The sequence below is a fragment of the Mustelus asterias genome (genome assembly GCF_964213995.1).
Source record: "Mustelus asterias chromosome 26 unlocalized genomic scaffold, sMusAst1.hap1.1 SUPER_26_unloc_4, whole genome shotgun sequence".
NCBI classification, from domain to species: domain Eukaryota; kingdom Metazoa; phylum Chordata; class Chondrichthyes; order Carcharhiniformes; family Triakidae; genus Mustelus; species Mustelus asterias.
The window spans coordinates 22,803-166,981 of NW_027590109.1; positions in this window are offsets into that span (position 1 = coordinate 22,803).

The following is a 144,179-nucleotide window of genomic DNA, read 5'->3' on the forward strand; positions in this document are numbered from 1 at the left end:
GTTCGATAAGGTGCCTCACAACAGGTTGCTGCAGAAGATTAAGGTACATGGAGTTGGAGGTAAAGAGTTAGCGTGGATTGAGGATTGGCTATCTAACAGGAAGCAGAGGGTTGGAATAAATGGGTGCTTTTCTGGTTGGCAGTTGGTGAAAAGTAGCGTGCCACAGGGATCGGTGCTGGGGCTTCAACTGTTTACCATATACATCGACGATCTGGAGGAGGGGACCGAGTGTAGGGTAACAACGTTTGCATATGACACAAAGATGAGTGGGGAAGTGAATTGCGTGGAGGATGCGGAAAGTCCGCAGATAGATTTGGATAGTCTAACTGAGTTGGCGAGGATCTGGCAGATGGAGTATAACGTTGACAAGTGTCAGGTTATCCACTTTGGAAAGAATAATAGTTAGATGGACTGTTATTTCAATGGTGAAAAATGACAACACGGTACTGTGCAGAGGGACCTGGGGGTTCTTGTGCATGAATCGCAAAAACTCAGTTTGCAGGTGCAGCAGGTGACCAAGAAGGCAAATGGAATGTTGGCCTTTATCACGAAGGGGATGGAGTATAAAAGCAGGGAGGTCTTGCTGCTATTTGTACAAGGTACTGGTGAGGCCGCAAATAGAGTACTGTAGGCAATTTTGGTCCCCTTATTTGCAGCAGGATATATTGGACTTGGAGGGAGTACTGAGAAGATTCACCAGGTTGATACCAAAGATGAGGGGGTTTGCTTATGAGGAGAGATTGTGTAGATTGGGCTTGTACTCGTTGGAGTTCAGAAGGCTGAGGGGAGATCTCATAGACACATATAAAATAATGAAGGGGCGAGACACGGTACAGGCACAGAGATTATTTCCACTTAGAAAGGAAACAAGAACTAGAGGACACCGCCTCAAAATAAGGGGGAGTCAGTTTAGAACAGAGTTGAGGAGGGACTTCTTCTCTAAGAGGGTAGTGAATCTCTGGATTTCTCTGGCCATTGAAGTAGTGGAGGCGACCTCATTAAACATGTTAATTCACAGGTAGATAGATTTCTGATCAATAAGGGAATTAAGGGTTATGGGGGGTGGGCAAGTAAGTGGAACCAAAACACTATCAGATCAGCCATGATCTTATTGAGTGGCGGGGCAGGCTCGAGGTTCTGGATGGCCTACTACTGCTCGTATTTCTTATGTTCTTATGTTCTGCTTAGTGAAGGGCACTGTTTAAAACCTCTGTTTATTGTGGGTCACTGCTTAAAATCTCTGTTTCGTGTAGTACACTTTTTCAAATCTCGGCTTAATGTAGGTCAATGTTTAAAATCTCTGTTTCGCGTCGGGCACTTTTTGAAATCTCTGTTTAGGGTCGGACAATGTTTAAAATCTCTGTTTCATGTAGGACACTGTTTAAAATCACTGTTTAGTGCAGGGCACTTTTTAAATTAACTGTTTAATGTAGGACACTGTTTAAAATCTCTGCTTAGTGTAGGACACTGTTTAAAATCTCTGTTGAGTGTAGGGCACTGTTTAAAATCTCCGGCTAGTACAGGACACCGTTTGAAATCTCCGTTTCGTGTAGGGCACTGTTTAAAACGTCTGCTTTTTGTAGGGCACTGTTTAAAATCTCTGCAAAGTGTAGGACACATTAAAACTCTCTGTTTAGTGTCGGACACTGTTTAAATTCTCCGTTTAGTATAGGAAAATGTTTAAAATCGCTGTTTCGTGTAAGTCACTGTTTAAAATCTCAGTTTAGTGGAGGACGCTGTTTAAAATCTTTGTTCAGTGTAGGACACTGGTTAAAACCTCTGTTCAGTGTAGTGCACGGTTTGAAATCTCCGTTTAGTGTAGGGCACTGTTTAAAATCTCTGTTTAGTGTCGGACACTGTTTTAAATCTGTGTTTTATTGTAGGACACTCTTTAAAGTCTCTGTTTTAGTGTAGGTGATGCGCGATTAATTCACTCGGGAGGCTAGGACGTACCCGGGAATAAAGGCTTTTATTCACAACAAGAATAGAGCATACTGCTTGACAATACTATCCCAGACTAAGGGCCACTAGGAAGTAGCAGTGACCTTTATACTCCTGTAAGAAGGCGGAGCCAAACGGAGTGTACCACAGAACAATGCTAACAGGTGGAACACCCCAACCCTAAGCCCAACAGTAACAAGAGTAACATATGTACAAGTACCCATAGTGGTAACCATCTATGGTTCACCACATTCACCCCTCCTTTAAAAACACAGGCCGGTCGGGTACGGAGACAATACGAACTGTCCATATGTTCACAAGTTCAGCCGTATCGGAGGTCCACAACGTCTCTACGACCTCCGCAGCACTGGCTCCAGTGCCGGTTCTGATGACCGTGTTGACGACCCTCTCTCCGAGGTGGTGTCCAGTGACTCCTCCAGTTCCTCACACACCTTTGTACCTCGAGGTGGGGACAAACTACTGGACTCAGGCAAGCTGTACACGGGAGTAAGAGGATTAAGTTGAGGTCCCGATGCTGCCCGCGCCGTGTCAGGAGGGGAGAGAATGGGCAAAAGAATCCTAACCACGGGTGCGGGAGTGATGGGGTTTTCCAGGTCCCCTGCAGGCGCCAGATCTCTGATAGAGACCGTGTCCGCTCGCCCGTCAGGATATGCCACATAGGCATATTGAGGGTTGGCGTGGAGGAGATGGACCTGTTCAACCAAATGGTCGGATGTGTGGGCCCTAACATGCCGCCGCAGGAGGACAGGTCCTGAGTACGTCAATCAAGACGGCAGTGAGGTCCCAGAGGAAGACTTCCTAGGGAAGGTAAACATCCGCTCATGTGGGGTAGCGTTGGTTGCCGTACAGAGGAGGGACCGGATTGAATGGATCGTATCAGAAAGTACCTTTTGCCAACGGTAGACTGGAAGACCTCTGGACCTTAACGCCAGTAAAACAGCCTTCCAGACTGTCGCATTTTCTCTCTCGACTTGTCCGTTACCCCTGGGGTTGTAACTCGTAGTCCTACTTGAGGCAATTCCTTTAGAGAGCAGGTATTGCCTCAAGTCGTCGCTCATAAACGACGAATCCCTATCACTGTGGATATACTGGGGTAGCCGAACAGGGTAAAAAGACTCCGCAGGGCTTTGATGACCGTGGCAGAGGACATTTCAGAACAGGGGATGGCAAAGGGGAATCGAGAGTATTCGTCAACCATGTTGAGGAAATACACATTCCGATCTGTCGAAGGAAGGGGGCCCTTGAAGTCGACACTCAGTCGTTCAAAAGGGCGAGTGGCCTTAATGAGGTGTGCCCTGTCAAGCCGGTAGAAGTGCGGCTTGAACTCTGCACATACCTGGCAGCTTCGAGTTATCGACCTGACATCCTCTATGGAGTAGGGCAGATTCCGAGCCTTTACAAAATGGAAGAGCCCAGTGATCCCCGGATGGCACAGATCATTGTGGAGAGCCTGTAGCCGGTCATCCTGCACACTGGCACATGTTCCACGCGGCAGGGCACCTGAGGGCTCATTGAGCTTCCCCGGACTGTTCATGATATCATAGTTGTAGGTGGAGAGTTTGATTCTCCACCTCAAGATTTTATCATTGTTAATTTTTCCCCTTAACGTGTTGTTGAACATGAAGGCCACGGACCGCTGGCCCGTGAGCAGGGTAAACCGTTTGCCAGCCAAATAATGGCGCCAATGCCGTACGGCCTCCACAATGGCCTGAGCCTCTTTTTCCACAGCGGAGTGCCAAATTTCAGGGCCTTGGAGAGTGCGAGAGAAAAAGGCGACGGGCCTGCCCGCCTGGTTAAGTGTGGCGGCCAGGGCGCAATCAGATGCATTACTCTCCACCTGAAAGGGGATGGACTCATCGACAGCGTGCATCGTGGCTTTCGCGATGTCGGCTTTTATCCCTTCAAAGGCTAGGCGAGCCTCTGTTGTCAGGGGAAAAGAGGTAGATTTTATGACCGGACGGGCTTTGTCCGCGTAATTGGGAACCCACTGTGCATAGTACGAGAAGAAGTCTAAGCATCTTCTCAGTGCTTTGATGCTAGTGGGTAGGGGAAGTTCAAGGAGAGGACGCATACGGTCTGGATGTGGGCCGATAACCCCGTTTTCCACCACGTATCCGAGGATTGCTCGGCGGTGCTTGCTGAATACGCACTTCTCCTTGTTATAAGTCAGGTTCAGGAGAGTCGCAGTGCGTAAAAACTTCTAGAGGTTGGGGTCGTGGCCCTGCTGGTCATGGCCGCAGATCGTGATGTTGTCCAGGTACGGGAAGGTAGCCCGTACCCCATTTTCGGTCCACTAATCGGTCCATCTCACGCTGGAAGACCGAGACCCCATTTGTGACGCCGAAAGGGACTCTTAAAAAGTGGTAGAGACGGCCATCCGCCTCACAGGCCGTGTATTTGCGGTCCTCTGGGTGAATGGTGAGCTGGTGGTAGGCTGACTTCAAGTCGATGGTGGAGAACACCCGGTACTGCGCAATCTGGTTGACCATGTCAGATATGCGCGGGAGAGGGTACGCGTCCAGCTGCGTGTACCTATTAATGATCTGACTATAGTCTATGACCATCTGTGGCTTGTCTCCAGTCTTGACCACCACGACTTGTTCTCTCCGTGGGCCAGTGCTAGGTTGAATGATGCCTTCCCCGAGGAGCTGCTGAACCTCAGATCGAATAAAGATCCGATCCTCAGCGCTGTAACGCCTGCTCTTAGTCGCGATGGGCTTGCAGCCTGGCACGAGATTTTCGAATGGGGAAGGTGGGGTAATTTTGAGTGTCGAGAGACTGCATGTGGAGCGCGCTGGGCAATCTGGAGGCTGCTATTCTCCCACTGAAAGTGGAGGGAGTGGCCCATCGTACTGCAGGGTCACACTCTTCAGGTGGACCATAAAGTCTCGCCCCAGGAGTACCGGAGCGCAAAGGTGCGGTAACACGAGGAGTCTGAAGTTCTCGTAAACTGTGCCCCGCACCGTTAAGGTTACCACACAGTTCCAAGAACGATAACAGGTCGGGACCTCGACGCAATGGAGATTGTCTGCATGACAGTTTGCACACGGAGAGCGCACCATTTCACTGTATCTGGATGGATGAAGCTCTCCGTGCTCCCGCTGTCAAACAGGCAATGTGCCAGGCGCCCGTTTACCTCTATGTCCATCATGGACTTGTCGAGTCTGTGAGGCTTGGCCTGGTCCAGGATGATTGACGCCACTGTTGGATCCCGAGTGTAACTGCAGGCAGCTGAGATAGCTGACGACGAGGACCCCTGCTGGTCTTCTGTGGCCGGTGTCGACCAAAATGGCTGCGCCCACGAATCGCACGTGGTCGATGATGTTGAACGCAGCGGCACCCGCAGATTGCACGTGGCTTGCATCGTCGTCATAGGAAATGGCGGCACCCGTGAATCGCACGTGGCTGAAGACATCGACGAGGCCGGAGACGAGGAGATGGATCCTGGGGAGTCACACGCAGCACTGCTGGGCTTGGAAGGGGTCTCTGCTCGGCATACTTTTACATAGTGCCCTTTCTTTCCACAGGCGGAGCAAAACACCGCCCTGGCCGGACATCTCTGACGAGGGTGCTTCGCCAATCCGCAGAAATAGCACCGTGGGCCTCCTTGAGCTGCCACAGCCGTCAGGTCTGAGGTTGAGAGCATTATCGCGCAGTTCCGAGGACCCGCCGGGTACAGTTGAGGCGGTGGCTGTACTTGCCACGATGTTCTCACGTGGTCGGTGGGATAGGTTTCGAGACTTCTGGAGGTCGTTTCCATTGCATCGGCCAATTCTACCGTCTTAGCCAGGTCCAAGGTACCCTGCTCTAGCAGCCGCAGGCGAATATAGGATGCACCGATTCCCGCCACGAACGCATCTCGGATCAGATCGTTGGTGTATTGAGTAGCCGACACCTCCTTGCAATTTCAGGCACTGGGCAGCTGTTGAAGTTTGCGCAGGTAATGTCCCGTTGTTACGCCGGGCTGCCGCCGTCGAATGGCTAATAGGTGACGAGCATGAATTTCGTTCAGCTGTTTATGGTACAGCTTCTTGAGTAATTCGATGGCCTCTTTGTAATTTTGGGAATCACGGATTGTTGCATACACAGTGTCGCTTACCCTTGTGTGGAGGACCCGCAATCTGTCGGCGTCAGACTGGACTCCTGTCGAGGCATCGATGTAATCCTGGAAACACTTCAACCAATGGTCGAAAGTATTCGATGCTCCCGCGGCACGCGGATCCAAGGTTAGCCAATTGGGTTTCAGCATCTGCTTCATTTTTATTCGAACGACATTTTCGGTATTTTGTTGTGAATAAAATTGATGCGCGATTAATTCACTCGGGAGGCTAGGACGTACCCGGGAATAAAGGCTTTTATTCACAACAATAATAGAGCATACTGCTTGACAATATAGTCCCAGACTAAGGGCCACTAGGAAGTAGCAGTGACCTTTATACTCCTGTAAGAAGGCGGAGCCAAACGGAGTGTACCACAGAACAATGCTAACAGGTGGAACACCCCAACCCTAACCCCAACAGTAACAAGAGTAACATATGTACACGTACCCATAGTGGTAAACATCTATGGCTCACCACAGTAAAAACTCTCCGTTTAGTGTCCGAGAATTGTTTAAAATCTCTGTTTAGTGTCGGGAACTGTTTCAAACCTCTGTTTAATGTAGGGCACTGTTTAAAATCTTTGTTTAGTGTAGAATACTGTTTAAAATATCTGTCGAGTGTAGGGCACTGTTTAAAATCTCTGTTTCGTGTAGGACACAGTTTAAAATGTCTGTTTAGTTTCGGGCACTGTTTAAAATCTCTGTTTAGTGTAGAACATAGAAACTCTACTGCACAACCAGGCCCTTCGGCCCCCGAGTTGCGTCGAAAATGTACCTGCCTACTCGGTTTAACTATAATCCTCTATCTTACTAACTTCCATGAACTTATCCAAAAGTCCCTTAAAAGACCCTATGGAATCGGCCTTCACCACCACTATCGGCTGCCGATTCCTCGCTGCCACCACCATCGAAGTGAAAAACGTACCCCTAACATCTCCTCTGCACCTACTCCCCAGCACCCTAAATTTGTGACCTCTTGTGGCAACCATTTCAGCTGGGGGTAAGAGCCTCTGAGAATCCACTCTTTCAATGCCCATCAACATCTTATACACCTCTATCAGGTCACCTCTCATCCTTCGCCTCTCCAAGGAGAAAAGACCTAGCTCTCTCAACCTATTCTCATAAGGAATGCCTTAGGGATTCAGTTTCCTGGATAATTGGGACCTCTTTCGGGGCAGATGCGACCTGTACAAAAACGACGGATTTCACTTAAATCCCAGGGGGACCAATATCCTGGCGGGAAGGTTTGCTAAGGCTGCTGGGGAGTGTTTAAACTTTGAATGGTTGGGGGGTGGGAATCGAAATGAGGTGACTGGGAGAGTGGAGGTGAGTTTAAAAGTAAAAGGGGCTTCTAGACAGTATGAGAGGGAGGATAGGCAGGTGACGGAGAAGGGGAGTGCTCAGACCGAAGGGTCTGAGATGTGTGTATTTTAACGCAAGGGGTGTAGTGAACAAAATGGATGAGCTTAGGACGTGGATCACTACTTGGAAGTGTGATGTGTTGGCCATTACAGAGACTTTATTATCTCGGGGACAGGACTGGATACTTCAAGTGACGGGTTTCAGATGTTTCAGGAGTGACAGGGAAGGAGGCAAAATAGGCGAGGGGTGGCACTGTTGATCAGGGATAGTGTCACGGCTGTAGAAAAGATGGATGCCACAGAGGGATCGTTGACGGAATCTCTGTGGGTGGAAGTTCGCAACAGGAAGGGGTCAATAAATTTACTGGGTGTTTTCTATAGGCCGCCCAATAGTAGCAGCGATGTGGAGGAGCAGATTGGGAAACACATCCTAGAGAGTTGTGATAATAACAGAGTAGTCGTAATGGGAGACATTAATTTCCCAAATATTGATTGGAATATCCCTAGGATAAGAGGTTTAGGTGGGGAGGAGCTTGTTAGGTGTGTTCAGGAGTGCTTCCTGACACAGTATGTGAATAAGTCTACAAGAGGAGAGGCTGTACTTGATTTGGTATTAGGGAATGAACCTGGGCAGGTGTCAGTTCTCTCAGTGGGAGGGCATTTTGGGGATAGTGATCATAACTCTATCTCCTTTACATTTGTATTGGAGAGAGATAGGATCAGTCAAGCTCCGCAAGTTTTTATTTGGTGTAACGACAATTATGAGGCTATTAGGCAGGAAATTAGAGGCATAAATTGGAAGGAGGTTTTCTCAGGGAAATCGACAGAAGAAATGTGGCAAACGTTCAACAAAAATTTGTCTGGACCTCTACACAGCAATGTTCCAATGAGAAAGGGGAGTTACGGTAGGTTACAGGAACGCTGCAACGAATTTTGTCAAGAAGAAAAGAAAAGCTACAAAAGATTCAGGGAGCGAGGTAATGTTAGAAATCTAGAAGAGTATACGACTAGTAGGAAGGAACTTAAGAAGGAAATTAGAAGAGCAAGAATGGGTCATGTGGAGGCCTTGGCTGACAGGATGAAGGAAAACCCCAAGGAATTCTACAAGTATGTTCCGAGCAAGAGGAAAAGATGTGAAGGGGTAGGACCTATCAAATGTGACGGTGGGAAAGTCTGTATAAAACCGGTAGACATGGCAGAGGTACTCAATGAATACTTTGCTTCAGTATTCACAGTGGAAAAGGATCTTGGTAGTTGCAGTGCAGACTTGCAGTGGACTCAGATGATTAAGCATGTGGGCATTAGGAAAGAGTATGTGTTGGAACTTTTGCAAAGCATCAAGTTAGATAATTCGCCGGGACTGGATGGGATGTACCCCAGGTTACTGTGGGAGGCGTGGGAAGAGATTGCTGAGCCTCTGGCGATGATCTCTGCGTCATCAATGGAGACGGGAGAGATTCTGGAGGATTGGAGGATTGCGGAAGTGGTTCCGTTATTCAAGAAAGGGAGAAGAGATGACCCGGGAAATTATAGACCAGTGAGTCTAACCTCAGTGGTAGGTAAGTTGATGGAGAAGATCCTGAGAGGCAGGATGTATGAACATCTGGAGAGGAATAGTATGATCAGAAATAGCCAGCGCGGCTTTGTCCCAGGCAGATCATGCCTTACGAGACTAATTGAATATTTTGAAGATGTAACTAGACACATAGACGAGGGAAGAGTGGTAGATGTAGTTTATATGGATTTCAGCAAGGCGTTTGATAAGGTGCCCCATGCAAGGCTCATTGAGAAGGTGAAGGGGATGGGATACAAGGGGACATTGCTTTGTGGATTCAGAACTGGCTTGCCCACAGAAGGCAAAGAGTAGTTGTGGATGGGTCCTTTAAGCATGGATGTCGGTCATCAGTGGAGTGCCCCATGGATCTGTTCTGGGACACTTGCTCTTTGTGATTTTTATAATTGACCTGGATCAGGAAGTGGAAGGATGACACAAAGGATCCCCTGGGGCGGTTCCCCTCCATAATAGGTTTTCGGTGCTGGAGGCTACAGTTGAGGAGGAATCAACTGAGCATAGAGAGCAGATCTCTGGGGGTGAGCCGAGTGAGAAAGCTCAGGTGGTTAGGGGCTGTAAAAGACTGGGCCTTGTGATTGGGGACTCCACAATTAAGGGGACAGATAGGAGGGTCGGAACTAAAGGTAGGGACTCAGGGTTGGTGTGTTGCCTACCAGGGGCTGGGGTCCGGGATGTGTCTGACAGGGTATTCAGGACTCTTAGGGGGGAGGGAGATAAACCACAAGTTATTGTACATGTGGGGACACACGACATAGGGAGGATAGGGGAAGGGGATATTAGGCAGGGATTTATGGAGTTGGGGTGGAAACTAAAGGCCAAGTCTGACAGAGTGGTTATCTCTGGACTCTTGCCTGTACCACGGGATAGTTTAGAGAGGAATAGGGAGAGGGAAGGTTTGAATTCATGGCTGAGGGGATGGTGCAGGAGGGAGGGGTTCAGGTACTTAAGCAATTGGGGCTCGTACTGGGGAAGGTGTGACCTCTATGAGAAGGATGGTCTACACCTTAATCAGAAGGGGACCAATATCCTGCGGGGTAAATTTGCTAAGGCCATGCAGGGAGGTTTAAACTGATTCGGGGGGGGGGAGGGATCCTGAGTAGTGGGGCTGAAAGTGAGGGATGCATGGATGGGGACTGCAATGCACGGCATTGCAGAGCTGGGGTGGAGCAGGGTTTGAAATGTGTATACTTCAATGCCAGGAGTATTCGCAATAAAGTGGGTGAACTTGCAGCGTGGATCAGTACCTGGGACTTCGATGTTGTGGCTATTTCAGAGACATGGATAGAGCAGGGGCAGGAATGGATGCTGCAGGTCCCGGGGTTCAAATGTTTTAGTCGAAGTAGGGAAGGAGGTAGAAGAGGGGGAGGGGTAGCATTATTGGTCAGAGATTGTATCACAGTGTCAGAGAGGAGGTTTGATGAGGACTTATCTGTTGAGGTAGTATGGGCGGAGATTAGAAATAGGAGAGGAGAGGTCACCCTGTTGGGAGTCTTTTATAGACCTCCTAAAAGTTCTAGAGAGGTTGAGGAAAGGATTGCGGAGTCAATCCTGCTTAGGAGTGAAAGTAATAGGGCAATTGTTATGGGGGATTTTAACTTGACTAATATTGACTGGAATTGTTATAGCTCTAGCTCGTTAGAGGGGTCAGTTTTTGTTCAAAGCGTGCAGGAAGGTTTTTTGACTCAGTATGTAGACAGGCCAACTAGAGGTGAGGCTATATTGGATCTGGTGCTGGGAAATGAGCCAGACCAGGTGCTAGACTTGGAAGTTGGTGTGCATTTTGGTGATAGTGACCACAATTCGGTTACGTTCACCTTAGTGATGGAAAGGGATAGGCATGAACCTCGGGCCAGTGGTTTTAGCTGGGGGAAGGGTAATTATGAGGCTATAAGGAGAGAATTAGGAAACATAGGTTGGACTAGGAGATTACAGGGACTGGGAACGTCCGACATGTGGAGTTTTTTCAAGGAGCAGCTACTGCGAGTCTGTGATAGGTATGTCCCTGTCAGGCAAGGAGGAATTGGTAGGGCTAGGGAACCGTGGTGCACCAAAAAAGTTTCTTTGTTGGTTAAAAAGAAAAAGGAGGCTTATGTTCGGATGAGACGTGAGCACTCGGGTAGTGCACTAGAAAGCTTTAGATTGGCTAAGAGGGAGTTGAAGAGCGAGCTTAGAAGGGCTAAAAGGGGACATGAGAAGACTTTGGCGGATAGGGTTAAAGAGAATCCTAAGGCGTTCTATAGGTATGTCAAGAACAGAAGGTTGGTTAGGGCAAGTTTAGGGCCAGTTATAGATAGCAGAGGGAAGTTATGTGTGGAACCGGAGGAGATTGGTGAAGCATTGAACCAATATTTCTCTTCGGTGTTCACGCAAGGGGACATGAATATAGCTGAGGAGGACACTGGGTTGCAAGGGAGTAGAATAGACAGTATTTCAGTTGATAAGGAGGATGTGCAGGATATTCTGGAGGGTCTGAAAATAGATAAATCCCCTGGTCCGGATGGGATTTATCCAAGGATTCTCTGGGAGGCAAGAGAAGTGATTGCAGAGCCTCTGGCTCTGATCTTCAGGTCGTCGTTGGCCTCTGGTATAGTACCAGAAGATTGGAGGTTAGCGAATGTTGTCCCATTGTTTAAGAAGGGGAACAGAGACTTCCCCGGGAATTATAGACCGGTGAGTCTCACTTCTGTTGTCGGCAAGATGTTGGAAAAAATTATAAGGGATAGGATTTATAGTTATTTGGAGAGTAATGAATTGATAGGTGATAGTCAGCATGGTTTTGTGGCAGGTAGGTCGTGCCTTACTAACCTTATTGAGTTTTTTGAGAAAGTGACCAAGGAGGTGGATGGGGGCAAGGCAGTGGACGTGGTATATATGGATTTTAGTAAGGCGTTTGATAAGGTTCACCATGGTAGGCTTCTGCAGAAAATGCAGATGTATGGGATTGGGGGTGATCTAGGAAATTGGATCAGGAATTGGCTAGCGGATAGGAAACAGAGGGTGGTGGTTGATAGTAAATATTCATCATGGAGTGCGGTTACAAGTGGTGTACCTCAGGGATCTGTTTTGGGGCCACTGCTGTTTGTAATATTTATTAATGATCTGGATGAGGGTATAGTTGGGTGGATTAGCAAATTTGCTGATGACACCAAAGTCGGTGGTGTGGTAGACAGTGAGGAAGGGTGTCGTAGTTTGCAGGAAGACTTAGACAGGTTGCAAAGTTGGGCCGAGAGGTGGCGGATGGAGTTTAATGCGGAGAAGTGTGAGGTAATTCACTTTGGTAGGAATAACAGATGTGTTGAGTATAGGGCTAACGGGAGGACTTTGAATAGTGTGGAGGAGCAGAGGGATCTAGGTGTATGTGTGCATAGATCCCTGAAAGTTGGGAATCAAGTAGATAAGGTTGTTAAGAAGGCATATGGTGTCTTGGCGTTTATTGGTAGGGGGATTGAATTTAGGAGTCGTAGCGTTATGTTGCAACTGTACACAACTCTGGTGCGGCCGCACTTGGAGTACTGTGTGCAGTTCTGGTCCCCACATTACAGGAAGGATGTGGAGGCTTTGGAGAGGGTGCAGAGGAGGTTTACCAGGATGTTGCCTGGTATGGAGGGGAGATCCTATGAGGAGAGGCTGAGGGATTTGGGATTGTTTTCGCTGGAAAGGCGGCGGCTAAGAGGGGATCTTATTGAAACATATAAGATGATTAGAGGTTTAGATAGGGTGGATAGTGATAGCCTTTTTCCTCTGATGGAGAAATCCAGCACGAGGGGGCATGGCTTTAAATTGAGGGGGGGTAGTTATAGAACCGATGTCAGGGGTAGGTTCTTTACCCAGAGGGTGGTGAGGGATTGGAATGCCCTGCCAGCATCAGTAGTAAATGCGCCTAGTTTGGGGGCGTTTAAGAGATCCGTAGATAGGTTCATGGACGAAAAGAAATTGGTTTAGGTTGGAGGGTCACAGTTTTTTTTTTTTTTTTAACTGGTCGGTGCAACATCGTGGGCCGAAGGGCCTGTTCTGCGCTGTAATGTTCTATGTTCTATGTTCTAAAGGTTGGTGGGGTTGTGGATAGTGTAGAGGGATGTCAGCAGTTGCAACGAAACATAGATAAGATGCAAGACTGGGTGGGGAAGTGGCAGGTGGACTTCAACCCAGATAAGTGTGTGGTGGGTCATTTTTAAAAGACGAATAGGATGGAAGAATATAATATTGAGGGTAAGACGCTTGGCAGTGTGGAAGAACAGAGGGATCTTGCGGTCCGGGTTCATATGACGCTCAAAGCAGCGTCGCAGGTAGAGGCTGTGGTTAAGAAGGCGTATGGAATACTGGCCTTCATCAATGGTGGAATTTAGTTTCGGAATCGGGAGATAATGCTGCAGCTGTATAGGACCCTTGTCAGACCACACCAGGAGTACTGTGCCCAGTTCTGGTCGCCTCAGTACAGAAAGGTTGTAGAAACCATAGAAATGGTGCAGAGGAGATTTACAAGGATGTTGCCTGTGCAGTCGGGCATGGGTTAATGAAATTTGTCACACTTAAGCATTAATACCCAAACTCTGTGATTTTGTTGAGAACACTGCAGAGTCCATGTTTTTGTCAGAGTTCGGTGTTTTTCATGTCTGTGCCAGATAAAAGAAACAGCTATTCCTCTGTCTCCATTTGTTATCAAGAAATGCGATTATCCCAGCTCGAAATAAGCTAAACAGTCTCCATTTTTATGTACCTTTGTTTAACACGATGGAGTTGACATGTCTGCCTTCTGTCTTTGTATAACCATAGATTCATATGTTAATAAGTATATTCATCATACGTTATTCATCTTATCCTCATATAAAGTATTAGACAAACCTGTATGTAGATTAGTTCACTTGTTTGTGCCAAACCTGTGATCTTGTTTCAAGGATATAAATGATGAACAATCGTGGCCTTGGAGATCGAACAAACTACGCAGAGGAAGATACTGCTAATATAAACAAGAATCTCACCATGAACAATGACAGACATCTTAGAGAATTGCAATGTAATGAGGGCGGGGCCCGGGACATATATAAACTCTGTTCTTGCTTGTGTTCGATGAGAAGGCCTGGGTCCACTGTTAGGAACCTCACTTCTCCCACAATTGTGAAAATAAACACTGCAGTTTGAACCACTAATAGTGTCAGAGGTTTTTTTTACCGACAACACCTGGATTGGGTGGCATGCCTTAAAATCTCTGCTCAGTGTCGGTCAATGTTTAAAACCTCTGTTTAGTGTCGGGCACTGCTTCAAATCTCTGTTTGGTGCAGGACACTGCTTAGTGTAGGAAACGTTTTAACATCTCTGTTTAGTGTTGGGCACTGTTTACAATCTCTGTGCAGTGTGGGTCACTGTTTAAAATTTATGTTTAGTGTCGGGCACTGCTTAATATCTCCGTTTCGTGTAGAAAACTGTTTCTAATCTCTGTTTGGTGTAGTACACTGTTCAAAATCCTTGCTTAGTGGAGGTCAATGTTAAAAATCTCTGTTTAGTGTCGGGCATTGTTTAAAATAGAACCATAGAACCGTAGAAAATTACAGCTCAGAAACAGGCCTTTTGGCCCTTCATGTCTGTGCCGATCCATTTTTTGCCTAGTCCCACTGACCTGCACTTGGACCATATCCCTCCACACCCATCTCATCCATGAACCCGTCCAAGTGTTTCTTAAATGTGAAATGTTAAAAGCATTTACCACTTTCTCCGGCAGCTCATTCCACACTCCCACCACTCTCTGTGTGAAGAAGCGCCCTCTAATATTTCCTTTAAACTTTTCTCCTTTCAAACTTTACCCATGCCCTCTGTTTTTCATTTTTTCTCCCCGACCCTCAGTGGAAAAAGCCTACTTGCATTCATTCTATCTATAAGCATCAAAATCTTATATAACCTTATAAAATCTCCCTTCATTCCTCTACGCTCCAGGGAATAAAGACACAACCTATTCAATCTGACTCTGTAACTCAGCTTCTCAAGTCCCGGCAACATCCTTGTGAACCTTCTCTGCACTCTTTCAACCTTATTTACATCCTACCTGTAACTAGGTGATCAAAACTGTACACAATACTCTAGATTCGGCCTCACCAATGCCTTATATAACCTTACCATAACACTCCAACCTTTATACACGATACTCCGATTTATAAAGGTGAATGTACCAAATGAACTCTTTACGATCCTATCCACCTGTGGCGTCACTTTTAGGTATTTCTGTACCTGTATTCCCAGATCCCTCTGTTCAACTGCACTCTTCAGAGTCCTACCATTTACCCTGTACCTTCTATGTTGGTTTGTCCTTCTAAAGTGCAATATCTCAAACTTGTCAGCGTTAAATTCCATTTGCCATTTTTGAGCCCATTTTTCTACTTTGTCCAAATCCCTCTGCAACCTTTGAAAACCTTCCTCACTGTCCACTACACCTCCAATACACCGCCTTCCCTTCATCCACTTTCCTGGTAACCTCCTCGAAAAACTCTGATAGATTGGTCAAATATGACCTACCACGCACAAAGCCATGTGACTAACCCTAATAAGTCCCTGTCTATCCAAATATTTGTAGGTCCTATCCCTTATCACACCTTCCAATAACTTGTCCAGCACCGACGTCAAACCTACTGGCCTATAATTTCCCAGATTTCTTTTGGAACCTTTTTTTAAACAACGGAGCAACATGAGCCACCCTCCAATCATCCGGCATTCCTCCGTGAATACTGATATTTTAAATATGTCTGCCAGGGCCCCTGTAAATTCAAAACAAGCTTCCTTCAAGGTCCCTGGGAATACCCTGTCCGGTCCTGGGGATTTATCCACTCTGATTTTCGTCAAGACAGCAAGCGCCTCCTCCCCTTTAATCTGTAAATGTTCCATGACCTCCCGACCTGTTTGCCCTATTTCCATAGACTCCATGCCCGTTTCCTCAATAAATACGGATGCAAAAAAAAATGATTTAGTATCTCCCCCATTTCTTTTGGTTCCATACACAGTCTACGACTCTGGCCTTCAAGAGGGCCAATTTTATCCCTCCCTACCCTTTTGCTCCGAACATACATATAGACGCTCTTTGGATTTTCCTTCACTCTGTCTGCCAAAGCAACCTCATGTCTTCTGTTAGTCCTCCTGCTTTCCCTCTTAAGTAGCTTCTTGCACTTTATATGCTCCTCGAGGATCTGATCTGTTCCTTGCTGCCTTTTCATTTCATACAACTCTCTCTTCCTCTTAATCAGTGTTCCAAACTCCCTCGAGAACCAATGTTCCTTATTCCTATTTACTTTGCCTTTAATCCTGACAGGAACATACAAACCCTGCACTCTCAAAATTTCTCCTTTGAAGGCCTCCCACTTTCCATTTACATCCTTACCAGAGTACAGCCTGTGCCAATCCACACTTCCCAGATCCCTCCTCATTTAATCAAATTTGGCCTTTTTCCAGTTCAGAACTTCAACCCGAGGACCAGATCTATCCTTATCCATGATCAGGATTAAACTAATTGCATTATGATCACTGGATCTGAAGTGTTCCCTCACACTCGCATCCATCATCTGCCCTAACTGATTTCCTAATAGGAGATCCAATATCGCATCCTCTCCAGTTGGCACCTCTATATACTGATGTAGAAAATTCTCCTGAACACATTTTACAAACTCTACCCCGTCTAAACCTTTGACAGTGTGCGAGTCCCAATCTATATGTGGAAAATTAAAATCCCCTACTATCACAACTTTGTGTTCCTTGCAGTTGTCAGCTGTTGTAGGTAAAAAAAAAAAAACCTCTGACACTATTAGTGGATAAAAGTGCAGGTTTATTTTCACAATTGTGGGTGAAGAGAGTTTTCTAACAGTGGACCCCCAACCTTCTCTTCGAACACAAGTAAGAACAGAGTTTATATATGTCCCGGGCACCGCCCCCATTACATTGCAATTCTCTGAGATGTCTGTTATCGTTCATGGTGAGTTTTTTTGTTGCATCAGCAGTATCTTCCTCTGCGTCGTTTGTTGAACCTCTGAGGCCAAGATCGTTCGTCATTTATAGTCATGAAACATCACAGGTTTTGCACAAACAAGTTAACTGATATACATACAATTTTGTATAATACTTTATATCAGGATAAGATGAATAACGTATGATGAATATATATATATATATATATATATACATATATATATATATATATATATATATATATATATATATATATATATACATATATATAAATATGAATCGATGGTTATACGATCACAGAAGGCATACATGTCAATTCCATCGTATTAAACAAAGGTACATGAAAATGGAGACTGTTTAGCTTATTTCGAGCTGGGTTAATCGCATTTCTGAATAACAAGTGGAGACAGCAAGAATAGCTGTGCCTCTTATCTGGTACAGACATGAAAAACACCGAACTCTGACGAAAACATGAACTCTGCAGTGTTCTCAACAAAATCACAGAGTTCGGGTCTTAATGCTTCAGTGTGACAGAGTTCATTAACCCATTCCAGACTTCATCAGTTATCTCTCTGCTGATTTGCTATTCCAATTCTCGCTGACTATTGGGTGGTCTATAATACAATCCCATTAATGTGGTCATACCTTTCTTGTTTCTCAGCTCCACCCATAGGGCCTCTGTAGACAAGCTCCCTAATCTATCCTGCCTGAGTACCGCTGTAACATTTTCCCTGACCAACAATGCCCCCCCCCCCCGACGTTTTATCCCTTGCCTCTATCCTTCCTGAAACATTGGAACCCTGGAACATTGAGCTGCCAGTCCTGCCCCTCCTGCAGCCAAATTTCACTAATGGCTATAATGTCATATTTCCATGTGTCTATCCACGCCTTCAGCTCACCTGCCTTCCCCACAATACTCCTGGCATTGAAATAGACATACCTCAAAAGGTTATTTCCACCACACTCAACCCTTCCATTTGTGATTTTGCTTGAACTAACTTTTCTTTTTACCCTGCTCCACTATCTGTTCTGGCACCCTGGTTCCCATCCCCCTGCAAATCTAGTCTCAACGCTCCCCAATAACACTAGCAAACCTCCCTGCAAGTATATTGTTCCCCTTGTAGTTTAGCTGTAACCCGTCTCTCTTGTACAGGTCCCACCTGCCCCAGAAGAGGTCGCAATGATCCAAGAATGGGAAACATTGCCCCCTGCACCAGTTCCTCTGCCACGTATTCATCCGCCCAAGCATCCTACTCCTACCCTCACTGGCACGTGGTTCAGGTAGCAATCCTGAGATTAATACCCTTGGCGTCCTGCTTTTTAACTTCCTTCCAAGCTCTTTGTACAGTGTTTACTGTGACACTAAAATCTGTGTTTAGTGTCGGACACTTTTTGAAATCTCTCTTTAGTGTAGGACAGTGTTTAAAATCTCTGTTTAATTCACGGCACTGTTGAAAATCTCCTTTAAAACTCTTTAAAAAAGGGTTGGGGTTAGGCTTGGGGTTGGGGTGCCCTATCCTAAACAGAGATTTTAAACAGTGTCCGACACGAAAACAGAGATATTAAACAATGATCTGCACAAACGGATCTTTAAAAGTGTCCGAAACTAAAACAGAGATTATAAACAGTGCCCAACGCTAAAACAAACATTTTGAACAGTGTACTACACTGAACAGAGATTTTAAACAGCACTCTCCTGAACAACACAGATTTTAAACAGTGTTCTAAACTAAACAGAGATTTTAAACAGCTCTCTACGCTCATGGGAGATTTTACACAGTGTTCTACAATAAAAAGAGATTCGAAACAGTCCGACATTAATACGGATATTTTAAACCCTGTTCTACGCTAAACAGTGATTTTAAACAGTGCCCTCCTCTAAAACAGATTTTAAGCGGTGTCCTACACTAAAGAGAGATTTTGAACAGCGCCCGAGATAAAAGAAAGATTTTGAACAATCCCAAAAGAAACATAGATTTTAAAAGTTGTTCTACACTAATCAGAGATTTCAAACAGTGCCCTACACTAAACAGAAATGTTAACACAGTACACTGCACTGAAACAGAGATTTTAAACAGTGCCCTATTTTAACTAGCGATTTTAAACAACAACCAACTCTAAGCACAGGTTTTAAACATTGTTCGACACTGAACTTAAATAATGTGTTCCACTTAAACAGAGATTTTATAGTGTTCTATAATAAACAGAGATTTGAAACAGCAGCCTACACTAAAAGCGAGCGTTTCAACAGCTTTGTACACGAAACAGAGTTTTCAAATAGTGCTCGACAATAAAAAAGAAATTTTAAACTGTGTCCGACACAAAAACAAATAATTTGAAGTGTTCTGCACTAACAGAGATGTTAAACAGTACAGTGTTTACTGTACACAGTTTTTAAAACAGTATCCTGCACTACAACAGTGATTTTAAACATCTTCCTAAACTAAACAGAGATTTTATAATAGTGCTCTACATTAAAGTAAAGATTGTAAACAGTGCCTTATCCTGAACAGAGATTTTAAACAGTGTCCTGCACGAAAACAGATCTTAAAAAAAGACCTACAAAAAAAACGGATCTCAAAAAGTGCCCGACAGAAAAAAAATAATAAATTTCAAACAGTGATCTGCATTAAACAGAGTTTTTAAATATAGTGTCCTACACTAAAGCAAAGACTTTAAACAGTGCCCTAAACTAAACAGAGGTTTTAAACATTGTCCTACACTAAACAGATAATTTAAACAGTGGTCTACTCTAAAACAAATATTTTATACAGTACCCTACACGAAACAAAGTTTTTAAGCAGTGCCCTACACTAAAAAGAGATTTTAAACAGAGTCCACAATAAAACAAATATTTTATACTGTTTTCTACACTAAACAAAGATTCTAAGCAGTGCCCTACACTAAAGGGAGATTTAAAACAGTTTCCTACACTAAACAGAGATTTTAAACAGTGCCCTAGACTGAACAGATATCTTAAACACTGCCCTACACTAAAACAAAGATTTTCAACAATCCTTTACTAAAACAGAGATTCTAAACAGAGATCTGCACTAAACAGTGACTTTGAACCGTATACGACAATAAAAAGACATTTCAAACAGTGCCCTATATTAAAGAGAGATTTAAAACCCTCACCTTGATACGTGATCCTGAACCAACCACTTAACCCTAATCCTAAAACTAACCCTAAATCCGAACGATACCTCGAACACATAACCCTAACAGCTAATCCTAACACTATCCCTAACACCTAGCCCTCACCCTAACTTGCTGCCCAAACCACATCTTCATTTAACAACACCATTAAATGTTTAAAAATATGGCATAAAATTCCAGGAGGACCAGAATACTGAGCCAAAAAAAGTGTCAGTCACTTGGCTCTGTGAACCCTAGTATGTGACCAGTGTTCAAGGGGAGTCTCCCGAGCTGCCCAATCCCTTAAACCGAACCTACGAGTGACACGTGAAGAATTTACTTGTTCAAACTAGGATCTACAAAGGTTCGTGAGTGCAATCCATCTCCAGCCTCCCAAGTATTGACTCTGTTTAAACTTCCCACAGCCTCGGAAAAGCAGCCATAATAATGATGGACCCCACGCACCCCATACATTCTCACTTCCACCTTCTTCCTTCAGGACCAACCGACTCAAGAACAGCTTATTCTCTGCTGCTCTCAAACTTTTGAATGGACTTGTCTTGCATTAAGTTGATCTACACCCAAGCTATGAATGTAACAATACATTGTGCACTCTCTCCTTTCCTTCTCTATGAACGGCAGGTTTGGTCTGTATCGCGAACAAGAAACAATACTTTTCACTGTATGCTCATACATGTGACAATAATAAATCAAATCAAATCAAAAACATTGCCATTAAACCAAGAAAATTGTGAATATTTTCCCTAATCCCATTTCCTGACTTACAAATGTTTAACTGCCACATTTAGTTCTACCCTTAATCGTAATGCTAACATTAGTCCTTATGTTAAACTTGAGTCCTTGTTCCAAGTTTGCGTCTCCCATTGACTTACATTACGATTATTTCTTCATAACCAGTAAGTCAGTTGATTTGAATTAATTTTTTGAAGTTAATTCCTTCACAGTTTACCATTCCAAAAATGTTTGCGAAGACAGATCTATTAATGACACAGAAGCATCACTTTTAAATGTGAACAAATTAGCATAAGCAAAACATGCTGTATTGCTATCAGTTAATCAGGAGAGTTTGTTTTGACAGCTGCATCAGCGACATTTGGAGCTTGAAGATTCCAGAGAAGCACTTCACGCAGCTACTCTGTCTCGCTCCATTTTTTGAGGGATCCTTCAAATGGTTCTTCATCCTGAACGAATGGGAAAAACTGATCGATTTGGACTGAGAAAAACAATTGTGCTCCTTGTCGTTGTGATTTAGTTTCTTTTTAATGTATTTTCCCCTGATGAGCGATGTAATTCGTGAAACGTGTGATATGTCGGCAATGGTTTTGAATCACATTCAAAAACCTTTGAGCTCAAAAAAATTATTTTGAGCGCATTGCCAGTAAATCATTTATCTGTTTTACTTTTTACTCAGTTGTTTTTTAATTCGGCAAAAATAAGTATATCGCACAAAGGGACCATCCCTGAGAAAAGAATGGCTAGAAAATTGAGAGCAATATATTATACCCTCGGGTGGCTTCCTTTTTAGCTGGTTGTCTAATGAGAAAAATATGCAATTTAATAATTTGCATTAAAGTTCCATAAAGTGTGCTTCGTTGTGTGTTCTATATTCCATCTGTTTTCATTAATAATTAACACTAATGCATAATCTTAACTTACTACTGTACCCTATCACTTCATTTCTTATGCCCTAGTCCTTTTTTAATCAAAGAACTACTTGTTAATTCAATCACAAATACAATTCCCAGAATTTATTGCAATTTTAAAATGGATGTAAATCCAATCTATTCTCACAGGTAATTCCGGTCCAGAAACATACTTGTACAAAATAAGTGCATCAGTGCACACTGGTTAGCACTGCTGCTTCACAGCTCATGGGACGTAGGTTCGATTCCCGGTTTGGGTCACTGTCTGTGTGAAGTTTGCACATTCTCCACGTGTCTGCGTGGGTTTCCTCTGGGTGCTCCGGTTTCCTCCCAAGTCCAAAGATGTGCGGGTTAGGTTGATTGGCCATGCTAAAATTGCCCCTTTGTGTCCTGAGATGTGTAGGTTAGAGGTTAGATGTGCAGGTAAATGTGTAGGGATATGGGGGTAGGACCTGGGTGGGATTGTGGTCGGTGCAGACTTGATGGGCCGAATGGCCTGTTTCTGCACTGTAGGGTTTCTATGATTTCTATGATAATGAAGCACGCTGGAAACTATTAAATGGTGTAAGAAGTGAAACATTGTGCTCCATTGGAATTAAGAGCCTGCCAGAAGGATCAATATTAACCAATAAAGACTGAGGCCTAACAGGAAAGTGTGCAGATATTAGCTGTACATTCGGACAATTGACCTAACAAAGCTACATTACCAACACCAAAACACAGCCAAACCCCAGTCCTAATCCGAAAAGCTCTACCAGACCACAACCCAAACTCTAACCCAAAGTCTAACCCTAACATAACCCAGAACCCTAACATAGAGCCCTAGCCCTAGCCCCAGCCCTAACACTCACCCTAACATCAACTCCTCATCCTAACCCTAACACGTAACACTAACCCTAACCACAAATGTAACCATAACACCGAATGCTAATCCTAAATCCTAACCCGAACTCTATCACCTAACCCTAACATCTAATCCTAACAGTCTCCCTAACACCTACATCTCACCCCAACTCACACCCTCACCTGCCCAAACTAAATCTTCATGTAACAACACCATAAATGGTTTAAAAATATGGCATAAAATGTGAGGAGGACAAGAATGCTGGCGTGAGCATGTAACGTGGCAGTCGATTGACTCTGTGAACCCTAATATGGGACCAGTGTTGAAGGGGAGTCTCCCCAGCTGCCCAGAGACATAAACCTAACCCTAAACCTAACCCTAACCCTAACCCTAACCTTAACCCTGATCCTGAGCCTGACCCTCACCTTGACGCTGACCCTAACAAAATCCTAACCCTAGCCCTAGCCCTATCCTTTAGACTAACCCTTACCCTAACCTACAGGTCGGACCCAAGGTCCAGGTGTTCCCTAATCAATCCTCCTTCATTACTCAATAATGGGCGGCACGGTAGCACAGTGGTTAGCACTACTGCTTCACAGCTCCAGGGACCTGGGTTCGATTCGCGGCTTGGGTCGCTGTCTGTGTGGAGTTTGCACATTCTCCTCGTGTCTGCGTGAGTTTCTTCCAAGTGCTCCGGTCTCCTCCCACAGTCCAAAATTGTGCAGGTGAGATTGATTGGCCATGCTAAGATTGCCCCTTTGTGTCTTGAGACGTGTGGGTTAGAGGGATTAGCCGGTAAATATGTAGGGTTACGGGGATGGGCCTGGGTGGGATTGTGGTTGGTGCAGACTTGATGGGCCGAATGGCCTCCATCTGCACCGTAGGGTTTCTACCGTTTCTATGGTTACTCATCGCCAAATACATAACCGCCTGTTCTTTTACAAGCTCCTCCAAAACCATATCTTAGCCATTCCGCAAATTCATTTTCTTGTTATCCATTTCCTGCCTGATTTTCCTCGGCCACCTAAATACTGAGGTTCCCCCATGATTATTCCAATAATTCATTTGCATGTGTCTTTTCCGGCTCCGGATTTAGTTTTTGCCACACATCCTGGCGACTTTTAGGGGGCCTGTAAACAACACCTATCAGGGTGCGCTTCCCCTTCCGATTCCTCAAGTCCACCGACAGAGATTCTACACCTTCTGATCCTGTACCTCTTCTTGCTATCCATTTAATTTCATTCCTCGCAATGCAAACCCGCCCCTTTTCCCATCTGTTTTTTTTTTCCTTCCGATGGAAACATACCCTTGGATATTCAGATGTCAGATCTGATCCACTTGCAGCCATGCTCTGTGATGCCAACAACATTGCAACGGCCAATTTCAATGTGCACAATAAGCTCATTTACCTTGTTCAGTACACTGCACGCATTTAGGTACAACACCCTCAATCCTGCATTGAACATTCCTGACGAATGGTAGCCTAATCTGAAACCCACAACTATGATAACTCAGGGATAATTCCCATATCCAATGAAGATTGAAATATTGTGGTGGGCCCTCGATTATTTCCACCTTTCCATCTCTCCCTGACCCTCACGATCTCATACAGACCAGGGAAATGTTGTATGTTGTTGTATACAAAGTGTTGGATAGAACGGGGTTAACTGAAGCTGTTTGTGCAGCGACTGTGAGTAATGTCAGTCTCCATGGATCCAGCCAGTGCCACTGGAGGTTTTCCCTCTTCTATTAATAGTGGATTCCGTTCAGTGTGTTGTTCCATAGTCAACGGGAACGTCAACTACGACACTAACAGAGGTCATTAGCGGCAGAGAGGGGTGGAGAGAGCAGAATCTGGGAACAATGGATGGGAATGTTCCAACACTGGATCCGAATCTGAGAACAATGGACGGGAATGCTACATCAATGGACCAGAATCTGAGAACAACGGACGGAAATGTTCCAACAATGGATCAGAATCTAGGAACGATGCATCGGCAAATGTTACCCCCACCACCAGCCCTCCCACCTTTGGCTTTAAGTGTAAATGGTACTTTTGCCCAGGGTCTTTACTTCATGTCACGGGATGGATTTTATAGGTTATTATTACCATGGCGGCTCAAATATGTACTCTGGTTTATTCAAGGATTTTACTATCCGATCCTGGCACTGATTGGTGTCCCTGGTAAGTTTCCAATCCAACATTTAATTCAATAAACCCTATGTAACTTTATTCCTGATCTTGTCATTTACTCTGCACTGCTACGGTTGTTATCGTTGCTGCTGTGTCTCTATAAAAATTAATGAACCCTGCACAACAGTGAAAACTGCTTCAGAGGTTTTGATAGTTCAGAGTATCTGAATTGGTCCGATTGCCCCATCGGGTAAGCCTCTGTATCAGCGAAAGTATTTGTAATCCATGTAACAATGTATTATTTTCGTTATTGTTTCAGTATTGGGAACAAATTGACTTCATTTCTTCTCCCATTCTCTCTCCCCTATCCACTGACACCATTCCTGCTCCCGAGACAATTCTAAACTGATTGCAACCTTTGTCAATCCTTTCACCCTGAGCTGATATCTGGCCCATATCCTCTCCATCATTAATCATGTTATGTCACATCTGGAATATCATCCCCTGGCTCCTCCACCTGTCGTTCCGAATTCCAGACACAACTATTCCATTCTTCTGCTGACCAGCCTCCCATTTACAAAACTGCTAAATCAAAGCACTCCCCAAACTCTGTTGTCCACATCTCAACTCTCACCAAATCCGATTGATCCGTCATCCGTTTGCTAACTGAGTTATGTCACCAGTTGATCTGGAAAATCGTCAGGTTAGTCACGGAACAATCTCTCCATGATTTGTTGGTCTCATCCCCCCAATCTCCATTCTTTTCACAACATGGCTCTTTGTTTAAATTCATACAGAGCATGAAAACACCCACCCGACACAATCTCCCCTTCCTCAGTCCCATATCATATCCTTCCATAACTGCAATGTTATCTGATGCTTCTTGTACCCATGCTATGGAAACCTGGATCCATACATGGAACAGTCACACTGCTGGTCTGTTCCGGTGTGTCCTGTACATCTCCGCATGGGGACAGATATCGTGTCCGGGCTGTATCCAGCTTGTGACGGGAATGAAAGGTAAGCACCAAATGTGACATCAACAAGCTGGTTCAAACAATCTTACAGGGTGTGAATTTAATATTTCCATTTTGTGTTTGACTGTCTTCTAAAAGGTGTCGGATTTCCATTTCCCGGATCTGTAGATGCATTTCCCTTTAAATAATGATCTGATTCCCCGATTAAAGTGAATTGCTGTCCCTCTGTGTCTCGGGCTTGTATTTTGTGCTTTGCACAGTGGTTGGTGACAGTGTGACAGAGTTCTGTCTAATGAAAATCCTGCGGATTCTGCTCCTTGTGTCTTCTGTGTGGAGCTCCATGTTGATCACGGAGTTTCAGCAGCTCTGCCAAATGTTTGCGAAACTTGAACATTGTCCGTCCACTGATAGCATGTTTTAGTCACTCTCAAATCAATGGGTGTTCAGCAACACGAGGAACTCAACCTAGTTTCATTTAAAATGGTCCAGGAATCGAACTTGCAGCTGACTCGTGTGTTAGGAAAGCTAGTGGACGTTATGTGGAAACGTTTCTGCAGGTTGTGTTGAGAGCTGCTGCAGACATTCCGAGGAGGACAGAGGATTTGCTGACTGAACTCTGGGCGAGGTAAGGGAACTGTGTTTACAGTGCGTCTGGCTCTGTGACACGACCAACAAATTGAGAAGAGACTGCAGACAGGGAAGCTCTTTAAAGAGTGAGGAGAATGGCGGCTTTGTCATAAACCCCCCACAGGATTCCCAAACACTGTTGAATTATCACCAGCATTTCTTTCATTCGTTCATGGAATCTGGGCACGATTGGCGAGGCAATCATTCGTTGACATCCCTACTTACACTGCGAGGCCACCACAGTGTGCTTGCAAGTTGACAGAAGAGTTCCACCAGGATGTTGCCGGGGATGAAGCATTAAGCGAGACAGACAGACTGGATAGACTTGGATTTTTATTTCTAGAGCAGAGAATGTTGGGCAGGGGGATCGGAAAACAGCTTTATAAGTTCGGAAGTGTAAGGACAAGATGAATCAGAAACATCTGTTCCCTTTGGTTTAGGGTCAGTCAACCAGACTTTACATGGTGGGGTTCGATCCCGGGTCCCACAGCATTGCCCTGAGTTACTGGCTAACTAGTCCAGTAACAATCCCACCGCAGCACATTTGCATTCTGCGTTTCAGTCTTTTGTTTCCCTCTTGCATCCCCCCAATTTTGTAATCCAGGGAAAGAGGATATTTCTCAGGAGAGACAGGCTTGAATCTTACCACAGCAGGTGGTGGGATTTGAGTTCTTTAAGAAACACAATTTGGAACTAAAAGTCTAATCATAAGAATCGTAGGAATAAGGAACAGGAGTAGGCAATTCACCCCCTCGGGCCTGCTCCCTCAATCAATATGATCATGGCTGAACTGGTCCCCGACTCAGCCCCTGCCCGATCACCTTTATCGTTCAAAGCCGTTTATAAATCGGCTACCCCTTGTCCTCATAATATGGCACCTCGTGACTGACTTTAACCAAAGGCAACAGATGCTTCCTATTCACCCGCTCCTTAAAACTCATAATGTATAAAAATCTTTCAGGTCCCCCCTCCGCCTTCTCTGCTCCAGAGAAAACAACCCAGGCGTATCCAGTCTCCCCTTATGGCTCACATACTTCATCCCAGGTCACGGTAGCACAGTGCGGCACGGTAGCACAGTGGTTCGCACTGCTGCTTCACATCTCCAGGATCCTGGGTCCGATTCCCGGCTTGGGTCACTGCCTGTGTGGAGTTTGCACATTCTCCACGTCTCTGCGTGGGTTTCCTCAGGGTGCTCCGGTTTCCTCCCATAGCCTAAAGATGTGCGGGTTCGGTTGATTGACCAAGCTAAAATTGCCCCTTAGTGTCCTGAGATGCGTAGGTTAGAGGGATTAGCGGGTAAAATATGTAGGGATATGGGTGTAGGGCCTGGGTGGGTTTGTGGTCGGCGCAGACTCGATGGGCCAATTGGCCTCTTTCTGCGCTGTAGGGTTTCTATGATTCTATGAAAATCCTGGTTTATCTGTACCCTCTCTCGTGCTATCACATCCTTCCTATAGTGAGGTGACCGGAACTGCACACATTCCTCCAGCTTTTCAATATCTGATGCTCGGTTCAACTCCAACAATGCCTACTTGTTCTGATAGGCTACATCAGACTGACATAACCAGGTGTCCCATATGCCTCTTAACTATTCTATTCACATGTTGGAAGCCTTCAGGAATCTGTGAACAAGTACCCTGAGATCAATCTTTTCCTCTGAGCTTCGTGGGGCTTATTGCGGATTTAACAAAATATGTCGAAGCTTTGCAAACGTTTGATGAGAATGGTGCAGAAGATTTCATCATTCCGTTTGTGGACGTGGTTGAATGAAATAGCCACAGAACCTGCGTGAATTACAGATTCAAACAATGTTGGACTCGTGCCCGCTTGTGAAGGAAACAAAAACATCCAACTGTTCATCTTATCTCTGCCCCTGATAACGTTACATATTTCTATCAGGTCAGCCTCAGTCTCCGCCCTTCCAGGGCGGCCAATCCCAGTACATTCCACCTCTCCTCATAGCCAATATCTTCCGTATCAGGCAACACCCTGATAAACCTTTTCCCTGCTCCCCAAAAACTATCACATGCTGCTGCTAGTGTGGAGACCAGATTTGGACACAGTATTCCAAATGTGGCCTAACCAACTTTTTATTTAATTGTAACATAATTTGCCAACTTTTTTTACTCGATATCCCAGGCGATGAAGGCAAGCATGCCATAGGCTTTCTTCACCACCTTTTCAACCTGTGCTGCGGCTTTTAAGAACCAGTGGACTTGTACTCTCAGACCTCTTTGTGTGTCTGTGCTCCTGATGGTTCTGCCTCTTACTTTGTAGCTCCCAACTGAATTGTGTCGAACAAAATGCATCATCCCGCTTTTACTTGGATTAAATCCCATCTGCCATTTCTCCCCGCAATTTCGCATTCTATATACATCCTGCTCTGTTCTCTAACAATCTCCATTATTATCCAAAACTCCAGCAGTCTCAGTCTCATCCACAAACTTGATAACCGGACCAGTTATCTTTCTTCCAAATTATTTTTATATATTACAATCAAACGAGTTCCCTGCATGGTCCCTGCTGCACACCGCTAGTTACAGACCTCCATTCAGAAAACGATCCGTCCACCGCTACACTCTACCCACTATGACCAAGGCAGTTCTGAATCCTTCGAGATAATTCACTCAGTGTCCATGTGATTTAACATTTTGCACCAACCTACCATGAGCAAATGCATTACTAACGTCAATGTCGAGTACGTCCACATCCCTCCCCTCACCAATCATTCCTGTCACTTCCTCAAAAAGGAAGTAGTGTGAGACTGAAAGCGTTTGTAATATAAAACCACCGCAGAATGTTGATGGTCCATTTTGTAAGGGGAACGTGTAACGTTAATGCGGCTTTAAGAAAAGTATTTTGGATCATGTTCTCTGCAGTTGTAAGCAAACAACGAGCTGTCTGTTTGATGCCATTTTATTGCTGCTTAAATGGTTTTAATGGGGTTTTGTTTAATTTAACTCCGGGTCTCATGTGCTACCTGGGATTTTTAAGACCCTGAATTGTTGGAGAAAGAATGACTGACTTGTCAGGTGACGGGAGGTTTTTCACTTTGTGATTTGGGCTGCTGGATGCAGTTTTTGTTCAGAAGGTTTTTGGACCTCAGACTGAAATGTCGTATTTCTGAGTTTCTCTTCCTGGTATTGTGAATTCTCCTGGCATGCCGGAAGCTGCTCGTCCTGCTTCCTGGAGTGCAAATTCTGTGGTTGGTGCTTTCCTAGTTAGTAAGCAAAGTGTATCTGTCTCTTGAATTTGTTAGCTGGGAATTCTAGTGGCCAGCAGTGGTATTATCTCTATTTGCTAGAATTTAAAAGGATGAGAAGTCAGAGATTCAATTCTCCAAACAAAGGACTAATTTCCAGAATCACGTGAGCCATTTTATTTTCCGTGTTAAACCTGTGGCAGGCGTTTGCTTAAAAGGACGTTTGTTTGCTTGTAATATTCCATATAGTTGTAAAGGTTTATACAATAGAATGGTTGTTTCCTTGTTTGTATTTGGGAAATGTAATTGGAATACGTTGTTTGATAAAACCTCCGTAATGGCCCATTTGAATCATACATCATGCTTACCTAAGCCAAATTCAACATGCAAGACTTATGATCCAGGCCGACTTCATAAAGCACTTCGGAGTTTCTGACCTTGTTTTAAACTGCGTGTGTTTGTGTGTGTGTGTATGTCTGTGTGTGTGAGTGTGCATGGGTGGGGGGAGGGGGGGTTGGGGGGGGGGGGGTGCACGCGCGTGTGCGTATGTGTTGTGGCTGTGCATCAAGGAGTGTGTCTATGCATTAGGGATTGTTTTGTGTGTATGTATGTGGGTTTTGTTTTGTGTTTGTTGGTGTTTTTTCTGTGAGTGTGTGTATTTGAGGTTAGGTGGGTGTCATCGTGCACACGTATGTGTGTGCGTTTTTGTGTGTGTGCGTGCGTGCGTGTGTATGTGTGTGTGTGTGTGTGTATGTGTATTTGAGTGTCTTTGTCAACACTCCCTCACTATAATAAATAAGTTCTCCCCAGCCTCTTGTACAATTTCATTCTTCATCTCCCTTCCTTACAGTGAATGTAATCACAATTGTGACGCTGAAGAGCAGAAACTGTCGTCTGTCCAAATGTGTCACTCGTTACCTGGTGGCCATGTCAGTGGGGGATCTACTGGTCGTTATTATCGACCTGATATTGAGACACATTCCCATTGTTTATGCAGAACATTTTCAATTCTTGAGGTCCATCCACGTTTGTAATATCCACGCCGTCCTGCTTTTTGCAGCTACTGACTGTTCTGTCTGGTTCACCGTCAGCTTCACCTTTGATCGGTTTATGGCCATTTGCTGCTCCAAGCTGAAAAGCAAATATTGCAGCGAGAAAACAGCGGCTGTGGTTCTGGGAGCAGTGAGTGTACTCAGCTGTTTAAAGAACATTTGTTGGCATTTTATACTGACTGGTGAATATAAGCTGTTTAACGACCCCTGGTTTTGTGGAATCACAAACAGTGCACTATTCTCTCTGGTCTGCGCTATGTTCGAGTTCCTGCACAATATTCTGAACCCGGGTGTCCCATTCATCCTGATTCTGCTGCTCAATGTTTTCACTGTCAGACACATTTTAATGAGCAGCAGAGCCCGCAGGAGACTCCGGGCTCACAGAAGTGGGGAGAATCCCAGAGACCCTGAGATGGAGAGTCGCAGGAAATCCATCATTTTGCTGTTTGTTATCTCAGCCAATTTCATTCTGTTATGGTCAATTTTCATGGTTTATTCTATATATAACCGGCTTTCCTGGTTGGGGTATTTTAATGCGTCTTCTCCACAGTACGTTGAGGCATTTGGCTTCATGCTGCAGCTTCTGAGTTGCTGCACAAACACAGCAATTTACACCGTGACGCAGACTCAGTTCAGACAGCAGTTCAAACACGTACTGAAAATTCCCTTTTCTACAATTGTTCAATTAATTAAACGTTGAGGGGAAAACCCACACACAATGCCTCCCTCTCTTACTATTGGACATTCAAGCTGTGGGGGAGTTCCTAGGAAGTGAGGTCACAGGGGGTGCACAGGCAGGTGCAGTACAGCAGCTCCAGCCTCAAACTGAGTGAGGGCAGCAGACTGACCGACAGAGCAAGGCTGACTGGCCATCTGAATGCGTCAGGCCAACAGATGAAAAAAGTGAGCGAGGGCAACTGACCAACCAACTGAGGGAGGTCGACTGACCAATGGACCAAACGACTGAGGATGACTGAGTGACTAACCGAGCGAGGCAGCCTGACCAGTGGACCGAGTGAGGCAGACTGACAGAGCTGTTGAACAAGGCAATTAACTGAGCAAGGCTGATTGACTGACTGAGCAAGCAATGTCAACTGAACAGCGAGCAAAGTCTGACTGACGGATTGCTCGAGGCCGACTGAACGACAGACCGACTCTGTGAGGCCGACTGCTCAACTGACGGAACGAGGCTGACTGACCGAGCGAGTGAGGCTGATGGAGCAACCAACCATGCGAATGAGGTTGACTGTATTGCTGACCGAGCAAGTGAGTGAGCAAGCCCGAGTCTCCAACTGAGCGTGCGAGTGTGGCTAACTAACGAGTGAGACTGACTGACTGAGCAAGAGAGGATACTGACCATACGAGTGAGGAAGTCAGAATTACTGATCGAATGAGGCAAATTCCCCACTGAAGTGTAATGAGATTAGCCGAAAAAAATGCAATGTGCATTAATATCAATCATTATATCAAAACAAATTCGAACATGAACCCCAGGCAATAACCTAAAGCCCAATATAGCTATTAATTGCTGGGAAATGCTGTTTTTTTCTTCTTAACCATGGACACTGTGACAATGAACTGGAAGTTTATTCAGATGCGTGTGCTTAGAAAGTTCAGCATATCCTATTAGTGATCATTTCATTTTGTAAAGTAGAATTTTATACCTCGATTGGAACATGGGTTTCTTCTTCTGCATATTGGCTATCACGCGTCTTCAAAATTCAGTGCAGGGACGGAAGAAATATTGCAGTGTGATCATAACTAATTTAAAATGACAGATAACTTAATACAACCTGAATCTGCTACTACATCCAGCGTTACAATCAATTGCAAATTCATTTGAGAATTTCACTGCGATACATTCATTAACTGAATCTTATGCCCGGTCTGGAAGACACCATCATTCTTCATAAACTCCAGGCTCCTGCCATCTGAAGGAATACACCACTGGATCTTTGATTCTGGACTCTGGACTCACAGGAAAACGATAAACTTTATATGTCTGCCAGACACTCGGGCTGACTCACTCGCTTGGACGTTCAAAGAACAAAGAACAAAGAAAATCACAGCACAGGAACAGGCCCTTCGGCGCACCAAGCCTGCACTGACCATGCTGCCCGACTGAAATGAAACCTTCTACACTTCCGGGGATCATATCCCTCTATCCCCATCCTATTCATGTACTTGTCAAGACTCCCCCTAAAAGAAACTACTGTATGCGCTTCCAGTCCCTCCCCTGGCAGCGAGCTCCAGGCACCCACCATCCTCTGTGTAAAACATCTGCCTCGTACGTCTCCTTTAGCTTTGTTCATTGTATCTAGCTCATTGTTCTTCTGCAGCGAGGTGGTGCGAATTGTTGCAGGAGTGCGAGGGTGAGAAGTTGACATTTAAATTACATTTTCGCGGGCTTTATTTATTTATTAACGTTTCAAACTGTAAACCGGAAGTAGGCCGCGGGGTGTTAGAATCATAGAAACCCTACAGTACAGAAAGAGGCCATTCGGCGCATCGAGTCTGCACCGAACACAATCCCACCCAGGCCCTAACCCCATATCCCAACATATTTTTCCCGCTAATCCACACATCCCAGGACACTAAGGGGCAACTTTGGCATGGCCAATCAACCTAACCCGCACATCTTTGGACGGTGGGAGGAAACCGGAGTACCCGGAGGAAACCCACGCAGACACGAGGAGAATGTGCAAACTCCACACAGACAGTGATTCAAGCCGGGAATCGATCCCAGGACCCTGGAGCTGTGAAGCAGCAGTGCTAACCACTGTGCTACCGTGCCGCCCTGTGTTCTGGGAAGGATTTTTTGGAGTGTTATTTTTTAGCGCGCAGGAAGTTTAAAAGCAGGCCTGCACTATTCAGCGGGCAGCGGAGTAAGCAGCGAGCAGAGTGAGAGCTGAAGGGCTTTGGTTCAACAGGCTTCGGCGTAAACAGGCAGAGGCAGTTCTTCGTTCTTCCAGTAATTTAATGGAAGGGGTAACTATGAGTGGGAGGCCAGATTGTTGCTGTGGGTGTCAGATGTGGGAGTTCATGGAGTCACCCAGTCTCTCGGAAGTCCATACCTACACCTTTTGCGTCGAACTGCAGCTCCTCAGAGGTCGCGTTAGGGAACTCGACTCGACGACCTGAGTCTCGTCAGGGAAAATGAGAAGTTAATAGAGGGAAGTTACAGGCAGGTCGTCACACCAGGACCACGAGAGGAAGACACGTGGGTCACGGTTAGGAAGGGTAAAGGTCACGTACCAGAGAGTACCCCAGTGGTTGTCCCCCTTAACAGTAACGGATGGGTGACAGAGAGGAGAAAGGAGGGCAGAGAGCAGTCAGTGATGGGATCCCCGTGGTTGTTCCCCTCCAAAATAAGTATGCCGTTTTGGATACTGTGGGGGGAGATGACCCTCCAGGGGTAAGCCATGGTGACCGGGTCACTGGTTCGGAATCGGGCTTTGTGGCTCAGAAGGGAAAGAGGGGGACTAGGAGAGCAAAAGTAGTGGGGGATGCAATAGCTAGAGGAACAGACAGGCGGTTCTGTGAGCGCGAATGAGACTCCAGGATGGCAGTCTGCCGCCCTGGAGCCAGGCTCCTGGATGTCACTGAGCAGGAAAGAAGCATCCTAAAAGGGGCAGGTAACCAGACAGATGTTATTGTCCACATTGGTGCAAATGACGGAGGCAGAAAGAGCAGGGAGGTCCTGAGAGAGCAATTCAGGGAGTTGGGTAGTCGGCTGAAAAGCAGGGCCTCTCGGGTAGCGATCACTGGACTACTCCCAGTGTCACGTGCTAGTGAGGCTAGGAACAGGGAGATTGTGCAGCTGAACGTGTGGCGAAAGAACTGGTGCAGGAGGGAGGGTTTCAAATTCATGAATCACTGAGAAGGCTTCAAGAGAGGATGGCATCTGTACAAGAAAGATGGGTTACACCTAATCTGGGAGTTTTGCTAGTGTGGTTCGTGTGGGTTTAAACTGATGTGGCAGGTGATTGGGGACCAGAACAATAGGTCAAGACGCACAGAGGCTGGGGACGAGGTTGGAGCCAAGACAAGGCTATCTGAGAGAAAGAGCATTCAGGGGGAGGATGAACACAGTGTGCCTGGAGGTCTGGAGTGCATCTGCTTCAACGCAAGGAGCCTCATGGGCACGACAGACGAGCTTAGAGCCTTAATACTTGCGTGGAGCTTGGATGTGGTTGCAGTGACGGAGACTTGGTTAAAAGAAGGACAGGACTGGCAGCTGAATATTCGGGAGTATAAGTATTTTCGGCGAGACAGAGGAGCGGCTAGGAGAGGTGGGGGAGGAGCAATGCTGGTTAGGGAGCATATTATAGCGGTACAGCGGGTGGACAATTTGGAAGGGTCAGGTAATGTGTCACTGTGGGTAGAGCTCAGAAACAGGAAGGGCACAGTCACTATGCTGGGGGTATACTACAGGCCTCCCAACAGCCCTCGGGAAGATGAGGAAGGGATATGCAAGGAGATTCTGGACAGGTGCAGAAAGAATAGGGTTGTTGTAGTGGGAGACTTTAATTTCCCTTGTATAGATTGGAAATCGCTGAGGGCTGGGGGCCTGGACGGGGAAGAATTTATAAAATGCGTACAGGAAGGCTCTTTAGAATAGTGTGTTGACAGTCCAACTAGAGAGGGGGCTATACTGAACCTAGTACTGGGGAATGAGCCCGGTCAGGTCATCAAAGTTTCGGTCGAGGAACATGTGACAAGTAGTGACCACAATTCTGTAAACTTTAGGATAGGAATGGAAAACGATGAGTGTTGTCCTATGGGTAAGGTGTTGAATTGGGGGAAGGCTAACTCCAGCCGGATTAGGCAGGATTCGGTAGCTGTTGATTCGGGGAGGCTGTTGGAGGTTAAATCTGGCATGTGGGAGTCTTTGAAGGAGCAGTTGATAGGACTGCAGGACAGGCATGTGACTGTAAAGAGGAAGGATAGGAAAGGTAGGATTCGGGAGCCGTGGAAAACCACTGAAATTTTGGTCTAATCAAAAAGACAAAAAGAGGCATACATGAGGTCCAGGCAGCTAAAAACTGATGGAGCACTGGAGGAATACAGAGAAAGTAGAAAATAACTCAAACAGGGACTTAGAAGAGCAAAAAGGGGTAACGAAGTGTCCTTGACAGACTGGATTAAGGAGAATCCTAAGGCATTTTAGACATACGTTTGGAACAAGAGGGTTGTCAGGGAAAAATCGGACCTCTCAGGGACAAAGGAGGGGAATTATGCTGAGAACCAAAGGAAGTAAGAGATATCCTAAACGAATACTTTGCATCAGTATTCACAAAGGAGAGGGACATGTTAACTGGTAGTGACTCAGAGAGATGTGTTGACACGTTAATCTCAATTACAAGAGAGGAAGTGTTAGGTTTTGTTAGGAAACATTAAGACAGACAAAGCCCCAGGGCCAGATGGCATCTATCCTAGACACCTCAGGAAGGCAAGAGATGAAATTTCTGGGCAACTAACAGAATTATTTGCCTCTTTCAGTGACCTGTGTACCTGTACACCCAGAACCCTATGCCAACTGTACATTTCCTATCTGCATTCGACCTTCCAAAATGCATTACCTCACATTTGTCCGGATTAAACTCCATCTGCCATCTCTCCGCCCAAGTCTCCAACTGATCTACATCCTGCTGTATCTCTGCTGGTCCTCATCGCTATCCGCAAATCCACCAACATTTGTGTCGTCCGCAAAACTTACTAATCAATCCAGTTACATTTCCTCCAATTCATTTACATATATTACAAAAAGGAAAGGTCCCAGCACTCATCCCTAAGGAACACCATTTCTCACAGCCCTCCATTCAGAAATGCATCCTTCCACTGCTACCCTCTGTCTTCATTGACCGAGCCAGTTTTGTAAGTTCATGGAGGTTATCCTGAGAGGCAGGATTTATGAACCTTTGGAGAGGTATAATACGATTAAGAATAGTTATCATGGCTTTGTCAAAGGCAGATCATGCCTTACGAGACTAATTGAATTTTTTGAGAATGTGACGAAACACATTGATGAAGGAAGAGCAGTAGATGTAGTATATATGGACTTCAGCAAGACATTTGATCAGGTGCCCCAAGCAAGGCTTATTGAGAAAGTGAGGGGGCATGGGATCCAAGGGGACATTGCTTTATGGATCCAGAACTGGCTTGCCCACAGAAGGCAAAGTTTGGTTATAGATGGGTCATATTCAGCATGGAGTTTGGTCACCAGTGGAGTGCCCCAGGGATCTGTTCTGGGACCCATGCTCTTTGTGATATTTATAAATTACCTGAATGAGGAAGTGGAGGGATGGGTTGGTAAGTTTGCTGATGACACAAAAGTTTGAGGTGTTGTGGATACTGTGGACGGATATCAGAAGTTGCAGCGAGACATTGATAGCATGCAATATCGGGCGGAGTAGTGGCAGATGGAGTTCAACTCAGGTAAGTGTGAGGTGGTTCATTTTGGCAGGTCAAATAGGATGGCGGGATATAATATTGAGAGGACTCTTGACAGTGTGGAAGGTCAGAAGGATCTTGGGGTCCGAGCTCATAGGACGCTCAAGCAGCTGTGCAGGTTGAGGCTGTGGTTAAGCAGGCATATGGTGTACTGGCCTTCATCAATCGAGGAATTGAGCTTAGGAGTTTTGAGATAATGTTGCAGCAAGATAGGACCCTGGTCAGACCCCACTTGGAGTACTGTGCTCAGTTCTATTCGCCTCATTACAGGAAGGATATGGAAGCCATTGAAAGGGTGCATCGGAGATTTACAAGGATGTTGCCTGGTTTGAGGAGCATGCCTTATGAGGGTAGGTTGAGTGAGCTTGGCCTTTTCTTCTTGGCGAGACGAAGGATGAGTGGTGAGCTGACAGCGTTGCATAAGATGTTGAGAGGTATTGATCGAGTGGACAGTTAGCGGCGTTTTCGTTGGGCTGAAATGGTTGCCAGAAGAGCACACAGGTTTAATGTGCTGGGGAGTGGATACAGAGGAGATGTCAGGGATACGTTTTTCACTCAGAGGATGGTGGGTGCGTGGGATGGGCTGCCAGAAACGGTGATGGAGGCGGATTCGATAGGGTCTTTTAAGAGACTTTTAGATAAGTACATGGAACTTAGTAAGGTAGAGGGCGATATGTAAGCCTAGTAATCGCTAAGGTAGGGACATGTTCGGCACAACTTTGTGGGCTGAAGGGCCTGTATTGTGCTGTGGTATTTCCATGTTTCTATGTATCCACCTTGCCAGCTCACCTGTGATCCCTGCGACTTCACCTTCTGCACAAATCTGCCTCCCTGATCTTGTCGCTGGAGCTGCACCTTCCCGTGACCTCGCTTCCTTGGACACTCACGCAACAAGTTCTGCAATTTCAGGTTGGAGGAAGAGTATGCAATTTGTGTGAGGGATGAAGATGATTTGGTGACTTGCCAGTAAGTGCGCAGAGAAACTGCGATGTTATTGCAGCCATAAGACAATGGGCAATATGGCTGATGAATCGGAGAGGAGAAATGGTGGGTGCACCATTATAGAGACATGGAGTCACAGAGGGTTACACCATGGAAATAAGCCCTTCATCTCAATTTGCCCATGCCGCCCTTTTTTTTTAATACCACTAAGCTAATCCCAATTGCCCGCATTTGGTGCATATCCCTCTATACCCATCCTACCTATGTAACTATCTAAATGCTTTTTAAAAGACAAAATTGTACCCACCTCTACTATTACCTCTGGCAGCTTGTTCCAGGCACTCGCCACCCTCTGTGTGAAAACAAATTCACGTCTGGACACTTTTGCATCTCTCCACTCTCACCTTAAACCTATGCCCTCTAGTTTTAGACTCCCCTACCTCTGGGAACATATATTGCCTATCGAGCTGATCTATGCCCTTCGTTATTTTATAGACCCCTGTAAGTTCACCCCTCAGCCTCCTACGCTCCAGAGAAAACAATCCCAGGCTATCCAGCCTCTCCTTATAACTCAAACATCAAGTCCCGATAGCATCCGAGTAAATATTTTCTGCACTATTTCTAACGTAATAATATCCTTTCTATAATCGGAAAACCTTACCAATGACTTGCAGAACTTCAACAAGACCTTTCAACTCCTGTATTCAATGTTCTGACTGATGAAATCAAGCATGCCAAATGCCTTCTTCACCACTCTGTCCACCTATGACTCCACGTTCAAGGAGCTATGAACATGTACCCCTCGATCTTTTTTGTTCTGTATCTCTCCCGAACACCCTACCCATTTACTGAGTATTTCCTGCCCTAGTTCAATCTCGAAAAGGCATCAACTCGCACTTGTCTAAATTGAACTCCATCTGCCATTTGTCAGCCCAACTGGCCCAATTGATCAAGATCCCGTTGCAATTGGAGTTAGCTTTCTTCACTGTCCATTACTCTCAGATCAGAAGCAGGGCATGTGGACCGACCATTTGGAGACAAGAGCTGCTGAATGGTGTTTCATCATCCAATCAGATTGTGGGTGGTTTGCGATATATGGTTTGAAAATCCAGTAGGAAGAGGGAAAGGCTGTGTGTGAGTTTTCTTCTCAGTGGTTAATGAACTGAAGAATTGTAGTAAAGGGAAATTGCAGTACATTGTTCTGTCTGAACTGAGTCTGCGTCACGGCATAAATTGCAGTGTTTGTGCAGCAAATCATGAGCTGAAGCATGAAGCCCAATTCCTTAACACACTTAGGAATAATTTCACGAATATACCCCAACCAGAGAAGCCGGTTATATACAGAATAAACCATGAAAATTGACCAAAGCAGGATGAAATTGGCTGAGATACCAAACAATAAAATGATGGATTTCTTTCGACTCTCCATCTCTGGGTCTCTGGGATTCTCCCCACTGCTGTGAGCTCGAAGTCTCCTGCGCACCCTGCTGCTCAGTAAAATGTGTCTGACGGTGAAAACATTGAGCAGCAGAATCAGGAAGAATGGGACACAAGGATTTAGAATGTTGTGGAAGAACTCAAATGCTGCGCTGAGCGGACAGAAAAGAACATAGTTTGGTATTCCACAAAACCAGGTTTCGTTCACCAGTGTATATTCATCCGTTAGTGTAAGATACCAGAAAATATTCTTGAAACAGCTCAGCGCACTCACTGTTCCCAGAACCAAAGCCACCGTTTGCTCGCTGCAATACTTACTCTTCAGCTTGAGGCAACACATGGCCACAAAACGATCAAAGGTGAAAGTGACGGTGAACCAGACAGAACAGTCAGTGGCTGCAAAAAGCAGGATGGCGTGGATATTACAGATGCAGATGGACCTCAGGGATTGAAAATGTTCCGCATCAACAATTGGAATGTGTCTCAATATCAGGTGGAGAATAATGACCAGTAGATCCCCCACTGACATGGCCACCAGGTACCGAGTGACACTTTTGGACTGACCACAGTTTCTGCTCATTAGCGTCGCAGTTCTGATTATGTTCACTATAAGGTAGACAAGCAAAGAAAAGAATCATTCAACAGGTGGGGAAAGGAGTCAAAAGTTTCAGTGAAATGGTGATGAGAAACACACAGATACACACTCACAAACACACAAATACACAGACACACACACAAACTCTTCGAGAGAGACGGGGAACGTAACACACATACACAAGTACCATTGGAGCCAAAGCAACAAAAACACACACACAATTCAATAAACACATAGGAACACCGACCCACACACGCACAAACTCGCTGAGAGAAACAGCAACACAAACACACACCCACACTCACGCACGCACACACACGCACACACACTCACCTATCCTAGAGACACAGGACACATACAAACACACCTAAACACTCAAGAACAAAAACACCCGCAAATGCAAACTCTCCAAGAGACTCAGTAACAAAAACACCCGTGTAAAGACACACGTGTCAAAAAGATTCTCAGACACTAATAAACAAATACACACACACACACACACACACTTGCGCGTGCGCGCAGACACACACACACACACACACACACTCGATGACACTCACCCCTCACACACACAGACATCTTCGTACCTACACCCACAGATAAACAGAAAAAAACACAACAAAACCAAAACACATACACTCAAAAATATCCCTCACACGCAAACAACGCACACACACAGAACCACATCCACGCGCAAATAGACACATGCAGAACCATATATTCACACACGCACACACAAAACCACACCCACATGCATATGCACACACGCAGAACCACGCTTCGAAACACAGACACAACACACAAACACACACACGCAGAACCACGCCCACAACCATAGACAAACAGCCTTTATTTAAATATGCACTTGATATGTTGCAATAGCTTTTATCAAATACAAACAAGAAAAAAAACGACCATTATTTTATATAAACCTTAACAAAGACTTGTTATGTTAAAAACAAAAACAAACCTCCGTATCAGATACCCCTGCTACAGATTTAACACAGAAAATCAGACGGCCCACGTGATTCTGGAAATCAGCCCTTTAGTTGAAGAATTGAAACTCTGACGTCTCAGCCATGAAAATCACAGCAGAACTCTCGGTCGAGATAATGCCACTGCCGGCCATGAGGTTTCACAACAAACCACTTCAAGAGACAAAGAGAACAAAGAACAAAGAAAATTCTAGCACAGGAACAGGTCCTTCGGCCCTCCAAGCCTGCACCGACCATGCTGCCCTACTGAGCTAAAAAACCCTACGCTTCCCTGGACCATATCCCTCCATTCCCATCCTATTCATATATTTACAGAGGCACTTTACTTCCTAACTAGCAAACCTCCAAACACGGAAGTTTCACTCCAGGAATATAAGAAGACCATCTTCCAGCATGCCAGGAGAATTTCCAATAGGAGAAAGAGAAAAACAGAAATACTACATTTCTCTCTGAAGTCCAAACTCCTTCTAAACAAAAACTGCAGCCAGCAGCACAAAACTCAAAGTAAACGAACACCTGTCACCTGACCTATCAATCATTCTTCCTCCAACAATACAGAGTCACCAGAATCCTGATGCATCAGATGTATGAGACCCAGAGATAAAATAAATAAAACCCCATTAAAACAATTTTATCAACAATAAAAGGACGTCGAAGCAGACAGCTCAGTGTTTGCTTCCAATTGCAGAGAACACGATCCAAAATACTTTTCCTACTGGCACACTGTCATTACACTCGCCCTTAAAAAATAACCATCAACATTCTAAGGTGGTTCATTTTTCAAACCGTTTCAGTTAGACACTACTTCCTTTTTTTCAAGAAGAGACAAACATGACTGGCGGTGGGAACAGCTGTGGATATTCTTGACATGGACTTTTGTAATGCATTTAACCAGGTTCTTCATTGTCGGTTGATCCAAAAGATTAAATCACATGGAAAGTGGGGTGAATTAGCTGGATGGATTCAGAACTGGCTTGGCCGTAGTATGCAGAGGGCAGTGGTGGAATGGACTTATTTCTGAATGGAGGTCTGTTACTAGTGGTGTTCCACAAGTATCAGAGCTGTGGCCTCTTTTGTTTGTAATATATATATAAATGACTTGGAAGAACAATAACTGGGTCTGATTACCAAGTTTGTGGATGATATTAAGATTGCTGGAGTTGCGGGTAGGAATGAAGATTGGCAGGGAATGCAGCAATATACAGATCGGGTGGAACATTGGGCGGAGAAACGGCAGATTGAATATCATCGAGACAAATGTGAGATGATCCATTTTGATGGATTTAATTCAGATCGGAGCTTAAAAATAAATGGCAGAACCATTCAGGAGCACAGACACAGAGATCTGGTCGTCCAGGTCCACAGATCCTTCGAAGTGGAAACACAGCTGGTGAAGAAAGCATTTGGCATGCTTGCCTTTATCGGCTGGGGCATCGAATATAAAAGTTGGCAAATTATGAGGCAGTTATATAAAACATTAGTTAGGCCACATTTGGAATACTGTGTTCCATTCTGTTCACCAGAACATAGAACATAGAACATTACAGCGCAGAACAGGCCCTTCGGCCCACGATGTTGCACCGACCAGTTAAAAAAAAAAACTGTGACCCTCCAACCTAAACCAATTTCTTTTCGTCCATGAACCTATCTACGGATCTCTTAAACGCCCCCAAACTAGGCGCATTTACAACTGATGCTGGCAGGGCATTCCAATCCCTCACCACCCTCTGGGTAAAGAACCTACCCCTGACATCGGTTCTATAACTACCCCCCCTCAATTTAAAGCCATGCCCCCTCGTGCTGGATTTCTCCATCAGAGGAAAAAGGCTATCACTATCCACCCTATCTAAACCTCTAATCATCTTATATGTTTCAATAAGATCCCCTCTTAGCCGCCGCCTTTCCAGCGAAAACAATCCCAAATCCCTCAGCCTCTCCTCATAGGATCTCCCCTCCATACCAGGCAACATCCTGGTAAACCTCCTCTGCACCCTCTCCAAAGCCTCCACATCCTTCCTGTAATGTGGGGACCAGAACTGCACACAGTACTCCAAGTGCGGCCGCACCAGAGTTGTGTACAGTTGCAACATAACGCTACGACTCCTAAATTCAATCCCCCTACCAATAAACGCCAAGACACCATATGCCTTTTTAACAACCTTATCTACTTGATTCCCAACTTTCAGGGATCTATGCACACATACACCTAGATCCCTCTGCTCCTCCACACTATTCAAAGTCCTCCCGTTAGCCCTATACTCAACACATCTGTTATTCCTACCAAAGTGAATTACCTCACAAGGAGGGAGAGGCTCTGGAGGGAGTACAGAAAATGTGTATCAGGATGTTGCCTGGTATGGAAAGTATTGGGTCGGAAGAGAGATTGAATAAACTGTGATTTTTCGACCGGAAAAGGTGCAGGCTGAAGGGTGGATTGAAAGAAGTGTCTCGATTTATCAGGGACAGAGATAAGGTGATCAGTTGGAAGCTTTTTCCCTGGCAAGAACTGGTAGTCACAAGTGTGCTCGAGTCCAACTTTGTTTCAATCAGTAATTCACACATGTTCTGTGGTGATTTCAATTAGCTACTTCATCAAAATACAAGCTCGAGATACAGAGGGACAGAAATGCCATTCAGTCGGGGAATCAGACTCATACTTAAAGGGAACATCGTCTGGAGATCTGGGAAAAGGGAATGCGACACATCGGAGAAGGCATTCAAACCCAAGAATTGGAATATTAAATGCAGGTACTGTTAGATTGATTGAACGAGCTTCTTGCTGTCACATTTGGAGATGGCCTTCCATTCCCGTCCCCAGCTTAATACAGCCAGGAGATGATATCTGCTCAGTATGGGGAAATGTACAGGAGACACTGGAACTGACCAGCAGGGTGGCTGCACCATGTATGGATCCAGATTTCCATAGAGCGGGTAGAAGATGGGCTGTACTGGACAACATTGCTGTCAGGGAGAAATACGGTGTGACACTGGGATAGGGTAAATTGTGTGCAGTGCGTGTCTTCAGACTGTATGAATTTGAACAGAGACATTTTGGGAAATGGACGTGGATTGGGGCAATTAGACGTCAAAACATTAGCGATTTGATCAGGTGAGTGAGTAATCTGCAGTTTTTCCATATCGTTCAGAAGTCAGTGAGCGCACGGATGATGGGTAAATGAGACTTGGTGAGAGTTGGGATGTGTGCAACCGAGTTTGGGATGTCCTATGATTCAGCCACTGTGTAAACGGACAGCTGGTCAGCAAATAAATTGAATATTTCTGTCCGGAATTCACACTGACAGCTGGGGGGAGCCAGAAGATGATATTCAAGATATGACAGGAACAGTATTAATCATGGAGAGGATATGGGGTCAGATATCAGCTCAGGGTCAAAGGGGTAAAAGAGGTTTCCATCAGTCTGAACTAGGCTTCGGTACAGAAATGGTGTCAGTGGATAGGCAAAATGTTCAATGAAGTTTGTTATCCTCACTGTAATATTTAGGGACATATCCTGATACAGAACAAACAGATTTATGTTAAAGTTTGCAGGAAATGATGTTGAAACGAACAATATTTGTGCATTGAGAGGCGTTCAGGTCTTCACATTTAAATATTAACTTTGGTCTTAAAAGAAAACATGTACCCGGATCATTCCAATGCAGATAAAATGCTCTGTCAGAGAGTCAGTGCAGACTCGATGGGCCGTAGGGCCTCCTTCAGCACTGCCGTGGGTTCGATGGTTCACGGGAATGCTGTGATCTTGGAATTCAGCATGTATAATGCACTCTTTATGATACATCTCTTAGATTGTGACTCGCTTTTGCTAAGTGAATATGTGCTGGTCACATTGTTGTCTTTTCACACTCCAGTACCAGTCAATTAAAGGAAACTGAGTAGGTTACAGAGATTATGATGCCGTTTATATTTCTTCACTGTCTGTCTGAATGTTGTATAATCAATATTGTGTAATCAGTATTGTGTAAGCAATGTTGTGAAATCAATATTGTGCAATAAATATTGTACAATCAGTATTGTGTAATCAATAATGTGTAATCAATGTTGTGTAATCAGTATTGTGTAATTAATGTTGTGAAATCAATATTGTGCAAGACATATTGTACAATCAGTATTGTGTAATCAATACTGTGTAATCAAAGTTGTGTAATCAATATTCTGAATATTCCGGGGTACAAGTGTTTTAGGCGAGACAGAGGAGGGACCAAAAGAGGTGGGGGAGTAGCAGTATTAGTTAGAGAGCTTATTACAGCGGTGCAGAGGGAGGACAATTCAGAGGGGTCGTGTAACGAGTCACTCTGGGTGGAGCTCAGAAACAGGAAGGGAGCTGTCACTATGTTGGGGGTATACTACAGGTCCCCAGCAGCCCAAGGGAAGTAGAAGAACGGATATGTCAGGAGATAATGGATAGGTGCATGAAAAATAGGGTTGTTGTAGGGGAGACTTCAATTTCCCTGGTATAGACTGGAAATCGCTGAGAGCAGGGACTCTGAATGGGGAGGAATTTGTAAAATATGTACAGGAAGGTTCTTTGGAACAATATGTAGATAGCCCGACTAGAGAGGGGTCTATACTGGACCTAGTACTGGGGAATGGTCTTCAAAGACCGGTCAGGTTTTCAAAGTTTCGGTAGGGGAACATGAGGCAAATAGTGACCACAATTCTGTTAGCTTTAGGATAGTGATGGAAAATGATGAGTGGTGTCCCAAGAGTAAAGTGTTGGATTGGGGGAAGGCAAATTTAAGTGGGATTAGGCAGAAATTGGCAGCTGTTGATTGGGCGAGGCTGTTTGAGGGTAAATTCACATCTGGCATGTGGGAGTCTTTTAAGGAACATTTGTTAGGGCTGCAGGATAGGCATGTGCCTGTAAAAAATAAGGATAGGAAGGTAGGATTCGAGAACCATGGATAACCAGGGAAATTGAGGGATTGGTCCAGAAGAAAAGAGAGAGGTACGTTAGGTCCAGGGAGCTAAAAATGGAGGAAGCTGTGGAAGAATACAAAGAAAGTAGGAAAGAACACAAACGAGAATTAGAAGGGCAAAAAGGGGTCACGAAATGTCCTTGGCAGACAGGACGAAGGAGAATCCCAAGGCATTTTATTCATACGTTAGGAACAAAAGGGTTGTCAGGGAAAAAATCGGACCTCTCAGGGACAAAAGTGGGGAATTATGCTTAAGAGCCCAAAGAAGTAGGGGAGATCCTAAATGAATACTTTGCGTCGGTATTCACAAAGGAGAGGGATGTGTTGACTGGGAGTGTCTCGGAGGGGGGTGTTGACCCGTTAGAGAAAATCTCCATTAAAAGGGAGGAATATAAAGACTGAAAAATCCCCAGGGCCTGATGGAATCTATCCAAGGCTGCTCAGGGAGACGAGAGATGAAATCGCTGGGCCTTTGACGCAAACCTTTGTCTCGTCACTGGACACAGGTGAGGTCCCAGAGGATTGGAGGATAGCTAATGTGGTCCTGTTATTTAAGAAGGGTAGGAAGGATAACCTGGGAAATTATAGGTCGGTGAGCTTGACGTCCGTGGTGGGGAAGTTGTCGGAGAGGATTCTTAGAGATAGGATGTATGCGCATTTAGAAAGGAATAAACTCCTTAATGATAGTCAGCATGGTTTTGTGAGAGGGAGGTCATGCCTCACTAACCTGGTGGAGGTTTTTGAAGAAGTGACGAGAATGGTTGACGAGGGAAGTGCCGTGGGTGTCGTCTATATGGACTTTCGTAAAGCGTTTGAGAAAGTCCCTCATGGTAGGTTAGTGCAAAAGGTTGGGTCTCATGGGATAAAGGGGGAGGTGGCTAGATGGGTGGAGAACTGGCTTGGTCACAGAACACAGAGGGTGGTAGTGGAAGGGTCTTTTTCTGGCTGGATGCTTGTGACAAGTGGTGTTCAGCAGGGCTCTTTATTGGGACCTCTGCTATTTGTGATATATATATATATATAAACGAGTTGGAAGAAGGTGTAACTGGGGTGATCAGTAAGTTTGCGGACGACATGAAAATAGCTGACTTGCAGACAGTGAGGAACATTGTCAGAGGCTACAGAAGGATATAGTTAGGCTGGAAATTTGGGCAAAGAAATGGCAGATGGAGTTCAATCCAGATAAATGCGAGGTGATGCATTTTGGTAGAGCTAACGTAGGGGGGAGCTATGCGATAAACGGCAGAACCATAAAGGGTGTAGATACGCAGAGGGACCTGGGTGTGCAAGTCCACCCAGATCCCTGAAGGTGACGTCACAGGTGGAGAAGGTAGTGAATAAGGCATATGGCATGCTTGCCTTCATAGGATGGGGCATATAGTATAAAAGTTGGGGTCTGATGTTGCAGTTATATAGAACGTTGGTTCGGCCGCATTTGGAATACTGCGTCCAGTTCTGGTCGCCACACTACCAGAACGACGTGGAGGCTTTAGAGAGAGTGCAGAGGAGGTTTACCAGGATGTTGCCTGGTATGGAAGGGCTTAGTTATGAGGAGAAATTGGGTAAACTGGGGTTGTTCTCACTGGAAAGACGGAGGATGAGGGGTGACCTAATCGAGGTGTATAAAATTATGAAAGGCATAGTTAGGGTGAACGGTGGGAAGCTTTTTCCCAGGCCGGTGGTAACGTTCACAAGGGGACACAGGTTCAAGGTGAGGGGGGGAAGGTTTATCACTGATATCAGAAGGACGTATTTTACACAGAGGGTGGTGGGAGCCTGGAATGTGCTGCTGGACAACGTGCTGGAGGCGGATACGTTGAGAACGATTAAGACTTATCTGGTGAGCCACATGAACGGAGTGGGAATGGAGGGATACAAAAGAATGATCTAGTTTGGACCAGGGAGTGGTGCGGATTTGGAGGGCCGAAGGGCCTGTTCCTGTGCTGTTTTGTTCTTTGTTCTTTGTAATATTGTGTAATCAATGTTGTGTAATCGTTACTGTGTAATCAATGTTGTGTAATCAATATTGTATAATCAATGTTGTGCAATCAATACTGTGTAATCAGTATTGTGTAATCAATATTGTGTAATCAGTATTGTGTAATCAATATTGTGAATTGAAGGTATTTGACCCAGATTATTTTAACGTGCGTCACTGAACACAGTACTTTAATTTAACAGCAAAGTTCCTTTTCTGACTGTCGATTCTGGGCAGCGGTTCGAGAATCACCATTTTGTTATGAAATAAGGGACCTTCTGTTTCCACTGTCTGTTTACTTTGGGAGGTATAACTTTCTCAAAAACAGGAAATACTGGAAAATCTCAGCAGGTCTGACAGCATCTGTGAATCATAGAATCCCGACAGTGCAGAAGGAGGCCATTTGGCCCATCGAGCCTACACCGACAACAATCCCACCCAGGCCCTATCCCCGTAACCCCACATATTTACCCTGCTAGTCCCCCTGACACTAAGTGGTGATTTATCATGGTCGATCCACCTAACCTGCAGATCTTTGGACTGCGGGAGGAAACCGGAACACCCGGAGGAAACCCACACAGACACGGAGGGAATGTCCAACTCCACACAGACAGGAGAGAGAATAGAGACAACGCTTTGAGTCTGACGAAGGGTCATCCAGAGTTGAAACATTTGCTCTATTCTCTCCCCAAAGATGCTGTCGGACCTGCTGAGTTTTTCCAGCATTTCCTGTTTTTATTTCAGATTCCAGCATCCGCGGTATTTTGCTTTTATCTTACTGTTCATCAAAGATGGCACCGTTTACAGATTAAAGTTTATTTATTGGTCACAAGTAGGCTTATATTAACTCTGCAATTAAGTTAATTTTGTTGAAAAGTCACTTATTGCAAACGAGCTGCCAGAGGCAGTATTGGAGGCGGGTACAATTTTACCGTTCAAAAAGCATTTAGACAGTTCCATGGGTAAGATGGGCTGCACGGTGGCACAGTGGTTAGCACTGCTGCCTCACAGCGGCAGGGACCCGGGTTCAATTCCAGCCTCAGGTCTCTGTCTGTGTGGAGTCTGCACATTCTCCCCGTATCTGCGTGGGTTTCCCCGGGTGCTCCAGTTCCCTTCCACAGTCCAAAGGCGAGCAGGTTAGTTTGATTGGCCATAGTAAATTGCCCCTTAGTGTCAGGTGGACTAGCATGATAAATGGGTGGGGTTACAGGGTTAGGGTCTGGGTGGGATTATGATTGGTGCAGACATGATGGGCCAAATGGCCTCCTTCTGCACATTAGGGATTCTATGATTTCTATGGGTATAAAGGGATATGGGCCAAATGCGGGCAATTGGGACTGGCTTATTGGTGAAAACTGGGATGTGTGGACAAGTTGGGCCAAAGGGCCTGTTTCCATGCTGTAAATCTCTATGAATCGACTGTGAAAATCCCCAAGTCGTCACACTCCGGCACCTGTTCGCATGTACTCAGGGAGAATTTAGCATGGTCAATGCATCTGACCAGCATGTCTTTGGACACTAAGGGGCAATTTAGCATGGCCAATGCACCTGACCAGCATGTCTTTGGACACTAAGGGGCAATTTAGCGTGGCCAATGCACCTGACCAGCATGTCATTGGACAGTTGGGGAGAATTTAGCATGGCCAATCCCCCGAACCTGTACACCTTTGCACACTAAGGGCCCGATTTTACCATTTTGATTCCAAGCGCTGAATCTGGACGCAATTCAGATCTGACTTGGAAATCTGTTCTCCGGGGCCCCATACGCACTTACCCTGGAAAAAAAACATTGTGAGTGTGAATCGCTCTGTGGGCGGGGCTTCTCGCTCTCGAAACGCTGCAACTCCGATTGGAGCTCTGAACTGCACGTGCGCAGTGAGAAATACATCTGAAATGGGGGCCCCTGTCACATCGCTCCCGGGCAGCAACAAGCGGATAAAGTGACCTGGGAGCGAAAAGTGGGAGTGATGGCCCCCACAGACATCGCCCCACCCCACAACATAACTATCCCCCTTTACACCCACCTCCCCCACTACCCAGACCGATCGCGACCCCCCCCCCCACCCCCCGCACCGATCACACGCAGAATGGCAATGGCAACCCTCCCACCCCTGCCCCCTTCACGAGAGAATGATCTGATCCACCTCCCTCCCCTCCCCCCATGACCAGAGAATGATCTGATCCACCTCCGGCCTCCCGCACCCCCACCCCCCGCTCCCCCCACCACTGATCCGAGTCAGAGAGCCGCCAGAAGCTCTGATCTTACCTCCCCAGAGCTGGACTGGCCGAAACAGACCTTTGCCGAGCACATCTGTTCCGCGCCGAATCTGGACGGGCGAACGCGATGGTAAGGGGGGAAATGCAGGTAAGATTGGGCATCCAGCTCATTAAGTCAATTTAAATGCATCACCCATTTCGGGCGCCGTTCGGATCGCGGCCATTTTCGGGCCTTGGTAAAGTGGACATCTCTACGGATTGTACTGATCGCCTCACACCTGACTTTACCAAGTTTCCGCGCCCGTTAAGGCAATTTAACATGGCCAATCAACCGATCCTCCATATCTTTGGACACTAAGGGGCAAGTTAGCATGGTTAATCCACCTATCCTTCTCATCTTTGGACACTAAGGGGCAATTCAGCATGGACAATCCACCCAACCTGCACATGTTTGGACACTACACAACCTGCTGTTCTGAGGCTTTATCCCGCTGGCAAATCAGACCATGAGGCCCTTAGTGTTGTGTAACAGAACCGATGTGTCGTGCCAAAATCAGTATTGTTCATTCTCAGTGTGTGGGCATTGCTGACTTTAGTGTCCATCCTTGGAAATTCATCGTTGGAGCTTTCTTACAAAAACAGGGCTGACTCAGTCACTTCAGAGGACAGTTGAGTCAACCACATTGGCGTGGGGCTGGAGTCACGTAGAGCTGAGCCTGGGTAAGGACCTCTCCTGAAGTACATCAGTGAACTGGTCAGGTTTTTAGAACAACCCATCAACTTCACCGTTATTTTCACTGACTTATTTCCAGATTTTACGAACTGAATTGAAATGTTCAAACCCCCGTTCTCTGGCCCAGCTCAACACGAAGGTGCCCTAAAATCCTCTATTTCTGCTCACACTCTGTACCCCCAACATTAATAAATCTTGATATTCAGAAATAAATTGATACTTCGTGGGGTGTCACAGCGCCAGGGACCCGGGTTCGATTCCTGGCCTCGGGTCACTGTCTGTGTGGAGTTTGCACGTTCTCCCCGTGTCTGCGTGGGTTTCCTCCAGGTGCTCCGGTTTCCTCCCACACTCCAAAGATATGCAGGTTAGGTGGATTGGCCATGCTATATTGCCCCTTAGTGTCAGGGAGACGAGCTGGGGTAAAAGCATGGGGTTATAGGGACAGGGCCTGGATGGGATTGTGGCCGGTGCAGACTCGATGGGCTGAATGGCCTCCTTTTGCACTAGAATTCTACGATTCATCGTGGCATGAGTGCTAAATTTAGCATGACCAATTCACCTGAGCTGCAAATCTTTGGACACTAAGGGGCAATGTAGAATGGCCAATTCACCTTACCCGCACATGTGTGGACACTAGCGGGCAATGTAGAATGGCCAATCCACCTATCCAGTACATCTGTGGACACTAAGGAGCAATGTAGAATGGCCAATCCACCTAACCTGCACATCTGTGGACACTAAGGGGCAATGTAGAATGGCCCTTCGACCTATCCAGCACCAAGATACAGGGAGCCATCCACGTAGGGGGAGAAACAAAAAATGTAGAAATTGGGGATAGTACACTTTTGGATGCTGTTGGGGGGGACGACTTAGCAGGGGTAAGCCATGGTGTACAGGTCACTGGCTCAGAGTCTGTCCTTGTGGCTCAGAAGGGAAGGGGGGAGAGAAGTAGAGGATTAGTCATTGGGGACTCCATAGTAAAAGGGACAGATAGGAGATTCTGCGGGAACGAGAGAGACCCGCGGTTGGTGTGTTGCCTCCCAGGAGCCAGAGTCCGCGATGTCTCGGATCGTGTTTTCGATATCCTTAAGGGGGAGTGGTACCAGCTCCAAGTTGTGGTTCACATAGGCACTCAAGACATAGGTAGGAAAAGGGATGGGGATGTCAGGGTGGAAGCTTAGGGGTAGAACAAACAAAGTTGTTATCTCTGGTTTGTTACCCGTGCCACGTGATAGTGAGGAGAGGAATAGGGAGAGAGAGCAGTTGAACACGTGGTTACAGGGATGGTGCAGGAGGGGGTGATTCAGATACCTGGACAATTGGGGCTCTTTCTCGGGTCGGTGGGACCTCTACAAACAGGATGGTCTGCACTTGAACCAGAGGGGTACTAATATCTTGGGGGGGAAATTTGCTAATGCACTTCGGGAGAGTTTAAACTAATTCAGCAGGGAGGTGGGTACCTGAATTGTAGCCCCAGTGTACAGGAGGTTGAGAGTAGTGAGGTCATGGATGAGGTTTCAGAGTCGCAGGAGTATACTGGCAGGCAGGAAGGCGGTTTGAAGTGTGTATACTTCAACGCCAGGAGCATCCAGAATAAGGTGGGTGAGCTTGCCGCATGGGTTGGTACCTGGGATTTCGATGTTGTGGCAATCTCGGAGACATGGATAGAGCAGGGACAGGAATGGTTGTTGCAGGTTCCGGGGTTTAGATGTTTCAGTAAGTGCAGGGAAGGTGGTAAAAGAGGGGGAGGTGTGGCATTGTTAGTCAAGGACAGTATTACGGTGCCAGAAAGGACATTTGATGAGGACTCGTCTACTGAGGTAGTTTGAGCTGAGGTTAGAAACAGGACAGGAGAGGTCACCCTGTTGGGACTTTTTTTATAGACCTCCGAAAAGTTCCAGAGATATAAAGGAAAAGATTGCAAGCATGATTTTGGATAGGAGCGAAAGTAACAGGGTAGTTGTACTGGGGGACTTTAACTTTTCAAATATTGACTGGAAAAGCTATAGTTCGAGTACTTCAGAGGGGTCGGTTTTTGTCCAGTGTGTGCAGGAAGGCTTCCTGACGCAGTATGTAGATAGACCAACAAGAGGAGAGGCCACATTGGATTTGGTATTGGGTAATGAACCAGGCCAGGTGTTAGATTTGGAGGTAGGTGAGCTATTTGGTGACAGTGACCACAATTCGATTACGTTTACTTTATCAATGGAAAAGGATAGGTAGATACCAAAGGGCAAGAGTTATAGCTGGGGGAAAGGAAATTATGATGCGATTAGGCGAGATTTAGCTGGCATAGGTTGGGGAAGGAAACTGCAGGGGATGGGCACAATTGTAATGTGGAACTTGTTTAAGGAACAGCTACTACGCGTCCTCGATAAATATGTACCTGTCAGGCAGGGAGGAAGCAGACGTGTGAGGCAACCGTGGTTTACTAAAGAGGTTGAACCTCCTGTGAAGAGGAAGAAGGAGACTTATGTTAAGTTGAGACATGAAGGCTCAGTTAGGGAGCTTGAGAGTTACAAGTTAGCCAGGAAGGACCTCAAGAAAGAGTTAAGAAGAGCCAGGAGGGGACATGAGAAGCCTTTGGTGGGTAGGATCAAGGAAAACCCTAAAGCTTTCTATAGGTATGTCAGGAGTAAAAGAATGACTAGGGTAAGATTAGGGCCAGTCAAGGACAGGAGTGGGAAGTTGTGCGTGGAGTCTGAAGAGATAGGAGAGGCACGAAATGAATATTTTTCGTCGGTATTCACACTGGAGAGGGACAGTGTTGTTGAGGGGAGCACTGAGATGCAGGCTGTTGGACTGAATAGGATTGATGTTCATAAGGAGGAGGTGTTAGCAATTCTGGAAATGGTAAAAATAGATAAGTCCCCTGGGCCGGATGGGATTTATCCTAGGATTCTCTGGGAGGCTAGAGAGGAGATTGCAGAGCCTTTGGCTTTGATCTTTGTGTCGTCATTTCCTACAGGAACAGTGCCAGAAGACTGGAGGATAGCAAATGTTGTCCCCTTGTTCAAGAAGGGGAGTAGGGACAACCCTGGTAATTATAGACCGGTGAGCCTTACTTCTGTTGTGGGCAAAGTATTGGAAAGGATTACAAGATTTAGGATTCATGATCACCTAGAAAGGAATAATTTGATTAGGATAGTCAGCACGGTTTTGTGAAGGGTAGGTCGTGCCTCACAAACCTTATTGAGTTCTTTGAGAAGGTGACCAAAGAGGTGGATGAGGGTAAACCGGTTGATGTGGTGTATATGGATTTCAGCAAAGTGTTAAGCTTTTGCAGAAAATACGGACACATGGGATTGAGGGTGATTTAGTGGTTTGGATCAGGAATTGGCTAGCTGTAAGAAAACAAAGGGTGGTGGTTGATGGGAAATATTCATCCTGGAGTTCAGTTACTCGCGGTATACCGAAAGGATCTGTTTTGGGGCCACTGCTGTTTGTCATTTTTATTAATGACCTGGATGAGGGCGTGGAAGGATGGATTAGTGAATTTGCGGATGACACTAAAGTCGATGGAGTTGTTGACAGTGCGGAGGGAAGTGGCAGGTTACAGAGGGACATAGGTAAGCTGCAGAGCTGGGCTGAGAGGTAGCAAATGGAGTTTAATGCGGAAAAGTGTGAGGTGATTCACTTTGGAAGGAGGAACAGGAATACAGAGTACTGGGCTAATGGTAAGATAAATGGTAGTGTGGATGAACAGAGAGATCTGGGAGTCCATATGCATAGATCCCTGCAAGTTGGCACCCAGGTTGATAGGGTTGTTAAGAAGGCGTACGGTGTGTTAGCTTTTATTGGTAGAGGGATTGCGTTTCGGAGCCAGGAGTTCATGCTGCAACTCTACAAATCTCTGGTGCGGCCGCATTTGGAGTATTGCGTACAGTTCTGGTCGCCGTATTATAGGAAAGATGTGGAAGTGTTGGAAGGGGTGCAGAGGAGATTTACCAGAATGTTGCCTGGTATGGTGGGAAAATCGTATGAGGAAAGGCTGAGGGGCTTGAGGTTGTTTTCGTTAGAGAGAAGGTTAAGAGGTGACTTAATAGAGGCATACAAGATGATCAGAGGATTATATAGGGTGAATAGTGAGAGGCTTTTACCTCGGATGGTGTTGGCGAACACGAGGGGACAGAGCTTTAAATTGAGGGGTGAGAGACATAGGACAGACGTTAGAGGTAGGTTCTTTACTCAGAGAGTAGCAAGGGCGTGGAATGCCCTGCCTGCAGCAGTCGTGGTCTCGTCAACATTAAGAGCATTCAAATGGTTATTGGATAACCATATGGATGATATTGGAATAGTGAATTTTAGAGGGGCTTTAGATTGGTTTCACTGGTCGGCGCAACATCGAGGGCCGAAGGGCCTGTACTGCGCTGTAATATTCTATGTTCTATGTTCTATCCAGTACATCTGTGGACACGAAGGGGTAATGTAGAATGGCCAATCCACCGATCCAGTACATCTGTGGACACTAAGGACACTTTAGCGTTGCCAATCCACCAAACAGCACGTTTTTCAGACTGTGGGAGGAAACCGGAGCAGCCGGAGGAAACTCACGCAGACATGGGGAGAACATGCAGACTCCGCACACACAGTTACCCAAGCCGGGAATCGAACCCAGGTCCCTGTCGCTGTGAGGCAGCAGTGCTAACCACTGTGCCACTGTAGTGGGAGTGGTATAAAGCAGCCTATCAGGAATCACAGTGTAGAACAATGTAGGGCATCTTACGGGAAAGGGGCAGCAGATTTAAAACAGACATGGGGAGAAATTACTTCTCTCAATGGGTGGTGAATCTGTGGAATTCATTACCTCGGAGTGCGGTGGATGCTGGGACATGGTAAATTTGAGGAGACAGACAGAGTTTTAATTAGTAATAGGTTGAAGAATGGGCTGGAGGGCGGTGTAGGGGGGTGGGGGGGGACTGTCTGGTAATGGGAAGGGGAGGGCTGGCTATTATCGTACTTGTTGCGCCCCTGATAGTTAAGGGTTTACCCGGCGATTGTCCAGAAGGCCTATTCAGCTGGAGAATTGTGCTGTGCCTGCTACCATCTGACAAACTGATTTCAATCACTGACATCAGATCATAGTTGCAATGAAAACATTAGGAGGGGGAAAATTCTCTTGTAACTAAGGATTTTATTTTAAAGGCGCAGACGGTGCCCCGTATGGGACAGCCCCACACGCCCTACCCTCACCCCCCACCCCAAATAAACACCCCACCCCCCTCGGTATTCCATGATCATCCAGCAGAAGGGACTCTTCAGTTCTGGGCAATAAAATGAAACAAAACTTACTCCAACTTGTAAATCAGACAAAACGTTTCAATAATGAAACATCATTACTCCAACACTCGAGGCCTCACCCTGGGCCATTCCAAGCTCCCACAAACCACAGCAGCTTCTTACTTATACTGAGTCAGCTGGTCAGCTGACAACCACATCATTTTCTCATTGGTTACATAGTTTACTGGGTCAGCTGACCCTTACAGCTTGTTCCCATTGGTCACTACAACAGATCCAATGTGGTTCTGTTGGTTTTTACATTGGTTCCATTGCAACATTTCACTTTCACCCGCCTCTCCCACCACCTGATCCCCACCAACCCAACCAGCCTGAACCCATCACTTCCCGGCCACTCCATGACCTCAGCAACACTCAGAGAATCATAGAATCACACGGCGCAGAAGAGGCCCTTCGGCCCATCGAGTCTGCACCGATGCATGAAATGCCTTGACCTGCCCACCTAATCCCGCTTGCCAGCACCTGGTAAATAGCCCTGAATGTTATGGCTGTGCCAAGTGCTCATCCAGGCACTTTTTAGAGGATGTGAGGCAACCCACCTCCACCACCTTCCCAGGCTGCGCATTCCAGACCGTCACCACCCTCTGGGTAAAAGGGTTTTTCCTCACATTCCCCCTAAACCTCCTGCCCCTCACCTTGAACCTATGACCCTCGTAACTGACCCTTCAACTAAGGGAAACAGCTGCTCAAAGAACAAAGAACAATACAGCACAGGAACAGGCCCTTCGGCCCTCCAAGCTCGCACCACTCCCTGGTCCAAACTAGACCATTATTTTGTATCCCTCCATTCCCACTCCGTTCATGTGGCTATCTCGATAAGTCTTAAACATTCCCAGTGTGTCTGCCTCCACCACCTTGCCCGACAGCGCATTCCAGGCCCCCACCACCCTCTGTGTAAAATACGTCCTTCTGATATCCGTGTTAAACCACCTCCCCCTCCCTCACGTTGAACCTATGACCCCTCGTGAACGTCAGCAACGACCTGGAAAAAAGCTTCCCACCGTTCACCCTATCTATGCCTTTCATAATTTTATACACCTCTATTCGGTCATCCCTCATCCTCCGTCTTTCCAGTGAGAACAAGCCCAGTTTATCCCTGCTCCTTATCCACTCTGTCCATGTCCCTCATAATCTTGAACACCTCGATCAGGTTGCCCCTCAGTCTTCTCTGCTCCAACGAAAGCTGCCCAAGCCTATCCAACCTCTCTTCATAAAACCTTGAGATAGAGGAACAGATTTCGGCCATTCGGCCCATCGAGTCTGCTCCGCCATTCAATCATGGCTGATAAGATTCTCATCCCCATTCTCCTGCCTTCTCCCCATAACCCTTGATTCCTTTTCTTGATCAAAAACCTATCTGTCTCTGTCTTAAAGACACTCAATGACCTGGCCTCCACAGCCCTCTGTGGCAATGAATTCCACAGATTCACCACTCTCTGGCTGAAGAAATTCCTCCTTCTCTCCGTTTTAAAGGATCGTCCCTTTAGCCTGAGGTTATGCCCTCTGGTTCTAGTTTTTCCTACGAGTGGAAACATACTATCCAGGCCTCGCAGTATCCTGTAAGTTTCAATAAGATCCCCCTCATCCTTCTAGCTCCAACGAGTCCAGATCCAGAGTCTTCAACCGTTCCTCATACGACAAGCTCTTAATTCCAGGGATCATTCTTGTGAACTTCCTCTGGATCCTTTCCTCGGCCAGCACATCCTTCCTCAGATACTGGGCCCAAAACAACTCACAATTCTCCAAATAGAGCCTTAGACAGCCTTAGAAGTCCATCCCTGCTCTTGTATTCCAGCCCTCTCGACATGAATGCTAACATTGCATTTGGCTTCCTGACTGCTACCTGAACATTTAAGAAAAGCTTGGACGGGTTCATGGATGAGAGGGTGTGGAGGGATATGGTCCAAGTGCAGGTCAGTGGGACTAGGCAAAAAATGGTTCGGCACAGACAAGAAGAGCCAAAAGGCCTGTTTCTGAGCTGTAATTTTCTATGGTTCTATGAACCTACACGTTAACCTTAAGAGAATCTTGAACAAGGACTCCCTAGTCCCTTTGTGCTTCTGATTGCCAAAGCAATTCCCCAATTAGAAAATTGTCTATGCCTCCATTTCTCCTTCCAATGTTTATAATCTCACACTTTTCCACGTTATATTCCATCTGCCACTTCTTTGCCCACTTTCCTGGCCTATCCAAGTCTTTGTGCAGTCCCCCTGCTTCCTCAATACTATCTCTCCCTCTGCATATCTTTCCATCATCTGCAAACTTGGCAACAGTGGCTTCATTTCGTTCTTCCAAATCGTTAATGTTTATTGTGAAAAGTTGTGGTCCCAGCACCGACCCCTGAGGCACACCACTAGTCACTGGCTGCCATCCTGAAAAAGACCCATTTATCCCCATTCTCTGCCTTCTGCCAGTCAACCAATCCTCTATCCATGTCAGGTTCTTACCCATAACACCACGGGCACAACTTATTTAAAAGTCTCCGATGTGGCACCTTGTCGAAGGCCTTTTGGAAATCCAAATAAATCAGGTCCACTGGTTCTCCTTTATCTAACTTTCTTGTTACCTCCTCAAAGAACTCTAACAGAATTGTCAGACATGAGCTCCCCTTGACAAAGCCGTGCTGACTCAGTCCGACTTTATCATGCACTTCCAAGTACTCTGCGATCTCATCTTTAATAATGGACTCTAAAATCTTGCCAATGAACGAAGTCAGTCTAACCGGCCTATAATTTCCCATCTGCTGCCTCCCTGCCTTCTTAAACAGCGGTGTTACATCAGCTAATTTCCAGTCCTCTGGTACCCTCCCTGCCTCCAGTGATTCTTTTGCTTTTATGCTGTCCTTTACTTTCCTCGTCAGCCATGGAAGCTTCGTCCTCTCTTTCGCATGTTTCCTCCTCCTTGGGATGAATTTCTGTTGTGCCTCCCGAATAACCACCCACCCCGGAAAACTCCTGTAATTCCGTTCCACTGTCTCCCCTGCTCGGCTCCCTTTCCAATCAACTCTGGCCAGGTCCTCCCTCATGTCCTTGTAGTTATCTTTATTTAATTCAAATACCTTTACATCTGATTCCAGTTTCTCCCTCTCAAACTGCAGGGTAAATTCTATCACATTGTGGTCAAAGCTCTCTCAGGGTCACTTCACCTTAAGTTCCCTGATCAAATCTGCCTCATTACACATCACCAACTCCGGAATTCCCTTTCCCCAGTGGGCTCTGTCACAAGCTGCTCCAAAAAAGCATCTCTTAGACATTCCACAAATTCCTTTTCTTGGGACCCACAACCTACCGGATTTTCCCAGGCCACCTGCATATTGAAGTTCCCCATAATTATTGTAATATTGCCTTTTTATGTGCCTTTTCTATCTCCAGATTTATTTTCTGCCCCTCATCCTGACTACTGCTTGGAGACCTCCAGAGAACTCCCATCAGGGTCTTTTTACCATTGTTTCTCCTCAACTCTACCCACAGAGTTTCTCTGCCTTCTGATCCTGTATCGCTTCTTGCTGTTGGTTTAACGCCATTCCTTACGAACAATGCAACCCCGCCCCCTTTGCCCATCTGCCTCTCCTTCTAATAAGACACCTATCCTTGGATATTTAGATGCCCCTGATCCCCTTGCAGCCACGTCTCTGTGATGCCCACAACATCGTACCGGCCAATTTCAATGTGCGCAACAAGCTGAATGCCTGTCCCCGTGTCCCAGTGTCCGAATCTGACACTCTTCTCAAAGTGCTGACTGTCTGTCCCAGTGTCCCAGTGTCCCCCTCTCACACTCTCCTCAAGGTGCTGACTGTCTGTCCCGGTGTTCCAGTGTCCCCCTCTCACACATTCCTCAAGGTGCTGACTATCTGTCCCAGTGTCCCTCTCACAATCTCCTCAAGGTGCTGCTTGCTTGTTCCGATGTCCCAGTGTCCCTCTCACACTCTCCTCACGGTGCTGCTTGCCTCTCCCCGTGTCCCAGTGTCCCCCCTCTCATACTCTCCTCAAGGTGCTGACTATCTGTCCCAGTGTCCCTCTCACAATCTCCTCAAGGTGCTGCTTGCTTGTCCCGATGTCCCAGTGTCCCTCTCACACTCTCCTCACGGTGCTGCTTGCCTGTCCCCGTGTCCCAGTGTCCCCCCTCTCACACTCTTCTCAAGGTGCTGACTGTCTGTCCCAGTGTCCCTCTCACACTCTCCTCAAGGTGCTGCTTGCCTGTCCCGGTGTCCCAGTGTCCCTCGCACACTCTCCTCAAGGTGCTGACTGTCTGTCCCAGTGTCCCTCTCACACGCTCCTCAAGGTGCAGACTGTCTGTACCGGTGTCCCAGTGTCCCTCTCACACGCTCCTCAAGGTGCTGACTGTCTGTCCCGGTGTCCCAGTGTCCCTCTCACACTCTCCTCAAGGTGCTGACTGTCTGTCCCGGTGACCCAGTGTCCCCCTCACACTCTCCTCAAGGTGCTGACTGTCTGTCCCGGTGACCCAGTGTCCCCCTCACACTGTCCTCAAGGTGCTGACTGTCTGTCCCGGTGTCCCAGTGTCCTCCTCTCACACTCTCCTCAAGGTGCTGCTGACTCTGTTCAGGTGTCCCGGTGTCCTTCTCCCACACACTCCTCAACTCACCTTTGCCTCCTTACAACCTCAAAAGAGAAAACGCTGAGAAAGATTGATGTGAAGCTTCTTGATCAGGTTCTTCTGTACATAACACTGAGAGATAGTTCCATTTGAAACCTCAGATTGTACTGTACGCAACACTGAGAGATAGTTCTATTTGAAGCCTCAGATTGTACTGTACGTAACACTGAGAGATAGTTCTATCTGAAGCCTCAGATTTTACTGTTCATAACACTGAGAGATAGTTCTATCTGAAGCCTCAGATTGTACTGTTCATAACACTGAGAGATAGTTCTATCTGAAGCCTCAGATTGTACTGTACATAACACTGAGAGATAGTTCTATCTGAAGCCTCAGATTGTACTGCACATAGCACTGAGAGATAGTTCTATCTGAAGCCTCAGATTGTACTGTACATAACACTGAGAGATAGTTATATCTGAAGCCTCAGATTGTACTGTACGTAACACTGAGAGATAGTTCTATCTGAAGCCTCAGATTGTACTGTACATAACACTGAGAGATAGTTCTATCTGAAGCCTCAGATTGTACTGTACGTAACACTGAGAGATAGTTCTATCTGATGACTCGAGCTAAGACTGTACTGTACGTAATGCTGAGAGATTGATCCGTGTGAAGTCCTATACTAAGATTGTTCTGTCCATGAGCTGTACATAAGATCTGCTACAACCTGGATTAAGCAGACTATATCAACCCTGATTGACGTTAACTTCATCTAAAAACCACGACCATGATACCCAGAAGACAATAAGATATCAGAGCAGAATGAGGCCATTCGGTCCGTCTAGCCGGCTCCACCATTCAATTCTGGCTGATAAGTTTCTCAAACCCATTCTCCTGCTTTCTCCCCGTAACCCTTGATCGCTGTACCAGTCAAGGACCTATTTATCTCTTTATTAAATACAGTCAATGATCTGGCCTCCACAGCCTTGTGTGGCAATGAATTCCACAGATTCACCACCCTCTGGCTGAAGAAATTCCTCCTCGTCTCAGTTCTGAAGTAAGAAGTCTCACAACAGCAGGTTAAAGTCCCACAGCTTTATTTGGAATCACGAGCTTTCGGAACGCTGCTCCTTCATCAGGTGAGTGGGAAACTGGTGTTGTGAGACTTCTTACTGCGCACACCCCAGTCCAACACCACCATCTCCACATCACATTTCTAAAAGGCCATCCCTTCCCTCTGAGTCTGTGCCCTCGGGTCCAAGTCTCCCCTACTCATGGAAACATCTTCCCCAAGTGCACTCGATCCAGGCCTTTCATTATTCTGTAAGTTTCAATGTTATCCCCTTCCTCATACTTCAAAACTGCATCGAGTGTGGACCCCCAGTCCTCAGACGCTCCTCATGCGTCAAGTCTTTCATTCCCCGGATCATTCTTGTGAACCTGCTCTGGACCCTCTCCAAGGCCAGCACATCCTTCCTTAGATACGGGGACCAAAATTGCTGACAATACTCTGAATGCGGTCAGACCAGTGTCTTATAAACCCTCAGCAGTACACCCCTGCTTTTGTATTCTCGTCATCTCAAAATTAACACTAGCCGAGTGATCTCTGCTATATCGAATTAATATTGACCCTACATTATTTCCAACTTTCCATCCCTCCCTGACCCTCAACACCCCATCGAGGCTGTAACTGTTCTACGTTGGGGATAAAAAGTGTTGGGTTGAAGGGGGTTAAGTGAAGCTGTTTGTTTAGTGACTGGAATTGATGTGAGTCTCCATGGATCCGATTAGTGTGCCTGGAGGGATTCCCCTCTTCTATTAATAAGGGATTCCGTTCAATGTGTTGTCCCATTGAGTCAGCGGGAGCGACAACTCCGACACCAACAGAGATCAGCGGCAGTGGAGAGAGAGGGAGGGAGAGGAGAGATCAGAATCTGGGAGCAATGGATTGGAGTCTTCCAACAATGGATCAGAATCCGGGAAGAATGGATTGGAGTCTTCCAACAATGGATCAGAATCTGGGAACAATGGATTGGAGTCTTCCAACAATGGATCAGAACAGAGTATTAGAGGTTTACAGCATGGAAATCGGCCATTCGGCCCAACTTGTCCATGCTACCCTTTTTTTTAAACTCATAAACTAACCCCATTTGCCTGCATTTGGCCCATATCCTTCTCTACCCATGTAACTATCTAAATGCATTTTAAAAGACAAAATTGGACCCGCCTCTACTCCTACATCTGGCAGCTTGTTCCAGACACTCACCACCCTCTGTGTGAAAAAATTGCCCCTCTGGACACTTTTGTATCTCTACCGTCTCACCTTAAACCTGTGTCCTCTAGAATCTGAGAACAATGAACCGGAATCTTCCAACAATGGATCAGAATCTGGGAACAATGGATTGGAATCTGGGAACAATGGATTGGAATCTTGCAACAATGGATCGGAATCTGGGAACAATGAACCGGAATGTTCCAACCAAGGACAGGAGTTTATTCTATTGGATTTCTGAGTTTACTGCTGATGATTGGTTCACATCAGCTGTTCGGATTCAATATCTACTGTACTTGATTCAATGCTTTTACTATCCCCTCCTGGCGATTGTTGGTGTTCCGGGTAAGTCTCTGGCTGGAATTGGACCGGCCCGACCGCCACGGGAATCGGAGCAGGCGAGGGGCGGAGAATGGGATGGTCTGTTGAACACGGGTGGGATTTTGGAGTTTGGGGAAGAGTGAGGCTGTAAACTCCCGTCCCCTGTGTCCAGTTCCTAATTCTAGAAAGGCTGTTTAACTGTATTGATTTTCGTCTCATTTACTGTACTGTGTTTGCTGCTCTTGTTGAATCTCTGTATCCGGTTATTAATTCTTTCAGCCACTGACAATTGTCTCAGGGTCTATGGGCTGGGATGTCTTCTGAGTGCTGTGACTTTCCATAGACATGTGACCTCAAACACTATTCCACCGTGCGTAAAAGATTGAGACAGAATCCTTTTTACCCTCTGCATATAACATCAGTTCATCCACCCAATCACCAGGCCGCAGAATCAATTTTATTGGTCATATCTGCACAGAGAAAACATATTTCATTAAATTTGAAATGTATTCATCAGTGTCACAAGTATGCGAACATTAACATTGCAATGAAGTTACTATAAAAATCCCCGAGTCACCACACTCCAGCGCCTGTTCAAGTACACTGAGGGAGAATTTAGCACGGCCAATGCACGCAACCAGCACAACTTTGTGGGAGGAAACTGCAGCACCCGGAGGAAAGCCACGCAGACATGGGGAGAACATGCAGAATCTGCACAGACAGTGGCCAAGCCTGCAATTGAACCAGGACCTCTGGTGCTGTGAGGCTGCAATGCTATCCCCTGTGCCACCACAAGCTCTCCGAGAGCAACAGGAACACAAACACACAGACACACCCAAACACACATACATTAATATACACATTTGTTGATAGAAGCAATCAGATTTAGACACTTACTCCCACTCACACACAAATTCAAGAACCAAAATTGCTGCAACACTCCAGAATAACGCACACTTAGGAACACTCGTCAGGTACTCTGTTGCTCACACACAAACACGCACACATGCATACTGGTACAGACAATATAGACACACGCAACATACACACGGTCGGGGGGGGAGGGGGGCGGCAGGATAACAGCTACTCCCTGTCCATTGATGGTGGGGTGATCAAGTAAAACCGCGTGACAGCCTGGAACTCAGGTCCACGTCCCATTTCTCACCTCTTGCAACCTTCACCGGCAATGGATCAACAGCGGATTCAGACTCCTGCCCATTTCCGGCAAGAGGCTGAATAAATTATTTCAATTCATTTTAAAACAAATTTAAATGAAATTAGCGAGCCTGGGATGGAATTGTGGAATTGTGGTGCCTCACAGCACCAGAGGTCCTGGTTCAATTGCAGGCTTGGCCACTGTCTGTGCAGATTCTGCATGTTCTCCCCATGTCTGCATGGGTTTCCTCCGGGTGCTCCAGTTTCCTTCCACTATCTGCAAGTTGTGCTGGTTGGGTGCATTGGCCGTGCTAAATTGTCCCTCGGTGTACTTGAACAGGCGCTTGAGTGTGGTGACTCGGGGATTTTTATAGTAACTTCATTGCAATATTAATGTTCGCATACTTGTGACACTGATGAATACATTTCAAATTTAATGAAATATGTTTTCTCTCTGTGAGATCCTGCTGTGCAGATATGACCAATAAAATTGATTCTGCGGCCTGGTGATTGGGTGGGTGAACTGGTGTTATATGCAGAGGGTAAAAAGTGTTCTGTCTCAATCTTTTACGCACGGTGGAATAGTGTTTGAGGTCACATGTCTATGGAAAGTCACAGCACTCAGAAGACATCCCAGCCCATAGACCCTGAGACAATTGTCAGTGGCTGAAAGAATTAATAACTGGATACAGAGATTCAACAAGAGCAGCAAACCCAGTACAGTAAATGACAAGAAAATCAATACAGTTGTCTTTGCAGCCTCACCGGGAGAAGTTGGGTCCGGTGAGGAAAACAGCTGGCCACATGTATGAGGACGAGTCATGATGACCTCGCCGGGCGAACTGAAGGCCATTGAGGACACCGGGCGGTCGAGGGCAAAGGTAGGTGCCCCTTGGGCAATGCCCACCGGGCAGTACCAGGGAGTGGGGCATGAGGTGGTGGGGTCTACAGGGGCGGAGCCTGAAGGTAGCGGGGCCGACTCTGAACGTAGTTGCTGCTTCGGAGAGGGTCCCGTTACCACTCTGCCCGCTGTCTGTGGGGTGCAGTGGTCCCCGCTGCCAGTCTGCACGTGATTGGTGTTGGTAGGGAGGGGGGCATCACTGCCTCTCTGCATGCCCATTGAGGTAGGGAGGGGGTCTCGCTGCCTCTCTGCATGCACAGTGGGGCAGGGAGGGGGCCTCGCTGCCTCTCTGCATGCACAGTGGGGTAGGGAGGGGGTCTCGCTGCCTCTCTGCATGCACAGTGGGGTAGGGAGGGGGGTCTTGCTGCCTCTGTGCATGCACAGTGGGGTAGGGAGGGAGGTCTCGCTGCCTCAGTGCATGGACAGTGGGGCAGGGTGGGGGGTCTCGCTGCCTCTCTGCATGCACAGTGGGGGAGAGAGGGGGTCTCGCTGCCTCTCTGCATGCACAGTGGGGTAGGGAGGGGGGTCTTGCTGCCTCTCTGCATGCACAGTGGGGTAGGGAGGGGGGTCTCGCTGCCTCAGTGCATGGACAGTGGGGTAGGGCGGGGGGGTCTCGCTGCTTCTCTGCATGCACAGTGGGGTAGGGAGGGGTGTTGCTGCCTCTCTGCATGCACAGTGGGGCAGGGAGGGTGTCTCGCTGCCTCTCTGCATGCACAGTGGGGTAGGGAGGGGGTCTCGCTGCCTCTCTGCATGCACAGTGGGGTAGGGAGGGGCTCTCGCTGCCTCTCTGCATGCACAGTGGGTTAGGGAGAGGTGCCCTGCTGACACTCTGCATGCAATTGCTGTGGGGGAATTTGGGGTGATTGGACCAGGTGGCGGGGAGGGGGCTGGGTCTATATCTGGTCGGGGGCTGCTCAGAAAGAGCTGAGGACCCCTGGACTACCTGGGGGCAGCTGCTGTGTTGAAGCTCGCTGCAGCAGCAGAGAGCTGACAGATGTCTCTCTCAGACCAGGCAGCTCACTGCTGGCTGCAATTGCGCATTTGCAACCAGATAGGTTTGGCAGGTGGTCGGTATCCCAGCCAGCGCTGTGAGAGCTGCAAGTGGTGGGGCCACTGCTGAGGGTCGCCTAACAGCCCCCGGGTTTTAAAAGCACAAAATGAGGCCATTCGGCCATTATGTCTGAACTGGTCATCAAACACCTATCCAATCCAATCCCATTTTCCAGCACACGATCCACAGCCTTGTCATCGAGTTTACAGAATGGAAACAGGCCCTTCGGCCCATCTTGTCCACGCAGCCTTATTTTTTTAAACCATTAAACTAATCCCAATTGCCCACATTTGCCCCATATCCCTCGATACCCATCGTGCCCATTTAACTATCAAAACGCTTTTTAAAAAATAAAATTGTACCCACCTCTACTACTGCCTCTGGCAGCTCGCTTCAGACACTCAACACCCTCTGTGTGAAAAAATTGCCCCTCTGGACCCTTTTGTATCTTTCCCCTCTCACCTTAAACCTATGCCGTCTCGTTTTAGACTCCCCTACCTTTAGGAAAAGATATTGACTATCGAGCTGATCTGTGCCCCTCATTATTTTATAGACTTCTATAAGATCTCCCCTCAGCCTCCTACGCTCCAGGGGAAAAAGTCCCAGTCTATCCAGCCTCTCCTTATAACTCAATCCATCAAGTCCCAGTAGCATCCGAGTAAATCTTTTCTGCACTCTTTCTAGTTTAATAATTATCTGCTCTGGCGTTTGAGTTGCTGATCTAAATGCCTCTTGTGGTTGTTCCCGCTTCTACTATCCTTTCAGGCCGTGAGCTGCAGATCCCAGCACCCTGTGGATGGAAACATTTTCCCTCAAATCCACACAAAAATCTGCCCCTTACCTTAAATCCACGCCCCTCTGGTTATTGAAACCTCGACTAAAGGGAAAAGGTTTCTTCCTATCTGTGTGCCACATCATTTTGTTCATATCACTCAGTTCCACCCCCACCCGGCCCCCACCCCACCACCACCCACTACACCCACTCCACCTCCAGCCGTGTCTGCTCTAAGGTAAAAAACCCAGCCTAACCAGCCTCTCCTCATAGCTGAAACTCTCCAGCCCAGGCAGCATCCTGGTGAATCTCCTCTCCACCGTCTCCAGTGTAATCACATCCTTCCTGTCGTGTGATGACCAGAGCTGTGCACAGTTCTCTTGCTCTGGTCTAACCAGCGTTTTATAAACTTCCATCATCACCTCCCAGCTCTTATATTCTATGCTGCGGCTGCTAAAGGCAAGTATCCTACATGTTGTCTTAACCACCTCATCTACCCGTCTTGCTGCTTTTAGGGATCCACATATATGCACCCCAAATTCATTCTGGTCCTCTGCACTTCCTCAGACTCGACCGGACATGGTGCATTTCCTTGTCCGGATAGTCGTCCCAAATGCATGGCCTCACATTCGTCAGGTGTAAATTACATTTGCCCATTTGCCCAAGCCTTTCAGTTTCCTCAGCACGGTGGCACAGTGGTTAGCACTGCTGCCCCACAGCGCCAGGGACGTGTGTTCGATTTCTGGCTTGGACCACATCTGTGTGGAGTTTACACATTCTCCCCGTGTCTGCATGGGTTTCCTCTGGGTGCTCCAGTTTCCGCCCACAGTCGGAAGACTTGTGGGTTAGGTGGATTGGCCAGGATATACTGGACTTACTGTCAGGGAGAATTGCTTGTGTAAATGCATGGGGTTCAGGGGATATCGCCTGGGTGGGATTGTGCTCAGTGCAGATTCGATGGGCTGAATGGCCTCCTTCTGCACTGTAGGATTCTATGATTCCTGTAATCTAAGGCTTTCCTCCTCAATATTTACCACACCACCATTTTTTGTATCATCTGCAAACTTACTGATCACACCTCACACATTCATGTCTCGACCATCAATGTACACTACAAACAGCAAGGGATGATTCAAATATCGCGGCTAAGGGGCCCGCAATTTCTTCCCTGCCCCCCACAGTGTCCTGGGATATACTTCACCAGGTGCCGGGGATTTCTCTTCCTTGATGCGCTTTAAGACTTCCAGCACCTCCTTCTCTGTAATATGTACACTCCTCAAGACATCACTATTTATTTCCCCAAGTTCGCTGACATCCATGCTTTTCTCAACAGTAAATATTGATGACAAATATTCATTTACGATCTCACCCATCTCTTGTCGATCCGCAAATAGATGACCTCCCGTTTGACCTGATTCTTCAGTTTGTGACCCCTGGTTCTGGACACACCAACCATCGGGAGCATCCTCCCTGTCTAGTCCTGTTAGATAATTATACGTCTCTATGATATCCCCTCTCTGAACTCCAGCGAAAGCAATTCTACACTCGTTCATCTCTCTGCATACATCAGTCTCACCATCCCGAGAAATTTCCTGGTGAACCTTCACTACACTCCATCGAAAGTAAGAACATCCTTCCTCAGAAAAGGAGAGCAAAACTGTATTGAATATTCTAGATGTGGCCTCACCAAGGCCTTGTATAATTGCAACAACTCATCCCTGCTCCTGTACTCGAAACCTCTCGCAGTGAAGGCCAACAGACCATTTGCCTATTTTACCGCCTGCTGCACCTGCATGCTTACCGCTAACAGGCTGATGACAGAGAGCCTGGAACTGTTTCAGAGTAAGCATATCTGAAAAGGTGACAGCCGTTTAGATAATGCCTGCCTTCACAGTAACAAAACGGGAGAAGGACTCCACATTTTGTGACTGAGTACACACGTGAACCTCCATTATCTCACAGGTGAAGAGATTAGGGTATTTGTATTGCGACAGAGCAGGAAAGGGAGTTTTCACTATAGAAACAAAGCAGGGACAAAAAGTCAAAATAATTATGATAGCATGTCCGTCTGACCCTCTCCTCCTGCTTGAGTCTGATAGACTTTTGATCATTTCAAATGCACACCAGATGTGCAGTGACCGCATTGCATTTAATTGCTTCCGAATAACCACTGTGGACAAAGCACATTAGCTATGTTGCAGGATTTACTTTGCTGGGAGGCCTCACAATGGTAACCCGAATCAATATCATGAATGCAGTGGGACGCCGATGTGAAGAGCGGTTGCAATTTTGACTAGATTTATGTATGCGGGAATGGAACAGACTATCAGTCGGTTTCTCTATGTGGCGGCAATGCCGATAATGGTGAATTAAGTAAGCTGCCTTAATTGGTAGAGTTTTTATAGCCTCCATTTTAATTTTCCTGGATTTCGACCACTGTTTTGACCAAACGTCTGGAACCTGCCGAGTCCGAAAATAGAGCAGATAATGGCTTTCAGGAGCAACGGTGGGCAGTTCCTGTAACCAGAATACCAGGAAGATATAGAAATAATTGCATCAGAAATCTGTTGGGACATGACCATTGTCAGATTCACTCTTATTCTGTTGAGAATAACGAATGACCTGCAATACTGTAAAACATAGGACACTGTTTGTAGGGTTTTTCAGTTGGCGGGGGTACCATCAAGAATCTCAGACGATACAAGACTGACGAAGCCAATGTCTCAGTTCAAAGACCTAATCTTTATTTTGACGTGCGGCCGCTAGGGGAAGTCATCAAAGGGTAAGGAAAACGCTGTGAAGGAGAAGAAGACCTCTCCAATGAACTCCAACATATATAATTCGAAACAGATCAATTCTAAGTTTTCTTATCAATTATCCCCGCCTTTCATTAACTTTAAATCTTCAGTACACATAAAACAACAATGATACCTGTCATATACCATTTCCAATCGCAACTTACCTTCAGGCATTATGGCATTTCTTTAGGCCTTAGAGTCCAGATGCTTCATTTCAGCTAACCCAGCTATCTGTACCCTTAGTAACAAGAAGCCAGCCACAAAGTTCAAAGTGTACGTTCCCATACTGGTCACTGCCAAACCAGATTAATACATGACTCCACGTCTGGGCAGTCATGCCCTGATGGCGCAATTATAATCGCCCTTTGCAGTGCTGCTATGGAGGATGCTTCTGCTACCGATTCTGGGCAAGCTATTCCTGCGTCACAGCCCCCAGATGGGACCTGGCCGAATCCAAGGCGAGGAAGTGAAGGATATGTAGCTCAAGATGAGGTGCCAGTATACGCGAACAAGCAGTGAAGGTTTTCAAAATAAACCCACGATACATCCATGTTATCTCTACAATGAATACGCTCTATTTATGAAATGTTCTGAATGTTCTCTCCATTAGGAACTCTACTGATAAAACGTATATTCCCGAGGCATTAATATTCCCTTCGAATATTGTACTGACCAAGACACGTTTACCACGATGCTTTACAGCAAAATGCCTTTGGCCAATGAGAACAGCGATTCTGAAAAATACATTATTGCATTCAAAACATTAAATCATAGCCACTTGTTTAAATCTCTTACCGCATTTCGTATGTGTGTAAACTGCTTTCTTGTTAGCTTATAAATCTGTTTGAAAGTCATGTAACTTATTGCTAACAGTTCGGTCAGTGTCCTAATGTCTTACTATCTAAAGATCTTACTAGCTTCTTAGGATTTTTGCACTCACAACACCCCTTCTGGTCATTCGCAAGCCAAATATTAGACCAGTAAGTAACGGTACATGAGGAAATATTCTTCAATCCTAAAATGTATTTGACGTCTTTATTTTTTTCTTCTGTACCTTGATTTTCATTACTAATATTATATTAGTTGTGCATAAGTGCATTTGAATTTTTAATGCCCACTAATGCTAAAATCATTAGGGGGCGGCACGGTAGCACAGTGGTTAGCACTGCTGCTTCACAGCTCCAGGGTCCAGGGTTCGATTCCCGGCTGCCTGTGTGGAGTTTGCACATTCTCCTCGTGTCTGCGTGGGCTTCCTCCGGGTGCTCCGGTTTCCTCCCACAGTCCAAAGATGTGCGGGTTAGGTTGATTGGCTAGGTTAAAAAAAAATTGCCCCTTTGAGTCCTGGGATGCGTAGGTTAGAGGGATTAGCGGGTAAAATATGTGGGTGTAGGGCCTGGGTGGGATTGTGGTCGGTGCAGACTCGATGGGCCGAATGGCCTCCTTCTGCACTGTAGGGTTTCTATGATTCTATGATAAGGAAAAGTAACATCACATCACGTGAGCCATTTAATTGATGTCTGACAGTACAAATTGTCATATGCCGGAAGGGTATTTGGTATTCGGGAATCTATTTCTACACATGGAATGATGCCACTACTGTGACACTTCACAGAATTCGCTGTTAAAGAATAGCAACATCTGCTCCTTTGTTTAATTACAATGAACATTAAGATAACAATGAAGAAGAACGGTATCCCTTGTTATGTTTGTTCCCTGAAAACCCATCCAGCCAGTCTCCCAGTTCCACAAATAAATGCATGTTAGTTGTTCAAGTTTCTCAACCTTTTTAATTCGTGTGAACAAATTGATTATGCTCTCTGAAGTGTTAGGTATATATGTGCAGCACTTCGATTCAATCAAAGCACATATTCCACCCTTAACCGCCAAAATAAACTCGAGTGCCATTCGATTCTGTAGTGCTACCATGCACATTGCAACCATTTCTTCACTGATCTCAGTGAGGGCTGTTGTGGTATCATTGTCAACCTGTTATAAATCTGACCTAATGGCTTCAAACGCAGGTGACAATCTTACATACGCATATGGGGGCATCATTAAATGAAGGAAGTGGTCTTTTCTCAAAAGGGCACGTCGATTTCTCCCAGACAGGAGATGGCATGATTGATAGATATGTGGAATTATATATCCAAGGTAACACGACCCATTCCATCCAAAAGGTAGCCATGGATATGCCTTGTTTCCACAAATCCAATATGTGCCATTGAGAGTTGAATAAGTGTTTGCCCCAGTGAAATAGCATGCAGTATTGCAGGATTGATCATTACTGCCTGGATCCATGCATATCCGGCTGATTAGAGTTACTGAGTGTTGACACATGCCTGTGTCCAAACCCCCTCCAGGAACTGTTTAATTCTCAACACACAATATCATTTTCGGTGTTGATTCTGCTTCATTTAAAATAAGGCAGGGTGCTGGACTGGATGCATGAAAAACAGGTGAATAGCTATTCATGGGGCCTGGTCAACCTGTATAGAATCTATTTCGATAATGGTTTACTCTGTTACAAGCTCTTAGAAAACCCAATGCCACTCTCCCGTGATCTGTAAAACATTGAGTCGGCTGATCCCACTCAATTAATTCTGTCCATGACGGAGGCACAGGACATAAGGGTATCCCTCCATCAGCATCTACAGGACTGTGCGAGCAAATGCAACATTTAGATAAATTGGCAGTTCTAGCGTAAGTGTCTGCCATGTACAGGTATGCATCAGAAAGCAGTTTCCGATAGACAGACTCATTGAAAAAAACAAATTCATCAACAAAAGAACAGGAACATTTACAATCATTTTGAAGACGATTAGCTGACAATCCCTATACTCTATTTTATATTTCCCAGCTGCTGGTCAACATTAAAAAAGATAAACATTTATTTACAGATCCATGCAACAATCACAACGCCTTTAATTTTCAAGTTTGGCACTTGGCAATAAGTCTTGGGATTTGATTGTTGGTTGTTGTCGTTGCTATCTCTGCAGCTTCATGTGAATTCTGTAAACATAAACAAAGTGCCCCTCGGTACTGAAATTATCATCATATTAACTGCTTCATTACTGTTTCCTCTTTTGTAACATTCCCCTGATTTTCTGGTGCCATGACTTGGTCTTAACTAGTCACTCATTTACAAATCCAAATTATTCCTATTATCAGTAATGCGGCTACACGAGCCATGATGATCCCCTGTTCTAGTGGGTTATCCAACCACTGGGACAATTTCGTTATTACTGTGTTGCTCATTAGGATATTGTTTCAGCTGTGTCCAGTGGCGCCATCGCGGACTGCACTTCTCATCAATCAGAGCACATGTTTGTCCTGTGGCCATCACGTTAAAACGCCCCTCCCATCGGGTCCCTTACCCTTTTTTGTCTGCAATAATTTTCACCATTACCTTATCCCGTGGTGGAGCTAATTTAAGAATATTCACTTCTGTTAATCTCATCCAGTCACTGTGCTGCTGTTGAGGGGTCATCTGCTTTTTAAGAGAATGTAAACGGTCTACTAAACCTCTCGTACACTGAAACACTGCTCCTCGAACAAATTCACATTGCCCTCTCCCTGTTATTACATACTCTGGATAACGCATTTCTCTACCAGTCAAAAGGGGTTAATCCTGTTACTCGAGCAGGAGTCACTCTCTGTCGCAGCAATATTGCAGTGAAAGACTGTATCCAATTATTTCCTTTTCCTAAAACGTCTTTGGCTACTCTGCTCTTCACTGCTCAATCCATTTGTTCTACCGTTCCTGAGCTCTATGGGTGATATGGTCTGTGAAAACTTTGTCTTATCCCAAACACTCAGCAGACTGTTCTTAAAACTCTTCATTGGAAAAAAAGTTCCCTGGTCTGGATCGAACTGAAGAGACATTCCCCACCGAGGAATTATTTCATTTGCCAACATCAAATCTACATTTTTGGCTGTGACATCTTTAATTGGAAGTGCTTCAGCCCTTCGATTAAACTGATCAATGTTTACTAAACAATAGATCTCCCTTTTTGCTCTCGGTAATGGTATCAAGAAATCCATTTGTAAGTATTCCTAGGGTCCTTAAGGTCTTGGCTGTTTCCTCATTTTAACCCTGCAGTGACGGCCTGGTTTCACCAGGGCGCACTGCATCTCTGACAGAATTTAATTACTTCTCCCATATCTTTGCATCATCAACAATTTCGAACTAATTTGGCCATGTTATCTCTACTTCCATGAGCTTAATTCATGGTGAAGCTTAAACAAGGTTTGCTGTACTGCTTCTGCTGCTATTATTTCCCCTTCTCTACTCCATGAGCCATCATGACCTTTTTGTCCCCTTGTTTTTCCCACTTCTGCTTCTCTTACTCTGATGCTGGTTCCTGTACTTGCTTCACATCAATGTCTGTCATGTCACTCATTTCGAATCCTGTCACACCTGCTGTTTCCGTCCCTTCCAATTCTATTCTGGCAAATCGTTTGCTGCTTTGTCAGCTTGGCTGTTTGTTCTGCACTTGATTCTTAATCTTCTCATGTAACTGTACTTTGAGCATAGCTGCTTCTAAGGTTGTGACTGGTCAATCTGTACTGGAGCCATTTTGGAATATTTCTGGTGATTGGGTTCTGTTTTCATAGCCCAATTCATAACATCACGATAATTATATCCTATCAGAGTACTCATATCTATGATTCGGTTCAGGGCTGGACTAAACCACTCTTTGAGGAAGCCAAAAAACATATCACCATCCCTGGCAGGCCGACATTATCTATATAAGCCCTGAATTTTCTTTCTCTGTATTCTTCTACGGATTATTTCGGATCTTGTTTAAGAAAAGTTAACTTAGTCCAATTGGCGAGCGCTTTGCCTATAGCTCGCCCTATTGTCCAGTAAAACTGTTCATTTCTTTGGTCCTCACTATTATCTGTTCAAACTATCCAACCTCTCTTTTTCTAAGGTTCGGGTAACATTTGCTGGACTGTTCCTGCCAACTCTTCCTTTCATAAAATTTTACATCATCCGAAGTCAATTGGCTGCTTTCTTAACTCCTGCATATTTGGCCAAAAAGCCGAATTGTGGTGACTTAGAAGCAAATGACCTAACTTATCCATAAGGTCTGCTTCTCAGTCGCTGTTAACGGCACTTCCTCAGTAGATATAATGGTTGCTTCTCTGCCTCTCCCGGAGGATTTTACTATTGTAGGATGGAGTGTTGCGACGGGAACGGGCGATCCCATCTTACTTCTCTTAGGGGGATTTCCGTTTCCTGGTGTTACCCTTTGGGAGAACTATTTCCTAACTATTTCCTCCCCTTCGGACTCCTCTGGGAGTGCGAGATACGGTGGAACCAAAAGAGAAAATGCTGCAAAATCTCAGCAGCTCTGGCAGCATTTGTAAGGAGAGAAAAGAGCTTAGGTTTCGACTCCTAATGACCTTACGATGGATTTGTTACCATCCTCACTGTGGGTGCACTTTTGGAGTCTTCCTGGGAAGCTTTTGCTGTGGCTCATGCTTGCTAACTGCCTCTTTCTGAAGGCAATTTCTCTTCAGAATAGCGAGAATCACTGCGGCTATCTCCGGTTTTTTTTTAGTCTGGTCTTTCCACCTGGCGTTTTTGTTCGGATTCGGAAGCCTCTGTGTCATATCCTTTCGCTATCATTTTCCTAATTAATTTAACGTGCTTTGTTCCTCTCGTTTCTATTAATGAGTTGTCGCTTCACCATTTCAAACTTGTACTTTCTGCCATACTCTGTAAGACCATACGAGTGCGCTATTGTCCTTACAATCTCACTTGCTGACCGGACTTTTACCGGGACAGAAAACAGCATTCCCCGTTGGCCTCTGGCGGGATCATAAGAAATTCGGGCGCACTGTTAATAGGGATCGTAATGTAGGGGTCCTTGGAGATGTTTGGTTCTTAACAGCCGGGTCTTTGGAGATTTTCTGTGTGCATTTCCAAAGCTTGGCTGTGGATTGAAAGTTACATTCCATCGTCCTGATTTTGAGCTACTTTAGACGTTACGTCATTGACGCTGAGCGATTGTCCTCAACCCGCATGTCCTTAATAGCATTGTGGATCTGTCTGCTGCACATCAACAGCCGAGTTTGAACACTGCAGCTGGCGTGCACTCTCTGAAGATCAATATTTTTGGCAATGAATAATATTTCATTTAACGATGTCCTCATCCCATAGAACCGTGGCCTCAATACAGTGTAGAAGGAGGACAATCGAATTCTCCACCGTACATCCAAAAGAGTTTCTTGCGCTGATTCAAGCATCCTCCTCCCTCCATCCCCGTGCAGAGTGATTCCATTAATGTCTATGGCATCCCGCCCCCACTTAATCAATAAAAACAATATGATTTGAACCTTCTGCTTTTTCCCTAGCAACTAACATCTCCCTCAAATTCGCAGCTCTCTGTCTCTGCCCTTATAAACTTCATGACTGTCGCCAATGCCGTCCAGCACTCAGCAGCAGTAGGCTCATTTGCTTTACTTCCATTCATTTCGAGGCTGCATACTTGCCTCTGAAATACGGATATTTTCTGCAACACCCAAGAGCAGGAGGTACAATTAGAGACTTTCTTGAGTAATAATCACGATGCGTAGAATTGGAATATGTGGAATGAATTGGGCTGACGCATAATGGAGACCGGAATATAATGTAACTGATGTTATTTACGTTTATAGGATTCCGTGTGAGCTTTACAATGTCATTCCCAGAGGTTTTTATTTTATTTTAACCATCAAGCATCCACAACTGGTGATCTCTGTTATGGTCCAGGCCAGAAATTCCAAGGTGTTTTGTGCAATTAGCCTAAGAACTAATTGACACATTTGATTTTGACTTGGGTGAGCAGAATGTGATTTTTCCAGGTATGATACAAAAGACCCACCAGCAAGCTGTTATCAAACAAAGTTTATTTAAGAAGACAGAATAAAGCAAAAAGAATTAGCATAATTTTCCCAATTACAACACTTAAACATGACAGTATTATTCTCGACAGCTAGCGCTCTCTGCTGTTCCAATTTTAAAGCAACATCATAGACATGTGCCCTTCTTCTATACCTTGTATACAAGTATCTTGCATGTCCACTATTCTATTAAAATGAAAGAATCTAAAAAATATATATTCAATTTGATCCAATCCAATCCCATTTGATTTCATACTCTGTATCAAACCCATTATTGTAACAATACAATTAGGGGAAGAAAATTAAAACATTAAAGCAAACAACATAACAAAAACGTCCACGCAAATACTTTATTACATAGATGCAGGTGGAAGCTTCCAACATTAGTTCCATAGCATTTTCTCTTTCATTCAATCTCAACATTTTAAACTGGGATGAAAATGAAACATTGAAAGAAAAGAAAGAGTCGACATCATTGTTCTTTCTTCCAAACTGCAATCAAACTGAAAAACAAAAGTAAATTCAAGAACTCTCAAACTGAAATTCTAAATGATTTCACACTTTCTCAGCCCCTTTGAAGTTACACCAAATGTAAAGCATTGCATTTATTTCCCGCAATAAATATTCGACAAGAACAATCAATGGCTTGAAGAACCTTTGCTCACAATTTAATGCAAAAACAACTGCATACATTTACATGCAGCCAGGCCACACAAACACATTGAAGTACAAAAACTACTCAAATATCAACGAAACCTCAGGTCTTCTCTCATCATTCTTTTCATCTTGCCAATTAATTTACACAATTTCCCGCGTAAGGTGAGAGAACATATTTCCTTTCTCTCAACACCACACTGCACACTTCACATCCTTCCTATAATGTGGCGAGCAGAACTGCGCACAGTACTCCAGCTGTTGCCTCACCACAGTTATATACAACTCTATCAAGACATCTCTGCTCTTGTAATAGAATGATAAAGGCGAGTATGCCATATGACTTTTTCACCACCCTATTAACCTGCCTTTCCGCCTTCAAAGTTATATCAACAAACATGCCAAGATCTCTTTGCTCTTCGGAACGTCCCAGTGTCAGATCGTTCAGAGCACAATTGCTTGCCAAACTACTCCTTTCAAAGTGCATCATCTCAAACTAATCAGGGTTAAGTTCCATCTGCCTCTTATCTGCCCATTTGACCATCTTGTCTATATCTTCCTGTAACACAAGACAGTCAACCTCACTGTTAACTACCCGGCCAATATTTGTGTCATCGTTAACTTACTGATCCTAACCCCCACATAGTCATCTCTGTCACTTAAATGAATGATGAACAACAAGGGGCCCAGAGCGGATTCCTATGGTACGCCACTGGTCACTGGCCTCCAGTCACTAAAGTGGCTGGCCGTCACCACCCTCTGTCTCCTGCTGCTGAGACAATTATGAATCCTCCTTCTCAGGTCACTCTGTCTCCCGTGTGCATTAGCCTTCTTAATACCACTCCCATGTTGGATTTTGTCAAAGACTTTGCTGAAATTCATGAAAACAACATCACCCGCACTTTATCTCATCCACACACTTGGCTACATGCTCCAAAATTCAATCAAATGTGTTAGGAAAAACTTCCCTCTGACAAAACCAGGCTGGCTATCCTGGATCAAACCTTGCCTCTCCAAATGGAGATAGATTCTCATTTTCAGAATTTTCTGCAGTAATTTCCCAGCCACAGACGTGAGACTCACTGGTTAGTAGTTCTCTAGCTTGTCTCTACAAGCTTTCTTAAATAGCGGGACCACATTAGCTGTTCGCCAGTCCCTGACAGCTCACCAGTGGCCAGGGAGGAATTAAACATTTGAGTCAGAGCCCATGCAATTTCCTCCCTTGCCTCTCACAACCTCCTGGGACACAATTCATCCTGATCTGCAGATCTGTCCACTTTTATGTCCACCAATACCTCCAATAGCTTGTCACTCCCTATGATATTTTTCTCGGGCCACACAGTCTCTCGCCCCGACTTCCATAACTACCTATTCATTCTCAGGGGTGAAATAGATGTGAAATATCCGTTTGACACCCTACCAATGTCCTTTCCCCCTTCGTCCCCAATGGGCCCTGCTCTTTCCATGGTTATCCTCTTCCCATTGATATACTTGTAGAATATCTTAGGGTTTACGCTATTTTACCAGCCAGAGCTTTCTCATATCCCCTCTTTGCTCTCCTTTCTCGTATCCCCTCTTTGCTCTACATCGTGCACTTTCTGTACTCCACTAATGCCTCCGCAGGCTTACTCCACTTATAATTGTTAAAAGCTTTTCTTTTCCTTTCCATTGAATCCTGAATGTCTCCCGTCATCCGTGGTTCTCTGCGTTTGTTACAAATTCCTATTACCATAGAGGGAACATGTTGGACTCTCCCCTTTTCATTTTAGCACAACCCCCACTGCTCTTCTCTAGATTTATCCACAAATAACTCATTCCAGTCCACCTTGGCCAGATGTTTCCTAATTTTGTTAAAATTCACTCTCCTCCAATCCAAAACCTTTGTCTGCAACTTGTCAACTTTCGTTCCCACAACAGATTTGAATTGGACCATGTCCTGGTAGTTATCACCAAAATGCTTACCCACCAATTCATCAACAACCTGTCCAGCTGCATTCTCCAGAATTATGTCCAGCACTGCGCCATCCCTTGTTGTATCCTCTACATATTGAGCTAAGACGTTTTCTTACATACATTTTAAGACTGCTACTCCATCTAAGCCCGAAACATCATGGTTATCCCAATTAATGTTGGGAAAGTTGAAATCACCTAATATAGTAACGCTCTTATTATTTTTACACCCCTGTGCGAATTACACACATATATGCTTTTCAATTTCGCGCTGACTATTTGGCGGTCTATAATAAATGCCGAGAAATGTTGCTGTCTCTTTTTTAAATCCTAATCTCTACCCATAAAACTTCATTTGATTCCCCCTCCAAGAAATCATCTCGCCTTCCTGCAGAATGTGCCTGCTTAATTAATAATGCAATGCCTTCTCCTCTTTTACCTCCTCCTCTGTCTCGCCTGAAGTTTCTATAACCCGGGACGTTGAGCTGCCTATCCTGTCCCTCACTCAACCACGTCTCTGTGATGGCTATTATATCATAATTACATGTGTCAACCCTCAGCCTTAACTCAAGCGTTTAACCTTTAATACTGCTGCCATTAAAGGTCCTCCAGTCTTGTCTTGCTCCCTTGAAACTGACTACCATTGTATTCCTTCTTGACCTGATTACTTTTCTACGTTATATAGTGTCCCTATTCTGCCAACAGTCTGGGTCTCCTCGCCCTGCCAAACTAGTTTAAGCTCTTCTCAACAGCACGAGCAAAATCCACCACCAAGGAATTTAGTCCCGCTCTGGTTCAGATGTAGACCCTGCCACTTGTACAGGTCCCCCCTCCCCGAGCAAAAAAAGTTATATGATATCTGCTGTCTGGACTATATGAGCTCTCTGTCTCAGGTTCTATATGTACATCCTAAGGTTTCAATTACATCAGTTGTGGCAGACGGTCGGCCCTAATTTAGGTGAATGGGTAAGGTGTAGGTTTTTTCACTGGCTTGCTCCAGGTCCACTATTGCATCTCACTAATATCCACAGTCATGTCATCAGCTGCCTGGGGCCAAAAATCAGAAATCAACTTCCTGAACTTGTGTGATTTTCACCCCTTTCAAAGACACTGCACAAACCCGACTCGTTTGCCAAACTACTGGTCACTAACAACATTCCTCTAAATTTCCTTGCCCCTTTCCAAATTCCTCTGATTTCTTTAAATAAAATCATAACACACAACTCACTGGCTAAGGTTCGAAACACGTTGAGCAAACTTTCCCAGCATTCCAATTCAGTTGCACTGAAAATGACGACTGGCGTTTTTTTGTCAATTACATTGTGGCCTTGCAAACCTCCAGGAAACGGAAGTGAGTAACGGATGAGTGACTGCAAAATCCGTTTGCTGCTGCAACGAATCCTGAATTCCATGTCAAAATAAGTGGCCTTTCTTTCCTTCCTGTGTAAATATCTGGCCTGACAATTTCCTGGAATGAAACGAATTTACTAAGTACCTGTGCATTTTGCAGGTTTCATGGTGTGTTCCTGTATTCTGTGGAGATCCACCTCACCCATAATTTAATCCAATCGCGCTAATCACAGGCACACATTTGGAAATGTATGTCTGCAACTAAATTCCAAACCATTAATGCAAATTGTAAACAGCAATCGATCCGAGTATACCACAGTCAGAGAGGGTGACTGCTATAAGAAGAATAAGTCTATGCCCAAATATATAATATCAAACCTCCAGACTATTGACATCTCAACATTCCATTTTATTCACTCTGGCCATTCTACCTTTGCACGGTGAGCGTGTTTTCATATACCTCAACAAAATACTTCAGGAACAACATCCTATTTTTCCACTGGCCTCTTTACACTGACCACAATCAACGTTGAGTTCATTTTACATCATGAATCCGAGCCGTGTTTTGCTTACTTTGTTTTCTTGATGAAAATTATTTTTTTTCTTTCATCCTTAATTCCTATCTTTTCTTCTTGGAATTATCTTATCCTGACATTCACGCATGACCTAGAAATACACTTTCTTAAAAAGTCTCTACTTACAGCTCTACTTGGAGTTTTATGGTGAAATCATTTTCCTATTTATCTGTCCGATTCTATACAAGAACCATACGTTACCTTTAGCTCGTTCCTGTCCTTCTCCATCATTTTCTCTGTTCTAATGGTTGGTCATTGAACTGAATTCTTAGCTCTCTTTCTGGTTCCTGTTTCAGAGTTAAACATTAGATATGTAAATCTTTGCTACTGCCATCTACGCGGAAGTTTGGGCAATGTTCCTGCCTGGCTTAGTATTCTGCATTCCATTGTGAAATGTTTTCATCTCTCCAGCCACGCACATAAGCCAGGTGCACCCTGCAAGCAGGTGGATTGTGTCCCTCTGGTTGTGGAGCTTCTCTCAATGGAACATCTGGAGACAGCGGTTTGCTCTTTGTTCCTGCGTAAACCAGGGATCAGGTAGACTTACAGTGATAATGCAAACGCAGAATTAAGCTTTCTAAACTGGAACTGATGCCTTCTTGCTGGTGTGATGGTACCAACCGTGTCTCGGACCTGTCGCACCATAAGATGCCTTTGTGGTAATGATTGAAATTTAACATCTGCAACCTTAAAGTACATTGTGAATCATTTCACAGCAATGCGTGCTGGCAATTCAGCTGCCAGATCACTTCTGACTCTATGACAATCAGCACAATCCTTTTGCCATACAACACTGTGGGAAATATCCTCAGTTGGGAAGAGAGGAAATAAGGTTAACAAGGCCATTGCATGGCCACATTTACAAAAATACAACAGATCGAAGCATCTGCACTTGGGATTTTACTTGAGGAATCAGTAATCACATTCATCAGATGAGTGCTGGGGAATATGCAATTCAGTCTTCAGAAAGGGTCACTATTGCTCAGATAAACTTTGCACTCTTTCTGATAACAATGCAGTTCCTATAACGAGCGTTAATAATGTGACCTGCTCCCTGCAGTGATTTTTCTCAGTGCTGTTTAGTCAAAAGCACAGCTTAATTAGCGGAGACTGCATTGAATAAATTATTCAGCAGGGATGGTCCATCCCTCTGAGATTAAGACAAAATACGTCGATGCTGGAATCTGAAACGAAAGTAAAAATCCTTTGAACTCACAACTGGCCTGATAGCCTCTGCAGAGAGAGAATAGAGCCAGCGTTCCAAGACAGGATGGCACATCGTCAGAGCTGATGTCTATTCCCATGTGTCACCACATACGTCGGAGCATCCAAGAGTCTGGACTCACTGTTAAGGCTACCAATGAGCAACTTCTCCCAATTTTATGCAACTGCCTCATCACATCTTCGCATGTCTATACTGTCAGTGAGGCAGTAATTTCCCAGGAATGGAGGTCAACAATTTTGGGATATTTACTGTAAGGTTAGATCATGTGACTTTGTTGGAAGTAAAATATGTTATTGTGGTCCTGCCGGTTTCTGGCCTCCATCCCTCCCAGTTCAAAATCACGATGAAAAGATCCAAAATGGAAATGCAACACAGACCAGAGCTGATAAATGCAGCAAGTTTATTGTCATGATTGACAAAGCAGACGGACTGGAATCATTGGAAGTACAGAATCGAGCAGAGACTCAATGGCAGTGATTACATTCAATATCAGTCAGCGCTTAAGATCAGTGTGGTGGCACGGTGGCTCAGTGGTTCGCGCTGCTGTATCACAGCGCCAGGGAATATTCCGGGCTGGGTCACTGTCTCCATGGAGTTTAGACGTTCGCCCTGTCTCGACGTGGGTTTCCTGCGGGTGCTCCGGTTTCTTCCCAGAGTCCAAAGATGTGCGGGATAGGTGCATTGACCATGTTGGTTTTGCCCTCAGTGTACCCAAACAGGCTCCGGAGTGCGGTGGCTCGGGATTTTCACAGCAACTTCATTGCAGTGTGAATGTAAGCCTATTTGTGACTAATAAATAAACTTTAACTTTACCTCAGGTTCATCCTTCATTTATCTCTGTCTCATTCGGCCATGCAGCAATTGAAAAATAATGAACATTTCTGGGAAGTCTGAACTAAATCTGGTTTACATGGTTGTCTTCAGCATATCACTCTCTCCCGGTCACATTCAGGAAAACAAGAAAAAGAGCTATTGTTGAACCTGCTGATCAGTACATATCAAAGGCCAAGTCTGCTTTCACAGATGGAGTCTTGAACTGCGCACATTGCTAAAGGTGTGCGCTGACCAAGGCATATGTGGAGCTTAACTGTGCATATTTCTTCCACGGTGTGCTCTAACCCAGGTTAGACATAGCAATGGATTGTACTCGCAGTGCTGTCTCGCGCAAGAATATGGAGCGCAAACAATACAGCCTCGATCAGGTGTTGCTTTAAGCAATTTATGCTGAGTTAAAAATAATGGGCAGTGTCCAATGTATAATCTATTCGAAGTCTATGGAGCCAAGAACAGTGCGCACTTATTCCATTGTGGTCTAACCGAGTAATCACTTGTCCAGTCTTCTCCCATTTTATTCCAGTGATGCACTATGAGTACCAGAGCAATTTAGAACTGCTACGGTGGTCTGAAGGTATGGAAAGGTTACAAGTTGCCTCAAATTAGTTTCATAAAATAAAACACTGAGCGAGGTAAACCCATGTTAGGGACAGCTGACTGAACTTTCCGAAAAAAAATGTTTTTGAAGACTGTATTACATGAGAAATTGGGCAGGTTTAACAAGTGAATTCCCCAAACTTTCGCACAGACAGCTGAAGTCGCAGATGCCAGTGGTCGATTGGAGAAACGCTTGGAAGTCCCAGACCAGAATTGGAGGAGCACGGGTGTCTCGATGTGTTTTTGGGCTGGGAGAGATAACAGAAGTAAGGCAAGGCCATGAAAGAACTTGAAATCATGTTACAAGATTACAACAATTTACACTTGCGGCCGGAGTTCGGAGCAACAAGCATCAAAGGCTTTAAAGAAAGTTTGGAAACTAAGATTGTGAGCTTGCCATTCGGAAATATTCAAAATGTTACTGAAACATAATGGGCTGAGGGGGATAACAGACGCACCAATCCTGAAGCGATTGAATATTAGGACGGACTGAAGGGATGAATGTTCTTCACATGTTCCAATTCATGTTTCTGTGGATTGTTTTCCGAGAACGGTACTGATCTCCGAATAAAAGCCTTGCACTGTCAATTCCATCAGAAGTGACGGGCTGCACCAGGAATGAGATCCCAAGGTGCAACCGAAGAACTTTTTTCATTCTTTACTGATCTGTTCAGAGTCATAGTGAAATGAATGCTGCAAGGAGGTACTTTAGCTGTCCGCACATATTTTCTATGTTAATCATCACAGCCACACAAAAGATTATGTTGAAACATTAAAGACACCGTTTCCTGAAATGAACAGACACTGGAATCAATGTCTAAAATTAATCTGTGGAGAGATTGAAGCGTGCAATGGTTGTCCAGTATAGGTTAGAGGAATTCTTGATTATTCTGTCTGCAATAATCCTTCTGTGGAGAGGGATGTCATATAGAGCCATTGCGTGACAAGGCAGTAGAGGTATTGGCGGGTTAAAAAATGGACATATCTCCATGTCTGGATGAATTAAGTTCCACGCTGTTGTGGGAGGCTCGGAAGGAAACTGCAGGGGGTCTGACCCATTTTTAAAAAAATCCTCTCTTTGCACCGGGACGTGTCAAAGGACTGGAGAACAGCTAATGTGGTCCCAATATTCAAGAAAGTTTGTAGAGACAAATCAGGGAACTGCAGACCAATGAGCCTCACATCTGTGTTTGGGAAACTATTAGAGAAGGTTCCGAAGGACAGAACCTATCTCCATTTCCATCGACAAGGATTGATCACGGATGTTCGGCATGGAGTTTTCAGAGGAAGTGCATGCCTAACATACTTGACTGAAATGTTTGAGCATGTAACGAAGTGTGTGAATGAGGGTAGTGCGTTAGATACAGTTTACATGGATTTCAGCAGAGCCTTTGACAAAGTCGCTCATGGGAGACTTATTAAGAAGGCCGATGCAAATGGTATACAGGGTGATCTGATAATGTGGATTCATAATTGGCTTAATGGTAGGAGACAGAGGGCGGTTACAGACGTTGCAGCTTTAGTGACTGGAAGGCCAGTGACCAGTGGCATACCACAGGGATCTGTGCTGGGCCCCCTTTTGGTCGTCACTTACATAAGTGAGATAGATGACTATCTGGGGGATAGGATCAGTAAGTTTGTCGATGGCACAAAGGATGGCTAGGTGGTTAATCGCGAGGTTGAGCATTTTAGGTTACAGGAAGATATAGACAAGATGGTCAAGTGGACGGATAAATGGCAGATGGAATTTAACCCTGAATGTGTGCGGCGATGCACTTTGAAAGAAGTAATTTGACAGGGAAATATACCGTGAAAGGTCCGACACCGGGAAGTTCTGAACAACAAAGGGACCTTGGCGAATTTGTCCATAGATCCTTGAAGGCGGAAAGGAAAGTTAATAGGGTCGTGAAAATGGTATGTGGCACACTCGCCTTTATTACTCGGGGTATGTATTACAAAAGCAGAGAGGTCATGATGGCGTTGAATGGAACTTTGTGAGGCCACAGCTGGAGCACTGTGTGCAGTTCTGGTCGTCACATTATACGAAAGACGTGAAGGCACTGGAGGGGTTGCACAGGAGATTTATCTGGATGTTGCCTGGGATGGACCATTTAGAAAACAAGAGCAAAACACAAAAAACAAAGAACAATACAGCACAGGAACAGGCCCTTCGGCCCTCCAAGCCCGCGCCGCTCCCTGGTCCCAATTAGACCATTCTTTTTTATCCCTCCATTCCCACTCCGCTCATGTGGCTATCTAGATAAGTCTTAAACGTTCCCAGTGTGTCTGCCTCCACCACCTTGCCCGGCAGCGCATTCCAGGCCCCCACCTCCCTCTGTGTAAAATACGTCCTTCTGATATCTGTGTTAAACCTCCCCCCCCCCTTACCTTGAACCTATGACCCCTCGTGAACGTCACCACCGACCTGGGAAAAAGCTTCCCACCGTTCACCCTATCTATGCCTTTCATAATTTTATACACCTCTATTAGGTCACCCCTCATCCTCCGTCTTTCCAGTGAGAACAACCCCAGTTTACCAAATCTCTCCTCATAACTAAGCCCTCCCATACCAGGCAACATCCTGGTAAACCTCCTCTGCACTCTCTCTAAAGCCTCCACGTCCTTCTGGTAGTGTGGCGACCAGAACTGGGCGCAGTATTCCAAATGCGGCCGAACCAACGTTCCATACAACTGCAACATCAGACCCCAACTTTTATACTCTATGCCCCGTCCTGTAAAGGCAAGCATGCCATATGCCTTATTCACTACCTTCTCCACCTGTGACGTCACCTTCAAGGATCTGTGGACTTGCACACCCAGGTCCCTCTACGTATCTACGCCCTTTATGGTTCTGCCATTTATCGTACAGCTCCCCCCTACGTTAGTTCTACCAAAATGCATCACTTCGCATTAATCTGGATTGAACTCCATCTGCCATTTCTTTGCCCAAATTTCCAGCCTATCCATAATCCTTCTGCAGCCTCTGACAATGTTCCTCACTATCTGCAAGCCCAGCCATTTTTCTGTCGTTTGCAAACTTACCGATCACCCCAGTGACACCTTCTTCCAGATCGTTCATGTAAATCACAAACAGCAGAGGTCCCAATACAGAGCCCTGCGGAACACCACTAGTCACAGGCCTCCAGCCGGAAAAAGACCCTTCCACTACCACCCTCTGTCTTCTGTGACCAAGCCAGTTCTCCACCCATCTAGCCACCTCCCCCTTTATCCCATGAGATCCAACCTTTTGCACCAACCTACCATGAGGGACTTTGTCAAACGCTTTACTAAAGTCCATATAGACGACACCCACGGCCTTTCTCTCGTCAACCATTCTGGTCACTTCTTCAAAAAACTCCACCAGGTTAGTGAGCCAGGACCTCCCTCTCACAAAACTTTATTTTAAGTTATAAAGAGAGGTTGGATAGGTTTGAGTTGTTCTCGTTGGAGCAAAGAAGACTGAGGGGCGACCTGATTGAGGTGTTCATGATTATGAGGGGCATGGGCAGAGTGGATAGTGAACAGCTGTTCCCCTTCGTTGCACCGTCAGTTACGAGGGGACATAAGTTAAAAGTGAGGGGTGGGAGGTTTAGGGAGGATTTGAAGAAACAACATTTTATTCAGAAGGTGATGACAGTCTGGAACGCACTTCCCAGGAGGTTGGTGGAGGCGAGATGCCTCACATCGTTTAAAAAGTACCTGGATGACTACTTGGCACGCCATAACATTCAAGGCTTTGGGCCAAGTGCTGGCAAGAGAGATTAGGTGGGCAGGTCATGGTCTTTCACGCGTCGGTGCAGACATGATGGGCCAAAGGGCCTCTTCTGCACTGTGTGATTCTGTGACTCTGGTTCTGCGATTCTGTGATCCTATAAAATAATAAGGATGCACTGGCAAATGGCAGAGGACGAAAACAAATATTCTGTCTTCAAGGTAGAGCACAGGAATATCATTCCAAAAATATTAAATATTCAAGATGAAAATGTGGGGTAGGAATTTTTTACAATAATGACCACTGGTGAAAAAATGTACTGGGGAAAAAGAAGTGATTGCAGGCAGACACATCCCCTGGCATAATGTTTTATAACTCCGGCGGATTCTGCTCCTAATATCGCAAAGTATTGTCAAGCACCAGATCGACATACTATTTTTCAATTTGCACGCGAATAAACTGGGGAAAAGACGGGATAGTTCCGTTCATGTTCATCATGTCACATCGATCAGCATCTCATTGAATGGCGGAATAAACTCGATGGACCGAATGAACGAAGTTTGCTGCTATGTTCTATGGCCTTATTGGTTCCTCGGTGCCTGTGTGGGCAATGCACTCGTGCTGATCAGGATATAACTGCAGCAACTGTGTATTGTTACGTTAAATACAACTTCTAAATTATTTTAGCATAACAAGAAGTGGTACATGCGATTCACCTGGGCTGGTGATAGGGTCAAGCGAGTCACTTCCTTTCTTTTGTTTCACCTGATGTCTCGAAAGATCATAGAGTCTGAAGTAAAAGTTGAGGCGACACAGGACAGGTCCCGCACCATTAAATGTCACTGTACACTCACCTAGTGTAATCGGCAAAATCGTCCCATTGTGTGCCTCCTGGCTGTTCCTTTAATATGCCAACTTATGTTTTGTTCCCTTTTCCATAGCTCATTCATTATAGTCCCTTTAATTTGTTGATGGAATTCCAATTGAAAAGGTTACCATTGAATGTCTTCCCTTTTCCTTGCAGGCAGAAAGACCTGCTTGCAATAACTTGCTGTGTTAAAGGTAAATCTCATCAGCTAATCTACCTGTCAGTCATTTTCAGAGTGATTCCGCTGCATTTTTATTCTTTCAAGGGATGCGGACATGGCTAAAATAGCCAGCAACTCCGGAATACAATGGCCCTGAGACTATCTTGGCCATGTTAGAGGGAGTTTGTGTGTCAACCAGTTTGACGTCTGTCCAGAATCGCATGTAGGGCAGCAGAGCAAACTGGACAAAAGTCAATACGCCAAGAGCATGAGCAACGTAAATTACCTTTTCACAAAACTAATGATATGTTCATGGTCCGTAATATAGAGAGTACCTTTCAATTGAGAGTTGTACCGGTTGAATTTTAAATACAACATCCACGATTGATTTTAAATGACATCCCAGGAGCATAAACATATACCTCTGGATTGCTAATGCACTGATACTCCCAAAATATCACCATTCCCAGGTGTAACCGAACATCCCACATTATAACATTTCAAATCGTTGTCTGAAGAAGTTGGAGCTTTGTCTCCTCTGCACTGGAAGAATATTCATCCATTGACCAATATACCTCACAGCGATTCGCCGGGCACTCTGCCATTGGTGTGCGTGGGAGTTTCTAATATAATCTGCAATTTAACATTTCAGCGCCTGTGGGAGGGCGTGGCGGGGGTGGGGGAGGAGGGGGGGGGGGATGGGGGGTAGGGGGGAGAGGGGAAGGGGGGGGGGATGCGTTAAGCGCTTCATTCATTGTTTTAGAGCATATTTCTCTCTCTTTCCTTTAATCATTCATCAATCTCTCTCTGTTCCTGTTTCTGCCATTATCTGCCGAACTGCCTGTCTATCTACCTATCATCTCTCTCTTTTCTCTGTGTATGCATCAATCTGTATCACTGGCTCTCCCTTCCTGTTTACCTCTCACCCTCTTCAATTGTAAGCGGAATAGATGAGCATTTATCTGGCCACAAAGGTGACTCCAGGATGGTGTGTCGCCTCTCTGGTGCTAGGGTCAAGGATGTCTTGGAGTGGCTGCAGGACATTTGGAAGGGTGAACAGCCAGTGAACGTGGCACTCAATGGTACAAAATACATAGGTAAAATAAAACGGGGTGAGGTCTTAAAAGTAGCATATAGCTGTTTGGAAGAAGATTGAAAAGTCGGACCTCAAGGTCGTGATCTTAGGATTATCACCAGTGGTATTCTGAGTAGAAGTAGCATGAAATTTTGGATGAACACATGGCTGACGGGATCGTGTGGTGGGTGGGTTACAGATTTCAGAGGCTTTAGAACAGTTTCTGGCGGAGGTGGGGCCAGTATAAACTGGTCCAGTTATGTCTGAGCAGGACTGGCTCTGATGCCCTCGGGAATGTATTTCCTCTTGTCGTTGTTTCGGGTTTGCTATGAAATGGCAGGGGGGAAGGGAACCCCCGCGTGCTATTCGGAGTAGAAGTAGCATGATATTTTGGATGAACACGTGGCAGATGGGATCGTGTGAGGGGCCGGATACAGATTTCTGAGGCATTAGGACAGGTTCTGGCGGAGGTGGGGCCAGTATAAACGGGACGAATTACACTTGAGCAGGACTCGCTCTAATGCCCTATGGAATGTACTTAGTTTTGTCGTTAGAACCATAGAACCATAGAACATGACAGCACAGAAACAGGACTTTTGGCCCTTCTTGGCTGTGCCGAACCAGTTTTCTGCCTCGTCCCACTGACCTGCACCTGGACCATATCCCTCCACACCCCTCTCCTCCATGTACCTGTCCAAGTTTTTCTTCAATGTTAAAAGCATTCACCACTTCATCTGTCAGCTCATTCCACACTCCCACTACTGTCTGTGTGAAGAAGCCCCTCCCCCCTAATATTCCCTTTCAACTTTTCCACTTTCACCCGTAACCCATGTCCTCGAGTGTTTTTCTTCTCGAGCCTCAGTGGAAAAAGCCTGCTTGCATTTACTCGATCAAAACCCATCATAATTTTATACACCTCAATCAAATCTCCCCTCATTCTTCTACGCTCCAGGGAATAAAGTCCTAACCTATTCAACCTTTCTCTGTACCTCAGCTCCTCAAGTCCTGGCAACATCCTTGTAAACCTTCTCTGCACTCTTTCAACCTTATTAATATCCTTCTTGTAATTAGGTGACCAGCACTGCACACAATACTCTAAATTCGGCCTCACCCATGTCTTACAAAACCTCACCATAACATTCCAACTCTTATACTCAGTTTTTTGATTTATAAAGGTAAATGTACCAAAAGCACACTTTGCGACCCCATCTACCTAATACGCCACTTTTAGGGAATTATGTATCTGTCTTCGCAGATCCCTCTGTTCTACTGCACTCTTCAGCGTCCTACCATTTATCTTGTATGTTCTACCCTCGTTTGGCTTTCCAAAGTGCAATACCTCACACTTGTTTGCATTAAACTCCATCTGCCATTTTTCAGCCCATTTTTCTAGCTGGTCTAAAACCCTCTGCATGCTTTGAAAACCTTCCTCACTGTCCACTATACCTCCAATCTTTGTATCATCAGCAAATTTGCTGATCCAATTGACCCCACTATCATCCAAATCATTGGTATAGATGAACGACCAACAATGGACCCAGCACTGATCCCTGTGGCACACCACTAGTCACAGGCCTCCACTCAGAGAAGCAATCCTCCACTACCGCTCTCTGGGTTCTTCCATAGTGCCAATGTCTAATCCAATTTACTACCTCTCCATGGTACACCTCGCGACTGAACCTTCCTAACTAACCTCCCATGCGGGAGGTTAAGGGTTTGAAATGAATTGGCAGGGGGGTGGGACCTATGCAGCGAGCCAGGCGAGGGGAAAATAAGAAAAAAGACAAATACAGAAGGTGGAAATGAAAAGTAATCGGAAGAGAAAACAAGGCTCAATTCCCAGATCTGTAACAATAGTGATGGGCCCAGTCCTGATGTTGTATCCAGTTCCCAATCCTTTGCAACAATGCAAGGCACTGTCACTGTTCTGTTACCATAGACCCAGACTCTGTTATCCTATTATAGTGACAGACCCAATCCTTATTCTGTTCCCACAGAAATAACGATGTCCTTGTAAACTTACCATATTGACAGGCACGGTGCCGGTTATGTTGTCAGTGTCAGATCAAGTCCCTGCACTGTTATCAAAGCGAAATGCCCAGTCCCTCCTCTTATACCATATTGTTCGTCCAAATCCTTGTTATGTTTTTGCACTGCCAGACACAGGCCCTGTCCTGACGCAATAGCAATAGACCGAGTCCCTGCACTGTTACCAATGCGACAGGCACAGATGTTGTTTCCTTTTTTCAGAATGGATTGTCTCTGTCCCTGTTCTGCCCTCATAGCGACGGATCTCCCTGTCCTCTCAATATATTTAGCATGAATCGGCAATGTTCTCTTGCCATATTCAAATGTTCAGTTCCCAATTAGTTAACATATTGACGTGTGTACGACCTGACCTCTTCTCATCTTAAAAGGCAGATTCCCTCATATGTATCAAATTTACAGACACATTCACTGACAAGTTAACACCGTGACAGGCCCAATCAGTGATGTGTTACTATAGGAACAAGCCCATTAAGTGATCATTTAAAACAGGGAATGCCCAGTTCCTGATCTGTTAACATAATCAGGTGTGAGGTCCTTATATTTGAAGGCAGCAAGAGGCCAAGTCGCTGATCTGTAAGCATACTTACTTTCCCAGTCCCTGATCCTCTTTACACAGTGACAGGCCCAGTTCCTAATTTGTTACCATAATAACAGCAGCAGCCACTGATCAGTTACAGCAGTGACAGTCTCATTTCCGGATCTGTTCCCACAGCAACAGGCCCAGTATCCGGCCTGTTTCATCGTCACAGGCCCAGTCCTTGATCTCTCGCCACAATGGCAGACAGAAACCCCTGATGCATTTAATGGCTACATGTCCAGCTTCTGCTCTGGCAGAATAAAGGTTGCTGCAGCGTCTGCTTGATTCACATAGTGGGAGGTCCAGCAAATTGATTTATTCACAGAGTGATCTGAATTCACCCTGATCGACTATAACCACAAGACTGGCCCTGTTGTGTTGCCACAGTGAATTGCTTACCACGAATTGTTACCATTGAGAAAGTCACCGATCTGTTACGACAAGGCAGATGCAGCCACTGATCCTTGATCATATTCAAGACAGCCTGTCTGATAATACATATATAGACATTCCCATTTTTGATGCTTTAGCATTGTGAAAGCTTCTTCTCCACAACCCAACCCAAATCCACAGTGGTAAGTGGTAATGTTCCAACTATATAAGCGAAGAAACAGGGATTGGCTGATTGGGACTGTGAAAATAAGTAACAAAATTTGGATAATTTGAATCAGTGAGACAGTTATTATGATCTACAAAATAATCGCAATATTGGCGTTAGAAGATATAACACCACATTTTTCAATTGCTCTCTGAACATAGTCTGGGTCACGGCATAAATACATGTGTTTGTGCAGCAGCTCAAGAGTTGTAGCATGTAGCCGATTTCCATGACAAACCAATTCAGAAATAATGAAACATACCCCATCCACCACATCCGTTTCCATATACAAAAAAACATTAACGTTGACCACAACAAAATGAAGTTGGCGGAGATAACAAACAGTAAAATGATGGATTTCCTTCGGCTCTCCATTTCTGGATCTTTGTGACTCTCCCCACTATTGTCATCCCGGAGTCTCTTGCGGGCTCTGCTGGTAACTAAAATGTGTCTAACGGTAAAGACATTCAGCAGCAGAATCAGAACAAATGGGACTGCTGGGGTTAGAATGTGATGGAGGAACTCAATTATTCCCCACATTCGAGACTCCATAACAGCATAATCGAAGCCACAAAACCAAGGGCTGTTCACCAGCCTATACTCATCCGTAACCATAAAGTACCAGAAAATGTTCTTCAGACTGCTCAGAGCAGTTACTGTTCCGAGAACCACAGCTGCTGTTTTCTCACTGCAATATTTACTTTTCAGCTTTGGGCAGCAAATGGCCACAAACCGATCAAAGGTGAAAGTGACAGTGAACCAGACAGAACAGTCAGTGGCTGCAAAAAGCAGGACGGCGTGGATATTGCAAACAGGAATGGACTTCAGGAAATAAAACGCTTTTGAATAAACAATCGGAATGTGTCTCCATATCACATCGAGGATAATAATCAATAGATCCGCCATGGCCATGGTCACCAGATAGCAAGTGACACATTTGGAGAGCCCACATTTTTGACGGGAAAGAATCACGATCGTCACAAGATTCACTGTTCGAAAAGGAAATAAATGTCAACGTTATGGTGTGCCTCAGGGGTTGGTGCTGGGACTACAAATTTTCAAAATATACATTAACAATTTGGAAGAACGAATTGAGGGCACTGTTGCTAAGTTTGATTTAAAGATTTGTAGAGGGACAGGTAGTATTGAGGAAGCACGGAGGATGCAGAAGGATTTTGACAGGTTAGGAGAGTGGGTAAAGAAGTGGCAGATGGAATACAATGAGGAAAATTGTGAGGTGTGCAATTTGGAAGGAGGAATGGAGGCATAGACTATTTTCTAAGTGGTGAACTGCTTCGGAAATCTGAAGCACAAAGGGACTTGGAAGTCCTTCTTCAATATTCTCTTAAGGTTAACGTGCACGTTCAGTCGACAGTGAGGAAGACAAATTCAATGTTAGCATTCATGCAGACAGGGTATAATACAAGAGCAGGGATGTACTTCTGAGGTTTTACAAGGCTCTGGTCAGACCCCATTTGGAGTATTGTGAGCAGTCTTGGGCCCCGTGTCTAAGGAAGGATGTGCTGGCCTTTGCAAGAATGATCCCTGGAAGGAAGAGCTTGGATTAGGAATGGTTGAGGACTCTGGATCTGTACTCGTTGGAGTTGGACGATGAGGGGGTTTGTCTTGAAACTTACGGGATACTGCGAGGCCTTCGTTGAGTGGATGAGGAGAAGTTGTTTCCACTAGTCGGAAAAATTTGAACCAGAGGGCACAAGCTCAGACTGAAGGACCTATCCTTTAAAACAGAGGTGAGGACGAATTTCTTCAGCCACAGAGTGGTGTATCAATGGAACTCTTTGCCGCAGAAGGCTTGGAGGCCAGGTCATCAATTGTCTTTAAGACAGACATAGATAGGTTATTGATTAATAAAGGGACCAGGGGTCATGGGGAAAAGGCAGCAGAACGGGGATGAGAAAAACATCAGCCATGATTGAATTGCGGAGCAGACTCGATGGGCCGAGTGGCTTAATTCTGCTCCTGTATCTTATGGTCTGATGGTCTTACTGACTTGGTGAGAGGTTTTTGCATTCTGCCAACCTACCCTTTAAAAAGGACCATCAACTATTAACAGCCGATCAGATTTGAATTTGATAGAGTTGACAGCATCAAACCAATCATGGTGTCAGAAAATTGTGAGGTCATAGCAGATAATAAGAACAAATAGAAACATTTCAAGAGAAAATCTTGGAAGAACATCTCCAGAGGCCAGGTCAGCCAGTCAGAAAATCGAGCACTCATCTCCAGAACAGATCTCCACCTGTGCCAGTTTAAATATCTCTTGAGAGAATTATCCTGCCAGTAGTATACTGAGTCAGACCGACCTTAAAGATATTGGACAACAACCAAATAACTCCAGAACTTCCAAACACAATCCCGCCTGGTTAATTGTATTTTTTGAGCTCGACTAAATTTCCATTATTATTGTTTTGGTGATGAATTTCCTTTCGTTATTCGAACAGCATTTCTGTTCAAACGTCTGTTAGTTAATATGTAACGTGTTTTGTTAAAGTTCCTGATTATTTAAATATAATACCTTGTTAATTATTCACTCAAAGTGACTGTCAAGCCTTTACAGTAATGAACCTCTAAACATTATTTTAGAACAGTTCACACCTTCCCAAACAAATTTAACCAATGATGAAGCGAGGTAAAGGCGATTAACCTCTGTGTCCTAACAATGAATATGTAACCGTCGCCTATTTGTTTACGTATCAATATAGTGAAGCTGTGTCATGACCGACTAATGACAGACGATCCTCACCATAGTGTGAGGTTGCAGGTCGTGTTGACGGAGGTACCACATCTCTGCGCAAAAAGTGATTATTGCAACTTAAAAGTCGCACTCTGTGGTCCTGGGGAACTGTAAGTTGTTAACTATTTTATAAATCATGATAGATGAGGCAGAAATCACATGATCTTCCCTCTTTCAACCTCTTCCCCTTTCTGCAGTAACTGCTTCATTTATTCTAGTTGTTCCAACTCCATATAGCTAGAGTCCTGAAAACTACTCCAGAGTTGCATCACGAAATATGTTTCACAGTCCGAATACGACAGCTGAAAACACAAACCTAAAATCCCATTCACAACACCGACACTAACTTCCCAGCAACAACGTTTAGTCAGCAGCCCCACACACATGGTCAAGTCTCTAAATGTTAATCATAATCTTCATCTCTCACTTCTACTCACTGGCTACAATCTGGTGAATCTCTGCAAACTCGTAGTTCATATTTCTCATCGTAAATTTACTGTAATGCTCTTTCAACAATAAATGCTGACACAGTAGTTTAAAACATTTTCAGCATCTCAGCATTGCCTCAGCATTCCCTCCTGTAATATATACAGCTTGTTCTCCCATCATCTAAAGAAAGATATATTGGAGATTTTCCAGACAAATATCACCAAGTTGATGCCAGTGTGTTGGGATCACACGGGCTGTTGGTTATCAATGTTTGAAATTGGACAGCGACCAGGACAACCTTAAAATCAGCGAGTTTGTTTTTGAGGGACACACATATAGGTGTTTGTGGAGCCGCTGTCCTAAGGCAGAGATGGGATGGGTGACATAACGGAGCCGGTTTAGGTAGCACTGCAGATGAAGTTTCGAAATCGGCTGAGAGTTAAATGGGAGCATGGAGATTGTGAGTAATCTGGTGCAGAACACAAGTTAAGGTGGGATGAGAGGGGAACCAACGATACCGAGCACTGTTGATCAGCGGAACTGAATAAGTGATTTAAACCTTTTCGAAATGGAATGTTAAAAATAGCGAAGTGAAACATATTTTATATACTTAGCAACATTAAATGAGACCTACCAGGAACACCGACAATAGCTAGGATTGGATAGTAACCCGCTTGAATAACTTTAAGTAGGTATTCGATCCGGTCAACATTTGACATCAAATCATAAAACACTGAGAGCATGAAAAGTGCATCAGACAATGACCTCCCCATTGTTGTAACATTCCAGTCTATTTTTCTCAGATTCGAATCCATCGTTATAACATTCCACTCTATTGTGCTCAGGTTCCAATCCATTGTTGTCACATTCCACTCTACTGTTCTCAGAATCTGGTGCATTGACTTATTTTTCCAATCAATTGTTCTGGTATTCTGGCTCATTGTATTGACATTCCAATTCCTTGTCTGAAAATTCTTCCCGATTGTTGCACCTTTCTGGTCAAATGAATTCAGAATCTGATCTGTTGATTCAACATTTTCATATTCTGTTATCAGAACATTATCCTTATTTCTTTCCCTGGTGTCAGCGATCCCTGCCCGTGTAAAACTCGATACTTCTGCTGACACTGTGGCTTGAAAAATAAATGAGTCCTTTATGAAGAGATTAGGGAAGTCCTCATGTGACACAGTCGCAATCCATGGAGACTGACATGAAGTTCAGTTTCTGACCAAACAAGTTCGCTTAACCCTTTGAAATATTCAATATGTGGACACCATGCTCAGAATGAGCAATCAGATTGTTCTCAGCCTGGCTGACCACTGGTGGTCCATAAAAGGCAAAAATTCCACAGCTTTTCTCTGGACTGGTTTTCTTGTCATCGATCGACAGTACTTTGTCCAAGTCGCTCTGAATCTTTAGATGCATTTGCATTCGTATTTTCCTGGATATTTGAAAATCTGGTACAGATTTGCCCAGCACACCTCAGCAAATAGGTGATAATTTAATAAATTCGGACTGATCGGACAGTTGGCAGTGAGGGTTGCTCTACAAGAGTGATAAATATTGAACTGACTTCGAATTTCTTAGTAAGTACATAATAAGCCCCTTGTGGCTGAATATTGTTGTGCAGCCACAAATGGCGCACAAACACTCATGGATTTGAGCAGCTTCGTCTACTCCAAATCTATCCCCGAGAGCACAATTCTAGTGATAAACAATGTGCTGGACTGTGCCCTCCGTTTGGAGACTGAGTATGACCTTCAGAAGGACTGTGGGATGCGAATTGCTAACAAGGTGGTGATGGGAAATGGACGTCTGCAACAGATGGAATGGAATGGGCGAGTTCAAGGAGGTTGAGACCCCTTGTCGCCAACCTCACCTACTGTTAGAACATAGAACATAGAAAGCCACAGCACAAACAGGCCCTTCGGCCCACAAGTTGCGCTGATCATATCCCTACCTCTAGGCCTCTCTATAGCCCTCAATCCCATTAAATCCCATGTACTCATCCAGAAGTCTCTTAAAAGACCCCAACGAGTTTGCCTCCACCGCCACCGACGTCAGCCGATTCCACTCACCCACCACCCTCTGAGTGAAAAACATACCCCTGACATCTCCTCTGTACCTACCCCCCAGCACCTTAAACCTGTGTCCTCTCGTAGCAACCATTTCAGCCCTTGGAAATAGCCTCTGAGAGTCTACCCTATCCAGACCTCTCAACATCTTGTAAACCTCTATCAGGTCACCTCTCATCCTTCGTCTCTCCAGGGAGAAGAGACCAAGCTCCCTCAACCTATCCTCATAAGGCATGCCCCCCAATCCAGGCAACATCCTTGTAAATCTCCTCTGCACCCTTTCAATGGCTTCAACATCTTTCCTGTAATTAGGTGACCAGAACTGCGCGCAGTACTCCAAGTGGGGTCTAACCAGGGTCAGTGTATTATTCAGGACTCCAACTATTCTTTCAGCAGTGGCACTGGCTAATTAAGTGGTTCTCTCATCGAATTCTACCCGGGACTCCTGTCATCTGGTCGGACAAAGTGACATTTTGGCAAATTGCCGTGCATATAAGCTGCCCATACAATTTACATGCCAATATTTTTTGTCTTCACTTCCTGCTTTCGTTATGGCGAAACTTGGATCTGACTGAGAAAATAGACACTGTAAAGAGGAGGCGATGGATGCACTTTGTTTTATTCACATTATCGAGGCAACAGTGGGACAGGGGTCAGGAGTTGTGTGATCCACACTATCAGGCAGACTCTACATTACAGTCTGCCTCTGTCAGAAGTTCAGCCGTTCCCTCCAGCGGAATGTAATCGCGTTTTTGAACACATTTGAGTTTGCAGCATTTATAAAACCAGAAGCATCTCCCACGTAACCCGTTCTCGTTCCGATGACGTGGACCCATCCTGCATTTCCCCCGCAGCCTGTCACATCCAGAAAATAGCACCTGGGAAAAAGAAGTATGCATTAAATTCACCCGCCAGGACCCCCTGCCACGCAGATGTGATCTCAGCAAGATAAATGCACTGCCTTGTTCTGCAATCTTTTTAAATGAGGTACGTGGAGATCAGAACAGTGCTCTGAGCTGCTATCGTGTTTCAGCGATGTTAAGGGAGGGCGGAACTCTGCACTGTGCAGCAATCGTGGTTCAATGAGGTTTATGAAGACCAGAACAGTGCAGAGTGCTCCGATCATGTTTCAAATGAACATTAGAATATCATAAATGCGCACTACCCTCCAACACATTGTCAGTTAGTTTTCTGGATACCAAATATGCGCATTGTGCTCCAATTGTTATTAAATGAGGTTTATGGAGACCAATACTGCACACTCTACTCATGGTGCCTTCTCCCCATCTTCTGCCATAAGATGGACTGCGAGCAACAAGAACATATCAAATGTTATATTTTAATTAGGATACTGGGAGGTATCTTTCTGTTCGAACTACTTACTTTATGAATCTGTGCAACACTACACGGAAACGTAAAATGGACCCAATATTTTTTTTGAAAGGTGGTTTAAAATGTTTAATACCAGTTTGGTACTTGGATTTTATATGAAAATTCTCCGCCATCAGTTTCGACATGTGCTCCTACCAATTTACTGCTGTGAGGTGCAATAACCTCCGTATAAAAACATTGCAGTCAGTCCTCCATCGGCAGTGACGGGCTGTACCAGCAGCAGGACGCCCAGGACGAGAAGAACTGTTTTTTCTTCTTCCATTCAGTTCCAGAGTCAGGATGTGACATCTGGGGTAAATAAGACTTTGATATGAATTCAATGATATTTCTAGTTACTGACCATGGACCACACACGCACAAGACGGTGAGGATAAGTTCCTCCTTTAACTGGTTAAATGGTCATCCGACGAATTGAGAAGAACTGAACGTAGAATCAAATATTAAACGAAGGTTAAACGTTTACCTAAACCATAAGAAGTTGATTGAAGTGGGGAAGATTAAAGGATATCACTTATTGTACTCACAATAAGTGCCAGACAGGAGACAAGGAGGCCAGTATGTCCATCGTATCTGTACAGGCACCTTAAAAACACGGATGGAATTTCCATGCCTCTCTCTTCTCTTCCACCTATTAAAGTGTTTTTTTTTAAATTTCAATCATTTAACAAGATTCACTTTTGCAAATCACTATTGAATCTGACTCGACCACACATTCTGGTGGCAAATCCATTATCACCTGAACTGGTCAGAAAATAATTTCTTCTGATCTCTCATCTAAACTTTCGATTATTATCTTTAATGTGTTTCGAGCGGTTATGAGATGTCCCAGCCACAATGAGGATCCTGCGGCCGCAAGATTGAAGAAGGAAATGAAAATTATCCTGATGACCCTGGCCCAGGCATGTCCCTGATTCACCAATGTTCCTATAACAGGTTGTCCTTTCGGTGTAACATTGTTATCGGTTAGAGCTGCTGTAAGAAAATGGGCTTTCATGTACCCGACATTCCAGAATTCCAGCCCTTCAACATTATTTAATTGAAATTAATTTAAACATTCAGAGGATGCGTAAAGTCTTTGAGAAATAGTTGTTGTGTGTTTACTTGATCAATTCGCCGCTGCCATTCATCTTTGCATTAACGTTCATATTTTTACCTTATCTTTCTTCCTGCATCTACATCTATCTGTATAAGGATACTTTGTCTGCTTATCGATTTAATTCTACTTACATCATGTATACCAATATCCCTGCCCTCCCTCTCTCTTTCTCAGGCTCCCTTTGTTGCTGTCTCCTTCCATCTCTCCCTCGCTGTTTTCTTTCTTCTCTTCCCAAGATCTCAATCCATCTCCGTCTCTCTCTCTCTCTCTCTCTCTCTATCTTACATGCACACTTCCCCCATCTCTCTCTCTTAGGTTCTTCGCCTTATCATAGAAACATAACAATTACAGTGGATCCTGAGGTAAATTTTCACCTCGTATCAGTGCTTTCTCCCAGCCAGTGTAACTCACTGAGTGTGACAGCTGCCTTTTCAATGCAACCCCACTTATTCTCTGTCTTCAAATAAATAGCAATATCTGGTTGAAAAGGCAGAAGTGAATCAGCCGACAACACACTCTCAGGCAGTTCATTCCGTATTCTACTCATTCACTGTGTAAAGACACATTTTCCTCATTGCATCTGAGCCAATCTTCTTACAGACATGTTCTTTGCTGATCGATCTTTGCCCTCTCCTTTCCATTTTTTCATGATATCTCTTCGTGCCTGCGTCACCCTGCCTTCTCCGAGCACCCTGATTGCTTCAGTTAATGCTGTTTGTTAAATATTTACACCTGAAGCGGAACTGACCTGGCACCAGTCGCCATCCTGTTCAACTCAAGTTGTAGTTCAGAATTAAAAGTTGATATTCAGCCTGTTATCCCCTGCAACTCGAATAAATTATTATCTAAAAAGTCAAAAGTCTTTGAAAAGTAATGCAACAAACAAAACATTTGTCAAGTTGTGAGCAATCTACCTCCCTCAATGGTTCATTGTTTGTCTGATCATGTGGTTTAGTTCATCTGTGCAACTGCAGAGTTGCTATGTCCAGAGTTTTCAACTGGAGGGAATCAAGTGAGCTTAATATTGGCATCAATATATCAGGGGGCCTCAGGATGGATTATCAACTTGAAACCTCTAGCTGAAGATGTTGCATATGTCGTCCTCTCTAATTGGAATGACGTCATATTCTTCTCATCATTCACACTGGAGATATTTATCACGGCTCCGTCTCTGGCTCATGTTTTTTTTTATTGCACATTACCGCAAGCCGTGGCCATACTGGAAGCTTTGCTATGAGGTTTTTGTTGTGGAACCAGACAGTTCAGTCCCTCGCATGTTATTTGACATGCATGTGCTTATTTCTTGAAGCTCAAATTTGGCATCTCAGTTTTCCCTATGGCCAGACTGTCTGGCCTTTGAACGATATTTTCATATTTTCTGTTTTTATACTTTGCATTTGCCTCATGTTGTGGCTAGGAGTTTCCAGAATGGGCTTGAATGCAATTCTGCTCCTGCTAAATTCAGCCACCTTGCTGATCAATTTGCAACCGTTTGTGATGTTACACTTCAAACCAAATTGTTCCAACACAATGGTACGAACACAGTGGTCTGCTACACAACATGCAACAAAGTGCATGTGGGTGACAAAATGAATTTATCTTCACCAGAACTCTGCAGTAGTCGCTCCCATCAACCTTTTCAGTGACACATTCGCTGCGACCTGAACATTGGTGAATACCAGACGAAATATGTTACTTATTCATGTTCGTTCTCTCAGCACATGCCACAAGTCATCTCTGGGACTTACATCATACCTCAAATTAATACATAATTGTACAATTATATGTCTCCAATTAGCGCAATGAAACCAAATAAATTACTTCAGCAAGGGCTTAAAAAATGATGGATACTCAAATATCCAGTTAAAAGATAACGCTTTGTTGAAAAATATAACACGACATACTTAACGACGGGAAATAGATTGCACTTATTGAAACCAGAGATCAGGACACTGAGAAGTGAGAAGGTCCTCTCATCCTTTTGTGAAAGCAATTTGATCATATTAGGAGAATCCAACATGTGTGGTTAAACTCCTTCATTTTGTCAGCACTAGTATCCCAACATCAGCTCACGCCATTATTGTGCACATTTATAATTAGATATTTTTATCATTATTAACTTGTTTGTAACCACATGTGAACATGTCCTTTTCAATTATTTAACATTTATTTCAGAATTTCTGTTGCTAACGGTTTTGCCAGAATTGTCTACTGTCCATTGTGCTCCGGACTTGTGTTGACATCAGTAGAAGGTATCTCGCATGATGCTCATCCAAAACAGAAAAATACGGCAGCATGTTCGAGCCATAAGGTTTAAAGTCTGCTTTAACATAACTGCTTCATTCAGCTTGGTCATTCAGGGAAATGATGCTCTGGTGTTGATCAGATGGGCTTGATGCCATCGAATCCCTGGCTGATCTCTGTTTCAATAATTTCAAATCCCAACATAGAAGTTGTTGAAAATTAATTCATCTAAATCGGGAATTGGTCGTGTATTTGGCGGCAATCTGTAATTGGCCGTCTGGTATTAGAGCAGCGGAGCAGAAAGCTGGATTTTAGGTCGTCTTGCATGAGGGTATAAATGCATCGACGTTAAGGGAGGGGATTTCGGAGCTTAGAACCTGTTAACTGAAGACAGTGCAGCAATGGAAATTGTCGAATGTTCAGAAGGCCAGAATGAGATAAGTTTATATGATCAGGATTGATATATTGTTTGTATGAAGTAGCGGAGATAGAGCCAGGGCAGGTGGGGTGATGTCAGTGAAGCGTTTGAACAGTTGAATGACTATTTGCAAATGGAAGAGTAGCTGAGGCAAGGGACATTGTTCTGAAACATGGACACAAATATCTCAATGTTTACCTATGCAATTATTTTTCTATCTTGCTCTTCTCTCTCGAGTCTTCTTTCAATTATCATTGGCTCGATTATATTTCTGGGATATTGCTGGCCACATATTGCCTGCTGTAGTTCCAGCATTCACACGGCGGCTACAGCTTAACAAGACGTCACTGGCTGATGAGATCATAGCAAATTGGGAAAACTGGCAACAATTTGTTTCTGAACAGGATTTATTTTAAACCTTCTGCCCACTCCTCGCATTTACCAAATTAACTATCCACCTAAGAATTGAAGGGCGGGACGTCAGCAGAGCTCCAAGAGACTCCCTCAGACACGGGGAGGACCTGCACACGCCAGACAGGCAGACACACAAAGGCGGAATCGGGCCAGGGTCCCTTGCGTTGTGAGCCATCAATGCTATGCACTCTCCCACCGTGCCTTCGCTTATCTCTTTCAGAACTCGACCAGCTCTTTGAATAGTTTGTGCAACAGAGAATGTATTGGAATTTGTAGCTAGAATTTATACTCGCTACCATTGTACATCGGCCCTGGTTAATTTGTCAATTCAAGAAGGGCCAGAAGTGTGCTACGTCTAGATGATTCCCCGTTCGTGTTTAGCTTGTTCCAAGTGGGCGTTCTGGATTGTCTGCAGCACCACATCCTGACTGCCACCCCTGTGTTCCTAGTTCAGGTAATACCGTCCGACCAATAATACAAAACATCCTTACAGATTTTATTGGGGAGTCTGAAAAAAAGTGCTGCTTGATTATGATTCTCCATGCATGTCTCTGGTGGAGCTACAGGATATAAATGTGATATATTGCATCCTCCAATCCCAGCTCCTTTTCAAGACACAGTGACCTGAGTGAGGAATGTAAGAGATGGATTCAGCGAGTTTTATTCATGTGAGTCATGGAGTAGCGCATCAGGGGTCAGTGATCACGGCTTCGACACAATTGAAGTAAATCTGGAGGCAAAAATGTTCAGAACCCCACTGATGTTGAATGTGAGATTATCCCAAAACCCAGATGTGTAACTTCAAACATCGTTTCCTTTTGGCGTAGATGTTCAAATTTATCTACTCTGTGAAAGATATATGACCTGGCTGGCTGTCGAGATTTGCATTCTAATTCGCATTCTGTAACTTGATTTCTGTGTCTGTGCACTGTTGGAGAACAGATATCCACTCCATCTGACTAAGGAGCTGTGCTCCGAAAGCTTATGGAATTTGCTACCAAATAAACCTGTTGGACTTTAACCTCGTGTTGTGAGACTTCTTACTGTCCCCACCCCAGTCCAACGCCAGCATCTCCACATCAAAGATATATGAACCAGAGAGGAAGCATTCCAGTTGTTGTTTGAATAATTTATTTTTAAAAAATTGTTGGTGTTAAAAAACACACAACTAGAAAGATGTTAATGAACTACGACATAAAGTATATTAATGTTTTAACGCACACAGCTTTACATAGAATTCACTCTTGATTCTCAACTAAATATATTTGAGATTCCGAGCATCCCTTTTACCCCCAAACAACGTCTAATAATAAATAACACAACGTGCTGAATCCAGCAGGTAACTACTCTGCACAGCGTATGCGGTCAGGTTTAGGAAAAACTTCTTCAATTTCAGCGAAGGCAAAGCCTTTTTTTCAGTAGACCACTATTCAGCTGACTGTGGCGGTGGTGTTAGCTGTGATTGCGTCTGTCTACTTGTCTCCAGTCATTATGCGATGGAGATACAAATCTTTCCATTTAATCTATCCTGCAGAGTCGGTCTTTGGCATATATATAACATATGTAGATATATACATGCCAATTTCCTTGTCTGTTCCTTTTCCGTACCTCATTTTTCCTCATCTGTGTCAACCCATGACTTTCTCACTGATACAAGTCACATGTCAACCTCTCTTCACACATTGGCCTCTTTTATTTTCATGTAACCCAGTTGCATTTTTCTCCAGCTGGATTAAAGTGAGCCTTGAAGCGAGATACATATTCCTCCTGTCATGTATCATTGACGTTTGCAGCAGCATTGCTGATCCCAACACACATTAAAGTAGAATCCAAGTGATGGCGTGGGCACCATGTTAGTGAGCATTTCCAGCAACATTGCTGCAACTGGGGTCGTTTTTCAAAAATGAAAATAAAACGTCATTTGTCATTTTTGCTGGGAAAAAGAAAAAAATATACCATGTGATTGACAAGCCGGGACTTTCAGTGTCAGTCCAAATTCATGGTGAATGGAAGGCGCAATGACATGGAATCAACTGATATGTTATTCCAGAACTCCTTTAATTGAATCCATAATCTTGGCTTCAAACACTGCCTGTTGTAATGAGATACACTCTTTCCCCACACTCAGAATATAAAATATTTCTCTTGAATTCTCGACAGAATAATCCTTTACACTGAGCCCTCCATTAAACTGTTTTTGTCTCCATAGTTTGTAATTAACTCGGACACAACTCCCTCACTACAATATGTACCTGCCACCGCAAGCCTGACACACACAACCAAGAAAAGGTTACACCTGCAGGAATTTGCGTCGACGGTAAGATCTTCCTTCTGTGAAAGTGCCTTGAAAGCTGTCTGTTTCCATATCAGCAAAGTCGTGTTTCGGATACCGATACTGAGACCTGGGATTGTCTTGAATTTCATTATTTGGCCTCCATCAAATACAATTACCGACTCACTTGTGCAAGTCAATCATAAAGGAAATTGCTGGTCAGACCAGTTAAAGAAACATGCTGCTAATGTGTTGTTTTTACAATCTTCAAAGGCTTAACTTTGTTTTCCACAAAACACGAAATCATGATTCTTCGTAAAGGACAGTTGTCAGCTGTCAGGTTTACAATGCAACACCAGTTGTTTGACCTCGAGAAGAAAGGACGATTTTTTAAATATTGCAGCTTCTCTTGTCTTCTGCACTTTTTGTGAATTGACGCGTTTAGTACTTTATCCAATTTTAAATTATAAATCTGGTCTGCGATGATTCTTTGCCATCTTGAGTGACATTCTGTTTGGGTCCATCAGATTGGTCATCCATTAACTTACAACGGTTTGTAGTCTAGTTTCGATCACTGCCATTATCAGTCTGTTCATCCAGAGTTGCAACGTTCTTTCATTTATTCATCAACAATGACCACTTAACAATATTGTTATATGTTTGTCCCATTTCACAGACAACTAATTTGACATGATCACTTGAGTTACTGGTTAAAAACATGAATCACCCCCCTCAGACTCTTAAGACCTCTTCTCGGTGACATTTAGACAGAGCTCTTTACTTGTTCTTATTCCGCCCCTTTCCATCACTGCTTGACATTTCATAAAGTGTAGAGAAATTTAGCCAATATATCTCCATCACACGCTTGTTTTTAATTTACAGAAATGATACATTTAAGCAATATGCCTGAGGATACATGAACTAAGTCCTAACATGGGCGTGGTAAAACAAATTCAGTCCCACAACAACAGCATATTTCATGTACAAGAAACACTCCCAGAATGTTATTTATTTCTCAGCAGTAAAAAAAAAGCTATCTTCTGTTGTATATTCTTTTCCATCAAAGTGAATAACTCCCATCCCTCCATTTCTTGTTGTAAGCAAGAGAGACACAAATGCATTGGCATCAGCGAGAGATGGACTTATAGAAAAAAAAAACACAATTCCCAAAAATATCGAAGGGAACAGTACACCATTTGATAGACCACGTATTCATTGCATGAATGTTACACAAACAAATGAAACCATTAAAATACAGGAAGTCAAACTAAAACGTGTACTCCATGAAATTCAATACACAATGCAGAATGCAGCAGATTTCAAATTTATAATCGGTGACTTTTTGAAATCTCTATTGTGTAGCAGGTTTTAATATTCCGCAAATGTATGTGCCCACGGTTATGCAATATATGCATCATTTTATATATCAGCTTGTCTTTATTATTGCTTATATCCACGTGTTATAATGAGGTGTTTCATTTCTATAATGATCAACAATAAATTTTATGTATCAGGTTCGGTCCAATTGTCATTTCCATGCCGCTTTAAAGCTGTTACGGGGTTTTCTTTGATGTTCCGCCTGTTAGCGTATTTACTACTTTGTTCTCTTCAAGTAGCCAGACAAAGTCACAGAGAAAGTTATCGAGGTCAGCCAGAGGACAGAATTGAGGTATACACAAGCAGATATAGTTTGAGACTTGATGATAAATAATTAACATATACCAATCAAAGTTAAGAAGCTATCTCTATCTCTATCCACTGACAGCTACAGATGAAGGTTATATCATGCAGAACATACGAACTTTAAATTCCAATCACTGCCATCACGAATTTGCTCAATTATAACAACCAATCGGCCTGAAAAGCCAAGTTGGCGGACCAAATCATTCTTGTTAAAAGTTAGCATTTATGTCCCAGCTTGTGTATGCGTTTCTGGATATCAGTCCCTTTTCCCATGGCCATATTTCTCCTTTAATTACTTATTTGAGACTAATGGCCTTAACACATATAGGTTGCTGATTTTTATGAAGACCAATAGTTTCTCTCATAGAAGCGGACGTGAGTTTCACACTTATCTGATTATTAACCCTTTCAAACGCCTCTCTATGATGACACTGCAACACCAATTCCTGAAAACCTTCAGCTGAGCGGGATGCAGTGAGCTGGGATTGCTTCTGCGCCGGCTGCAAGGAGGTGGGGACTGTGCATGCGTGGGACAGCCCACGACACCATCTCTTCTCTGACACCTGACCCAACTGTTGTACTTCTCGCCTGGCTTTCCATTTGCCAAGTGGAGTCACGGTGAGGAGAGCAGCCTCATTGGAAAAAACACAATAAGCAGCAACATAAAAAAATACTGAAGATTCTGCAGCGCATATGAACTTTAAAGAGAGAACAGAACAGTTAGATTTTGTTCAGCTCAACGTCTCCAAAAGATGGACAATCGAGTTGTAATCGTCGAAGAGTAAGACAAAACCATTATAAGTACATTTTTTCCAAAAATGCGGCGACGTCTTGCGGTGGGGGTACACTTGGAGATGTTTATAATAACGTATTCTGACTGAGACTTAGCGGTCGTCCAATGGATGACACGAGGCAGAAATGTGACCATGTCGAAGGTCATTAGAAAGGAGAGATACCGGTAGAGGGAGAATGTCCAGGAATATGGGAAAATGGAGCAGCCAGTGGGAGGGAATAAGGATTCGGGGAGGGGGGGCGTGGAGTAGCTCTCGCTACCCTGCCCTTGTGAGAGACAGGTTGAACTCTCAAATGAGATGGGAATGTCACCATTTGGGACATGTGGGAACTCAAATATTTAATTGATGCAAGTGAGCAGAATACGGATATGTGAGTTCACCAATGGCAATGGCCAGCTGTCATGTGTTGAAGGAGCTCAGTGTTCAGTCGGGGCTAGGAGTGTAATGACTGGAAGGTCGGCTGCCCAATTCAATCTCGTTGTCAGAAAGCAGCATATTCTGCTTCCAGTCAGTGCGATGATGTGTCACTATGCGACAGGGAAACCGAATCGTTGGAGGGGAAAGTTGTATTTGGTGGTGGAGGAGATCAGTTCCGCCTCTACTATTTGCTTGCACATTGCCTGATTGACAGGTCGCCCTTGGAATGGGAAAGCGTGATGCTGGGAATAGATCGATCCTATCAGATTTGGTTAGGTTGCAGGGTGATGGGTAGGTTATTGAGTCAATGATAATATATGGCACCTGTTGTAATTTGTGCTCCTGGTCAGGCTGTGCCTGCCGCAAGTTGGATGATGGATAGTTTCGTCGCCAATGGGAAGGTGGTGATGCGATGGCTGAGGGGAAGGGAAGAATGGCGAGTTCCTTATCCAATTTGTGTGATGGATTTTAAACTTCTGCATGCCAATTGGTCAATCGAAAAGTTCAGAATCGTGTAAGTGCCGTCCATGTCATAATTTTGCGGCTCTACCTCTTACCCTGTTCAGAGGCAGGAATGTCCACTTTATGCAGGTGACAGAGCTTTCAGTGTTTAAGTAAAAGAGCATCAAGCCAAATATTCTTTGTTCCTGTAGATTGGATTTAACAGTAGAAGGGATTAGGTAGATTAGGAATAAATTAGAGGAATCAATTTAACATTATATAAACAGCTATTTCATCTAAGTTACGAAATTATATTAACATTTTAAGACGTTATAAGATTTTTAAAAAAGATTTCCACAAATGAAAAAAATAATAAGGTTGAATATTTATTGAAGGCCAATGTGCAAGACAAATACGAACTTAAATGAAAGATGTAGCAAATTAGTGAACAGGCTAAGAAACACACTGGACTTTTCGATTAAGAAACTGAAATATAAAGTATGAAATATTCTGGGACGAAAGCCAGGCAGCAGGTCAATATCACACGTAAGGAGGCTAGTAATTACTAGGAAAATTGCTAACAACATTATAGAAGAAATTGCAGTTGAGAATTCTTATTAATTCTAAATATCCAACTTGAGGATAATTAGCAGTTAATGTTTTAATATGTGGTTTGAGAATAATACAAAATATTTAAATAACACATTAATATTGTATCTAAGAACTTAATTTGTAACATGCCAGTAAAATGAAAGATGCATCATTGAATGATACAAGCACAAGTCAGGCACAAATGATGCAACAGAGTTAATTACCCATGCATAACAAGGCCGGGGTATAATGCCGAACGATAAAGGTGACTTCAATTGGTAATAGGGCTTGTTTAAACTGGTTACAGAAATGCTGAATCATAAGAAACCATTTTTGAGAGAGACCTTCTGTAAAACGGACCGGCGAATGACAGATCAATATTTGAAGGTGTCAAACTATAATTGATTGAAGGGCAAGTCATTGTTAGATTGACAAAATAGTGAATGAATGAAATTGTTTTTAATTACGTGCTGGGCTGAATAATCTGATAAGAAAATATATAACCACTCTCCTTTTTGTGATTACACCTGAGATCTTTTGAGAAAGCCTGATAGTGCAATAGCTGTGTAGCTGGAACCATATATCTTTCATTTTAGCCAAAATGAGATTTATCTTGTCCAAATTGTATATTTGCATTTATTTTCTTAATAGTAAGTTGCAATGCTGCTTTATTTAAACATTTCAATGTTTTAATGAAGCTTTCTGATTGAAGAATTTCATTGAATTGACGATTTTTTTATTGCCTTTGTGAAAGTAAAATGTTAATGATAAAATTTAGTCTTTAACTTAATCAGGCCACACACAAGAATTTCCGACAACAATGCGTAATTAAAACATCACAGCACACAAGACTACAGACAAAGTGCTGCAAAACAGGATTCCAATAGTTTGTTGTGGAATGGTTGACGCTAGCATGATAGTCCAAGGACCTCTTATTGTGTTGTAAATCTCTGCGATTCAATGATTATGGCAAATAGTATAACATGTCGATGAAAAGGACATTTGTCGACTGGTGAGGATGAATAGCAAGTTGTTACATATTTTTTGGCTTTCTCTCCAGCTATCACGGTCCAATTCGGCTTGGCATGGCCTTTGCTTCCCGACGAGCTCGGCAAATAGTGCTCCCACTGCAACATTACTGATGGTCATAGTTAAAATCACGCAGCCAGAGAGTATTCTGTTTGCACTGCAGGTCAGTCGATTAGACGTTTACATGGGGTGGGAAGGTGGCGCTACAGATTGATAAGTAGAAAGTGGGTGGTAGGCCTAAATCCACAGAGGATTTCCTCTTCTGTCTCGGCCATCATGCCATGAGGCATTATATTGGGGACTGGTCGAACAGGTCCCTCTTGTCAGAGCGCAACACTACTATCTCCTAGCTTGCGTTTCTCCCTGCCAGCGGGAGTACAGATACACGGGGATGGTGATGGATCGCCCTCGGGCATTGGCCACAAGTTATCTTTCTTTGAGTATGACACGCAGTTGTTACAAGTAATTACATCTATGAGAGTTTTTACATCCGCTTTCTGCCTGTTAAAATTGCAACACAAAATTCTAATGAAAAATGTGATGCATAGAATCAAAGCATCATATGCTGCAGAAGACGTCCGGTGGCCCATCTTGTCTGCACCGAAACGCGTGGAACAACTGACCGCTCAGCTATGGCTTGGCTCACTCTCTGTGTGCAGTTGGCATGTTCTCCCCGTCTCTGCGTGGGTTTCCTCCTGGTGTTCCGGTTTCCACCCACAATCTGAAGGACGTGCTGAGGAGGTGCATTTACCCTGATACGCGCCAGAGCGTGGTGACGACTGGAATTTCACAGTATCTTCATTGCAGTATTAGTCCAAGCCTTCCTTGTGATTAACAAATAAACTTTAAAAGAAAACGTTATTTACCAGCATTTGGCCCATAGCCTTGAACGTTACACCCTGCCAAATGCTCATCCGGATATGTGTTAAAAGTTGTGAGGCAACTCGCCTCTACCACCCTCCCAGGCAATACATTCCAAACAGTGACCACTTACTGGGTAAAAAAAAAATCCCGCTCATCCCTCTAAACCTCCTGTCCCTCAGCTTGAACTTGCGTCCCCTCGTGACTGACCCTTCATTTAAGGAGAAAAATTTATCGTTATTCACTCCGCTCATGCCCCTCATAATCTTGCACAGCTCGATTAGGTTGCCCCTCAGTTCCCTCTGCTCCAAGGAAAACAAACATATCACATCCAACCTCTGTTCATAACTTATTGCTCCATCCCAGGCAGGATCCTGGTGAATTCCTTCTGCAACAGCTGCAGTGCAATCAAATCCTTCCTATAATTTCGTGATCAGAACTGCACACAGTAATCTGGCTGTAGCCTCACGAATGATCTGTACAATGCCGACATAACTTCGCTGCTTTTGTAATCGATGCATCGTTTGATAAAGGCAAATGTCCCATATCACATTTCCATTACTCCACTAATATTCCCTTATGTCTGCTGAGATATATGGACAAACACGCCAAAGCGCTTGTTCCACTAAACTGCCTAGTGTCATGCCGTTGATTGAATATCCCTTTGTCAGATTCTTCCTTCCAAATTTTATCACCAGACTTTTCAGGGTTAAGTTCGATCAGACACTTATCTGCCAATTTGACCAGCTCATATATATCTCTATGTCACCCAAGATACTCAGTCTCACTGTTAACCACTCGGCAATCTTTGTGTCATCCTCAAACTTACTAATCGTGCACGCCCCTGGCTTCCCCGCCACATAGTCATCAATGTCGTTAATATTATCATTATTATTATATTAATAGGGGCCGCATCTTAGAACCTTGTGGCCCGCTACTGGACACTGGCTTCGAGTCATTGAATCAGCCTTTTGATTTGACTTGATTTATTATTGTCACATGTATTGGTGTAAGGTGAAACATATTTTTTCATAAGTGCTATACAATCAAAACATACTATGCATCGAGTGGTGCAGATTGCAATGTTACAGTCATAGAGAGGGTGTAGAGAAATATAAGGTAGGCCCATTCAACAGTCTGATGGCAACAGGGAAGAAGCTGTTCTTGAGTCGGTGGAACGTGAACTCAGACCTTTGTATTTTTATCACGATGGAAGATGGTGGAAGCGAGCATGGTGTCCATTATTATGCTGGCCATTTATTTCTGAGGCATTGGAAAGTGCAGGCAAAGACAATGGGTGGGAGTTTCGTTTACATGATGAAGACCTTTCTTAACTATAGCGTCGGCTTGGAGTGTCCAGGACAGTTTGTTGTTGATCTGGACACCGAGAAACGTGAAGCACTCGGTCATTTCCATTTTAACCCGTTAATGCAGACAGGGGTATGTCCTCGACCACTAGATGTTTTACTGACATTGAGGGAGAAATGTTTGTCCTCACACTCGTTCATTAGATTTTTTGTCTCTTTCCTGTATTCTGTCTCATCACTGTTTGAGATCCGACCCACTATGGTGTTGCTATGAACGAACTTTAAAATGGAGTTGGAGGGAAATTTGGCGACACAGTCATAGGCGTATAAGAAATGCAGTAAGGGGCGGAGGACCAATCCTTGTGGGGCACTGGTGTTCAGGAAAATCGTGGATATGTTGTTGTTGCTATCTGCCATTACGCTCTGTCTCCCACAACGAAGCCATTTTCAAATCAACTTTATCAAATTACCGGAATTCCATGTGGGTTCTTTATGCACCTCTTGTGTGGGACCGAGTCAAAGGCATTGAGTCAATTAGTGATCTATGTCGCTCCTTGTTTGTGTTAACGGGTAAAGACGTCATCATTGCTTGCCTAACCACAGTAGTGACTAAAATGGGCCTCCATTCCAAACCAAGAGTTACATTCCCACCATTGTCCATATTCTTTTGGTTTTATTCCATGGCCTGAATTTCGTAACAACAAAAACCCAGGCACCTTTATATCGGGCACTTCTGAAATGTTCAGTGTGCCACTTCCTGGGGTTGCGTGGAGTTCATGCAATCGTGTCCTTTGAAAGCTGTTATGCAACTCCCTTCCACGGATGATACCATCATCGTTATTTGGTGTGACTGAGCACAACCAGAGATACAGCCTTCGAGACATAAGCAGCGCATATCTTCACTGTGCTCCTGCCCCGCCAAAACGCGGACCCACACAAATCAGCATTCCCTTGGCATTCATGCATGGATTGAATGGGCAATCTGACTTTCTGTGCAGCAACAAATCTATATTCATTGAGTCTTTAATTGAGTGGTGGACATTAGCTGGAGATTAAAATCCACCCATGTATACTGGAGCTAGATAAACGTTTTGCGCCGTGTTGTATGTCATGTGTCTACAAAAAAAAACATATATTGACCATCTGATTTGCAGCAAGAATCGGTCATTTCAAGCAGCTCATCAATATGCAAAATGTATTTTTTGATCACTGAACATAGAAGAAACCGATTAACGCCCAAGCTGATCATTCTGAACACGGTGGAATTGTCTGGCAATGAGATCATCTGAAGATAGTATCCAACAGCTCACTGCCCGTCTGTGTGTACAATGGACAGACTGTCCACTGATGCGTGTAAAATATCGTGTAAAATATCAGTAGATTCAGTCGGTGAATCCTGTGGCGTGGGTTACAGAATAAGGTGAACACGGATGCTAAACTGCTGGTTCTACTGTTGATCCTAATTGTGATGCACATTATTGGAATTTTAATTTAGTGTCCATGGCAGAACAAGAAACTGGTTGAGACCAGAAACTGGTGAAGTGACAGAATAATTGAATGGTTTTACCAGGACTCTCCTCGTACCCATTGGAAGTGAATGCTGGTGGTTGGCATGCTGGCACACAGCAGCACAATATCGGATGGTTCTCCCGCCAAAAGGACCACCTGCCCATTCCTTCATACCTGGAACGACAGATTCATGCAGTGGTGTTGTAGAGACGGGGAAGTCTATTCGTCACGCGGTTATGAAGCACACCACTTTGCCCTTTCCCCCTCGTTTCAGTTAACGACTGTTGATGCACTTCCCGGGCCCACATAAGGATGGGAGGAAACATCCCAGGGATCTCCACTGGTGAATGACACTTATCTATCAGACAATTTTAGGGGATGTTAACGCATGCTCGCTCAAAGAGGTTAAAGCGAGAGAGAGAGAAGTGGAAAGGTTCTCAGAGGTTGTGAGGTTATTTCAGAGCGAGTTTCATGCATCAGCAGGGAGGGCAGCCAATGGCTGATGAGTTAATATGTAGATGTGATTGTGTGGAATGCGGATATGTGGAAGTATTTTCAGGACATGGAACGTTACATAGATAGGGAGCATATGAAATTATTTGAACATGCTGTACATAATTAGCATATGATATTATGGAGGGCATAATGCAGGTGGGAACGATGAGGTAAATAAAAAGAGTGTAAGACCAAGCACGTACGGTGTAAAGGCATTTGGAACATTTCAAAACTTCCTAGTATTCCAGGAGGAGTTAGGCACGAATATTGGCATTGAAATACAATGAGAAAGTCCCACATTGCAGCAGGTACTACTCTTTAAAATGCCTACATTCGACATTAAAGCATTATGGGATGTTCAGTATGTTTGATTAACAGATCTGCTCCAGAATACTAGGTCTTATGTTTAACTGTGCTTACAAAGCATATTTTATTCACAATTGGATGGACAGATCTGAATGATGACAGAGCTGATAAATGTTTGCAATAATCCCTTTTGGAATTGAAAATAAAAATTGGTAAAGCAGAGATAGAGACCATTCGTCCCATTGTGCCTCTTCCAGCTGTTTTACACAGCTATCTAATTATTCCCTCACCGTCCTTTCCATCACTCACAACTACTGAATCAACATCGACCTGGAGTGGCAGGGAACGATAGGAGAAAATTCCGAAGAAATGAGTTAATGTCCACTTGGAAGGCTTGTTTTTCAGATAGACGGCATGTATTTGCCAGAGAGAGGTCATACGTAACAAATTTGTTAGAATCTTTCGAAAATGTGATCAGGTGTGTGGATGAGTGGAGTTCAGTTCATGTAGTTTACATGAATTTTAGCAAAGTCTTTGAAAGTGAGCCACAAGGAGATTGACTGAGAAGGAGAAAGGACACTCCATTCAGGGAAACGTGGCGAGATGGACCAGCAACTGGCTTAGTAATAGGACGCAAATGGAGCTGATGAAAGGCTGTCCGATTGAATGGAAACCAGTATCCAGTAGTGTACCACAAGGGTAAATACTGGGATCAATATTATTTGTTATGCACATAAATGATATAGACGAAAGTGTTGGGGAACTTAATGCAAGTTTGCAGACGACTCCAAAATTTGTAGGGTAGTTAACAGTGAATAAGATGGTCGTAGGTTACAGGAAGATATACATGGGTGGGTCAGATAAGCAGGGCAATATCAGAAAGTATTTAACCGTTATCTATACCGTTTAATACTTATCTAGATAGCCATATGAACGGAGTGGGAATGGAGGGATACAAAAGAATGGTCTAGTTTGGACCAGGGAGCGGCGCGGGCTTGGAGGGCCGAAGGGCCTGTTCCTGTGCTGTATTGTTCTTTGTTCTATATGGGTGTTCATGCACTTTGAAAGAAGAAACACGATGAGGGAGTATTTAGTGAATGGCAGAACACTGGGTAGCTCAGAGTAACAGCGTGAACTTGGGGTACTAAATCACAGAGTCCTGAAGGCGGCAGGGCAGGTAAATAGCATAGTTAAGCAGGCAGATGGAACACTTGCTTTCATCGGTCGTGTTATAGAACATAGGAAGAAGGGGGTAATGTTGCAGTTGTAGAGACCGTTGGTGAGGCCACAGCTGGAGTACTCTATGCAGTTCTGGCCACCTCACCATAGGTAAGATGTGATGGCAGTGGAGGGTATGCAGAGGAGATTAACCAGGATGCTACCTGTGGTGGAGCATTTGAGCTAAAAGGAGCGACTGGATAGGCTTGGATTGTTTATTTAGGATTTGGAGATGACGGCGTTGTTTATTTCGAGCAGAGAATTCCAGGGCAGATATGTGTGAGCTGTGTAAGATCAAGAGGGTATTGGACAGGGTGAGCAAGGAACACTTGTTCCCCTTGTTTGAGGAGTCAATTACGAGGAGCCATAGTTTTACTGTAAGAGGCAGGAGATTAAGAAGGGAGTTTAAAAAAAAACATTTTCTCTCAGAGGGTGATGGGACTCTGGAATGCACCGCCTGGTAAAGGTGCTCGTGGCTGGAAACATTACAACATTTAAAAAAATTGGATGAACACGTGAATTATCACAACATTCAAGTAATCGGACGAATGCAGGAAAATGTGATTGTCGGTAGTTATTGTTGGTGCAAACTTGATGGAATGAAGGACCCTTTCTGCACTGCGTGCCTCTAGGATATTCAATCTCTGTTCATAATTAAACATTCCAGCCCAGGCAACATCCTGGTAAATCTCTTCTCCACCCTTTACAATGCTATCACATACTTCCAATGAAGTGGATTGCGGAAATGCACACAATGCTCTAGCTGTTGCCTGCCGACATTTTACATATTTCCGGAAGACCTTCCTGTTTTTAAACATTCTGCCTCACCAATGAAGGCAAATATAACTAATGCGTCAATAACGACTTTACCCAACTGTGTTGCTACCGTAAATGCACAACAACGGCTCTCCGATTCTTGCTGCTTCCCAGGAAAGTTCTGCTTATCCACGAGTCCATTCATTTGTTTGTCCTGCCGAAATGCATCACTCAAATTCATCCAGATTAAATTTCATTAGCCACGGAAGACTAATTTTAGCAACTGGTCTATGCACCACTATACAGTAAGGGGCACTTTCTCACTATTTACCACCACCCAATTTTCGTATAATTCCACATTTTACGATGTGTCCTCCAACACTCAAGACTACATCTTTGATATGAACCACAAACCGCAACATCTCCAAGCATGAATCCTGCGGGACCACATTGCCTTCAAGTCAGCAAAAAACATTGACCATCACATTCATCTTCCTGCCACTTTGCCAATTCTTCATTTTCCCCAAATGATCTTGGATCCCATCGTCTCTTACCTTCCTTATCCATCCCCCGTGTGGGACGTAATCAAAATGCTTGCTGAAGAACAAGTAGATTCTGTAAAATTAATTGCCCAAATCGATAGACCTGGTCAAGCCTTTGAAAAAGTCAATCAAGTTGGTCAGACATGACATCCCCTTACCAAACATATTCTGACTCTTCTTTATTAAACTCTGGCTCTGCAGATGCAGATTGATTATGTTTGTCACATCTGCTTCCAATAACTTCACCACCACCGAGGTAAGACTGAGTGGCCTGTAATTTCCTGCTTTATCACCTCGTCCCGTCTGGAATAATAGTACCACATAGATTGTCCTCCAATCCTTTAGCCCTTCTGCTGCGGAAAGAGAGGAATTGAACATTGTTGCCAGCGCCCATCTTATTTAATCTGTTGCCTCATTCAACATCCTGAGATAGATTTCCACTGGCCCGTGAAATATATGTGTTTTTTGGCCAAACACAGAAACTGCTCTGTCTATGTTAACCTCTTTAGTTGTTTGCGTTTCCGGAATCCATGTTATCGAGGGTATATGATAGCATTGCAAAGGATGCAGAGGAGATTGACCTGGACGTTGTCTGGACTGAAGAGTTTTAGTTATTGAACAGAGATTCAATAACCATAGTCATAGAATCATACCTACATCTGTTTGATTTCTGTACCCATATTGCCGATCTCACTGGTTATAAACCGACATAAGCATGAATTTTTAAACCTACCCACGTCCTCTGGTCCTACACACAAATTACCACGGTTGTCGTTAACGGACACTACTCTTTCCCCTGCCCCCTTTACCCTTTTAAATTTAATGCAATTGAAAAACAAAATTAATATTTTGCTATGTTTCACCTGCCGGGATAGCATTCGTTGATATCCTCTTTTTGCTCCCTAATTGCCTTTTCAACTTCCTCCTGCACATTTTATACTGCTTCAGGCTTCTGCTGTTTTGAACCCACAATATTAACCGTAAGTCTATTTTTGTTCGCTTGATCCAGTGCTGCATATCCCTCGATATCCACTGTTCAATGAATGTTTGGACACATCGTAGATGTTGTCCCTGCATTTTCTATTTTTTGCTTAAAGGCGCCCCACTGTTCTGTCACAGATCAAAATCGATGATTAAGCTTCCAATCCACTCAGCTCAAATCACTCCTGACCGTATTAAAATCACCTCCAGCCCACAGTTTGAAACATTGATGTCACGCCTATCATCGTCGTTTTCCAGAACAATCTTGAAACTAACAGAGTTAAGATCACTATCTGCAATTGCTCCCCCAATGACACTATAATATCCTTGTTACATAAAATTACTTTAATTTTCGACCTTCTAAAGTACTGGGTTCAAGGTCTGTTGAATGCATTTTCCGAATTCCTTTCGCTTTCAACAATCTCAGTATGACGAGACAAGTTACTGAGAGTGGCTTGCTATGCAATCCAGGGAGCATTCGCAATAAAGCGGCGAATACCTTGTTGTGGGCCTGGAGTCACATGTAAACCTGTCCGATGATTAACGCAAGTTGTTTTGAGGAGAAGACGTTATTTCAAAATATGTATTTTTTTATGCAATAAAATATCATTGAAACAATGATTTCATGATGAGCATTAGACTTTTGATTCCAGATGTCTTACTGAATTTCAAATTTCACCATTTTCCGCTTCACGACTTGAACCAGAATGCCCAGAGAATTACACAGGTTCAAGTAATCCGCACAAATTGAATACATGGAACATAGAAGATAAAAAAAAACTACAGCACAATACAGGCCCTACAGCCAACAAAGTTGTGCTGAACATTTCCCTACCTTAGCGATCACTAGGCTTACCTATAACCCTCTATCTTACTAAAAGTATCTTACAAAACCCTATCGAATCCGCAGTAGCCCATTCCACGCACCCACCACGCTCTAAGCGAAAAACGTACCCCTGACATCTCCTCTGTACCTATTCCCCAGCACCTTAAACACTGTGTCCTCTTGTGGCAACCATTTCAGCCCTAGGAAAAAGCCTCTGACTGTCCACTCGATCAATACCTCTCAACATCTTATACACCTCTATCAGGTCACCCCTCATCCTTCGTCTTTCCAAGGAGAAAAGGCAGAGCTCACTCAACCTATCCTCATAAGGCATGTTGCACAACCCAGGCAACATCCTTGTAAATCTCCTCTGCACCCTTTCTATGGCATCGACATCCTTTCTGTAATGCGGCGACCAGAACTGAGCACAGTACTCCAAGTGGGGTCTGACCAGGATCCGATATAGCTGCAACATTATCTCACGACTCCTCAACTCTATTCCTCGGTTGATGAAGGCCAGTACACCATACGCCTTCATAACCACAGCCTCAACCTGCACAGTTGCTTTGAGCGTCCAATGAACTCGGACCCCATGATCCTTCTGATCTTCTACATTGCCAAGAGTCCACCCATTAATATTATATTCCGCCATCCTATTTGACCTGCCAAAATGAACCACCTCACACTGATCTGGGTTGAACTCCATCTGCCAGTTCTCCGCCCAGTCTTGCATCCTATCAATGTCTCGCTGCAACTTCTGACATCCCTCCACACTATCCACAGCACCTCCAACCTTTGTGTCATCAGCAAACTTACCAACCAATCCCTCCACTTCCTCATCCAGGTCATTAATCAAAATCACAAAAAGTAAGCGTCCCAGAACAGATCCCTGGGGTCACCTGAGGTGACCGGCCTCCATGCAGAATATGACCCATCTATGACTATTCTTTGCCTTTGATGGGCAAGCCAGTTCTGGATCCACAAAGCAATGTCCCCTTGGATCCCATGCCCCCTCACTTTCTCAATAAGTCTTGCAAGGGGCACTTTATCAAATGCCTTGCTGAAGTCCATAACTAATACATCTACTGCACTTCCTTCCTCAAGGTGTTTAGTCACATCCTCAGAAAATTCAACCAGCCTCGTGAGGCATGATCTGCCTGTGACAAAGCCATGCTGAATGTTCTTAATCATATTATACCTCTCCAAATGTTCATAAATCCTGCCTCTCAGGATCTTCTCCATCAACTTACCAACCACTGAGGTTAGACTCACTGGTCTATAATTACTGGGGCTATCTCTACTCCCTTTCTTGAATAAAGGGATAACATCCGCAATCCTCCAATCCTCCGGATGCTTAAGGATGCGAACGAAACATGATTTCAAAAATATAATTTAGCTAGGCATAATAAGATGTGTATGAAAAATGGAAATCATGTTGGACTAATGCATTAGTGTAGTTGGAAGTAACGGGTAAGTTGAATAAAGTGTGATGAATAGCAGTGGCATAATTAGATTCAGCAAAGCATTTGATGAGATGCCACTCCAAATTCCTGCACAAGGTATGCTTACATGGTGTCGGGTTTATATATTAGCATGCATGGATGATTCGTTAACCCACTGTAATCAAAGCAGCAATGAAATGTGTTTTTTTCATCGGCGAGAAAGTTGTAACTAGTGAAGTGAAACAATGATCACTGCTGTGGCCCCAACTATTTACAACCTATATTGAAAATTAGATGCAACAACTAATACATCATACCTAAATTTGCCAGTGATTAATTAGGAAATTAACTTGTCCAGAAGAGTTAGTGTGTCTGCAAAGTACATGGGCAGTTAAATAAGTGAGCAAACATTTGGTACATCGAGTTTAATATGGGCAATGCAAACGTGTGCAATTTTGAAGGAAGAATACAGAAGTAGCATACTGTTGAAATATAGAAAGTTTGCATAACTCCGTCGCAAATAGGGATCGGTGGGCCCCAGTATATTCATGGGCAAACGGATCTGGGTGTACAGGTACACAGGTCACTGAAAGTGGCAATGCGGTTGGAGAAGGTAGTCAAGAAGGCACACGGCATGCTTGCCTTCATCGGCCGGGGCATTACCTTTAAAAATTGGCAAGTCAAGTTGCAGCTTTATAGAACCTTATTTAGGCCGCACTTGGAATATAGTATTCAATTTTGGTCGCCCCACTACCAGAAGGATGTGGAGGCTTTGGAGAGGGTACAGAAAAGATTTACCAGGATGTTGCCTGGTATGGAAGGCATTAGCTATGAGGAGAGTTTGGATGAAACTTGGTTTGTTCTCACTGGAACGATATAGTTTTGAGGGGCGACCTGATAGAAGTGTACAAGATTGAGAGGCATGGACAGTGTGGATAGTCAGAAGCTTTTTCTCGAGGGCAATTGCTAGGGGGCACAGGTTTAAGATGTGAGCGGCAAGGTTTAAAGGAGATGAACGGGGCAGATTTTTTACACAGAGAGTAGTGGGTGCCTGGAACTCATTGAGGTAGTGAAAGCAGGTATGGTAGTGCCGTTGAAGGGGCATCTTGACAAATACATGACGAGGATAGGAATAGAGGAATATGATCCCCGGAAGGGAAGGGGTTTTTAGTTAAGTCGGGCAGCATGGTCGGTGCAGGCTTGGAGGGCCGAAGGGCCTGTTCCTGTGCTGTAATTTTCTTTGTTCTTTGTTCTTTGTTACAATAATGACCCATGCAACAACGTTGAAACGGCAATAACATTTTGTAAACACCAACGTGATAACAAGAAAATACAGTGAAACGACAGTGTTAAAACATGGAAGGAAATTCAGTGTTATGCAAAATGAACTATGAGTCAATAGAGCATTAAGCCTTCGGTGAATGGCACAGGCACCAATCAAAATATTTCATTCAGACTTATTTCTGGTTCCAGTCATTGGCAACTGCAAACTGTATTGAATTTCTACCTTCGGGTGTGCTGACTCTCAGAATCCCGAACCTGATCCAGTCACATGACTTCATATTATAAGAGCCGACAGCTTTGACAAATCAACAGAAAAGGCAATGAGGGATAATTCGCCTGGTAGCAAAGGTCGCCAGTCACAAATCTGATAAGTTTGTGGTCACACCACAGCTGAAGTAACGTATACAGTTTTGGTCACCTTATGAACGTATTTTATAAACAATTGAGAAAATGTTGGCTTGAGTCTTTCATGGCATGCCAGGCTTATCTTATGAAAAAATAGAGAAATTATTCGTCCTATACTCACTGCAATTGGGACGAACCACGGCTGATCATGGTCGGCAGGGTGATAGAGTTGTTAGCACTGTTGACTCAGAGCGCCAGAGACCCGTGTCAATTCCGGCCTTCGGTGACAGATTGTGTGGAGTTTGCATGTACTGTCCGTGTCTGCGCAGGTTTCCTTCAGTTATTCCAGTTTCCTCCCACACTCCAAAGATGTGCATGCTAGTTTGAGCGGGTATGGTAAATTGACACTTAATGTCAGGGGGATTTGCAGAGTTAATATGTAGAGTTACTATTATAGGGCCTGGGCGGGATTGTTGTTCGTGAAGGATTGATGGGCCGAATGGCCTCCTTCTTCACTGCACCGATTCTATGATATGATCTCATTGAAACAATTCCGAATGTGGTGGGGTGAGGGGGCGGGGGGAGGGGGGCGGGGGGAGGGGTGATGTTGTGGGGGTGGAGGGTGGGGTGGCTGGGTATGGGGAGCGGGAGATAGTTACAATTTGTTGCTGATGTCTGTCCCTCTCTCTCTCTTTTTTTTATCTCTCTCCCTCGTTGCCATGAGCTGGTACAACCTGAGGACCACTTAATCTCGGTTCTGAAATTGTGTCTGCACGTTGCCCCAAACTATTCTCATTGGAAACTCGATGGTTTTGACCTGGAAACGAATATATTGGGTACAAACCACAAAGCACAGACACAACTGTTACATTCTTGCCAGCAAAGCGCAGGGAGAATCGAACCGTCTCCACGTCTCACACGATCAGTGTATTCTTCTGGTAACTAATCGATTGTTGCCAATCTCGGTAATGAACCAAATAAATCCCTCTTCATGAGAAATACTCATTGTTGGCAGGACGACGTCTAACACAACATTGTTCTGTGTCAAATATTCTTTCTTTATAAGCTATTGAAGTTTACAGCGGAACTGTTACATGATAAAACTGTTATGATTCTAATTGACATTCTGACTGGGTGTGAAAATTACAGAATGAAACCTTCGCTCGAGTGATCGCATATTTACTTTATTTTAGAAAACGTAGAGGAACAGATTCACTGGGCCCTGCATTCGTTTCAATAAAAACATTCCTTAAACAATAAACATGTTTTTTTTGAAGATACGATACTCCTTTACTCCCACATCCGCTTTACAAATATGCACAAGTTCGCAGGTTATCAAGTGTTACAAAAGCAGTATATGTCATAAATATCTTAGGAGCACACATTTCGTGTTAACACAAAGGCTGGCTGTGGCCAGACACACACCACTATAAACGCAACTGAATGTAAGTGGATTTCTCCTCCAAATCCTTCCAAATGCTCCTTGTCTCGTGAGGACTCTTACCACAATGAGCACTGGCTGCTACGTGAGTGACTTTAACTTCCACTTTTAACGGGATACACTTGTAAATCCCATTTTCTGTAATGTTTTCGCTCAGTTGCTTCCATCACTTTTCTGCTTTCAAGTTTTGCGGCTCCCTGTTCAGGAATTATGAGTGCCCACGGGTGCTTTAACAGCTGGTACCCAGACTGTACTAATTGGGGCAAAGCTTCTGATTTACATCTGACTTCTCTTATTCCACTGTAAACCTGTCAAAGCAGCTGCCTTTTCTTTTAGCTCGGAACACGTCAGTTCTACTCGACATTACCTTATCCTACATGCAGGTCCCTGTTGCCTTTAAATTCAGTGTTCTTCAGAGATTATTTCTGTGTCAATTACATGGTTGTCTCGAATTTAATTATTACTTTGGAAAGTCTGCCTCGTTGAACCTACATTTTCCTCTCCAGTTGCTCTTCTGACAATGCTTGAGATCTTCAAATGTAGGTTCCTATCTTCCATTGCAACAGACACAGCTAAAAGCTAAACGCAAAAAAGCACCCCTACATGAAATGTGCATCAGTTGCCAACTAATAACGTGTACTTTCCAATAACTTTCCGTTAATTTTCACGCAATAACCTCTCTAGGCACAATAGATGCACAATTTGAGTCACAGCAAAGAAATGCGATCAGCATGAATTCACCAATAGTTTTACACTTCCTTATACAGAAGCACTAAATGAAACCCACTTCAAGCAATGATATTGACTTTTAAAATGTTGAACACCACAAATATATATCCCTTAAAACTGCCTATTGTTCGGACAACTCCCATTACTGTTTTCATTGCTTATGTTGAAATGACTTTTGAACGTTTTCAGAAAGCCAGGCAAGTTTCAATGTTTACCCCACTCATCTCTGCACTACACGATTCACATCCCACAACGAAACGTTGTGTTCAAGACTCTTGCATGACATGGCAATAATAATTACAGAGCAGTGAAATGTCAGATCGACAGTACTGATGGAGCAAAGCATGTTTCGACTGTTAGTTGCAAGCTCTTTACTGCACTGTCACAACAACTGTAGTGAGGTATTGCTTCTCTGTCGCACGTTTGGATCTGAGGATTTGAGGCACAATCGGATGGCCAGCACTGAACTGGCCCTGTTACCTTTGAGGTGTTGGACTGAGGGAGATAGTTTTTCATTTTCACCGCTGCACCCTGGATTGGATTGCTCACCTGGTAGTTTTTCAGTACAGAGGCAGTGCTGCAGAGACCAAAATGGTGCAGCGCTGAAAAGCAAAGCTTGTAAAATAAGTTTGCACCTTACAATCAGCGTGAGGACTTCTGGATAAATATACTATGAGAGTGTTATCCCGTGAGATTTTCAAGCGTTGGGATAGCAGCACACAACTAGTGGGGTCGTACTAAGGCAGCAGATTGTCAGAATATTAGTAGTGAGGGAACTTTGCAATTTAAGAGGGCCAGGACCTAACGTGTTATAAATTCGATTCTGTTCGAAGTTTGCAGCACATTTATAATGTATTAAGAGGGCAGAAGCACTGGTATAACAAAACATAATTGATTAATCTCATTCACACTGGTGTCGGAAGCTGTAGGCGACAGGAGAGGAGATGTATTAAATTTTTATTTTTACTGACTAACAGCAAAACAATGCGAGTTGACAGGATAGTTGTTTACTCTCGGCGGTTGGTGTTACAATTCTCAATCAAAATTTATAAATGGAACATGTTACCAGAACAAGAGACCTTGTGCAGATCTCTAACCATTTCGCTTGATTCCACTGCCCTTTAATGAATGGAGAAAACACGGCAAAAAGTCAACCTTTCTCAGAAATGAAATGACTAAATAATTGGATTGAATGTTAGCACCTTCTTCATCTGCCCTCTGAACCTAGTCTGCGTCACTGCATAAATAAAAGTATTTGTGCAGCAGCTCAGAACCTGCAGCATGAAACCCAATTCCATCACAACGTAAGGTACGTAAAATTCGTTATAATCCATATACCACATCCGAACCCATATAGAATAAAACATGGACAATGACCAAAGCACGATAAAATTGGATGAGATAACAAAACGTAGAATGATAGATTTCATTCGACTCTCCAGCTCTGGGTCTCTGACACTTTCCCCAATGCCATGAACACGAAGTCTCCTGCGGACTCTGCTGGTGACTAAAATGTGAAAGACAGTCAAAACGTTGAGCATCAGGATCACAACAAATGGGACACATGGATTCAGAATGTTGTGGACAAACACAATTGTTCCCCAGATGGGTGAAAACACAACGTCAAGAGAAATATTACAAAACCAGGGGTCATTCTCCTGAAAGTAGTCACCCAGCAGCATGAAATACCAGAAAGTATTCTTCAAACAGCTCAGCACAGTCACTGTTGCCAGAACCACCACTGCTGTTTTCTCGGTGCAATATTTACTTTTCAGCCTCTGGTAGCAAATAGCCACAAATCGATCAAATGTGAAAGTGACGGTGAACCAAACAGAACAGTCAGTGGCTGCATAAAGCAGGACAGCATGGATATTACAGACGGAAATGGACCACAGAAAATAAAACTCTACAGCAAACACAATCGGTATTTGCCTCAATATTAGGTCCAAGATCATGACAAGTAGATCTTCCACTGCCATGGCCACCATGTAACGAGTGACACAATTGGAGAGACCACATTGTTTTCGTGTCAGCACTACAATCGTCAATAAGTTACCTGTGGGAAAAGGAAATAGAATAAATATAGTTAAACATCTGTCTGTGGGAAAAGAGTGATTAATTGAAGAGATTTTGAGAATTACATGTGTTCCGACATCCAGTGATATGTTGAAATAAGTTGAAATGATATAGCAGACGGAAATATATGAGATTCACTGGGAAGCAGGAGAGTTTCATACACTGGAGCAGGCAGATAAGTTTGTGGCAGCTGATACACTGGACATGGGTGAGGGAAGGGGCAGGGGATGGCAATTTCATACATGAAGGTGGAGCTGAGGATGAGGAAGGAGCTTCAATGCCAAATGTTCCAGACGTGATGTGAGGGCTCATGTTTACCAATGGAAGATGGCGTTAAGAGCAAAGCCCAGATCTGATTGTGTTCTAACAAGCCAAGTATGAATTTGGGACAATTTTCCCTTTTCCCAACTTCTTCAGCAAGCAAGGATATGGCTTTCTGAAAAGGTGTGTGCATTTCCTTCACTGATAGAGTTATTCAGAGCAGACAGTAATTAAGCTTGCGAGCGAATACATAAATCAATAAATATGATCAAGAATGATTTAAGTCAATTCATCACTTGCAAGATGAAACAAAACCCCTATATGTCAAAGATGTGGAGATCCATGCCCCGCTATTATTTCTGGAAAGCTAACAATCATTTGGAGGAGAATGTAGGTGGACTGATTGGTACGTTTGTCGATGACATAAAGATTGAGGGAACTGTGGTAGTGTGGAGGATTGTGAAATGAACCAACATGATATCGATAGGCTGGAGGCTGAGATGGAGAAATGTCAGATGGAATTTATTCAGGACAAATTTCAAATGATACATTTTGGAAGTTCGAAATGGCAGACTTCTTCGAAACATTAACAAACAGAGTAATCTAGGACTGCAAGTCCACAGTTTCCTGAAAGTGGCAACACAAGAGGAGAACATGGCCAAAAAGATGGGTGTCATGCTTGCCTTCATCTGTCGGGGTCTGAAGTATAAGAATGGCAAGTCATGTTGCAGCTAGTTGGAACTGTAGTTCGGTCATATATGGAACACAGTGTACAGTTCTGTTTAGCACACGACCGGAAGGATGTGGTGGATTTGGATAGGGTACAGAAAACGTTTTACCAGTTGTCTGCTTTAGATTGTATTAGCTATGCGGACGGACTGGACGCAAATGGTTCGATTGCATTGAACTTTGGAGACTGGGGTACCTGATAGAACTTTACAAAATTAAGAGAGGCATGGATAAAGTGGACAGTCGGAGTCTTTTTCCAGGGGAAAATAGTCAATCATTTGGGTACCTCGGTTGAAGGTGAAAGGGAGAATTCTTGAAGGAGATGTAACAGATAACTTCTTTGCATGGAGGGCGGTAGGTTCTTGAATGTACGGCCAGCGGAAGAGGTAGAAGCAAATTCAATTGCAACGTTTAAGAGGCATCTTGACAGTTACCTGAATATGCAGGGAATAGTTTGACACGTGTCGATGCAAAATGTCTTTTGTTTAGAAAGTAGTGCGGACTTGGTGTGTCGAAGGGCCTGTTCCTTCACTGTATTTTTCTTTGTTCTGAAGCATGATGACGGGCTTTTCTGAAGGTAAATGGAGAATGCACATTTCTGGGTTTCAAGCTAAACTGTAGTTACGCCCCTACTGCTCAGGTTGTATATCAAGTAAATCATGTTTGTTATTTGTAGTCCCTGAAGAGATATCTGAACGACGCTCATGTTTCTAGGCTGTTCTATTCCGGGATTTAAATATATTTATTTAGGTCTTCTGGAAAATGCCCATAAGAAAACGGTACAATGTGTGTTCGTTCTGAAATGTCTCAAGAAACATGTGTTACACAGCTTTACTCATCAAATGTAAACAATCCGTTATCATCAACTGTCTCCCAGACCTGTTACCATGACGTTGATTTCTCGAGTTCACCTATCAACAGGTCTGAACAGGCTCTGAATCTGACGGTTCACCTCTGCCCTCCAAATACATTAATTTTTATATTAACTTATGCGACTTGTGCGTCACTGGCTAGGCCAGCATTTATTGCCCATTGCCAGCTGCATTGAGAAGGTGGTGAGTTGCCTTCTAGAATTACTGCAGCCCCTGAGATGCGGATGTACACACAGTGCTGTTATGGCGAGTTGCCCATGATTTTGACCCAGCGACAGAGAAAGAAAACCGTTATATTTCCAAATCAGGTTTACATTAATCCTTCTAGATTGCAGTGGTCTTGGGCTTTAAGGAAGCTCGATGAGTTCCTTCTGTGTAACTCGTAGATGTTAATCACTGCTGCCACTGTTCGTTATGGTGCAGGGATTGAATATTTGTGGAAGGGGCAACAATCAAATGGGCTTCTTCGCCATTCATACTTTCAAGCTTCCTTCGTGTCATTAGAGCTCACTCATCCAGGCAAGTGGAGAGTATTTGTTCACATTACTGAATTGTGCCTTAGAGATAGTGGACAAGATTTGGGAAGTCATGAGCTGAGAATGTCGTCGCAGGAGCCCCAGCTTTTGACCTGCTCTGTTAGCCACATTTTTATATGGCTCGTCTAATGAGGTTACTGGTCAATTGTATCCCATTGATATTGATAGTGCGGGATTCAGCAATGATAATATTATTGACTGTAAAGGGACAATGGTTCGATCAACTTTTACTGAAGATCATTGTCTGGTACCTGTGTGGAGAAAATGTTCCACGGGTGTATGGAGTGACACAAGCAGAGTTGACAAAGTGGTGAGATAGATTAACTGCAGCAGCCAAGAGTAACAAGGCGATGTCAGGAAACTGCTTGACACTAAACTCACCCCCTCGCCATCAAGCAGATACACATGCTTAAACTACGACTCGTTTACTGTCTGCGTTGCCACAAAGGAAATAACGAAGGAGATTTCTCCCACTGTGGGTCTGACATGAACAAACCGCATTCGTACACGCACAAACATACATGCACAGGCAAACACACACGCACGCACACACATACACACACACACACAAAACACACACGTACACATGCACACACAACATACTCACACACACACACACATACATTCTCGCTCGGAGAATGATTGTTCAGCCTTTAAGATTAAAGGAAAGAAAGGAGAGACCCTGAGTTTTGGATTGTCCACTCACACATCAATCCATTATACACAAACATTTCCATGTTTTGTTAAAATTTTCCTTAAGGAGAGACAGCAGAGAAATGGTGGAAATGACAGCAGAGGATGGTGGTTTGCCTCCCTGGTGCAGGGGTCCGGGATGTCTCTGGTCGAGTCCCAGAAATCCTGAAGGGGGAGGGAGAGGAGCCCAAGGTCGTGATGCATATAGGTACTGCTGACATCGGTAGGAAGATGGAAGGGGTCATGAAAAGAGAATATAGGGAGTTGGGTAGACAGCTGAGAAAGAGGAATGCAAAGGTAGTAATCTCGGGATTGCTGCCTGTGCCGCGGGAGAGTGAGAACAGGAATCGGTGGAGAATTAATGCGTGGCTGAGGGACTGGAGCAAGGGACAAGGATTTGGGTACTTGGATCATTGGGACCTCTTTAGGGGCAGGTGTGACCTGTTTAAAAAAGACGGGTGGCACTTGAATCCCAGGGGGACCAATATCCTGGCGGGAAGGTTGGCTAAGGCTACTGGTGAGACTTTAAACTAGAAAGGTTGGGGGGAGGGAATCGAAATGAGGGGACTGAGAGCGAGGAGGTTAGCTCGCAAATAGATAAGGAATGTAGACAGGGTAAGAGGGAGGTTAGACGAGTGAGGGAGAAGGGAAGTGCTCAGGCTGAAGGTCTGAGATGTGTCTATTTTAATGCCAGGAGTGTAGTGAATAAAGTGGATGAGCTTGGAGCGTGGATTGCTGCTTCGAATTGTGATGTGGTGGCCATTACGGAGACTTGGATGTCTCAGGGACAGGACTGGGTGCTTCAGGTGCCGGGTTTTAGATGTTTCAGGAAGGACAGGGAGGGAGGCAAGAGAGGGGGGGGAGTGGCACTGTTGATCAGGGATAGTGTCACGGCTGTAGAGAAGGTGGACGCCGTGGAGGGACTGACTACGGAATCTCTGTGGGTGGAGGTTAGGAACAGGAAGGGGTCGGTAACTTTGCTGGGTGTTTTCTATAGGCCGCCCAATAGTAACAGAGATGTTGAGGAGCAGATGGGGAAACAGATCCTGGAGAGATGTAGGAATAACAGAGTTGTCGTGATGGGAGATTTTAATTTCCCAAACATAGATTGGAATATCCCTAGGGCTAGGGGTTTGGATGGAGAGGAGTTTGTTAGGTGTGTCCAGGAGAGTTTCCTGACACAGTATGTGGATAAGCCTACTAGAGGAGAGGCTGTTCTTGATCTGGTGCTGGCTAATGAACCTGGACAGGTGGAGGATCTCTCGGTGGGTGAGCATCTTGGGGATAGCGATCATAATTCTATCTCCTTCACGATAGCATTGGAAAGAGATAGGGTCAGGCAGGCTAGGAAAGTGTTTCTCTGGAGTAAAGGGAAATACAGTGTCATCAGGGAGGAAATTAGACGGGTAAATTGGAAGGAGGCATTCTTGGGGAAAAGTACCGAAGGAAAGTGGAGGATTTTCAAGGAATGTTTGTCTGGAGCTCTGCATGACAACGTTCCGATGAGACAGGGGGGTGTTGGTAGGGTACGGGAACCGTGGTGCACGAAGGTTGTGATGAACCTGGTGAATAAGAAAAGAGAGGCGTACAGAAGGTTCAGAGAGCTAGGAGGTGTTAAGGATTTAGAGGAGTATACGCGATGTAGGAAGGAGCTTAAGAAGGAAATTAGGAGAGCGAGAAGGGGTCATGAGAAGACCTTGGCGGGTAAGATTAAGGAGAATCCCAAGGCTTTCTACAAATATGTCAAGAGTAAAAGGATGAGATGTGAAGGCATAGGACCCTTAAAAGGTGAAGGGGGAAAAGTTTGTGCGGAACCGTTAGAAATGGCGGAGCTGCTTAATGAATACTTTACCTCGGTATTCACGGTGGAAAGGGATCTGGGTGGTTGTACTGCTGGATTGCGGAGGACAGAAAGGATCGAGCATGTGGACATAAAGAAAGAGGATGTGTTGGAACTATTGAATGGCATCAAGGTTGGTAAGTCGCCGGGACCGGATGGGATGTACCCCAGGTTACTGTGGGAGGCGAGGGAGGAGATTGCGGAGCCTTTGGCGATGATCTTTGCATCGTCGATGGAGACGGGAGAGGTTCCGGAGGATTGGAGGATTGCGGATGTGGTCCCTATATTCAAGAAAGGGAACAGGGACAGCCCGGGAAATTACCGACCGGTGAGTCTAACCTCAGTGGTTGGTAAGTTGATGGAGAGGATCCTGAGAGACAGGATTTATGATCATCTAGAGAAGTTTAGTATGATCAAAAGTAGTCAGCACGGCTTTGTCAGGGGCAGGTCGTGCCTTACGAGCCTGGTTGAGTTCTTTGAAAATGTGACCAAGCACATTGACGAAGGAAGAGCGGTGGATGTGGTCTATATGGACTTCAGCAAAGCGTTCGATAAGGTCCCCCATGCAAGACTTATTGAGAAAGTGAGAGGGCATGGGATCCAAGGGGCTGTTGCCTTGTGGATCCAGAACTGGCTTGCCTGCAGAAGGCAGAGAGTGGCTGTGGAGGGGTCTTTCTCTGCATGGAGGTCAGTGACCAGTGGAGTGCCCCAGGGATCTGTTCTGGGACCCTTGCTGTTTGTCATTTTCATAAATGACCTGGATGAGGAAGTGGAGGGATGGGTTGGTAAGTTTGCTGACGACACCAAGGTAGGTGGTGTTGTGGATAGTTTGGAGGGATGTCAGAAGTTGCAGCGAGACATAGATAGAATGCAAGACTGGGCGGAGAAGTGGCAGATGGACTTCAACCCGGATAAGTGTGTGGTGATCCATTTTGGCAGATCCAATGGGATGGAGCAGCAGTATAAAATGAAGGGTACCATTCTTAGCAGTGTAGAGGATCAGAAGGACCTTGGGGTCCGGGTCCATAGGACTCTTAAATCGGCCTCGCAGGTGGAGGATGAGGTCAAGAAGGCGTATGGCGTACTAGCCTTCATTAATCGAGGGATTGAGTTTAGGAGTCGGGAGATAATGCTGCAGCTTTATAGGACCCTGGTTAGACCCCACTTGGAGTACTGCGCGCAGTTCTGGTCACCTCATTACAGGAAAGATGTTGAAGCCATTGAAAGGGTGCAGAGGAGATTTACAAGGATGTTGCCTGGATTGGGGGGCATGCCTTATGAGGATAGGTTGAGGGAGCTTGGTCTCTTCTCCCTGGAGAGACGAAGGATGAGAGGTGACCTGATAGAGGTTTACAAGATGTTGAGGGGTCTGGATAGGGTGGACTCTCAGAGGCTATTTCCAAGGGCTGAAATGGTTGCTACGAGAGGACACAGGTTTAAGGTGCTGGGGGGTAGGTACAGGGGGGATGTCAGGGGTAAGTTTTTCACTCAGAGGGTGGTGGGTGAGTGGAATCGGCTGACGTCGGTGGTGGTGGAGGCAAACTCGTTGGGGTCTTTTAAGAGACTTCTGGATGAGTACATGGGATTTAATGGGATTGAGGGCTATAGATAGGCCTAGAGGTGGGGATGTGATCGGCGCAACTTGTGGGCCGAAGGGCCTGTTTGTGCTGTGGCTTTCTATGTTCTATGTTCTAAAGCAATTTCCATAACATGAGACTGACCTTCTCACACACGCCAAGGGTACACGAGAATTCACTGGAATCCAGTCATCGAGCAGAATTGTGAATGTTTAATGAGGACGTTTTGTGGATAACAAAATGGGCAGCAAAACTTTTGATGACCCCAGCTCCACTGAAAGTGTGGCGTGGTGGATAAGCCAGATTGATCAAATATATTGATGAGCTTTCCAGTGGTGAAAGAGGTGAAACAGAGTTGAATTTGAGTGATGTTATTGCTGTATGCGTGTGTGGAATACATTGGGCTAATGTCGGGCTATGTGTAGTACCATATGCAGACTACTATAACATGGCACCTGAGGTTGGTGTCATGTTGGCTGGCAATGTGCTAAGACATATATATTTATTGTATGTATGTATGTAGCTACAAATAGATAATTAAATTATTGCTGCTTTCATACCGAAGACGGGAAAGTCTTCTCTACCAGATAGATTCTGCAACCGTCCTGACATGCTGAAAGCGACCTGGAGCAACAATCATGACCAAGAAGAAATTGCACGTGCTTAGATGACGACTGGAGGCTTTAAAACAGAAGCAATAGGCCTGTTTCCAGCAGGTATATATGGCGCTTTAGTCTCAGCTGACTACTCTGTTCCCACCACAAATGCCAAATTCGGTGAAGAAGGCGGGTAGTCAGATGTATTGTCAACCACGCACGAGCAGATCAAAACAGCTCGTGGACGAACGTAGGGCGGGGGTGTTAATGGATTTACCAAGAAGATTTGCTCTTGGGCTTAGCATGGGCACCCCGGCATCAGCGGACGTGTACGTGTGACACCCACCTCAAGCTATCCTCTTTGTGTGGATTCAATTATCACCAAAGTAATGAAACTGGAAGCGAGAGAAAAAATAAACATCGGACAATTCTTATTTCTATGGGGTCGTTAACTTTCAGTTTAATATGTTGAAATGCCTCAATCTTTCGTTTTGAGACATCACAAATTATTTCCTCTTGCTGAAGGAGAAGAGGACGTTGTCGCTAGGCAAGTCATAGAATGGTCCTCGTCGCCGTTTGCCGACAAGGATGGATAACTGGGAGGGAGATGACTGATATGCTACCCACTTCTGCTTGGAATTATCCGGATCCATTGTATAATGTTCAGTGAAACGTTGACCTTCATGGGGAACGTCAGTGTTAGGTTTACACTGCAGTGAGGGTCGAGGTCTCGCTGTACTACCTGATAAAACGTTGTGACCACCTTCTTATTTACTCAGAGCTAACACAACCTCTGCCCCTGTGGTATGTTCGGAAAGCATAGAAGTTATAGAGCATGGAGCAAGCCCATTTCCAACAATAACCCACATTCACTTTCCGGAGACTCCACAGTTCCACAGTCTGCAGCCCCTTCTCTATCTGCTGGCTATGTAGCAGATTCAGACACTCTGTAACTCCAGTAGTCATGCGATGGTCAGAATTGCTTCAATCAGAATATGTGAATTTGATGAGGTCTAAGAATGCATGCGGGAGAAATGTTATGACAAACGGTTCCGGATGATCAGAGCGCAGGCGAGAGTTAATTAAGCAACTCGGCTCAGTGAGTACTATCATGGGGATGGCATTGGATAGGATTGGAGATGAAGAGGGAATTATTCAAAATGCAGAGCTTGTTCAAAGGCAGCAGAGTGGTTGCTAGCAGTCTGGATCAGCCGCATGGTTTAGCCAGATAGAGAGCTAGAATGGATGGATTTGTGAAGGGTTTTGTGATGGGTACAGAAGCCGATTGCAACATGTTAAATGTAAAGAACAACAATATAATGCAAAATGGGTGCGCAATTAGCAGCTGCATGGATAGACTTACAGGGGACGCCAACAATCGCCAGGATGGGGTAGTAACCAGCTTGAATAACCTGAAGTATATACTCGATCTTCCATAGAAATGGCAACCAGACATCACTTGCAGAAAGCTGGGAGAGTGCCCACGATAAACTCCTGCCAGTTGAGGTAGCATTCCAGCCCATTGTTCTCAGATTCTGATCCATCGCTGTAGAATGTCCATTTGTTTTTTTTTTAGATTCTGATCCATTGCTCTATCACTCCAATATCCTTTTCTCAGATTCGCATCGTCCTTCTTGCTATTTCTGGAGTCTCCAATTCTTTTGAGTGTCGGTGATGTTGCCACCTGCTGAGAATCTGCATTCACTCTCTGAAAGAAGTCCGCTAATAACCAAAGGGGGGGACCATCAAGGGACGCAGTTACGCTCCCTGGAGACTGAAATTACTTACAGACATTAAACAAACATGTTCAGTTAACAGCTTTGGATCCAAAACATTTTAATGTCAAAATAAAGGGGAACATTTTACATGAGTTCTGAAACTTTAACTTTGTTTCTCTTTCCACAGATTTAACCGTGCTTTCTGTTTTATTTCAGATTTCAGCTTACACAGCAGTTTGCTTCTGTTAGAGCATTTACCTCGCCTGCATCAGCAGTGTTTTGGTTTCTCTGGGAAGAATTGCTGGAAACTGTGGAGGGACCAGCCATACGTTTTAAGTGTGCCTGAGATATTCGAGTGCAGTAAGAAGTTTAACAACACCAGGTTAAAGTCCAACAGGTTTATTTAACCTTGGTGTTGTTAAACTTCTTACTGTGTTCACCCCAGTCCAACGCTGGCATCTCCACATCATATTCGAGTGCTGTTAGAGGATTGGACGGTTGTAAATTTACAAACCTGTCTTTTACGAGACAGGAGGAGAGATGATTCCAGGTGCTGCAGGAACGGTAGCACGATATCTATGAAAATTGGTGTTACTTTTAAATTCTGCACTGTTGGAGAGAAAAGCTGGCATCTTCAGAAGATTTGGAGTTTGCAAGCAACAAGCAGCATAGTTATGCTACTGCCAGACAATGTCTTCCACACACGAAATAGTACCACGATATGTGTCCATGCTAGTTGCGTCTGAATTTTAGGTAGGATGGAGGACCGGGGCTCTTGCAGTAACTCTAAGTTTGTCTTTCAAAATTTCTGTGCGTTTGCTTTGTTTTTTTCATTATTTGCAGTTCTCGTTCGCTGTATTTTCCCAATATATTTCCTGATATTTCTCTCCCTTTTCTCCAGCCTCATTTGTCTTTTCTTTGACCATGATCTTACATGAAGATGCCCTTGCTAACAATCGACTGCGCGAGGCAAATCTAATGCCAAAATGTATCTTTCATTAAACATTCATGGAGAACAGGACTAGGGAAATGATAATGGGGCATCAGAAAGTAGCCAAGCAGTTAAATAAATAATGTGTCAATCCTCAAGGTCAAAGACACTGATAACATTCGAAAATATTAAAAGAACATGGTAGTAAACGTGTGGGAGGTAATAAATGCAATAACTATCAATAAACAAAAAACGCGCCAGAGAAAATTATGGAGCTAAATAATGGATAAGACAGCTGGAGCTGGATAGGAAAACAAAAAGCTACAGAGATAGCGAACACACTTGTCACATTTTCCAAGAATCCTTAACTTCTAGGAACATTTCAGAAGAGTTGTAAACTGTCCTTCTTCAACAATGGAGGAGGAACGAAACAGCGAACCACATGGCGTTTAGATTATCAGCAGTCTTTGGAAATCCGTTAGAATCCATTATGAAGGATCGAATAGCACAGCATGTAGAAATGTATGATGTAATCAAGCAGTCAGTCAGGCTTCGTGAAGGGGCAGTCAAAATTACTCGAATTCTTTGAGGTGGTACTGAGTTGGATCGATGAAGGGAAACCAATAAATGAAATATGCTTGAATTTCCAAAAATCGCAACATATCGTACCACAAAAAAGGCTACTTAATTTTACAAAAACCTATGGTGTTGGGTTAGTGTATTGGTCTTGAAACAGCATTGACTGAATGATAAAATGCAGAGATTGTGGACAATAGAGTCATTTTCAGGGTGCCAAACTGTAACCACTGGTTTGCCACAAGGATCCGTGCTGGGGTCGCAATGTTTGACATCCTACGTTGATCAATTGTAGAGGAATGTGAAGAAACTATTAGAACAATAGAACAATACAGCACAGAACAGGCCCTTCGGCCCACGATGTTGTGCCGACCTTCATCTGAAACCAAGATCAAGCTATCCCACTCCCTACCATCCTGGTGTGCTCCATGTGCCTATCCAATAACCGCTTAAATGTTCCTAAAGTGTCTGACTCCACTATCACTGCAGGCAGTCCATTCCACACCCCAACCACTCTCTGCGTGAAGAACCTACCTCTGATATCCTTCCTATATCTCCCACCATGAACCCTATAGTTATTGCCAAGTTTGCAGATGGCAGAAAAACAGGTAGGAAGGCAAATAGATGATGCATCAGATCTACAGAGTGACCCGCAATTGTTAAGTGAGTGGGCAAAATCTTGGCAAGTGGAATATAAAGTAGTAAAGTGTGAACGCATGCAATTGGGTAAGGATAATAAAAGAGCTGAATAATAATTAATAGCAGAAAGTCTGCAGAAAATTTTAGCACACAATTTTGTTGTCCTCATTCTAAAATCACAAAAGGCATGCATGAATTATCAGCCTTTAACAAGGATGAAAAATGGATTGTTGTCAATCATTTGAATAGAAATTGGATAATGCATTTGGCCAATCTTCCTGAAACTGTACGAGGGATTGATTAAACCAAACCTGAAAGACTGTGAACATTTTCGGCCCCGTTATCCAGGCAACCATAGATTAGCATTGGAGGCAGTTCACAGAGATTTCATCACGGTGATCCGATGTTTGAAGTGATTTTCTTCTGAGGAGATGTTGAATATATTGGATCAGTCCTCGTTGGAGTTTAGATCAATGAATGGTCCTTCTTTACGTATGGTATGTTTTCATTGTATAGCACGCACGAAACATTACTATTCACTGTCCTGATACATGTGACAATAATAAATCAAATCAAAATCAAATCAAATCAGATCAAATCAAAGCTCAGTGAGACACAGATGTTACTCAGGCAGTTTGGAATTGTAGATTCAGAGGGGTTTCTTCTCCTTGTTGGACAGTCTTTCATCCCATCAGAAGGGGACGTCCTTTCATCAAAAGATGGGGAGGAATTTATTCTCAGAAGTTAGGAAACCTGTGGAATTCGTGACCACACCACAGAGTGACACAGAAGCTGTGTATTGAAGTTGTTTCAGTGCTATAGATAGACAGGTGCTTAGCCAGTAAGGGAATCGAGGGTCATGATGAGAAGGCAGGAAAATAAAGTTGAGGATTATTAGATTGCAACAATCAGGATCTCATTAAATTTTGGAGCAGATTTAATGGCCCACATTCTGTTCCTGTGACTTTTGGTAATTTTCTTTTATTGGAAAATCCTCTCTCAGATTCAGTGTCGCAGGCCTGGCTGCGTTCGCTGTGTCCTATGAGATTCACTGTCACAGGCCTGGCTGGATTCACTCATTGCTTTGAGATTCAGTGTCACGTGCCTGGCTGGGTTCAATCTGTTCTCAGATATTCAGTGTCACCGGCCTAGCTGGGTTCATTGTCGTGGTTATTTAGTGGTGAATGAGTGTTATTTTTTCATGTTCCATGACAAGTTTGTGATCAATTTTATGCAGATGAAAAGAAAATCCCGTTTCTCACTGTCTGTGTTACGTGATTGTATTCAGCAGTACAATTGCAGTCATTGCAGTACAGCAGTACTACAGTTTCTTCAGTTTGGATCATTTTAACCTTGCTCTATTTAGAAACATAGAAGAAACATAGAAACATAGAAAACTACAGCACAAAACAGGCCCTTAGGCCACACAAGTTGTGCCGAACATGTCCCTACCTTTTCGGCCTACCTATAACCCTCCATCCTATTAAGTCCCATGTACTCACCCAGGAGTCTCTTAAAAGACCCTATTGAGTTTGCCTCCACCACCACTGACGGCAGCCGATTCCACTCGCTCTCCACCCTCTGTGTGAAAAACTTCCCCCAACCATTTCCCCTGTACCTACCCCCCAGCACCTGTGTCCTCTCGTAGCAGCCATTTCCACCCTGGGAACAATTCTCTGAGAGTCCACCCGATCTATGCCCTCAACATCTTATATACCTCTATTAGGTCTCCTCTCATCCTATGTCTCTCCAAGGAGAAAAGACCGAGCTCCCTCAGCCCATCCTCATAAGGCATGCCACTCAATCCAGGCAACATCCTTGGAAATCTCCTCTGCACTCTTTCAATCTTTTCCACATCGTTCCTGTAATGAGGCGACCAGAACAGAGCACAGTACTCCAAGTGGAGTGTGACGAGAGTCTTATATAGCTGCATCATTATCCCCGGACACCGAAACTCAATCCCTCGATTGATAAAGGCTAGCACACCAGACGCCTTCTTAACCACCCCCTCCACCTGCGGGGCCGATTTTAGAGTCCTATGGACCCGGACCCCAAGGTCCTTCTGATCCTTTACCGTACTAAGAGTCTTTCCCTTTATATTGTACTCCTTCATCCCATTCGACCTGCCAAAATGGACCACGACGCATTTATCTGGGTTGACGTCCATCTGCCACTTCTCCGCCCAGTCTTCCATCATATATATGTCCCTCTGTAACTTCTGACATCCCTCCAGACTACCCACAACCCCACCAACCTTTGTGTCGTCAGCAAACTTACCAACCCATCCCTCCACTTCCTCATGAAGGTCATTTATGAAAATGACAAACAGAAAGGGTCCCAGAACAGATCCCTGGGGCACACCACTGGTGACCGACCCCCATTTGGAAAAAGACCCATCTATACACACTCTCTGCCTCGTTTCGGCAAGCCAATTCTGGATCCACAGGGCAGCAGCCCCTTGGATCCCATGCCCTCTCATTTTTTCGAGAAGCCTTGCATGGGCGACCTTATCGAACACCTTGCTAAAATTCATATAAACCACATCCACCGCTTTCCCTTCGTCAATGTGTGTAGTCACATTTTCGAAGAATTCCACCAGGCTCGTAAGGCACGATCTGCCTTTGACAAAGCCGTGCTGAGTATTCTTCAGCATACTAAACCTCTCTAAATGCTCAGAAATCTTGTCCCTCAGGATCTTCTCTATCAGCTTATCAACCACTGACGTTAGACTCACCGGTCGGTAATTTCCTGGGCCCCTATTTCCCTATTCCCCTTCTTGAAAATAGGAACCACATCTGCAATCCTCCAATCCTCCGTCACCTCTCCCGTCTCCATCGACGATGCAAAGATCTTCACCAGAGGCTATGCAATCTCTTCCCTCGCCTCCCACAGTAACCTGGGGTACATCCCATCCGGACCCGGCGACTTATCTATCTTGATGCCATTCAAAGATTCCAGCACAACTTCTTTGTTAAAGTCCACATACTCAATCGTTTCAGTCCACCGCAAGCCCACAGTGCGTCCACCCATGTCCTCCTCCTCTGTGAAAACCGAGGCAAAATACTCATGAAGCACCTCTGCTATTTCTGCTGGTTCTAAATGCTCATAAATCTTGTCCCTCAGGATCTTCTCTATCAGCTTATCAACCACTGACGTTAGACTCACCGGTCGGTAATTTCGGTCCAGATTTTCCCGTACAGATTTCTTACAACAATTCCCATAAACCAGTACTATCGGTATTTATGACACATCAAATGCAATTATATCGCTGACATCAATACTATTCTCACTATGCATCAGGCAATTGATGTTCCACACCAACTATTTTCACTACCCAGGCAGTTACATCAATAGCCTCACTCAGATTGACATCACCAATTCGCTTAATATAATAAGGTCATTTTTAGTATTGCTCAATCTCCAGGATACTTGAATTTCCTGACCCGTATTATAATTGCAATAGTCATGCACTTCAATGTCCGTTGTTGTATTTTCACAACACATCCAGGCACATAAATGGCAATGATATTGGTGTCACTACCCATTCTGGCACATAACCAATGTTTTTGTACATCTGGAATTCAAAGACATGAAGCAAATTTCCTTTAAGGGGAGGATATAGAAACGTTAAACCTAATCTCAGAATAACGAGCGGGATACTTGGATTATCTTTGAGATACTTCCATTACACAGAGATTTGTATAACTTTGGAATTGTTAATGTCAGATGGCGGTGACTGCTCCGTTTAAGTGTATATCCAAGATAAGGTCATTGGGTTTACAGATATAAAATCTGTCAGAGTGCACACGATGTGGGGAAATAACGGCTAACTAAGTGATTAGCCAGGCGATATTTGAATGGCACATCTCGGTAGAGGAACCAGATAAACAACACCTGTAGTTCCTTCCTATATCCCTATATTCCATATTGTAGGCTGCAAAGAGACAGAGATAGGATGCAAAGCTGGCCTGAAAAATGGCAAATGGAGTTTAACCCTGGTAAATGTGAGGTGATTCATTTTGGTTGGACTAATTTAAATGTAGATTACAGGGTCAAAGGTAGGGTTCTGAAGGCTGTGGAGGAACAGAGAGATCTTGGGGTTCATATCCACAGATCTCTAAAGGTTGCCACTCAAGTGGATAGAGCTGTGAAGAAGGCCTATACTGTGTTAGCTTTTATTAACAGGGGGTTGGAGTTTAAGAGCCGTGGGGTTATGCTGCAACTGTACAGGACCTTGGTGAGACCACATTTGGAATATTGTGTGCAGTTCTGGTCACCTCACTATAAGAAGGATGTGGAAGCGCTGGAAAGAGTGCAGAGGAGATTTACCAGGATGCTGCCTGGTTTGGAGGGTAGGTCTTATGAGGAAAGTTTGAGGGACCAAGGGCTGTTCTCTCTGGAGCGGAGGAGGCTGAGGGGACACTTAATAGAGGTTTATAAAATGATGAAGTGGTTAGATAGAGTGAACGTTCAAAGACTATTTCCTCGGGTGGATGGAGCTATTACAAGGGAGCATAACTATAGTGTTCGTAGTGGGAGATACAGGAAGGATATCAGAGGTAGGTTCTTTACGCAGAGAGTGGTTGGGGTGTGGAGTGGACTGCCTGCAGTGATAGTGGAGTCAGACACTTTAGGAACATTTAAGCGGTTATTGGATAGGCACATGGATCACACCAGGATGATAGGGAGTGGGATAGCTTGATCTTGGTTTCAGATAAAGCTCGGCACAACATCGTGGGCCGAAGGGCCTGTTCTGTGCTGTACTGTTCTATGTTCTATGTTCTATCCCAGATGTTATTAGTTCGACCCAACTACACATATGAGACAGCATTTGCAGGTAAATTGCAACCTCATTGTTAATGCATCTAACCGTCCAGACATGTCATTGAGCAGATTCCTATTGTTGTTCAGCCAACTTCCTTCGTGGTCTCTATAAATCTGCCTGACAAACCCACGCACATCAATAACCTGAATCTTACCATTTCTACCGGTGAACATACATCACTGACATCATTCAAAATAACACTAAGTAAGTTACTGCCCTTATTTATATTATTCCTATCTATCTAGCTCCATAGATGTCCTCACTGTAGTTTCTGCGACCCACCCAGCTATCCACATCTGGCTGTATCGATGATGCCTTCTGAAATGGTCGAACTGGTCATTTATTTCTATCAAAACTCACCAAGAAGCACACAGATCGACTGCAGTGGTCAATGCATTCTCACCACCCGGTACCAAATTAAATTTAAGATGGACAACAAGTGATAACATGTTCTGTGACACCGACATCCCCAGAACGAATAAAATGGAACACTGGCGCAACAGTGCACAAGGGTCATAGCCGAATAAATACAATTCGCGATTTATTTGTTCCTTATTCTGCATGAGCAGATGCAGAGATATAGCATAGAAAGTTAGCAATCACAATTTCAGTCTGTTTCTCCAGAGTCATCTAAGTTTTATTTTCTTTCTGAATGTATGATTGATTTTGGACTTTTCCAAAGATATCAGGACAGATGCATGATGCCAAATATTGCCATTATTGAGTAAACTATTTATTTCACAATGACTGATATTACCTGACGTTTGCCAGATTGTAAATTTAGATCCGACTGTAGTTGCCGGTGCGAACCCTGAAAAATTGATAGATATTCTACGCCATGAGAGTGTAACATTGAATCAGGGATTAATCAGTTTTCAATTATCCTCATTTCTTCAGAGCAAACTCTTCGTATTATCTGTGACTTTCATTTAAAATTAGCTTTACTGTGTTGTCTGGTCTGTGCTCGTTTTAAGTTAAACTTGTTCCACATGTGACGTGCTTTATATGCCATTGAGTCCAGTAAGTAAAAGATGAATCCGGCTGCTCAGTAATTGGCTCGAATTTTCCTCATTTTACAACCTGTAAAGCTGTATTTATTCACAATTAAGTGCTAGTG